Genomic DNA, 140,102 nt, shown 5'->3' on the forward strand with positions numbered 1-140,102 from the left:
AGAAGAGACATTATGGCTGTTTATTTATTGATATGGAAGTAGTAGTCGGTGTGTTATTTATTTTAATTGAGTTCTGCTCTTTAAATATCACTTTCTTTCTTCTATGATCGGTTATTTCCATTCCTCCAAGCCACTCACCCACACACAGTCGTGTTTCTAACATCAACAACACTGCGCCGACCTGAATTTATTTCCAAGCCTTTCCAACTCCAAACCTTACCTAAATATATCATTTTCTTGACTTTAACCAGAGTTCAGTCCACACTCGAAAAATTAGTGGCTCATAGCAACGGTTTTGGCTTTGCTCTCAAAAAGAAGGCGGGACCCAAAAGAGTATGACTAAACAGATTTATGTCCCCACAACTTAAGCAATATAATCAGCCTACACACTCGAGAAGCGAGGCGAGGCTGCGGGTGAGCGTTTTCCTGTTGCATCGAGTCGGTGCTCACCTTCAGACCTCTCCTGTCAAACATACGCACTGCCTCGTCTGCCGGTTTAAATTATTTCCCCCTTTTTTGATTTTTTTTCCCAGCGCTTTTAATTTATTACATTTGAATTTACTGCGGGAACAGTGATCATCTGAACACGTGGAGGAAAAAGGGCTTCCCCTCCCAATCGCTCTAAAAATAAGGTAAGAAATAACTAATACCTTTCTTCCTGTTCAGACATAATTAGTAAGTCGAAGTTGTAAGTTGACAGAGGAACAGGTGTCTCCCGGGTAAACGCCCACTCAAATAACATCAGTACGTCTGACACGCTTGGATTACTCCTTATTCTTCAACCAGTAAATCAAAGTGTCATTATTTTATATATTAAAGTTTTATTGCAATGGAGTGGGGACGTTTTACTGAAAATAGCAGACTTTTTAATTATTTTTTAACGCAGCTGAAGTTTGAAAAATGTAGTAATGTAGTAAACTTGCTATAATAAGATGAAGCAGTGCATTCACTGTACCTCAGTTCATGTAGTTAGTACGTATTTTTCCATCACAGGGCAAATATTATATTACACCGTTTTGAAGCTTTTCGGTTGCCCTGCACATTGTTTACCTCTCCGTTGTCCTGTCTGTTCCTCCTGTCAGGAATTCCCAATATGTTGTCAGATCAGTTCTTCCCTCATTCCTCATTCCCTCATACCGACAGTGCTGCCAGGAGTAACAAAACCAAATTTTCTTATATTTGTTTTCCTTTGACTTTTGGTGAACTTGCACATTGATTGGCAGGACTCTGGCAGATCCCCTCCAGCGGGATGTGTATTTTCTTATCACTTCCTCCAAGGCTGCTATGAGAATCTATATATATGTACAGCTATGACCATAATGGTAAAGTGAAGGGGAAGGTTAAAGCAATGTGCTGGAAAAGTATTAGGTAAACTCAGATTGTATATCTTATGTTATAGTCTCTAAACTAAAAGTCCAATTTAGTTTTCTCAATCAAACTCTGAAAGTTTTGCATGCTCATGCAGTCTCTTGCTTCAGTTTTGTAAATCTGCTGGACCAAGCCTGGTTTTTAAATTCCTTTTGCTTCTAAGAAAGCTCCAGTAGGAGAATAAAAGAGGGAAAAGTCGGACTTTGGTCCAGTGTACTGCCGGGATTAATGCAAGTAGAGCTGCACATATGTGGTCAGCAGAGTAAGAAATGTGCATCTGAAACTGTATTTAAACATTCATGAATGTCTTTTGGGACAATAAATAGCTGTTATTTCACTTTATATGTTTTGCTGGCTGTAAGAGCACATCTACAGAGCATACAGCATAGATGCTAGGCATATAGCAATAAAATATCTATTTATTATAATGCCTGGGGATTAACTGCAACACACAGGATATCGCTACTTAGTCTAAGTAGAGTATGGAAAATACATCTATATTTAAAACAAATTCACTCAATATAGCTCAGCACTGAAAGGGAAAAATCTTATTTTCCGTGCACGGCATTGCAGTTCTTTGATATTACTCAATACACTGCAATGAAATTAAGCTGAAACTTAAAACTGAAACTTTAAAAAACATCTCACAAATATTACAATAATATCAACATTTTTCAGATTACTTTACGTTTAATACTGAAATTGAGTCACAGTCCTAAAAGGCATTAAGTATGAACAGAAGTATTTTATGTCTTACTGATGCAAGGAGATCAAAGCAGCTTATGAGGATGGATAGCTCATACCTTTTACACTTTTACACATGCAAAAAACCCAAAAAAAACCCCATTTCGGTTGATGCCAATACTCCTACGTATATATTTTTTTAAATTATTTTTTGTTTATGGTGTTTTTGTTGTGGATTAGTTGGCTGTGACTCAGGAGGTGAAGGAGTTCATCATCTTTTTTGTAGGTCAGTGGTTTGATCCCTGACCCTTCTAGTGTGCGTGTCAAAAAATCCTTTTCAATTTTCAATTCAATTCCATTTAATTTATACAGCGCCAAAGCACAACAAGACTCACCTCAAGGTGCTTTATATTGTAAGGCAGACCCTACAATAATACATACAGAGAAAAACCCAACAACCATATGAGCCCCTATGACCAAGCACTTTGGCAACAGTGGGGAGGAAAAACCAGGCTCAGGGAAGGGCGGCCATCTGCCACGACCAGTTGTGGTGGGAGAAGGAAGGCAGGACAAAAGACATGCCTTGACAAGACCTTGACAAGACACTGAACCCCGAGTTGCCCCCAGTGCATTCACCAGACTGTGAATTTTACATTAAAAACTCTCAAGCATTAAACAAGTTGCTTGTAGGAATTTGTGTGAATAGGTCTTGTACTAAGAACCACTTAGAGTGTTCATATAAAATAGAAAAGTGCTATATACGTAGTGGTCCATTTATAATTTGTTCCCCCTTTGCATCATGGAAAAATAGAAATATTGTCTGAACTGTTATAATGTGATTGTGATCTTCGTGACACCATAGTGAGCCACAGCACAAAGCTGATATGAAACTGGAGATAACTGACACTGACTGTAAATGTCATTGTGTTTTGGCCTGTATCATCCACAAGCTACACCCAGGACTGATGTTCATTAAATATATCTGTGCATTCTTGCCTTATACATAAAGGTTTGTGTTGGTTAGTCAAGTTAGTAATTTACTTTTTAAAAGTTTAAAATTTTTTAGAAGAATTTAGCCCTCAATGATAATTTCTAGTAAACGTGCTTGCTTAACATCAGTAATATGACACTGTTGGGCAGTGATCCACCTGAATAAATGTTGGGAATTTCTATCTATGTTGATATGAAGCGCTAAAAGCATGTACCGTCTCATTGTCATGCATTTGGTTTCAGTCAAATCTTATCTCGTATCTAGACCTCACACCTCTACAGGAAGTTGGTTGTATCGAGTTTGCTTTCACTGTATTCAGTAACTTCCACTGTTCTCTCAGAATAGTTTTGGTATAATAAAAATGTAATCAATAAAAATGACCAAACATGTTTTATTATTAACCTTAAAAAAGGCTTGGTAGGACCATGTCATTATCGGCTCACAGAAATTGAACATACCTCAAAAATATAATCTCAGGCAAAGAAACATGCTGGTTATCAGTGTAAGTCTACTATAGTTCTTTTTTTCTTTTCTTTTTTTCAGGAAAAATCTTTTATCCCAGACATCAGTCTTTGGGCTTTCTCATTGTGCAATCACTCCAGGAATGGGGCACAGATTATATATTTATTTTATTTCATATACAATAAATAAGGTTCCTCTTTCAGAACTGAAAAGAAAGACTACACAGTCCTTATTTCTTGGCACTGATTCGACAATCGGATAATCACATCAAGCTGTGGAAACTTGAAAAAAAAAGAAAAAGAAAGTCAGATTTGGTCATATCAATGTTTTGATCAGGTAAACTAAGAAGGCGTCATTACCATGTTGGAACAGCAGTTACACCCTTGAGCTTCCAATAGCCAGCCCACACTTAAGGGTAAAGGGAAAGTTTAGAGTTTAATGCAGAGGGGGTGAGTACTAAGAAGCTGTTGCTGAATCTCTGAAGAATATTCCTCAATGTAATATTACTTTTAGTTTATTCTCACTGGAGGCATTTAAGAGAATACTATGAAACAACAACAACTTGAGATCATCTAAAATACAGGTGCCAAACATAAGGCTGGGACTGGCCTGGAAATGTGAAGGAGGAGATTTGTGGATGTTTAAATGGGTTTTAATGAGTTTCACAGATTATTCTGCTGATGAAGGCCTCCCCCATGACAATTCATATTACATTACAAATTACCAGCTCCTCAATGTATTTTGTCAGGTAACCATGAAACCAAGCATCAGAATGGGGAACAAAGGTGATTTAAGTGGCTTGCAATGTCACATGTAGTCAATGCCTTGTTGGTGCTAGAGATCAGAGAAGAATGGCCAGACTGCTTTGGGTTGATAGGAAGGAAATAGTAACTCAGATAACCACCTCTTACACGACAAGGTATGCAGAAGAGCATCTCTGAACCTGTCAAACAGGAAACTGAGGCTACAGTTTGCACAGACTTGCCAAAATTGGAGAATAGAAGATTGGAAAACATTGCCTGGTCTGATAAGTCTAGATTTCTAATGCAACATTTGGATGGTAGTTTCAGAATTTTAGTGCAAACAGCATGAAAGCATGGATCCTTCCTGCTTTTTATCAGGCTGCTAATAGTGGTCCACTGATATTTCCTTGGCACATGTTGGCCTCCTTAGTGGCAACTAAACATCATTAAATGCCATAGTTATCACAATTCTGGAAAGAGCAAAAAGCAATAACAGAAGGCAACATTAAAACATCTCCATTTATTAAAATGGCAACCACACAACCTGGCCCACAAACCATAACCACATGGCTGTGTACAGAAGAGTCCAAGATAGCAAATCTATCCTTGCAAATGGATTCAACAAGGGGGGGACAAAACAAAGCAAAAAAATCAATTAACCTAGGAACAGCAAGTGAAAATCTAATCGTTGGTACCTAAATGAGCACCAGATCTCATCAGAACTGCCCAACACCACATACACACCCACACAACACTGCTTTGCCAAAACTCCAGCAACAGACAACCAAAGCTGGAATTAAAGTATAAGCATCAACCACAGTAACACACAACAAGGTTCCTACAAACAAAAACGTCCACGCTAACCAAAATGTCCAAGACACCAACAAAGAGGGAACCAAGCTACAACAAAGCTCACAGCAAATCAAAGCAGTTAATGGGGTCTACTGCAAAGCTACCAGACAAAAATTACTAAGCTAAATATTTCACAACACTATTCAAGGTTAACTTTGCAACATAGTTACACCACAAGATCAGTCCAGCCATGTGTTTAGTAAGGCCAGAAACCCACAAGAAAAAATACAATGGTAAGGCACCAGCCGCAGAGTTTATGCTCCCTAATCCTAGTTATTCAGTATAAGTTGATCTTAATCCTCGTCTTAACCCTGGTCTTCAGACAGATACTTGTGGTGGGTATATACATATATGCATATATATACATATATGTATATGTATATATATATACATATACATATATATGTGTGTATATATATGTGTGTGTGTGTGTATATATATATATATATATATATATATATATACATATACATATATATATATACATATATATATGTATATGTATATATATATATGTATATGTATATATATATATGTATATGTGTATATATATATATGTATATGTATATGTGTATATATATATATGTATATGTGTATGTGTATATATATATATATGTATATGTGTATGTGTATATGTATATGTGTATATATATATATGTATATGTATATGTGTATATATGTATATGTATATGTGTATATATATATATGTATATATGTATATGTGTATGTATATGTGTATATATATGTATATATATATATATATATATATATATGTGTATATGTGTATATATATATATGTATAATATAACAGCCAAGTACAATACTAATGCTGGTCTCTTCCACCATCAACCACATAATAACAACAACAAATCTGAACTAATGCTGTCTTGTGTAGAACTCAATAGGATATTAGTCACAATGATAAATACCACAACTACTTTAGCTGTACTCAAAACCAAGTTCAACTTAGTTAAGCATTTGGCAAACCACAAGCTAAATTAGTAGGTTAACACGAACTGGTTCAAAGTAGATGACAAGGAGGGAATTCATGCAAGAAGTTTACTTAAATATAAAATTATTTATTAAACTCAACCTAACCAAAACACAAAGCTCACCAATAGGTTGATGTCAGGTCGAGTGGAAGAGAGACTGAGCAGTTCACCTGAGCCAGTTTTTTTCTTCCATTAGGACGATGCATTTCTGGAACACAACTGAGTTTGCAGCACTCAGTTGGCCTCCACGGTCTCCTGATCTCACTCCAATAGATCATATTTGGGATGTGGCGGAACAAGATATATACATCATGGATTTTCAGACAACAAATCTGTAACAACTGTGTAATGCTATTGTGTCAACATAGGCCAAAATCTTTGAAGAATATTTCCAGCAGCTTGTTAGATTGATGCCATGAAGAATTACAACAGGACTTACACAGTTATAGTGACAAGACACAAAGCCACCTGAGAATTATTGTCAAACATCTCCAATTACGTTTGTCCTAGGAATGTGGGGTCCCAGTGATAAAATCTCATGTATTTTACTTAATGCATCACAGTTCCCAAAAGAAAGCTGAGAGTACAACCAACACACCTTTCATTTAATTTTGTATTGGTTTGTGCATTGATTAAGGAAATGAGATAAAGTAGTTTAATAAGTGAGCTTTTTAATCTGTAAGGCATATTGTTGGTCTTAGACAAAGCTGAGCTAGGTGGTTTTCCTACTTTCTCTGGGCTTTATGCAAAATTAGTCTTGTGGCCTCCAGCCACAAGCATTATCAGTCTTTTTATAAACTCAGTCCGGAAATGATTAAGCCCGTTGGGTTGGACCAGTACTTGATCACCCCACACATAGTGTTTTAACATTTTACAAAGAAGAAAAAAAGGTTCAACACACTAATCTGCAATATCTCATTAAAATTCCAAGCAGGCTTCCACACGAACTTCTACAACGAGTTTAGTTATTAGTTGTGGTTTAAATATTCTTTTAGCTATTTCTCTCTGCCTGTAGGGGAAAGAACAATAATGCACTACCTGCTTTCCAGGCTCAGTGCATCCTTGACCTGTTTCTCCTTCTCACTACCCTGTGGTTTACCTTAGCAAACTGAATACAGGCCTATTTTTGAAGGTTATCAGTTTGTAATGTGTTCCTATAATAGACCTAACATACAGTGTCGAGAAATGTAGTAAAACGCCCAGCAAAGAAAATCCAGTAATAGAACAATTTCTTTGAAATTTATGGGTGGTTTATTTTGCGTTATTATCAGTGACTTCATAGGAAACTATGCCAGTCTGGGGAATGATTAGCACGTAGAAGGGTTTTGGGAAATCTTTCCTAAAATAAAAGGTCCATTGTTGGGCTGTCTGCTTTGGCCCTGTATGGTAAAAAAAACACCTGCCCCCTTGTCTTCTAGAGATAAATGGTTTTTTTTTTCTTTCTTTTTTTCAAATCCTGTATGTGTATGTGTATGTGTACAGCCTGCAATCTGTTTTTACAGAGATACTGTGTTCTCTTTCTCTCTCTCCAGAACACTGCTCTTAATTTTGCAGCCACTGTGCAAACTTCCCTCCTGTGCATTCTACTGCCACCTGTGACCAAGTTTACCCAACAGAACAGAGATTTTTTTTTTTTTTAAGACACAAAAAGAAAGAGGAAGACAAACAGACTGACGCAGGGTTTGTGACGCCAAAGGGTGCGAGAAGACCTCAAAGCGCACTGGCTTGTGGTGGGAACTTCCTGCCTTGGCTGTCCTTTTGTGACACAGTCGCTCTGTTGATCAGTCATACCATGTGGTTTGGCGAGCAGGTATTTTGTCTAAAAACATGTGAAGCAGCTGAGTGTGTGGGATGACGGCACAAAGAAAGCAAAAACGTGGAATAAAACAACCATGCCGAATAGCAGTCTGGTCTATATTGGCCTGGAGCTGGTGATTGCTTGCCTGTCTGTGGCTGGGAATGTCCTGGTCTGCTGGTCCGTCTGCCTCAACTCCAACCTGCAGAGCATCACCAACTTCTTTGTAGTGTCACTGGCAATCGCTGATATTGCTGTGGGACTGCTGGCGATTCCCTTCGCTATCGCTATTAGGTATTGTTTCCTTCTTATTCAGTTTGGAAATGAGACAAATTTTGTGTTACCTGCATCCTTTACTACAAGATCTGTCACAATGTACTGTTGCTTTTTTTGGCGGGGTTTGTAGTGATAAACACCCTTTTTGAATCTGTGATGTTTTCAGTACTGGTTTCTGTGCAAATTTCTACGGCTGCCTGTTCATCGCTTGCTTCGTCCTCGTGCTCACTCAGAGCTCCATCTTTAGTCTGCTGGCTATTGCTGTGGACCGCTACATCGCAATCAAAAACCCACTCAGGTGAGAGGAAGTAATGAAACTTCAACTGAGATATCATACATTCCAGCTGCAGAATCAGCAGCAGATGTCAAATGTTCACATGCACTGCAGTGGTGTAGCAAAGGGCATTAAATTATAGAGAGATCCTATTTTTAACTGAAGGCTAATTTGTCCAGCTGCGGACAAACATGGCTCCATCGCTCGACAGGCTTAATTGAGTTAGTGTTGTTGAAGGTGAACTGGTTAAATCTACTTAAAGCTTTCATGATTAGCATTCATGTAAATCAGCAGCATTCAAATAGTATTGCTCTTTAATGGATCATTTATTTAGAAGCTTAAAACAAAGCTCCTTGTTTCTGCAACACATCTGTTGACACACCACCGAGCCATAATCCAAAGCAGGTGACGCATTTGCATAAGCGGTTGCATAACAGTTTGATTGTGTCTTTATGTGACACAGCCCCAGCACCTATGACCAGAGAACAACTAATCATGTAGTTATTAGGAGGCTTTACGAAGCCTAGTGCTACCAGGTTGGCCATGCAACATCTCAGTCCAAAATACACAGACAGTTAAGTCAGTGTATGCAAGGTGATGCTGGGTATACTAATAATTCATAGTGATTTTCAACTTCTATTTCCTTAATCAGGTTTCTGAATTAATTATTTTCCTGCATCATAAGTTGTGTATATGAGGATTTCAATACAGTGCTGTGCAAAGACATGAGCAAACCCTCTTTCTTTATATTTCCAATGCTTTTATCCATCCATTCATTTTCTACCACTTATCTGAGGCGGCGTGACAACTGCCTAATCAGAGAAGCCCAGACCTCCCTCTCCCGAGTCACCTCTTCGTGCTCAAATGGGAGTAGGAATGCCAAGGCGTTCCCAAACTAGTTGAGAGATGTAATCTCCCCAGCGTGTCCTGGGTCCTCCTGGGGACTTGTTTGTAATTTCTTTCAAAGCGGTCTTGAGCAGTAGTTTTTCCAGGCTTTCTGATCTTTCTTTGGACAATGGCTGCTTTTTCACTCAGTTTTCAAACAGTCGTTGTACTTGACCATTTTCATAACAATTAATCATTGAAACATAGAAAACGGCACCTAACTCGGGAGCTAAACCAGTGTTGTGTCAACACATAATAGAACCAGATTTAATTTGTATCTGTTTTAAAGATTTAAGTAATTACAGCCACCACGGGCATCCGGTAAGCATCCGGAAAAGTATAGCAAAGAGACTTGAGGTCCTCTTAAAATCTTCATTTACTGACTGAGTGTAGTGCTCAGCATAGACCACAGTAATTAAGGATCCACTAAGTGGCTGCACAAAACATTAGAGACTTGACCACACTGTGCATTGCTGTAAGGACAGCTATTGGTCAGTAAATCCAGATCCGAGAGGCAGATCTGAGAGAGCTAAACACTGAGCCAATAAAATCAACCCTTACTGAAGACATTTTCAGCCATATCTTTAGGCACTTTGATACTAGCAGTCTATTGAAAAATACATAATTTGTTTCCACTTCTTTAGTTGAATCTGATCTGTGAAAAATGCCAAAGGTAGCACAGACGTAAGTCAAAGGTAGAAGAAGTGGCAGGCCAAAAAACTTATTTATAGCAGATGAACAGTATCTGAAAGTCATGTCCTCAAGAAATATCAAAAAACAGAGCAAAGACCTGACACAGAACCTGAGAGATTTCTCTGGCCATTCAGTTGACCCATCTGTTGTTCACTGAAGCCTCATCCAAAATGATCTCAGTGGGAGAATGGCTGTCAAGAAACAGGGAAAAAGGTCTGAGATATGCCAAATTACACAAGAAGGTTATCGAATGGTGAATCCAAATTGAAAGTTTTTGGTTTAAGTTGTTTTCGACATGTATGGAGGAGGTCAGGCGAGCAGTAGAACATTGAGAGTCTACAGCCATCTGTAAGAAACATAGAGGCTTTGTCATGGGTTGCACTGCATTTCAGCCAGTGGTGCTGGAGACCTTGTCAAAACTGACAGAATTACGAACAAGAGACATACCATGAGACTTTGATCCACCATGCAGTACCATCTGGAAGGCATCTGATTGTTACTAGTCTAAGTTTTCAGCATGGCAACAATCCCAAACACACTGCCAATGCAGTAAAAGCATACCTGGATAGAATGCAACACTATCAAAAAAGACCCTTCAATGTCCTTCAAGAAGCCTGGAGAATTATTCCCGAAGCCTACTTCAAGAAATTACAAGAAAGTTTAACTAAGAATAAAGAATAAAGGTAATGATACCAAGTATTGACTTTCAGGCTTAATAGAATTGTACCAGTTCAAATTCTTCCTTATTTCCTGTTTTATTTTTTGACGATTAAGGTGCACGTGTAGAGACATTTTAATTATGTTTTAATTACCATCTCTTTGTGACTGAAAATTTAAAATGCAGTTGAAAAATACAACATACTAAATACTAGTATTAATAATGAAATGCAGAAAGGGACTGGACTCTAAACGTGCAGGGTGAGGACTGGGAAAGGGAAGAGGTACAGGACAGGACATAACTTTTACACTGCGTTTACAGTGCTGTGTTATCTTTCTGATGACATTTCCCTCTCTCATTCCAAATAAATGAACACCAACTATCATAAATCCCACAACTAAAACAACACAAGCTTTTTTTCCAGTGTTAAATTTAGACTTAACTGGCTGCAGCAAAACTTGATAAATCATATTTGTATGAGTCACTTAAATATCCTTCAAGAGTTTTTTTTGCTGTGAAACAGAAACATACATAATAAGGCCAGCCACCAAAAAATACATGTCCACACCTTCATTAAGGTTTTGTAGGTTTGGTTCTGGTGCAGAGCATTAGTAGGCAAAACCTGGCCTATGGGAACAGTTATTTTTGCAGCTGACCTCATTAGAAATACATATATAAATGTATTTGTATTTGACAACTTTATGTTCTTGAATTCAAGCTTTCTAAGCAAAATATAAAGAAATCAGCGGTAGCCCCAGACTTTTGCACAGTACTTTACCTTTAAAACTAAAATATATCACTCAAATGTGACATGTTAGTATGAAAATTATTTGATATAAGCATCCACTATGTGATTTTTTATGCTCAGATGTTCTAACTTGACCTAAATGGAAATGTCCTTTACAACAACAGCAGTTTCATTTATACTTATGTAACACAACAGGAGTGTTGTACAAAAAATTCAATGCCCTAATGAAATCAATATATTTTTTATTTTAAGAAATCATTATTTTTTTAAGGGATTTTTGAACACTTGATGAGTGCTGTCTTTAATTACCATAGATACAAATGGGCATCAGCACTGCAGAGATAATCAGATTACTGTAAGTGCATTTTAAAGCGGGCCAATTGAAGTCCTGCTTTCGCTTATTAAATGAAAAGTGTTAATGCTTCAGCGCACAAATCATTTTCTCTTCATTTAAACTGTATTGACTTTGTCTCAAGGGAATGCTATCACTGACAGAGTAGATAAAGCAACTGGCTGCATATATAATGCATGTTTGTGTTCTGTTCAAACTTTTAGGTACAACAGTCTGGTGACAGGGAAGAGGGCAAAGGGCATCATTGCACTGTGCTGGGTTCTTTCAGTGGGCATCGGCCTGACACCGATGTTTGGCTGGAACACAGGTGGGGAAAGATTTTTGCCAATTCCCACACAGAGTCAATGCCTTTAATTGATGCTGTATGAAACATGAAACAACCTTCCTTTACATAGTCAAAATCATGCAGAGGAGGTATTTTGATGCAAACAAGCAAACATTATTCTTGTGTAAGGGAGGATGCCCCGCTTCCGTCTGTATATCTTCTTACTGCTTATTACAACAATTCTATTGCATTGTATAGTGTAAATGGATAAATGCATCAACAATGTATTTCTAGAAAGGTCTCGTGTTCTTATCTGCACTGGCAGTGGCAAGAGAGACATGCATACATTTATTTATTCATGTTTTCATGTTTAAGTTACATATTTAAGCATGTTTAAGTGGTCCTAACTGCTGAGGAGATTGTTGAGGAAAACTGAGCTGAGCTGAAATCCTATAATTTTGCTTTTGGATGAAACTGGCAATAAATCACAGTTTTCTTTACACAGGTTGGAACTCCACTACCACTGCCACCAAAAGCCAAGGCTGCCCTGAAGGAATGACTCATTGCTTGTTTGAGGGAGTGGTTCCCCTTGACTATATGGTCTATTTCAATTTCTTTGGCTGCGTGCTGGTGCCCTTGGTGATAATGTTGGTCATCTATATCCATATCTTCATGGCAGCTCGCCGACAACTTCGAATGATGAGCCTCAAAGTTGCACACGTACCTGCTCCCGGACAGAAAACTCCATCTTCTGGCTCATCTCGTTCGATTCTGCAGAAGGAAGTACACGCTGCAAAATCGCTGGCTATTATCGTTGGTTTGTTTGCTCTGTGCTGGCTTCCTGTGCATATTATCAATTGCATCAACCATATTTGCCAGGACTGTGAGCGCCCACACATCTGGGTGATGAACATTGCAATCATTCTCTCCCATGCCAACTCTGTGGTGAATCCCTTTATCTACGCCTACCGCCTTCGAGAATTCAGACATACCTTTCGCAAGATTCTCTATCAGCACATCCTGGGGAAGAGGGATGGGCATGTGTTCGGGGTTGAAAGTGCTGATGGCAGAGGTGTAAGGAGCACTAGTATCATGCAGACATCTGCCCGTACGAGTAAAGAGGATTTATCATGTGGCACAATGGTAAATAGTTATGTTCTAGATTCCAGTGCTGAGAAAACTACATCAAATGCCTCTCATGAGAGTTTAGATTCTGTACCTAACAGTAATACACCCAACGGACACCAAAAAGCAACTGGCACCCCATCGGAAGTGCAGCATCAGCCAGGTATCTTGGCATCTTCTGCACAGGAAGCAGCAACGTCCGCCACATATCTGGGGGGAGCAACAGATATTTTGGAGTTGAAAGACAGAGGAAGCTGCATTACTTTTGTAAATGTTCAGGCATTCCCATTAAAACAGAATGACTGTTCCCTTTCTCCAAAAATCACAGAAATATCATGACAAAGACATTTAGTTATTTCAAATATATTGCTCTCAGAACACACAGAATGTTCTGCAAACGTGAAATTTCAGCAAATCAGCCTCGACAGCAAATCTGTTTTTTTAATGTAAAATTTTATTTTTTTAGTTTGGAGTTTCTTTTTTTAATGTGCACTTTAACGTTTAAAGATAATATACTTTTTGTAATGTGCAGGTTTTTGCTATCTGTGTTGTTTGTATGCCATCAAAATTAAATATCTTTAAATATGTCACAATTATGTGGTGTTTTTGTGCTGCAGCACTGAACTGAACTTTGTCACTCATCCAGGTTATGATACTCTGAAGAGCTTGAAAAAAGAAGGAAACTAAACTTCTTTAAGTTGTGAATCCAACAGGCTTCTTCTGTTCTAAAAACACCTTGGCTGAAGTGACCTCAATAGGTCACATGACAGGATGTGTGGTAGACCATACTGCCCCCTAGTGTGGGTTGTTCCACTTGGAGGTGGTTGTTAACCCAATATTGATCATGCGAGTCATCACATGAGCCAAAGTGTGAAAAAGATGTTGGTCATGACCATCGTCAGGGGTTGTGGGGGAAACCACTCAGACGCTGTGCCCCACCCATTATGTGACCTATTGAGGTCATCTCAGGGAAGGTATGAGTAGGGGTTAAAGCATCTGGGAAAGGATCTCAAGACTGCATTGTAGGTGGCTGATAGCTGGTGTCACCACCTCCGTTCAATGATGGTCATTCACAAGTGACTGCTTGGTTTCTCCTTGATGCACTGCTCAGCATACGCTATGTTGCTCAGTTTGTGTTTGGTCCTTGAGATCAACCAGTTTTTCTCTAAGGGTGTGGCTGGGTCTGAAGTGCACTATAATATCATGGTTAGAAGAAATTCTCATGAGTTTCTCTAACAAACCTGCTACATAAGAGATGGCAATAGAAGGCCTCCTTTACTCCTCCTATAAACCTGGCATTATGTTTGGGAGTTTTGTTCTTAGGATGGACCAGTTTTTGTCTGAGGGCGTGGCTACTCTGAAGTCTGAGGATCATCCACATACCTGTACCAGTAGCTAGGTGCTATCCCTCTGAGGAAGCCCAGAGCTTTATTAGAGGTTGGCTACAATGGGTGAGGTTGGATAGAGGTTCCTGCCCATGGCACATCTAGGATTTTTTCTGTAGAAAAACCTTGTTGTATTTAAAATATGTGGTATCATATGTGGAGATGTCTAACAGTGTGCAGATCTGATGTAGCAGATTCTGTTGTGTAAGGAGCTGTAGTTGTTTTCTGACAGTCTCCACTTCCTCAGTTGTAACTCTACAAGTGAGAAGTGTGATGACATCACAGGCCTTACAACTAAAACTCTGTTTGTTTTGCTGCTGTTGTGATCAGCGATTTGATCAGTGCCGGGCAACACATGTTCACTGTTGTTCACTAACCATCCAAAACAAAGAGCTTGTTTGCCTGTACAGATATGACCCCATATGCCTGTATTGTAGATGCTTTCAGAGTAAGGCTTGCTTGCATAACACTATGAAAAGGACACACATACATAGGTAAAGTACATACACATGACCACAGACCACTCTGTAAGAAATGTTTACAGAGCAGAATGGCACTGACGCCAGTCAATAAGCCTAATGCAATGGAAATCAAATGAAGGTTCATTTGATGGTGTCTTTTATTATCCCATAATGCTTTCCCTTCTCTCATTAAAAAGCTCTTCCACTGTGGCAAAGACCTACATTAACCAGCTTTTATGTGCCTTAAAGCAATCCCAGAGAGAGGTCTCCAGGAATACGGGTACGTATCTAACTTGCACTGTGTTTATTCAAAAACTTAAATGTATGCGTTTATTACACATTGTAATCATGCAAGAGGGGAATTAAAATGGGTGAAACCATTTCATTTTAATGTTTTTTTTTTGTTGCATGTTATAATATTTTGATAAGCATGAGAAGGGTTATCAAAATGATTTGGTTATGGATATTACATACCTGAGTCATAAAAAATAAAAAAGATAAGGGGCCATTGTGGTATGATGACCTGGAGGAAAACAATCCAGTGTGTGCCTTTATAGTGTGTCATGCTGCCATAAATTACCAGTGTTGGGCAAGTTACTTTGAAACAGTAATTCAATTATAGTTACTAGTTACTTCTTTAAAAAAGTAACTGAGTTAGTAACTGAGTTACAATATTCTAAAAGTAAGTAATTACTTGAAAAGTAACTATTGCGTTACTTTTAAAAAACCGTTTAATCCTCTGGGGTCCAGGGTATAATTGGCCATTTTTTACTACTTTTGATTTTCCCTCCACATTTCACCTTTAAAAACTATTTATTTGCCTTGTTTGGTATCATCCTTTTCAGCACAACCTCACGTGTGTGAATTTACAGTCATGTTTTCATTTTGACATACTGTATTAACACAATTGATCTAAAATCAGACAAAAACCATAAAATCAGAGTAGAAAAAGTTATATTTTTTATTTAATTTAATTATTTGTGCCACTCCAAATATTTCTGTCCACTATAAAGGAGAACATCACAGCCTGATACCTGCAGGTCTGACAGCAGCAGGTGTATCACTCCTGTTTCTACCTGGAGACAGCAGTCGCCTCATTGTTCTGACACACAACACAAAACTATCCACAACACTACACACTAACTACACAAGACAACACATTAACTACACACTCCAAACACGCTAAACGTCACAAATCTCTCACATCTCAAAACTCGCGCTCTCTCTTTTTCTGCTCTCTCTCTCTCTCTCGCCGTCAATCTTAAAACTTCCCGTTTTTTTTTTTAGGTCACTCTAGATCGACCTAACAGACGATCTAGAGTGAGAGAGCTGCAATCGATGTGTCAGTGCTAGCGCTGTCCTTAGACAGTAAACGTGACGAAACTATTGAGGAAAAAACGCCGCGTATATACAGTACTGTATTCTAAGGAGCTTGGAAAGAAAAGCGTCTGGACTTCTTAAAGTTGCTTGAAGACGTTTCACCTCTCATCCGAGAAGCTTCTTCAGTTCTAAGGTCAAATGGCCTTAGACCTTAGAACTGAAGAAGCTTCTCGGATGAGAGGTGAAACGTCTTCAAGCAACTTTAAGAAGTCCAGACGCTTTTCTTTCCAAGCTCCTTAGACTACGATGACCTGGATGACTGAGAACCTTCACAGACAGTACTGTATTGTTTATCATGACTCTGGTTTTACGTGGCCTATCGACACAATTTATAAACTGGTATATATCACCTTGTTGCTTCGTCTTTAAGTGGTCATGTGATTGGCTTACCACGACTACTTTATTCTTCCTCAGTCAAACAGCAGCACTCATGCGATTGTTTTGCCCCCTGAGCTCCAGGTGTTGTGCTAGACAGTGATCGTGATTGCCATCCGCGTCAGCGCGCAGCTGCTTAAAGCTGTACTTACGTAGTCAGCTACTTCCGTGCAACTGATATAAGATGCGGTAAGCTGAACACAGCTTCAACCGTCTGTTTGTTGAAAAATAGTAACGGACTGCATTTTCTTGTTAGTAACTGTAACGGCGTTGTAACGATAGGAATAGTAATTAGTTAGATTACTCGTTACTGAAAAAAGTAACGCCGTTAGTAACGCAGTTACTTGTAACGCCGTTATTCCCATCACTGTAAATTACACATGTGTGACACCGACATGCAAAAGGATTAAGCTATCTTTTAGAAAGAAATGCAAATGATCAGAAACTCAGTAACAAAAGATTTATTGCAGCAGAGACCACAGTGTTTATTTAAAGAGTCATACTCTGTGCATTCCCTCTCTGGCTGATGATTTCAGTCAGCCTCATAAATTACCCGCCTCCACCAATGCACCGCATAACCATTACAAGTACTGCATCCTTTGTTCTACACCTCACAAATGTTCTTCTTTTTAAGCGCCTCAAACTTAAATTTGTTAGTACATGTGATTCTTCTTACCCCATGGGTTTTTTGTTGTTCTTCTTATTGTTGTTATTGTTTTTTTCTTCAAATCTTAGTTCTTCTGGTGTGACTTTTTCTTTGCAACCTGGCTAAACGGGTTACCCTCCTTACTGTTAATGTTGAAACTTGTGTTTTGGTGATTCTTAAAAGTTACCAGAGAATCTGAGAGCAAACTATTTCTCAAGCTGGAGACTCTTCTGAATCTATCCAACTGCTCAGTTGTGCACCAGGGTCTGCACCAGGGAGCTACTGTGATGCTGTTTTGCGAAGTGAATGGTAGGTGTAAAAGTGTAATTTCGGGAGGGAATTTTCCACATACGATAGCCTTCGCTACTTGTAATAACAATAGTATGATTAATTTAAAAATGATGTTATTTTTAGAGGAGCAGAAAAAGCACAGACCCACAGATGCTCAAGCTCCAGATTCTCAGCTATGCAACTTTATTTTTATTTATAGTCAGCTCAACAGCTATTTTAACATAATTAAAGATTTGTTTGGTCATTGGTTTGCCTAGATCTTGATTCATAGACAGCTGATGAGAGACAGATAAGAATATCTGCTCATTCTTTATTCTTTATTCAGATTCCCACTAGTTGTCCCTTGGGTCTAAAGATAAAACAATACAAAACATCCAGCCATCAATCTAGAGACAATCAATCAATAAATTGGAAAAAAAAAATAACCTATCAAATAAAAAGAGAGTAGTTCCTGCAACTTATATGACAAACAATGACATATTATGGAATAATTAAAAAAATACAATAAATGGCATGTATTAAAGATCTACTGATGATCATGTGATGTATCATTTTTTTTCGCCAATCGGTGTATCCAAATTCCTTGTGAACCCGCGAAGCCATAAAAATACAGATCCCACAATGCACTGCAGAGCATCGCAGGAAGCATTCGATTGACCCGCCGGTGGATTGTGGGAAGGCGGAAAAAGGGCTCAAAAGGTGGGGAACCGCGTCTGGCGCACGTTGCAACGTCAAAAGAAGAAGCAATAACAAAGAAACTAGCTTTTACGATAGACTCCAGGTAAGAAACAAAAATACTCGTAATTCAACTGAGACCGTAAATTTTTTCCGTGCTCATTAGCAGCGTTGTTTGTTTCTTGTGCGTTTGAATCAAGCGCGTTCATTCAGGAGCCAATATGGCTCCGTCTATTTGCCCAACTAATAACTTGTTACTGCAATAAAGAGGCAAACGTTAATGTTGAAATCGTATTTGTGTCATTTTAAGTTTGGTTTGTTACACATGGCATTAACTGGATTACGTTATTGTATGCAACCAGGATATATTATTGTACATTAGCCTAGCTCGCTAATGAAGGCTAATTCCTCTCGCAGCTTCGATATTCAATTATTTGACTGAGAGATTCGCTTTATTGATCAGAAGTAACTGTAGCCTGCTTATCCCATCTTAACGAGGGTCACTGATTGTTATATATTAACTCCCAGCAACTCTTTAAACAGTATAAGAGAGCTGATTGCCGTTACATAGGCAGTACTCGAGTGAAAAATAAATTGGCGAGGATAATTTGTGGACAAGTGAAATGGTTCCTGATTGCTTCCCTGGTCTTTCTGTAACTAAACGCATCCCAAAATTAACAAGCCAGTTAACTGTAACCAAACTTTATGGCTAAATATAATTTTGAGTGTGATGTTTGATGGTTAAAAAAAAGAAAGAAATGCGTTTGCAGGAGCTTACAGCCTATGAATGTGCACAGTGTAACATTTCTTCTGCTAAACTTTTTCCAGAAACATTCTTGAAAAATGTCCATCGGCGTTCCAATCAAGGTCCTGCATGAGGCAGAAGGACACATTGTGACCTGTGAGACCAACACTGGAGAGGTTTACAGAGGCAAGCTGATTGAAGCAGAGGACAACATGAACTGCCAGGTCAGTACATGATAAAGAGTGTAAAGTGAATGTGGATGGTGTTCCTCCTTACAGGGGTCCCATCAACCAAACTGTTGGTACTGTATTGTTTTTATGATTTTTTTTTTTTCTGCCTTTATTAGAGTAATCAACAGTTTAGTCTTTAATAGGCTGCTTGATAATTTGAACAAGTTTTGTTTACTTTATTTTCAGGTACATGCCCATAAATGGCTTAATGTCTTGTGTGGCAACACAGATAGAAAAGCTTAATGAGGCTAAAAGGAATTTTCATTACAAATAATAGTGTCTTTGTTCTCTATGTCTCTGTTTTCCCTTTTGGTAAATGTAAAAGGACATCTGAATGTTCAGGTTCAATTTGTGGTGTTTTTATTTTAATTATAACACTTATTTCTGGTTTTTTGTTTATTTTTATTTTTTTCCCCATAGTTGTTTAAAGCTTTCCAAGCTTCCCACCTGATGGTGTCAAAATAAGAGTGAATTGTGCTAATCACGTACTGGAGACCTAGATCTGGTAGCTGCATTAGTAAAAGCCAGTTAATTAAAAATCAGTCCCGGATCAGATGGTAAAAAACTGTTCCTTTTATGGCTTTGTAAAGTTTAGATAACTATTGTTGATTTGAATAAAACACTAAAGAGCAGTTTGATCACATTTGTTGAAAGAATGATCTTTGTTTCTTACAGATGTCTAATATCACAGTGACTTATCGGGATGGCCGCGTGGCACAGCTGGAGCAAGTTTACATCCGTGGCAGCAAAATCCGCTTTCTGATTTTACCCGATATGTTAAAAAATGCTCCTATGCTGAAGAGTATGAAGAACAAGAACCAGGGATCTGGTGCAGGAAGGGGCAAGGCAGCTATTCTTAAAGCACAAGGTGGGTGAAAATCTGCAGTAGATTGATACACCTGTCAGTATGTTCAGTAGTGGGAGCAACTGATGGTGATTTTAAACTCACTGCATGCATTGATTGCCTTTTTGTGTTTGTGCAGCATAACTAAATCCTACCATGAGAAAAGTGCTTTCTGTCCAGTGTTGCTCTGTTCCTTGTGTAATAAGTACAGTCTTGTCATAGGTGTGGGGGATCTGTCAAAAACACTGACTTAAATGTTTCATTGTTGTTCAATTTGTGTCTTTACATCCCCTTTAAGGGGGGTTGAGGTGTTAAGGATACAAAATTAGACTTCACTGTACTTCTCGCAACCAAAGTACTGAATGTATTATTAAAGTTACTGAACAGTTGGTGTATTTCTGGTTCGGTGAGGTACTCTACGTTTAAAAACTGATAGTATGCCATCTTTTTTTTCTTTTTCTTTTTTTTTTTTTTTGTGCTCTCCAGTGGCTGCAAGAGGACGAGGGCGTGGTGGAATGGGAAGGGGAAACATCTTCCAGAAGAGGCGATAATTGCTCCAGCTACATTAACATTTTTGCATTGTATAGTTTTTGTTTTCCCCTTGAATTTGATACGTTGGATATCATTTGAAATCTCGTACTTTGCAGTCTGTTGCTTTAATTTCTTTTTCTTTTAATTAAAATAAAAGTTTTTCAATTTGATGTGTCCTGATGTTTTTGTTCTGTTTTTCTTTTCCCACTTACAAGAGATTCACTTGTGCCACCAGTCTTATTTCAAACCTATTTAATAAGGAATGTACTAGGAATGCGGTGTTAACCCTGGGTTTTCTGTACTATAAAAGGTTACCTGAGTATGTTGCCTTCTGCTGTGGACCAGATAAAATCGGGCATAAAATCACCACATACTAATAATCAATTCTTTGGAAATTAATTTTACTACTCCCAGAGGAGTCCTTGGCCCTCTGCAGATGGAAGCATTTAAAGGATTTCAGCACCATACAGTCTTTTTTCCCATAGTAGGCATCAGTAGTAAGTACGGCATTGATTCTTAAATGCTACCTCTTTTGTGTTGGCTGCAGATAATTTTTTTTTTTTCCAACAGCTTTATTGCTCTTTGAGCATTAATATAGAACCATAAAACAGGATGGCTGTACTGTAGGTGCTAACCTTGCATAAAATGTGCATCTAGCCTAAGCCTACATATGAATGTTGTTTTTTTTTTTTTTGTTTTTTTTTTTTTTATCTTTGCTTACTCTGCAGCTAAAAAGGACAAAAAGTAAAACCATTTTAAACATTAATGAAATGCTCAATTATAATCCATGAGATTCTCCCCTGTTTCGATACTAGAAATGTGATATTCAAAAGTCTGTTAACTCGCATATCATTTTCAAGTGTTGTTGACCAAAACACTCAGTGCTCACACATTTATGCAGAGCCTTTAATACTTAACTACTGTATAGCGCTTCTTGTTTCAGAAACTGACTGCTGATTCCAGTCTGCATTCTGTGTTTAATATCTTACTTAATTTTTTTTTTTTAGTTTTATCTTCCTTCATCTCTTTCATGTGAATGGGCAGGCACAACCCTGGATTACTTGACACTAGCTTTGTGTTAGAGGGATTGTGTATCACACATTTTTTGATGCATAAGTGTACCCTTTAAAAAAACAAACCCACAATGTTTTGGATTGTAAATTAACTAGTTAAATTATGATCATTAATCATCATTCAGGATTTCAAAGTCTGAAATTCGCAGCAAAATTTACCTTTTTTTCCCTAGTTTTCCTGAGTTGTTTTAAATTAATGCAAAAATCTAGAGAGCATTTTATACCAAATGCAGAGCAAGCAAGATCTGTTACAGTAATATACAGTATGTACTGTGGAGACAGTGCAGGAAGCTCAATGATTTAAAGATAATGGCTATCAGATGCAAAACCACATAGACACAAAGGACGTGTAATGAGAGTGGCTTGGCTGTAGTGTCCTGGTAGCCATCACAGCCATCCTAAATATAATAGTCTTATTATGTAAGACCTCTAAATAAAATGTGCCCATCATTAAAGAGCCAAGGCCAGTTTATTTTACTAGGTCCAACTCTCCAGTACACCACAAGATGGTGCCACTAGGTCATAAAGCATTTGAGGCAGAAACGACCAGGAACCGTGAATGTTATATTTAGAACTCGTGAAATAAAAGAAGGCAAAAGGGCATCGTAGCCTTCAGCGGAAGTAGCATAGGTTGTTTGTTAGCATATAAAAGCGTTACGTTAAACGCCTGCCGTTAACATTTCCTCCATGTGAAGCACGGGACCTGCGTGCTCAGCTGGATTGGTCCGTCAAAACATCGGTTATCAGTCTGTTACAGTCTCCGTTTCTCAAATAGCTAGCTAGCTGTCGCAGGGCAGAAGCTACTCACACAGCAGACGAGGAAGGAGAGGGAATCTTACATTTCTCACTTGTAGGCCTAAATAACACGCCAAGGTAGGGTTTTTGTTTGTTAAATCACACAGTATATATATACAATTTTCTTTCTTTTTTTTTTTTTAATGATTGCTTCCTGCATCTTTGCCAGCGGCTGTAGCATGAACGTTACTGGGACGTACTAGCATCACTGACTCCTTCATCCACAACATCTGTATCTTGCCAGATGAGGCAGCTGCTAACGTTAGCTGAGCTGGTTGGCTTAGAAGCTCAGAGCTAAGTTAGCTTAGACTTGAGACGGCGGTGACTTTGTGAACGCCTAAACAACACCGGAGCAGCTTAACCGCTTTGACATTTACAGTCGATGTAGCAGCTCTTATCTGTGGGTGTAAGTAACACGAAATCCGGTGGTGCCAGTTGCATGTGTTATTGTTTATCGGTTATCTCAAAGATTGTTTGTGTGTTTGTGAAATTGCAGAGACAACGAGTCTCGGTTTAGTCTCAAATCTTCATGTTGGGCTCTGGTAACATCTAATGTTATCGCTTTTGGGAAGTTGCGCTGACATATTCTTGAGGAGAGAAAGTCTCTGATGGCACACAGAGTCCCCGATGTTATTTATTTTAGTTATCATTATGTTATTTTTTGTTTTGGAAAACCATTTAAAGTATATATATTTGACACATTTAACTCCTGGCATCACTCTACAAGAATAAATTGAACTTTAACTTTGATATAGTAGGTTTAGTGGTTATTTTATAAGGTTAGCCTTAACCTTTCAGTAGATACAGAGTAGAAATGTGTAGAAACACATTTAATGTGTTGTACCTTCATTCTGGAAAATGCCCTTTAAATTTACTTGTACCATATTATTTTTATTATTATAATAATTATTATTATTATTGAAATTCTTTGTTTTCATTCAGCAATTTGTGTTTTGAAGCCTGGTAACAGAACTAGTACAATATGTGTACAAATGAAGTTTGTCCAATAGAGAGGTGAAGAGAGATAAGGTGCACACTTTAAATAATACATAAATAAATAAGTTAGAGTTAAACAAAAAAAAAAACAATAAGAAAATTAAAATCCAATTTAATAGGTTTAACATATTTCACCCATTAATTAATCCCATTAACCTGTTAATCCCAGTTTTCTTAATCCTTTCCATGGTATAAATATCCCTTACTATCTCTGTCCCCTCTGCGGCGGTGGGCTCTTGTGTCATATCATTAAAACCGTTTAACAGGAAATGGCTGATATTTGATTTGTGCCATTGTAACGTAGGGCATGACTGATACATATTATCACAGAGTCTTTGTGGAGTTTGCATTGCTGCCCCTCCATGAATTCACTGGAGGGCTGTTAAAAGGCAGATCTTTTGCTCCACCATTGTCAAGTGCTTTTGTATCAAGGACCCTCAGATTGGTGGGTTTCTCTCTGTTGGATTGTCTTTATCTTGCAATACAAAGCAGCTTGCTATATAAATAAAATTGAAATAAATAAGTTCAATTTAATGTATGGGTCACCAAATGAGTTTTTCAGATTCTCCCTAAATTGTGCTGTGATTATGTGGCAACACTGCAGCTAAGTTGATCAAGGACAATAATTCCTCCATTTACAGGAGCTTATCTCTTGCACGGTGCCGGACATCGCTGACAGTGTAACCCTGTTGATCTTTTAATGAAGCTGGGGATCCTCCTCTGCTCCAGATGGCCCTGTGTTGTACTGGTATTTCCATAACACAGTGCCTGTGTTGTTATTAATGCTCTACATGGCTTGGACCCCCTGCAAGTTGTGATAAGTCCTCTCTTCCCCTCCCATCCTCTCCCGCTTGGATGGTGACGGGTAGGTCACATGATTTTTGTTATGGTAAAAGGCACGGTATGGCATCTGGAGCTAGGCAGCATCTGTTGGTGTTTCTCGAGGCTCAAATCTGACTCCTTGTTCTTCGTCATGCTGCTGTGATCCGCAGGGATCAGGGAAGTTTTGGGCTTTAGCCAGCAGTTCAGTCATTAATGATGCACAGTGTTTTTGTACAAAAATGAAATTGAAGTCTGTGCAGTTCTCTTGTGTCACAGAAACTTGGTGACCTTTGAGGTAGCGTATTTATCTTTAGTGCGAGGGAACTGGGAGTTTGCAGTTTCAAAAATGACTTTAGCAAATAGTGGATGCGGAATATTGTATCAAACCGACTCATCATGATTTCAGCATGCAAGTACAACTCCTGCTGAAAACCCAGCCCTTCTAGGTAGGAAATGAGATTTGCAGTAATATTGTCTTGTCTGACTAACAGTTACAATGTCACGTTAGGAGTTTATGCCATCATCAATTGATGATAATGCATAAACACCTTTTTGTTTTTATGGAAACAGGCCTTGTTTTGTGTCATCTGTGTATCTGTAGGTCAAACTGGGTAAGTTAACACTCACTTCTAGTCGGATTACTTTTGTTTTAATGAATTAAAACCAACCAAAAAGTGTCTGCTTTTAATAACATTTCAGAAGTTTTCAGAGGTCATGGAAGCCAGAGGTGTTAAATTGACCTTGAGAAAGACGCAAATAAGCAACTTTTATCCTCTACAGCAAAATTGAAATGAAAATTTTTCTGGTTTTGAAAATGTTTTAACATAACAGTTAAAAAAAACATTTAAAAAATCACAAGGGGGTAAATTAAGTGGATAAAGAGACTTGGCAGTTAAAACACCCAGCAATTTCAGTTCCTTCTTATTAAACTGTTATTCTGTAATGTGCAGCATTTCTTTTCCTTTTTTGTCAGTTTACATCACAATAGTACTGTATATATAGGTTGGCAGTGAAAGAAGAGAGCCCACCTGGAGTGGGTGTTTCTTCCCACACATGGTTCTCGCTCTGAGCTTGGCTGGATCTCCCACTGTCTTGCTTGCCTTATGGCTTCCCTTTGTTGTTTTTTTTCTCTGTATCTGTGAGATTTACTCAGCTCCCACACACCGACAGTGCCACAATCCTGTCAAAACCATGACAGAAAATATAGGGGATCTGTCTGTTTCTTTTTCCTCTTCTCTTTTCTCCTGTCTCCATTTCTCTGTCACATAATAGGCAAATAATAAACTGAGCGGATTTCAAGATGAAAATTAGCCTCTTTTAATTATGCAAGAAATGGTTTTGGTTAGATGCTTCACAGATAAAAATTAACCACCATGCTGCTGTGTGCCCGACATCAAAAGCTGCACCCTTGCGTTTAGAGATGCATTGTATCTGTAGTTTGCGATACTAGACGCGTTTGTCTGAATTAATTATCACCTAACAGAACGTGTGGGAAAATTTCTGCACCATGGATGTTTCTTATGGAAGCAGCCCTATCTGCTTATGTTTCAGAGCCAGTGAACAGCATCCCTGATTGTTTATCCCACACCTTTTCATTACACCCACAAGTTGGGTCGTGCTGCTCAGGCTCTGTGGATAATTGAACCTTACATGTAAATTTTACCATACTTTGTCACAGGATTTATGCCAGCCCTAAATTATTCTTGGCTGAAAAGAAACAGTCAACCTCTGTTTTTCTTAATTTTGGCTCCCAGTTCACAGTTTAAAGTTGTATGGCACCAGTTCAAAAACAGGGGAAGTATGCACCTTTCAGTGAAGTTGGTTTACTGTGCATTAAGCTAAAATTATTAATAGTGGAATTGAAGTTTAGTAGTTTGTTTAATCTGGCTTCACCCAAATCATGGGTGAAGTGTAAGAGTAATGTCTAGTAGTCCAGGTGACTGTGCAGATGTTACTAGGAGAACTCTGGCAAAAGGGACTGTGTGAATAGGAAATTGCATCTTTTACAAACACATTATATTGCTATTGCTTTAATTATGACTATGAGATAATGTGTAGATGTATTGCTTTGCACCTCAATAAAGATAATAAGGATATTTGTGTACTATGTGTTATTAGGTTGTATTCATTTTTTAATATATTTATTCCACTAAATCCAAATCCAATTTATTGAATATATATATTTATTAGAGATGGACCGATCCGATATTACGTATCGGTATCGGTCCGATACTGACCTAAATTACTGGATCGGATATCGGGGAGAAATAAAAAATGTAATCTGATCCATTAAATATCACAAAAGCACCTCACAAAACTAGCGACATAGCGTAACCCAGCTCATAACCTTAGCACGTCGGAGCAGTGTGCATCTCGTGATAGAGCGGCTGTGGCGTGCGAGACCTGTCGGGTTGAGCATTTGGAGTGTATTTTTTTGCATACAGGTAAAACAGAATAGCTTTAGTGGGTTTTTTTTTTAAACTTGAGTATGAACTTATACAAAATGCAGTAGGATATTTAAAAAAACATTTTATTGATTATGAAATACCCTATATCGGATTTATATTGGTATCGGCAGATATCCAAATTTATGATATCGGTATCGGACATAAAAAAGTGGTATTGTGCCATCTCTAATATTTATATAAATAAATATAAGTATACTTTATCGTAGTGAAAATTTCTTGAAAGTTGAGTGGTTTTGAATCTTAACAAGCAATCAGAGAAATAAGCTTTTATGGTAAAAAGGCCTGCTGAAGCTTCATTGTTGAATCCACATGAATCTATTAAACCGTGAATCATTTGCATGATTGCAGACATAATTATAGATTAGAGGTTACAAGGTTCAGAGTACAACCTCTGGGATAGTGTAAGAACGGACTATCTGCAGCATACTTCAGGAGATGGTCATAATAAAAAAGAAAATAACACAGTAGTTATAAGGGTGTGAAGTATTAATCACATGCACTTTCTCATTTTTTAGTTTGCTGTCATAGATTAGGAGACATTCCCCATACATTCCCATCTGATGGAGCAGTGGTTGGCAGTCTTTGTGAAGAGGCACCATGTTTCCTTGTCATGTAACCCCCTGGCCATCTGCTGAGCCTCCAGCCTCTTGCAGCAGTCATGCAAATCCAATGCAACCCTCTCAGCCCTTGCCTGATCTACTGTGCAGCTGTCCTGCCCCACCTTTAAACACCCACTCTGAGACACCCTCGCCGGATCCAATGGAGTCCCTAATTGTCGTAACAGAGTATGAACCCAGCCGACCGCCTGGAGAGGCTGGGGAGGAAGAGGTAAGACCAACAAAGGCAAGGGTTCATACTAGAGATGTTGATGTCTACTGTATGAAGAGTAAGGTTTAGCAGGATTTTTCATATAACAATCTGTGTCTAGTAGAACCATAAGTACATCAAGGTGCAGGTGAATAGAGGATATGAAGTGGATGATTAGTAAGTAAGAGAAGTATAAACCATTCAAATCCATCTCATGTCAGGTAGAAGAAATGGACAGTTCAGAGACCCCGGAGCCAGCTTCCTCTGTGGCAGCACCTTTCCGGACTCCATCCTGTGACCTTCTGTCTCATACAGTTGGTCGACCAGAAGCTCTACTACCCGGAAGCCAAGAGCAAAGGGGAAGGTTAAACTTTTCAGACAGGAAACTCTCTCTGCAGGAGCGCTCACAAACGGCAACGTCACCCTGTAGCTCACCGGGACTTAATGGGCGCTATATTTATCCATCATTACCGTACTCCCCCATCACGTCACCTCATTCTTCTCCACGCCTGCCCCGCCGGCCCACTGTGGAGTCCCACAGTGTTTCCATCACAGACCTCCAGGTATGATTAAGCATTAAAGCTAATTTAGTTTCTGTTTTAATGGTATAAGGATTTTGTAGCTTGCAATGTGTTTCAGCCTGCATTAAATGGAGAAAATATAGCTAAATCAAATTAATCGTGCTATATAATAAGTGTTAGCCATATTGGTAGCACTAGTTTAATATCTACCATGAGTGCTAAGTCAATATGAGTTATAATGAGGTTGCAGCATATGCCATAATATTTTGGTTATTATGTAATTTTTGCACCATGTGACTTATTGTATTCCCTTCAGCACTGTGTATTGCATAAACCATTACACATGGATAACCTAACTAATGACACAGAGCGAGGCACTAAAGTGCCCCACACATGTTAGTGTGTCATAAATAATACCACAGCTGTCTGAAAGTAAGAACTACATGTGCATTTGTCTTAAAATCAGCAGCAAAGTGATAAAGAGCAAGCTTTGTGGACACAAAGGTAAGGTTTTATAGTCTAAGTAGATGTAGCTGTGTAGCTGTTACATGTAGTTGTAGTTATGATTTTTCAGAGCAGCAGGCTGAAGAGACTTTTTGCTTTCTCAGAATTACATATTGAAAGTGATAAAGGTTAATTAGGTGAAATATTTAGAGATATCCTGCAGATATGTCTTGCAGTCTAGAGAGGAGCAGTCAAATAAATGACATTTAGAAATGTATTTTAATGATGTGTGGGACAGCCTTTGGAATGGGAGCCAAGACTGTAATATCAATAAGCTCCAACTTTATTAGCTCTGCCCTTCATACTGAAGAAAATCTATTGAATTTTTCCCTATTCTTACTCCAGAACAGCTTTTTTTTCTCTCACAGCCTTTGTACTGCTAAGCTGTCTCTTTGACACTCTTCAAAATATCCTAGCACAAACACACACACCAAGCTCTTAATGACAATGGCGAAGAGAGGTATCAGGAAGAGTAGTACAAGTAGTCATGATACCTACATGACATCTACATGATGTTAGATTAACCCTTTCACTTATCATTCTACTTTAACAGTGCATTTGACTGAAAAGCAGTACCTGTGGTACCAGAGCCTTCACACATCTGTCAGCTCCTCTCTGGTGTTTGAAACAAAAAACACAAATGTTTAGATTAGCAGCTCTACTATAATTTACTGTGATTCTGTCATTGTGTACTGGTACTTTAAGGTGTCCTTGGGAGTTTTGAAAACATAGTTTTCAAATATATATATACATTTTTCTTTGTGATTTATCCATTCTTGCCTTTGACGAGTCCTGTTGATTACAGTTGAATTTATTATTGATTAGAAGTGAAATTTGATTTAAACTGGATTGCATAAAAAATGAGTAATTGTCCTGATTTAGAGGGCAACAAATCAGTGGCTGGTATGAAGAAATGTATTAAAAAATGTTAATGGAGAGAAAGTGTTAAAGGCAAATTTGAGGTTCAAGACAACATTCAGGCAGATTTTGTAGGAATACTCATGATGATGTGATGATTGTTTTCTTTTTTCCCCTCTCTCGCTCCCTCTTAAAGGACTGTGTTCAACTCAACCAGTACAAGCTGAAAGATGAGATTGGAAAGGTACCATGAGAGACAGCTCACTGATTGCTCCCTTTCACTGACTCTTCCATTTTCTCCTCCCGTCCGCCTACTGCATGTCTGTCAAGTAGCACACATCATCAAGGACAGTCTCTGATATCCTCCTTCCCGGCTGTCCTCATTTCCCAAACTCTGTGTAAACCACGAGGCCATGGGAGAGTTGGAAGATGGATGAGAGGCTGGTATAAATAGCGCTCTCTAAGGGTTGTGCAAGGCTTAGAGTGTGTGTGTGTGTGTGTGTGTGTGTGTGTGTGTGTGTGTGTGTGTGTGTGTGTGTGTGAGAGTGGGTGTGTGTGCCTATATGAATGTTTTAGATTGTGGGCATTGTTAAGGCAGAATGTGTGTGTATTTCCGTATGTAGGTAGACATTTTAATGTGTGCGCTTTTGAGCACAGTGGAGACAGTTAAAGCCTTTTGGAATTGTTGGAGAGACTTGTGTTATCAGTTTATCTCCGGGACTGTAGGATGAGCTGTGTGCTGTCTCTCCAATCTGCAATCTGCTCCCCCAGCAGGAACCGACACTGCCCTCTCTCTCTCTCTGTTTGTTTTTGTTCGTACACACAGGCTTGTAATTAGGCCTACTTTTTATCCTGAATTTCCTGTGTGTGGGCAGGGAAGCTTGATAGCATAAACCAGATCCAGTTTCCTTAATTAGCCTGAAATCAAAAATGAAAGCGAGAGGGGAGCGATGATTTGAATTTCTCTGTTCTCACTTTGAAGCAGCTGCTAATCATTCAGTGTACGCTGTCAGCCCACTCAATTCCCTTGTGTGTTTGTGTTTGTGTATTTATTCCTGTGTGTATCTATGTATTCCTAAAGTTTGTGTTACACTTTTAGTGTCACATTAAGAACTAACTGCTTAATATGTATATTAGTGCTGTCAGCGTTAATCTCGTTAAAATGACGGGGCGATCCGCGCTAACTCGCTAATGGAGATTTGCCGCGTTAATGCGGTTATGGCGTTAACGTCATTTTAACGAGATTAACGCTGACAGCACTAATATATATATATATTCGGATTTTTCCCTCATGTTTTCTTTTTTGCTTGTTTCCGGACAGGGCTCCTATGGTGTTGTCAAGTTGGCTTACAATGAGGATGACAACACATACTATGTGAGTTTGTAATGCACATGCGAGTCCAGATGTGATTTATTTCCTTATCACAGGCCAGGCGACCGCTGGTTAACTTTGCAATAATCAACCCCTCTTGTAATATTTACTGGTGTGATTTGATGTGGAGCCTCTGCATGTGAAAATGTCTCCAGATAATTGAGCTCATCGACTAATGTAATAACACATCATTTCAGGCTTTTGTGTTTTTGCCGTTCTTGATTATTGCTGCAGTTCACATTAAGCTGCATGATAGCGATTGACAATGACAAAGGGATTATTTTAATATTCCTCCCGAGTGACAAAGGCCTCGTGTCGCATTCGGTGATTATATCATTGACATAATAACTGAGGGCATTGAAGTTATTAAAGAATAGGGAAAATATTCACCAAACAATGCCGCTGTTACACACTATGCTTTCTCTTCATGTCTGATACAAATTCCTGTCAACTTTGGCAGTTTTTGAAGACATAATCTGGTGGAGAGAGAGACATTGGTCAGAAAGATCTGTCTAGACCAGGGATAGATACAGTTGTATCAGTGTCTGCACAGTCAAGAACTGGCTCTCAAATAAAAGAAAAAGAAAGTACAATTCAACAGTATGTCAACAATGTTTACGCAAGGGAAATCACAAGAAACTGTTGGTCCACTTCCACACGTCTTGGAATGCAGACATGGATAAGAGATCCCAAAGCTCACAGGTGGGAGACTTGCGTGTATCCGCATCGCAGGGCATCTCTCACCTGTTCTGCTCTTATCGTCTGCCCAACTTGTAGTCAGCTTTCTTCCCTTCCTCTGGGTCAGAGAGGTTGCGCTCTCAATCGCTATCGGGTCAGCTGAGGCACATGACTCCACCCTGCCACCCAGACTTCTCGTTAACCCCTGTCTGCACCTCCAGACGAAATTTGATGTTTGAAAACACTGTGTAGTGAATGGAGTTGGGCTTTCTTTATGACATGTAACCACTTAAATACCAAACTTGATAGACGGTGTAGTGCAGTTGAAATGCTGTTTAATGTAAATGTGCAGAAAATGTGTCTGTTATGGCTCATATTTCAATCATTTCACACCACGATTGAGGAAAGCTGTCTACAGTGACAGCAGTGACAAACACACCAAGCATTTTCAAGCTACAGAATTTCTAGGTTTAGGGTGTAAGTGTAAGAAACCTGTAAGCATGCTGCTGTTTATCTTTTCTTTGGCTTTCTTGGCTGCTGGACTCTTTCTGTTTCTCTTAACCTGTTGCAATCCAACTAAGTTTCCCTCTCTGTGCTGTAGGCGATGAAGGTGCTTTCCAAGAAGAGGCTGATGAGGCAGGCAGGTTTCCCACGTAAGTTTGGAGTCAGGGCCATATTTCTGTGTAAGGTCTCAGTCATCCAGTTCATGGTAGTCTAAAGAGCTTGGAAAGAAAAGCGACTGGACTTCTTTAAGTTTCTTGAAGACGTGTCACTTCTCATCTGAGGAGCTTCTTCAGTTCTCAAAACCAATGGTGGAGCGTCCCAGGTATTTAAACCCGAGTGGAAGTTCTCCCTTAAGAGGGTTGTTGACCCGCTGTTGATCATGTGTCTCATCACATGGCCAAGGTGTTAAAAAGCTTCTCGGATGAGAGATGAAACATCTTCAAAAAGTCAGCTTCTTTCCAAGCTTCTTAGATTCAGGGCCATATGGTTAACACAGCAGAGCATCTGTAATGTCTGTAATGATAATGTTAATAGCACATACCAATACTTAGGATTTGACTCTATCTTTATCCTGTCCCTCTACCCTTCCCATATTGTCCCCTGTTTCCTCCATCAGGGAGACCTCCTCCTCGTGGGGCAAGAGCCGCTCCCGAGGGGCCTGCCCAACCTAAAGGGCCGCTGGAGCGAGTCTATCAAGAGATTGCCATCCTTAAAAAGCTTGACCACCCTAATGTAGTCAAACTAGTAGAAGTGAGTAATCTTGTAAAACATGTGGATATTTTCATTTGATCTCTTAAGGATTACTTATTGGTATTACGCTAATTTTAAATACGTTAACAAAGGAAAGGAAACAGCAATGGCATTTTGAAGAACCTTAAAATGTACATAAATTGTGTTAGACTGTAAAGCTATCTTTCTACTCTATGTATACTTATTAGAAATTCCACTGAAGGTATATTTAACTTTGCCTGGTACAAAAGATCAAAAGATGATCTGTTGTGTATCTGTGTGTTCACACATTTCCATTCCTCTTCAATGTGGTGCCAGGTTTTGGATGACCCCGGTGAGGACCATCTGTACATGGGTATGTTGTGGCCAGACAACAACACATCACATAATCATTATGCATGCATAAAGCAAGCATAAAACAAAGTCAATTTTAACCTCATCTTTAAAAGATGTTTTGTTTTTTTTAGTTTGCTTGTCCTCACTAACCTCCTTTGTTTTCTGTTACAGTGTTTGAGCTTGTGAAGCAAGGGTAAGCTAAGCCTCTTATATGGTAATGATTGTGACACTGGAATGAGCCCAGTCTCATTAGTTATGATTGGTAATTGAGTGTGTTTGTGTGTGTACCTGTTGATGTTGTACCGTGTGTATCTAGGGCTGTGATGGAGGTGCCAACCGATAAGCCTTTCAGCGAGGACCAGGCACGTTTTTACTTCCAGGATCTTCTCAGGGGAATCGAGTACTGTGAGTTTTCAAAACCTCCTGCTACTCTTCCACCTACCCTGTGACTACATTAGTGTTTATTATGCATGTGTAGATAGATTTAATCTGACTTGCAAAGTGAATTAATTTTACTCAACAGATTTTATGTTGTTAACCCTCCAAGATCGCCAGCACTGTGTACAACATCAAAATGGCTCATTAAACAAGTTTACCTTGGTCACGCTGACTGTGACAGTTGTTCTAGTCTTGAAATGTTGTTTTTTTCAGTTTGTACAAAATAAAGCACTCAGTGGACACTTTATTAGGTACACCTTACTAATACTTGGTTGGACCCCTTCATGCCTTCAGAACTAATCTTATTCTTCATGACATAGATTCAACAAGGCGATTAATAAAGGTGTGTGGAAGAAATCCAAGTAGATCATTAGTTTCTGAAATATTTAGACCAGCCCATCTGGCACCAACGACCATGCCACGTTTAAACTCACTCAGATCACTTTTCGTCTCCGGTCTCCATTCTTCGGCTGGACCTTCAGCAGGTCTTCTTGACCATGTCTACATTGCTAAACTGTACTGGGTTGCTGCCGTCATCTGATTAAATATTTGTGTTAACAAGCAGGTTATCAGGTGTACCTAACAAAGTGGTTGGTGAGTGTATACTTGTCAGATGTAGAGGCACCAATTTCAAAAGCTGAATATCCTTTTCATTATTGTTTGGACAAAATTCTGAGATTCAGTTTTTCATTTTAATTTTTCCTTGGTTTTATAACTTTGTATATATTCATATGACATCACTTTTGCATTCTGGTAGCCCAGGTTTTCCTGACCAGATGAACTAATAATAGCACAAATACAGCTTAGACCACAGATTCTGAAATTGTGTTGCGTCATTTCTTTAATTCAGAACTTCTCTTTGGAGACAAATATCAGCCAGAGATGTTTTTCCCATACTAATAGTTTTGTTTAAAAATTAGCTCATTACAGTGATGTTGCATAGTATGAGCATGTCCTTATAGAGATAAAAATCTGCTAATGCTTTCCATTAGAATTATGATTGTGGTAAGAAGATGAAGCTGATTGTATAATCAAGTGCTGTCCTCCTACAGCTCTTCCCTGCCATTTACACAAGGCCTTCGTCTGAGCTGCTCTTGACTCTAGCAACACTCCACAAAGTTCATTTCACATAATTTCAGCGGCTCTTAATGCATATCAGTGCAAGCAGGGATGGACACAAAAACAGTCTGGAGTCATTTGGAAAGGAAAGTAGGCTTGTTTTAGTCATGGTGCAGGTAGATTAGTTAAAAACAGTTTAAATAATTAAGGCACACTTAACTCTCATTTTCACATCTTAGCCAGGTAGTGTGGACATCAATTTCACCATTAGAACATCTTAATTCTGCCATAAACTGAATACTACAAATGTGACCCGATAGCGATAATAACGTTTGTTTGCTTTTTCTGTTAATAGTACATTACCAGAGGATCATCCACAGAGACGTCAAACCGTCGAATCTGCTGGTGGGAGAAGATGGACACATCAAGATTGCAGACTTTGGAGTTAGTAACCAGTTTGAGGGAGCTGACGCCCTGTTGACCAGCACAGTTGGAACTCCCGCTTTTCTTGCTCCTGAAACGCTCTCTGAGACCAGAAAGAACTTCTCTGGAAAGGTGAAGCAGTATTCGGCTAACTAGTGCCCTCTTGGGATGACTTTCAGAAATGCAAGAACTTTTGTTTTTGATTTTCTTTTTCCATTAGAATGTTCCTGCTTTCCAAACATTTATGAAATTTTGAATCTCAGCTACCCAACAAGCATTTTCGCATCAAATTAAACCTGTTTTACTTTTCTGCTAAGGCTTTGGATGTTTGGGCCATGGGAGTGACGCTGTATTGCTTCGTCTTTGGAGAGGTGAGTTGGGGAATGGTAAAAACATTAACATTTTTTTGGTACTAGTGATCCTGCTAAAATCGACACATTTTTTTGTATTCACAGTGTCCATTTATGGATGAGCGCATTCTCAGTCTTCATCAAAAAATCAAGACACAACCCGTGGTGTTACCAGAACAGTAAGTTCCGCCTTGCTCTTTTAACAGATGGCTGTTCCCAGTGTTTATTGTATAAATAGCATATTTATTAAATTAAATACACAATTTTGGCACTTTCTCAATAACATATTTACTCAGTTGTCTAATTTGTTTTTGTTACAACAGTGCCGACATATCAGATGATCTCAAGGATTTGTTATTGAAAATGCTGGACAAGAATCCAGAGACCAGGATAACGATCCCACAGATTAAGGTAAACACACGGGTAGCTGCCGGTGGCCGTGTGTCATGTTTAAATATCACACACACACAAAATGTCAAAAGGATTATTGTTCTTTTGTTTGGACATTACAGTATTTTATGTCATTAAATTCATAAATCAACTGTTTGCTCTGTGAAGTATAATCTATAGCAGTTTACATATATTTATAGATATGAATGAATAGCTTACATTGATCTAACAAATATAATTTTGCACTTAGATTCAGCCTGAGTAAATTTTTACTGTTGTGCCTCCAAAGACACTAAGTTTATATGTGTGGCACATAATCTGATTACCCAAAGAACTCCTTTGTTTGCCTTGTGCTTGTGTCCAGGTACACCCATGGGTGACAAGGCATGGTGCTGAGCCACTTCCCCCTGAGGACGATAATTGCTGTATGCTTATTGAAGTAACCGAGGAGGAAGTGGAGAATTCTGTTAAACACATCCCCAGCCTGGCAACAGTGGTGAGTTTGTGAACAATTTTTGTCTCACAAAAACATTAAAAAACATTACAGTCACTTCAGACCCTAATTTGCTTTTCTCTTGGTGTCATAACAGGAAATATCACATTTGGGTATCATTTATGGGCAACTTGGCTACAATGAAAGAGTAATAAAAAGCACCAGAGAGAATGAATGCTCCATCAGGTGCAAAAGATTATTTCTTAGCAAATTTGCATTAGTATAAATTAGCGTAATTACTTAGTACAACAGAGTGTTTTAGCAACTTATGAAATAGAACCCAGCAAAGTTGCAAAGAGTAGAGGTAGTGAAGGTAGATAAGTTTAAATACTTTGGGTCAACCATCTAAAGTGCAGGCGAAGAAGACCGTGCAGGCAGGGTGATGTGGGAGAAAAATATCATGGGTGATTTGTGACAGAAAGATAGCAGCAGGGGGAAAGGGCAGGTTTATAAGACGTTAGTGAGACCTGCTATGATGTATGGTTTGCAGAGTTAATGTCGAGATTTTCCCTAGGAGAGACCAGGAATAGGAATAAGCACATCAGAGGCAGAGCTCAGGTTGAGTGGTTTGGAGACAGAGTTAGAGAGGAAAGGCTGGGATGGTTTGGACACGTGCAGAGGGGGGATAGTGAATATAGTGGGCAAAGGATGTTAAAGATGGAGCTGCCAGGCAGGAGGAAAAGCGGAAGACCTCAGGGAAGGTTTATGGATGTAATGTAGGAGGACATGTTGAGCGTTGGTGTGACAGAAAGGAAGCTAGGGATAGGGTGAGATGGAGGCAGATGATCCGCTGTGGCGACCCCTAAGGGGAGCAGCCGAAAGACGAAAAAGAATTTCAGTCACATTGCACCATCCCACAGCTGAGGCACTGCACCTACTCAGTTCCTCTTTCAACACTTTGAACTACAGCAGATTCATGACTCATTTTTTCAAAAAAATGATTTTCTTTAGCTACATTAATTAATGTTGTTTAACATTTTTGTTTGACTTTTAACTTAAAAAAAGTTAAAAGTCACAAATGCAGAATACATCTGACTTCCAAATTCATCAGATCTACCACGACATTGCCATCTGTTATCACAGCAGAAACATTTTCTTAAATATGAATTACATATTAATGATATAGTGGTTTTTGATGAGTACTGCATACTGTTTTGTAGGACAATAACATCTAGTAGAAATTAGTTCTTTAGCTGTGTTCTCATTGTTAGGGTTCTAAAATGAAGATAATTTTTAAAATGTTTAAAATTGAAGCTTTTCATCTTTACATTACTAAGTACTGTTTACTTTTTTGAAGATCCTGGTAAGAACTATGCTCAGGAAGCGATCCTTCGGAAACCCCTTTGACTGGGGCCGGAAAGAGGACCGCAGCAGTTTGTGTCCTCCAGGGCAAACCCTCACGTAAGCACTGTTTACAAAAAACACTACAGTCTCTAAACTCTTTAGAAAAAGGCAGCAGCAGAGCCAGCCGAGGCTTGCCGAGTAGTTTGTCTGAAAGACTGTTGGTAGCCTGTTGTTATTTCTCTCCCCCTTCTCCTGCGCTGTAGGAAAGGCAGAGCAGGCAGTGTGAGATACTGCTACATTCATTGTAACCAAAAAAGGTAAATAATGCTGGCATAGTTCTTGCCTGCTGTAATGCTGTTTAAGTGGTCAAGAGAATATTTTAAGACCCGCTGGCATGATATAAGCAGCTGTCTCCCAGTATGGTGGTGATGGTCAAATACTCCTGTGCATCACATTTGTTAACTAACCTCTGGTGATTTGGGGGTGTCTGGAGAAGTCATGTTAGGGAATGTTGAGCTTCACTTAAGAACCTTCAGTACCTACAATCCAATTTCCTGTCGTTATCTGTGTCTGAGGGTGCTTTTGGTGTAGTATGAACTGTGTAGCAGGGAAATACTGTAAATATCTCATTCAATTAGGCATTCATGTAGTGGAAGATAAATTAGGATGCACATAAGCTACTGAGTGTAAACAAAACTACGCGAACAGCGGGTGACCAGCTGATACACAGAACAATGTCCTTTATCACAGAGGGTTCATTAGGTTATTAGGTTTTTTTCTGGGTTGACCCACAAAACAAAACAAATTAAAGAAGCATTTTAAAAGTCAAGTCAAATAAAAAACCATTTTTGTCCACACTCAGTTCATCATGGGCCAAGAGCATCCATTTATCTTCATGTGTTTTTACTTTCCCTTGCATGAAGCAGTCTTGACATTTAATGAAAGGACATGCCTGTAAATTAATGCCATCTTTACTTTTTTAAGATATCGTTTCCCCGCTTTCACCAGTTTTTGTTTTTTTTTAACCTTTCCTGGGGCTCTCCTTCACCGTATCTGCTGTAGAAATGAACTCAGTGTACTCTGCCATGTAACAGCTAAATGGTTGCTTTGACTTAGTAAACAGGGCTTAATAGTAGCTGATTATTTTCTCTGTTCAGTGAAATAGGAATGACAGCGAGCCTACAGCACTGCTATAACTAACGCTGCCTCTCTGCTGTGTTACTTAGGAAACAGGAAAGCGGTGACGGGATGAGAAGTATGAACCTGCCCTACGTGGGAGAGGATGAGACTCTTTCCTGATGCGGGAGGTTTAATATGCACGCTGGCATCTGGCTGCCTGCAATCGCACAGCACAAAACCCCTTTACTCACAGTTTTATACTTGCAGCCCACACATCATTTCTTGGGAGGTGGTCGAGTGTGGCAGACACTAACAAAAGGGAGGAAATAATGCTCTAAGGCACTTTGATGATCACTTTCTAAGCTTTTATTCTGTCCTGTCCTCTTACACAGTTTAATTTAAGGTTATGGGACTTAAACTGTAACATGGAAACCATCCAAGGGTGGAGCATCCTCCTTTACTTTCAGTTTTCGCCCCCTTTTGCCTGACCCACTCCTTCTCCTACCCTGCATGCTCTTATAGTCCTAGCATGCTTTGTCTCAGGCTTCAGCTGTACAGTTTCGGGTTTTATCATAGTCTAGCCACTTGTGTTTCAGGTATACGGGACGAAGGAATAATCTGTTTTTGGAGGGGGGTTTTGGGTGGGGGGGCGGGATGGTTGTCTTCGCCATCACCACCAACATTTAAATAAGCAGTTTTCTTAAAAAGGATTGTCTGGTTCACTCTGCTTCGTGGTAGCAGTGCCCAGTTTGGTAACACATTTTAGAGTGAAGTATCTATAGAATTTACCCAAAATGGAAAAAAAAGGAGAGTGAAAAAATGTTTACTTCACCGAATGCATGTGTTTACTTTCCCAATGCAAACACTGTATAAGCTATTTCTAAACAGTTACATTGTTGTACAGGCATTACTTTTGTTTGTTTTTTTCTCATTTACTACAATCAATAGCTTTCAGAAAGCTTTAATACAGTTGATATAGTGCTTTGTGAATAATAACATTCATTGCTGCATACAAGAGGGCATAAAAAAGTCATCCTTCCTCTTTCCTTGTTTTAAAGATCTAGTGCTTCTGGTGAATCTTTTTAAGATGTACAAATATGTGATTTTTAGGTGTTTGCTATAAATCCTGCGTGAAGGTGAAGGTGAGGTACTACCTGATGCGTTTGGGGGAAAAACACAACGTGTTAGTTCAAAATGAGTCTGTAGGTTAAACGTGTTGTTGAAGCTGTAAATCGGTCTGTTTAGACAAAAACGGGCTTTGTGGTCGGATCCCGAGCGTCGCATGATTTCACTGTGTTCACGTATTTGTTTCACTTCTCCAAGTTGAGGTCTGTATGCAGACAGATTAAACAGAAAATCACAATTGAACCTCAAGCTTAAAAAAACAACAATAAAAAAACTTGTGAATGTTTTTACTAGTTTTGTTTGTTTTTGTATTGTAGGAGGTACCGATATTATGTTAAAACTGCACATTTCAGAGCACCAAAAAAATGTCATTTTGTAAACTATGATAAATTAAAATAAATAAATAAATATTGCTGATCTATTAGAAATGGCTGCTGAAGTGAGTTTAAAATGGAAGCGTAGTGCAAATGCAGACTTTTTGTACAAATCTATGCATGACATATTGTCGAAGTGTTGAACTTAGAAACATTTCTCATGTTTGGTCTGGGCTGTAGACAACTCTGCAAATATTTCAACTTTTAAAGTAGGTTTTTAAAAAAAATTTATTAACGAGCTTCATTTTCGGTCCTAAAGCATTAAGTTATTTATGCCTCAGCAGTAAAAGGCTGATGGGGGTTGTTGTCACCCTGCCAGGATGCTCAAGTTTATTAATGCGATAACTTGAGAATGAAGCGACGTAGGAGTTTCAAATTGTAGCTATTAAAAATCTCTGACGGGTTGAAATCTCAGTGATCTTGACCTCAAGGTCAGAGGTCAAGTTTTCTGAAATGTAAATGTGAGAACTCGAGAACAAGATGACGTAGGATTTTGAAATTCAGACCACAGGTGCATCTAGTAGGAGGCTGAGGGGTACCACTGGCCACTGCCAGTATTTCTTTTTCCTCCCACACTTTTGTACATTTTGTTGAGCCATCATTGTTTCCCTCATCAGTGTGTCTTTAGTTAACTTAGCGTATTAGCACAATATTGAAAGTAGTTATTACATTCAATGCTTCCACACACTGATTACTTCAGCACTAACGTGTTGAATGTATAAGAAAGGGACTGGAATTTTTTTGTACTTACTTCTTGCATGTCACTCTGAACTGTACTGTATGTCTGTTTTTTAAGACGAGTACTATGCACATGGTGTAACTTTATGGTGCAACGGTACGCCCTGTCAGATACCTGTCATGTACACCGTCCACACCCACTGAGCTGAATCTAGAGGGCTGTATGTGGTTAATTATTTTTGCTCATGTATCTTTTTTTTTTCCCCAAAAAAGATATTCACCTTAGAGCGTAGGGACATGCACTTTGGTTTTAGACTTCCAATAAGGTTAAAATTAGTTTTGAAGTGTAATTTGGGTGAAGATATCCAACAAATAATAACGTTTATCTTCAGTTTGCTCTGGATTGTGGACTGTTACCACATAGTTGTAACATAGTGCACCTACTGTAAGTTGCTGTTAACCGTCAGATTAATTTGTTGTCATGAACATAAGAAGACAGATGCATTTCCTTTGGTGTGAATATTTTCCATAACCAACAAGAGTAAAGTGAGCTACTGTTTGAGTGTGAATGTGGGGTGCAAGCCACAAAAAACAACTGTATGATAAATATTTTATACAGTATTTAAACTTGTAGTTGGTTTCAATAGACCTGCTCATTGTTGCCAGAATGGTCAGGCTAAGTGATTAACCTTTATTGTTCACACAATTTTGCATTCTGTAGTGTAATCAATTTTATTAAGAGCTTTTGGGGGGGGCGGGCTCTTTTCCTCCTAAATGCATGCTAACTACTGAACACATACCACTGTATTGTCATAGCATGAGAGGTCCTTTACATCAAATGGGACCTTTAAAGTAAATATTCTCTACATACCTGTACCTTGTTCATAATTTGAATAAAGTATAATTGCCTTTCTGTAATGTTGTGGATTGAGTTATTGATGCAGTTGCAGAGGTAGACCACTAGTCTGTGCTGTGCACCAGAACATACTGTGATCCTTGAGAGGCTTAATATCACATTGTGCTCTTTGTATGTGTGTAATGCACAGTGGGAGCAACATTTCTGCATCTACCATATCCTTACAAACACTTAAACACTGTCGTGCTTTAATTCAGCAATTCATGTATACACATTTCATGTGCTCAGCACGCTCGTGGACGGTTATTTTTCAAAAATGGGCTTTAGTTAATTGGAAATCTGCATGTGAATCCTGAAAGTAATTTGTCCTGCTTTATTTGTCAAAAAAAGACTAAAAATGTGTGCAGATAAAACAACACAAATCTGACCTCGTAAAGAACATGTCAACAAGAAATGCTAAATGATCAAATGGCACTTCTTGAGAAATTCTATGCAGGATTTACGCTTTAAAAGTGTCCAAGACAGTTTACAAAACATTTTAATTGACTGTAATGCTAGATGACAGACGAAGAAGTCACTTTGATGAGTGATTTTCTCTGTACACCACCACCAAAGCGTATTTCAGATCAAAAAATCAAGATGTGAACGTTAATTTGAGGCATTAAATTAAAGATTAGATTAAATCATTAAATGTTTAGTTTTTTATACGCAGTCCTTCATTTCAGAGCTTCGAAAGTAATGGGACAATTGACTGACAAGCAGTTCCATGGCCTAGCGAAGCCAGCCGCCTTGATATTTCATGACAAATTAAGAGGATAAAAGACCTGCAGTTGATTCCAAGTATTGAACTTCCCTTTCTGTCTATGGTAACTCTTTATGTGAGGTCCGATTAGAGTCAGTGCACGTGAAGGGATTTTTTTGCACTAGTGTTTATTGATGATGTGAATGTTGATAGAAGTAACAGGATGAACTGTGAAGTGTACAGAGCTATACTCTCTGCTCAGATTCAGTCACTTGCTGCAAAACTGATCTGACAGTGGAATGGATAATGACCCAAAGCAAACTGCAAAAGAGTGTCTAAAGGCAAAGAAAATGGAACATTTTTCAACAGACAAGTCAGTCACCTGATCGAGCCCACAAACAAGCAGCAACCAAGTATACCTTAACCAACTATAACCAAGTAACCAACTATACTTATATTTAAAATGATGTTTGTTAGCCTCTAAAAATTGGGAGTCTTTGTATAGAAATGGATACAATTCCTCAACAGTGAATGCTTTTGTTCAGTTGTATTCTGATTTACAATCCTCTGTAGTTGTTCACAGTGGTAAAAATAGCTGCTGGACTTAACCATGCTTGGAGACCAGCGTCCATTTAGAAAATGTCCAGTGTGAAAATTTGATATCTTACAGATTTACAGATGCATCATTCATACAATTAATGAATAGCTCTGATTTCAGAATTCATATATGCCCAAACCTGCAGTTCTTGTGAGACTTTTTAGTTATGTTTACAGATCATAAACCTGACATTGACTTAGTTGTTGTTACTGACCCTTGTTTCACTATAGTGTAAACTCACCTTCAGAATCTAAACTCCAGTGGAGGCTTTAACACATTTAGGGAAATAAAGTGTCACACTGACCTCTTGTGTGAATTTAATTGCATTGCAGTGCACCTGCTCACGTGAAAAGACAAACTTTATTTTGGAAAGTTGTTTGTCATGACTGAGGTGGTGGTGAAAATTCATTCATGAGGGAGGTTTCTATTTAAACGCTCATCTCTGATTTTGTTGATGTTTATACTCAGATCAATGTTAGCTAAAAGTCTCAATTTAACATTAAAAATACAAAATATTAAACTAGAACAACAGAAGAATCAGTTGTTTCTGCTTATACTATGATTAGAAAACATTTTACTGTTGATATCAAAAGAAGAAAGAAATGTGAAACTTTTCTACAAGCAGTCGTGAACTTCAAAACATAAATGCATAAGTATCCAAAGGGCAGTTTTGAAATGGATCACAAATTCGCTGCAGCACAGTATAATGCTTGCTGTATGACATACTGTGTAAATGCAGCTTAGAGGCTTTTACAGGTCTTGAACTGGTTGGTGTGTTGCACTCCCCACGGGGGCACATAAGTAAGCCTAAAACGCCTATATCAGCAAATGAGAAGTGCTGAATGAGACAGAATCTGGGCCTTCACTTTACTCTGAGTAGCACTCTGTTAATGGTTAACATGCTGGAGGTAAGAGAAAAACACCAACGAACAAAACACTCAATACAATAAAGGCATTCATAAGAGACCTACTTCTCCATGAGAGATGTTTGTGCCCAACCTCTTTGTTCACTTTCTTTAGTTTCCTAAATTGAAGCTGGCTGCAATCTCTGCATCTCTGGCTCCAAAAAGAGAAATAGCACACCAACTGAATTGAACTTGCAGCCAAAGCAACTCTTGGAAAGATTAAAGGACTGTTTGAATTGTGCCATAAAACACTGTTTCTCAAAGTGATGTCAGGGGTTCCCTAGGGCTCCAGGACCCATATCTAAGTGGTCCAAAGAAAAATGTGCTATAAATTATAGAATTGTGCTGCAATATTAAAAGGTGCATGTCTGAAGATTACAACAACACAAAAATACTGTGCTACATTATCTTTGGGGCAATACAAACTTATATGATCATGAGACATCTGTGTTATGCTTTTTTAATAAACCGACCGTAATTTTTGCATAAAACTGAAAGGTAAAAGGGAAATATGTGGACTTTTAGACTGGTGCTACATAGGTTGTTGTTGAGTATTAGTTGTCTGTGATGTTTGCAAACCCTGTTTTGCATATCAAACTCAATGCAAATGCTCCACTCAAGCTCAAAGAGTGCGAAGAAAAAGAGAGATGGAAGTGGAAAAGCAGTGTACATAAGGCAGACTGTGTTAAAGGCAAATGCATCAAGATTAGGGACCTGAGGTGTTTCAGGAACAGGGAGAAAAACTACCTTAAAACTTATTTTTGAGAGTGAGGAATACCTTATCTGCAATTTTGTGCGTGTTGAACTTGTAGACAACGTGTAGACAAAATAATTCAGCTTTTGTGGTATGTCTACACAAAATTTCTTTTTCCCACTTCAAAACACATACTAATCAGGCACTGACGCTGAAGTGATAGCAAGGCTTGTTTGTAAACTACAGTTAGAACAGCAGGGCTTTTTTAATGGCATACCTTTTGGACAGCAAACTTCATTGACTGAGTTTTAACTTTCAAAGCTACTCAGACTTTGACTTGTTTTGTTTTCTCTTCCCCATTTGCCACCAATTAGTTTTCACTTTTGATGCCTTGATTTTGCTGTTGGATTCTTTTTTTGTAGTCTGAAGTGCAAAGACAAGAGCTACTGCTTTTACAGGTAGCCTTTAGCGACTGTTCAAAGAATGGCAGTTCCTTATATATTTTGTACTTCGACAGTGGCTTGCTTTTTCAGGCCAGGAAACTCCTCCTGCTTCCCTCTAAATACTCTGGTTCATTGATTTAATTGGTGGAAGTTAGTCGATGATACAGTGATAGACAGATGGTTCATCTAATCACCAAATGGAGATTTCCTGGCGCTCCCATGTAACAACCCATCTGCATGTCATGCAGGCCGTATGTCATTTTTTTCTCTATTATACTTGGATTTTCCATTAATCAGTCTACAGCATAGAAAGAAAACTGACTCCATTTGGGCTGAGTGTTGTATATTAATCTTGGTCTTGAGGCATTTCACTGAGACTTTTTCCCACATAATCCTACTTTATCTCCTATGAAGTTAACTTCTAATCTTCTTCTTTCAGCTACTTCCCTCAGGGTTCGTCGCAGCATCCCCTCATCTGTCTCCATCTCAGCCTATCCCTAGCATCCTCGCCCTGTCACAATAACAGCTCTGCATGTCTTCCTTCACTCCATCCATGAACCTCCTCTGTGATCTTTTTATCTTTAACATCTGTTGCCAGTATATCCACTATCCCTCCTCTGCACATGGTCAAACAATCGGAGCCTTGCCTCTCAACCTTTGTCTCGCTAAAACTAACCTGACCATTCATTCACACTCATTTCCAACCTGAAAATCTGATCATCTTCAACTCTGATAACTCCAGCCTCCTTTTGTTTTCAGAGCCATGATTTCCAAAACATACATCATTGCAAGTCTAACTGTCATCTTTTAAACCTTCCTTTTCACTCTTACTGTCCCTCTGTCACAAATCACCCCCAACACTCAGCTCCATCTCCTCCGCCATGCCTGCACTCTAATTTTCACCTCTCGTGCACTGTCCATTGTTTTAGATGATTGACCCCAGTTATTTAAACTTGTCCACCAGCACTACTTCTGCTCCTTCTGTCCAGCTGTCCATGTCTCATTCACACTTTCATTCCTCTTCTTTCCAGAACATACCGCCACCTCTCCAGGCTCTCTTCCATTTGCCCCCTGCTCTCACTCATCACAATGTCTTCTGCAAATGTAATAGTCCAGTGACGTTGACACTGTGTAAAGTTTAAGGATTATAAATGGGAATGAAATGCTGGATTGTGTTTGTGAGACATCATCACAAGAAACATGGCTGTATTATTTGTTTTAGGTTTAGGAGCCTTTAAATAACTATCGAATATCTTTCTGCCGAAGTATCTATCAAAAAAGGCAAACAGTGCATCACAAGTAGACACATTTGCATCTTTAATTAGATTTCTGGTGAAATGTTAGTTTTTGTTCATTTATTTGTTTGTTTGAAAGCAGAGGAAAGTGCTCTCAAACTCCTGAGTCAGAGTTCAGTGAATTCAGAATATTTTAAATTATAGTGATATTTTTCTTTTTTGCTTTGGTGTTTTTGAATTCACCCATCAAATAATATTCCATTAAACCCTAGAGCTGTTTAGGACAACTTCTCCAAGAATTTGGCAGCGTAATGCTTTTGCTGGAATTAAACATGGCTCAGGAAAATGACAGGTTGCATAAGTGTGGAATTTTAAATCTGTAGTGAAAACATGTACTGCGTGACTCAGGCTGAGAGAGCACTTGTCTGTGCCAGACAAACTGTAGGCCAGCATTTCGAAGTCAGAGAGGGCAAATGCAAATAAAAACCAATGTTAAGCCTGTAAAAAGCACTCCAGTGAGATTGGTTGAGTTTAACACACACAAAAAAATAGTTCTGCTCACAATGCTCAAATATTAACACATCCACACAAATAAATGACAAATGGAAAAGTATTTACCACACACTGATGTAGAAAAGCTTTGCCTGGCGTGTGTTTATTTGTATGTGTCTGTGTTACGCAGGGCTAGGACCACTTGACCACTCTAAGCTGAAAGGTTTCACCGTGCTGACTGCAATTTTTCTGCACCTACACTCAGCAACCAGTCTTGAAGTTCCACTGTTTCAATCACTTAGAATTCTCGCCGTTCTGGAGCTGAACGGCAACCTGTGACTTGACGGCACATCGTGTAGCACCTTCAAGATCGTGAACACATTCGCAATAATCGCTTCCTCTGATGCAGCACTCAGGAAGCACAAAATCTCAATATTCTGAGCCTTTTGCAAAATCTACCTGCTTTAAATGGCAAAAAATAAAAATAAAAATTGAGAATTGAGATTTTTGTGCTTTGCAAGAGTTGCTGCTTTTTATTATGTAAAGCTGCTATGGGAAACGTAGATTTTAGGGTCTTGGGCACTTAACAGACTGAGATTAAATCAGCTGTTTTTAATACATTTTTAAAGTCTGTGAACCTTTGGAATGACCACGACTTCTGAACTGATTACTTCAAACATGTGTTTGATCTTCATTCATGCCCAAACAACCTGAATCCTACACTTCCCCTAATGCAGATTTGCTCTCTATACAAACTCCCACAGCCCTCAAACAAAGCAGCACCAGTTTGTAATGCAAGCTCTCTCATATAAGCTTCTTTCTAAAAATGTTCCCCCTGAGCCACAGAAGACATTATAAAATATTTTCACAGGAGCACTCCTCCTCATTACGCGCGAGCTGACCTTCAGATGCGGTACTGTATCTGTGGAATGGCTTTTTAACTTAGTCCTGATTTAATGGTTTCTTAAACTACTGTCCCAGCCCTAGCATTTGTGTGTGTGTGTGTGTGTGTGTACTGTATTTTTGTGTGAGTGTTTTGACCCTCGTTAATCTGTTTGAGACTGCTCAGGTCACTCGGGCCAGCCTTAGAAACTCACTGGCACCTGGAAGGAGAAGCAAATAGATGTTAACAATTTAAACTCCTGGCAAATTCGGGAATGCTCCGGTCCTCGGACTGGATCACAGCCCAGTGAAGCGAAAGGCAGCGGAAGCCTGGTTGGCTGCCATTAAGAGAAGCCAAGTGTGTTTGGCAGATAGCGAGTGCAGCCAGCACTGTTGACAAGGGCCCGCTAAGTGGCCCGAACCTTCTGCAAATGAGCAGGAAGGATCAATAGGAAAACTCCTACACTACAGCGGTAGGAGCACTTGCATGGCTCTTACATCCCTCTTGACATCATGAAGGATACTAGACTGTCTTTGTGTTTGGATGTATGTGACAGAAAGATAATTGAGGGAATGATATTTTTTCCTTTACCGGATGAACAGTAGGAGAAAATACACACATCTGCATGTTTTTTTTGTTTTGTTTTGTTTTTTTTGTTTTACAAGGAAAACACCCACACGATGTTCGAACATTGTACTTTCCCCCCAATGAGAATAGTTCCTCAAACCAAAGACGCATCTCTGGAGAGATAATACATTCATTCCAAGCAATGGCGATGAAGATTACAATATCTTGATAGACAAACAGGTTAATTACTTCATGGCTAAAACCTGAGTTATTCCAAAGTATTTCCATATGAAATTGCACAACAATGCACATCAAAAATAAATGATGCATCATTTCTCTCGTAATAGAGTAATTTGCATGACTGAAGCTATGTTAATATATTAATGTGATATATACACACATCAACGTATGGTTTATTTAGTATTTTACTCTGGGGTCTGAGATTATTTGGGAGGTCCAGTCAAAACACAGAACCACAGTATGACAGAATGAATTTCAGGAAGTTGTCTGAAGCGCATCATCAGCTTCAAAAATGAAGTCCTTGCAACAGAGGAGTGTGACTCTAATGGTATTTCTTTTGTACACATTTGACATATGGATTTTGCTTTCAAACTCAAGAGGCAGACAGATTTGTTTGCCATGACGCAAACAAATCCAGCTCTCTCTCGCTTTTCCCCCCCTTTTATGTTGATTTGGCCTTTTTTTCCCTGTTAGTCGGTGACCTTTCTTTTTGAAAACGAGGAAGAGCAGAGGCACAGCATAATTTAATTCATCTTCAGCCCCTTGGTCTACTATTGCCTTCCCTCTTCGCCCAGCCTCTCAAGGGTGAAAGCGGGTATGACTGTTTGTGCCGAGTCGACGGGCCGAGCACTACAGCTGAGCAATGTTCAAATGCTGGATCAGTTTTAACAGGTTCCTCGTGGCACTGGAGGGCTCCGCTGCACCATTGATCCAGATGTCTTTGTCACAAAAAATCCTCATAGTCCAACAGCTTGGAGTGTTGCCTCGTCTTCCAAAGGCGGTAGAGGCGGAAGTCAAAGTACGTCTCGATCATCTCTTTGCCTGAGTAGATAGGATAGGATCATTAAAACAAACACATGAAGTTTAACATACTATAAGAAAGATATCTGTTTTGGGGTTAGAAAATTGGGTGCCCGGTATCTTTATGGGGTCCATCTGGATAGAATAAGGTGTGGGTTTTACAGCTGTAGTGGTAAATGTTTAGACAACAAAAGTCCTCTGCAAAGATAGTCCAACAATGATTGTGTGGATGTGTATCAACAGTACTGTGCAAATACCCCTCCTCATTTTTTCATATTCTTGATGGAAAATAGGAAATAGGTGGATCGCGTGTTTCTCTAGCCAGGTATGCTTTGACAGTGTCTGCAGTGTGTGCGGGGCCACGGTCATGCTGAGAAAGGAAGCTGCTGCCGTTCATACCCTTTCCAGATGGAAGTGTGTGGTGGATCAAATGCTACCTTTTTCCATTCATAATTCTATCAATTATAACAAAATCCCCAACAGCACTGGCTGAAAAGTCGGTTCAAACCATGACGGTGCCTCCACCGTGTTTTTATAGATAGCTGTAGACGCTCACTGTTGTACCTCGTCTAACCTCCTCTTTACTGTTAATGACAATCTGAAACAAAAATTTCACATTTGGATTCATCACTCCACTGACTTTTCGATCCAGTGCTTGTGTAATTTTGCATACTTCAATCTTTTGTGTTGTTCCTCCTTCTTTAAGTATGGCTACTTGGCAGTCTCACTTCCATTAAGCCACTTCTAATGAGGCTTTTGCAAATAGTAGGAATAACTGAAGAGCCAGAGATGTCTCTCGAGAATTATTGCTCAAGGCCACTTTAAAAATGACAAGAAAGTCTGGCTCCTTGGAAGTAAAATAGGAGGAAATGAGGGAAAGCTCACGACTTCTGCACAGCATTATACTACCGGTACTCTAGAAATGAACCTTAGCCAGAAAAGCAAATCCTGTTTGATAAATGAGAGGTGTGGGTTTTCAGAGCAGTGGGCTTTAAGGAGGCAGGAGAAGTGTAATGACAGATGCTTTCATTGTTTTTGATTTGTTTAGATAAAGAGAATCTATATCTCAGCCTTTGTTTGTTGCTGATTTTCTTGCTATCAGTAAACGCGGTAAACAACAATCTGAAAAGAATTTGCTGCTCTTAGACATTAAAACTTGGAGTTTAAGAGTTTGCTAATAATCAAAATGCAATCAAGGACACAACTTTGATTTCTGCTGTAGAACCATTTCTTTGTCTTTGCTTTAGGGTACTCTACATTTGTATATGCCGATGCTGATGCCTTTTTAGAGCAAATGTAAAGGAAATCTGGAACTGGGTGTAAGTAAAACGCTCTAAATGTTCCTGGAGATGAGAACAGGCTTGTTTTTAATACTGATTGTGATACTGAATACTGTACATCCCTCCTCCCACGTGAGGCTAGAAAGGAGATGTGCAGGTCTCCAAGTGCTCAGTAACAGCACTGTTGTGGACTGGGTGCTGTGCAAAGTTTGGAGTAGGAAATCTAAAAATTGAGTTGCATTAAACATCACTTTAACACCAAAACATCAAGAAGCCACCCTAACAGAAGAGGATGATTATAAATAAAGAGCAAGTGATTATTAAAGAAGAAATTAAACAAAGGAGATGACTGTGAAAATAAATTAGATTTTTAAAATGAGGGAACAGCTGTTTGAGTAAATTCCTTGTGCAGTTGTTAAAGCAGGACAGATGGCACGTGTCCGTATCATTTCATATTTACCGGACGTATCGCACACTTCTGTGTGTGCGCAAGTCCCTCTACAGCACACGTTTGAGTGCGCTGGGATGTTTGTGTGGACCTACCCTGTGCAGACAGCTCCAGCGGTGACTCGAACTCAACAGAATAAGGCCTCATCAGATTCTTCAGCTTCTGGAACAGCTGTTGGGTTGAGATAAGAGAGCAAACACCAATTAATCGCATTTCACTTGACTACACTTGCAGAGGGGTCGTCTGCATCGCCTGACAAGCTCACAAACACAGAAAAACAACAGAAGGATTGCAATAAATTCAGCTTCATATGGCCAAAGTCACAAATGCACACTCAGAAAGACAGAAACATCAATTCCCAGCTTTAAATTTAGACGAGATTTTTGAATTTTTGATCATGTAACTGATGGATTACTGAACAAGAAAACAATCACTAGTCGCCACCTTAATTACCTTATAGCACCAATGTGCTGCTGTCTGTTTCAGAAAAAGAGAATTTTTTAAGTTTCTTGCCTGAATTTGGTCATGAAGGATCTCCCGTGTTAGAAAAAGAAAGGGCAAGAAAAGCATTTCTTTTCCACTTTTTGATGTGTTATCACTTTATCATGTGATTTTGTCGTGCAAATCCTGTGTTGTGGCTAATTGAAGCCATGCGGTGTATTTATGAGTTACAAATACTTCTGTTTTTTTCTAAGTGTTTGCTTTGTGCAGTCTGGAGTGAAGCATCTGGGGGCATATGTAACTGTTTACAAAGGCACTGAAATGGGAGCTAAGATAATTCCATTAAAACTTTGGATAAACAGGCAGCATGGATGATGTGCTGTTCAGTGGCTACAAAACAGAAAACAGTAAATGAGATGTTAATTCTGATTCGTCAAACATATGAACAGTTTTGTGTGGAAAAACTTGACCACCTTCCCATCAACCATCATCACTGCCCAGCCTCATCAATGTTTTTGTGTCAGCAAATCCATGCTGCTAGGTTCTGCATTACTGTGGAAGGCCTTTCCAGAAGAGTGGAGGCTCTCATAGCATCATAGAGCATAATGAATAAAAGTGTTCAACTGATGTTGGCAGTGTTTAAACAGAGAAACACTGAGACAGGAAGCAAATGCAGATCTCAAAATTAAACCAAACCCCTGGAAAAAAGGACTTTAATTGTGTTGTTTTGGATTCACACACTTGTGAAAGCAATGTTCATATTTGTCTGTTTGTTTGTCAGGGTGTATATTTCACTGCTGTGCAGACTGTCCAACACTGGAGAGATCCACAAAGCATTTTGGCAGACATGACTGGAACAGACAGTTAGGTCAGACTAACACCGCTGGCTAGAGTTTATGTCTGTGTCTGCCATCATGTTTGTGTTTGTATTTGTGTGTGTGTGTGTGTGTGTGTGTGTGTGTGTGTGTGTGTGTGTGTGTGTGTGTGTGTGTGTGTGTAAATAATTATTTATGTACTTATTTATTAGGGAGGAGGAGATATGTGTGTATATGGCTGGCTTTGTGTCTTAGTTGTTCACATCAGCTAGAGGGGTGCAGTATCATTCAGCATTTGTGTTATTCAGCTCTATCCATTAACATTACTCAGAATGAGATAATAGCTGCACAGGTGGAAGAGGAGACGAGGAGAAAACAAGAAAGCCAGCGGGGCTGCACACTGATCAGACAAAGAGGCATATAAACAGACACAAGGAGCAGATATGAAAGCAGTGGGCGGCAAACAGAAAATGAGTACAGAGAGAGGGAGAAGAGACAAAATTGGGCAGGAGTGACTGTAATGGTAAGAAACAAACCATCCCAAGTTATGAAATCAGTGCTATTTATATATAGAACTCATTTATATGTAACTATGATCGGTTCTACTTTAACACGATGTGCCTGGGATTTACTGATGAGCAGTGCATCTTACACATTTCTTTTCACCAAAATTCACACTAACAGAAGCGTTGTGCATTATCACATCATCCGTATATTGTTACCATTAATAGCTTGATAGCTATATATAACAGAGCTGACTGATATATCGTCCGATATTTGCTGTTTGCCGATTTTTACTGATGTTGCAATCATGCGATGAGTGTCGTTGTTGCATAGTTTTTATCTTATACCAGAAGGCATTCTGTAACATCCTTGATGTCGACAAGTGGTGATTGGACTAAACTAGTTCTTAGAACTTTCACTTTATCTTCACAGACTCCTTCAATACTCTTGGCATGTATTTAAATACACAAAAGGACTAGACCTCACATATTAGTGTCTAAGTAATGTTATGTTTTTTAAGGTGCTTTTTGTATAACTAACTGTTTGATCGCATTAGACATTAGTTACTAAGCTAACAGCCCATGTGCTTTAAGGAGCAAGAATTTCACTTTATTTCAGTAAAACTTTGAGCTGACTAGTAAGACTACTAACTACCTGCTACTAGCAAGACTATTCACTCAATAACTAACAATGTGAAATTTTAATTTATTCAACATTTTTATCTACTATCTACCTTCTGTAAATCATAAAGAAGACCTCCTGACCCAAGTTCAATAAAAGTTAATGTTGCTGGAGAGCTGATGGACTCCCTCCAATAGCTTCGCCAAGCCTCTGTTCTTCTAAAAATCAGCATTGTCAGTGGAGATTGCTCGATAGTAAAATTTTACATATTCAAATAAATGTAATTTACATTTACATTCACATAAATTTAAATGATACATTTGTAAGTGCTGTTGTGATGGATTCCAATACAAATTATTATGAGTATCAGATGAATATTTAGGCGTTTCTACAGTATTCTAGCCTATACGAGTAAACCTGCTAATTAGAAGTAAGGAAAACATGGATAATATTGATTTGTTTCCACAATTACTGCACTCATTTTGCTGTGAGTTTGTGTAGTAGTGATCTAAATACCTTCTCGCCATTGGGGTTACCCAGAACATAGCATCCCATTATGTGGATCAGGTTTGGTTCTGGATTGACTTTACTCATGAAGCGACTGAGTCTCCTCCAGAATCTGAACAAATTCAAAGGGTACAGTTACATGGGATAATGTTTTAATAAAGAACACAGACAGGCTGAAAAATGCAAAGTAAAATGGGCCTGCAAGCATTTAAAATCAAATGCAACATTCAGACAAGCCAGATTCAAGACATGATTTGTATAACAAACAAATGTGATCAAGTCAAAATGTTCCCCTGTACAAGAAGAATAACAATAGATGTTGCACATAAATGCAGAAAATTGTAGAGATAGTGCTGCATGGTCCCAGAGGAACATCGCTGATTTGATCAAGTGGGAGAGCATTCAAAGAAAGAGTATTAAAAGAGCAAAGAGCATTTACATTATACTTGTTCTATGAACCTTAAACACACATTGAAAGTTATTAACTTATTATTAGCTCTATGTGCTTTTTTCATTTGCATTGCTTAAGAGTGATGGCAATGGTTAGCTGTTTTTCATGTTTTCTGTATTTATGTAAGTGCAGTTAGGCCCATCATTTGTTGGAACAGTCATTATAGTTTTGCCACTGTATTCCACTACAGTGGAGCACGATTTTAAATCAAACAGTCAATGTAATTGAAGTACAAACTTTACAGCTTTAATTTAAGGGTTTTTACAAATGTACTGCATTAACTGTTTAGAAATTACAGTCATTTTTATACACAGTGCCTCCATTTTCAGAGGCTCAACATTAATTGGAAAATTAATTGACAACCAGTTTCATAGCCAACACTTGTCACTGCCTTCATGAATGGAAATACAGAGGGTTTACAACAAGGTGTCAACTACTGGTTACATTCAAGAGCCAGATAAGTTTTGGCCAGAAACCTCTGGAAAGAGCTCGCACAGTGGTGAAAAAATTCTTTGGACGGATTAAAAACAAGATTAACTTCTAGCAGAATGATGGGACGTGAAAAGTATGTAGAAGCAAGGAATAACTTATGATCCAGAGCATACCACATTATCTGTCAAACATGGAGGAGGCAATTATACGGCATATATGGCTGCCAGTGGAGCCGAGCCAATAGTGTTTATTGATGATGTGACTGCTGACAGAAGCAGCGGGATAAATTCTGAAGTATACAGGCCTATACTCTCTGCTCAGATTCAGCCAAATGCTGCAAAACTGATCAGATGGTGCTTCACATTGCAAATGGATAATGACCCAAAATATACTGCAAAGGCAACGCAAAAGTTTCCCAAAGCTATCAGATATTCTTCAATGGCCAAATCAGTCACCTGATCTCTACTCAATAGCAGGTTTTCAGTTATAAGATACAAACCTGAAGGCAAAGAGACCCACAAACATGCAACAAGTAATAGAACAAATCGAAGTGAGGAAACAGTATTTGGTGATGTCCTGTACACTGTCTGAGAGACAATCAATGACTTCCCGTCAAAGTACTGAAAACAATCCTTATATTAGAAATTATGTTGGTTTGTCCCGTTAATTTTGATCCTCTGAAAACGGAGAACAAATTCCTAAAAATGTAATACGTTTTTTGGGTAAAAACTCCTGAATTAAAACTGATAGTCTGCACTTAATTGTTGTGGTGTACAGAGGCAAAACTAAAGAAACTGTTCCTTTGTTCAACAATTTATGGAGATAAAATGTATTTAACCATTAAATAAAGGTTAAAAGAAAAAAAGCATGCACTGGCTTATGGCCATGCTTTATAAGATGTGGTAAAAAAATAGGAATTGTTGCACTATTCTACATTACTGTGGCATAAACTAATATTCATTAACGAGAGATGGACCCTAATGTCCAGAATTAGCTTACTGGCTCATGTCCTCCTCTTTTTCCACCTTAGCAAACGTTGCCACTTTATTCTTCAGTAAATACAGATGACCAGGGCCTCCCTGCAAAAAAAGTATACAGTATGTTATAGATCCTCAAACCGAAGCAAAGCTAAACCAAATACATGCATATTATTCATCGTCCCTTTATTATCCATGAAATTCATTTTCAGAAAAATGAATGAATTTCATTCAAAAAGGGATATCGTTTGTGAAAATACACTATTTACAATACATAAATGTGTGCTTTAGGGTAGGACAGTTAATAAGTAAAATATTTCATTTTAATAGGAATAAAATTCTTGTTCCTCACTTGACAAAAGATGAGCATCCTCCAGAACTTGCTTCCTCTCCTGTAAGCTGTGAGCTTCTTGTCTATTTCCTCTGTGAGCAAGAGGGGGAAAAGGGAGGGATTGATGTGAATGACAGGGACCGAGAGAGGGAGAGAAAAAAGAAAAGCGAAGCGATGAGTAAGAATGTAGGAAGAGAGGAAGAACACAAAGAAAATCCCAGGAGGGTGAGTTCAACTACAGGTGTAGTAATAGACAGCGGAGACACAAACAGAAGATGTAATTTAAATTGAACTCAACACTGTGTTCTTCAGGCGTCAGAAAGTGTCATTGTAAAATAAAACAGCTCATTGAATTTCAAATGAAAATCTGTATGTTTCTGTAAAAACATCCATGGGCATCCTTGTACCTTCTATATGAGAGCTCTAATCAATGCAGAGATCAATATTACATTAGGAAAGTCTGGAGAATGTGACTGTAAATGCCTCATTGTTCAGAGGGGAGAAATCAATTGCAGCACTAAACAGTTTCCAAATAAATAAGCCACATTAGCCAAATCTAAGTTAATTTCTAGAGATTTGAAAGCAAGTAGGGTTTATCCACAAGATATTTGTGTGACCTTTAACTCCACAAGCAACACTATAAAGTAAAGATGCCTGTTTTCTATTTCACAGGAAGGAATTGACCTCATGTTTTATTCTGTTTATTTTGACAGGATGTTATGTAAGTCTTTTGCATCTATACAAATTTCATTATTCATCATTCACTTGTTAAACATTTACTTTCAGGCTCAAAATGTTTGGCAGTAGATGTATTTCATATACATAGTTTTATATTCCATTAGTGAAGTTTTGATAGTAGAAAAAAAGTGTGAATTAAAAAATAATAAAGAAGAAATAGTGAAGGTGAAAATGGCAGAGAAGAACACGCATTCCACAGAAATACTCACCCAAAATATCATCAAAAGTTGCATGTTCATGGTCCTGAAGAAAATGAGAATTACACAAAACATTTTAGCAAAGGCAGTTTGCATGGTTGATATATGTGTATATTTTAGTGTGACTTTCTGTAGTTCTTGTCTACTGTATGTTTCGGTGCATTCCACTCACATAGAGGATGGGAATGATGGAGGGGTCATCCCTACGGATTATGGTGGGAATGTACTCGGCCTTGGGGACCTTAGAAGAGATCAGCTAAACATGAAGCAGAAACAGCAGAGGAGCGGAAACTTGTTAGTTTAGATGTAAGATAATCAAAGGTGTATGGAAAAGGACAAGAATAAATACAAAGAGAAAAGGGGAAAAGGAAGAATTTCTCATCGTATGCTTATATTTTATAACAACTATGCCCCAGGTAATATTCTACAGATGTAATAAAGCTGTAGATTTTGTATATGTCTTAATTACTAGAGAATAAAAACAAAAAAGAATGATTATAATAATTTTAATGTACACTCACTGGCTACTTTGTATACCTCTTCAATTGCTTGTTAATACAAGTTTCTAATCAGCCAATCACATGGCAGGCCAGTCAGCCTATCTGATTATTGTTGCTGATCATAGCCATCACTTTATGACCAAGGTGTACTCATGTTGATGATGGCTACAGCTCAAATCGTCTCAAACTGGTTTCTTGAACAGGGCAGTGACTTCATTTCACTCAAATGGCCTCCACAGCCAAAAATCATCAATCCAAATGAGCACATTTGGGATGTGGTGGTGATATGGGAGATTTGCATCACAGATGTGCAGCCATTCAATCTACAGCAACATTGTGATGTGGTCATGTCAACACTGACCAAACTATCAAAGAAAAGTTTCAAATGGCTTGTTGTTTCAGTACCAATAAGCATGTAGGCAGTTACATGGTTAAAATAACTAATTCAGTTCCTTGTGAACAAAACCAACAGGACAGAAAACAATAACCAAGGGTGATGCACCTATATAACATTCCCTTATGGATCTCTTACCATGATTTTGGGAGGTACAAAGTCATCTCCCTCACATGCCAGCCTCTCCATCTCCCTTTCCTCCTCCCAGTCTATATTGTCGTCGAGACCTCCTTCATCCAGAGTGCCACAAGAGGTCTGCAGGTCTCCACCTGCAGAAAATGTAAGATAAAAAAGGTCTGAGATAATAGAGTGTAAGCAAAGGTGTTGGAAGTTGGGTGGGAGGCAAGAAAGGTGACAGAGAAAGAGAAACTCGGGGAATGAAGGATGGATGTGTCCAGGAAGTGAAGCAAGGTGAGTGCGGGGGAGAGAGAAAGGATGGAGCTGTTAATGATGGCAGTGGCATACAAAAATGACAGGTGGAATAGGAAAAAGCAGAGAGTAGCAAAAACAATGGAAAAGAAAAGAAAATGACTGATGGGAAGCATAGCAGCAAGATTTCAGGTGTCAACTAAAAAAACTGTGCTAGAAAAATCAAACTTAGTCTGGAGACTGGTTATTGTAAAGCAGGGACATGTTACAGTACACATATCGAGTACAATAATTATCCATATGTTTAATTAGTTCTAAAACCTTTGACTAAATATCCATGTACAAATGTTTGGTGGCCAGTGCTGTTACATATCTCTTCTGATCAATGTCCAAAAATGAGCATATTAACCTTTCATTCTATTAAATTCTATATTGGACCTGTGTTACCACTGAAATGTGAAACACAGTATTGAATAATGCAATGCTGTAATGTTTGTTAGCCAAGTAATTCCCTGCCTGTTCACAAACAGAGGGATTTATTTATGTGATTTCAGATTATACTATAGTAACAAGGGGTTTTTGATTTGTTAAAACCTCTGAAGTTAATAACTGTAATGATGCTCACTCACATCCCTTCTCAGAAGGTTAAAATCTTCCATATTTATTAATACAGAAACACTTGGGCTCGTTCACACTGATCCACCCATGTTGTGGCTGAAACCTTTGTAGATCCCAATATTTGGCTTGCTTTTTTACATCTGAGGATTTTTGTACCAGTGGACATTTGTTGGACATCAAGTCAGGCTTGTGTGTGTTTGATATTTTCTTGTAACTTTGTCTATGTTGCTTGTTGTTTTGTTGACATGGTTTGATGTGAAATTTACGTTAACTGCACTAATGAGAGACACGAATATGCTCACTCCTGAGCCGTGTTTCTTTGATGTGTGACCAGGTGGTATGTATCAGTTTTTTTTACCAGGAGACTATTGAAATGAAACAGCGTGAAAACTAAGGAAATGATAAACAAGACTGACATCAAAGTCTCCAGGAAACCTCCTGAAGTTTAACACCACTCTTCCCCACAACAAAAAAAGCAAAAAATAAGGGCTCAGCCACACTTTTAAGCTGCAATAAACAACTCGTTAATCTTTCATTAGACTATGGAAGACAGAAAGACGAGGAATGCAGTTTAGCATGATTCAAGCTTCCAAAAGCCTTCCAGAAACACTGAGACACGTACGCCTACAATAGTCAGCTGACAGGGTTTGACTTAAGACACACACCATTTTGGAGGACGTACTCACAGAAAGAGAGAGCATCACAAAGTTGAAAAAGACCCACGATCATACGCAGACAGATGGACAGGGTCAGAGTCGACAGCAGAGACAGTCAGTTTGTACGTGTGAACGTGCGATTCATCTACGAGTGTCCACAGATTCTGATTTTCCTGTGTTAGTTGGCCTTGAACTGCCAAAATCAGGAAGTGAGCTGTAAGACTGCAGCGACAAAATGTCATCTTATTTCAAGGGAGAGAGAGAGCACGACAGCACTGTGACATGTACTGTCCATGAAATGTGACTTTAATTTTCAACTGACTACAAACAATGAAACAACCATAACCTTACGTGGATCTTATTAGGTCTCTTTTCAGTTCTGAATATTGGAAATCTTGAGATGATTGTGGTAAAAATGATCACCTTATTTGGGGATTTTTATAAAAACTTTAATACTGTAATATCATTTAGTACTGTTTTATTTATTTATTTCTCTACATTTTATTGCAAATGCAAAGTCTCTGCCTCACCACTGCATTCTTAATGATTTGGTGGGTTGGCCATCACTGACCACTCAAAGAAAACAGCACTGGTTTATTTTCTGTTAAAGCTATTTTAGCTCTATATTGGTGTGTCAAACATAAGGCAAAAGGCCCAGAATTGGCCCAGCAAAGACTCCAATTCGGCCCATCGCATGGACTTACAATTGTATTTTCTTTGGTTTTACAGCTTTTACAACATTCATACTACATCAAAGTAACTGAGTAAAAGAAAGAGAAAGAGAAGTTTCACTGCTATTAAATAGCAGCTACTCTCCTTTAGATGCTTGCTTTTTGATGAGATCTGGCAGATCTGGGGAAAACAGCATTTCCTTCCTATGCACCTTGTACAGGGAATAATTTACAGAAAGACCTCCATTTAACATGCCACTACCTATCGATGCATTCAAAAACATAATAAGGAAAGCAGTGAAGAAGACTTGTGGGCATTTCTTTTGAGAAGCCATTTAATGTTTTACGTTATGGGTATTTTGACATTATGGATAATGTTGTGGATTTATATTTTGTTTGTAGAATTATTATTTAGATGTTTTGGGTTGAGAGATTGTGAGATTGTGATCTCAATGGGACTTCCTGATAAAATACAAGTAATACAAGGATATGTCTGATTTAGCCTCAGTCAACTCATACTCTTATGTCAAAGCGTTGAATAGCAGACCTTTAGTGTTCCATGAGAAATGCTAAGTGGCTTTCAACTTCTTGTGAGTCACCTGAGTGTGGAAATTCATTAATGAGAGGGCACGAAGCCAGTTCAAGCTGTAATCAATCTGACAGTCAAAATGTGATTGCTCAAAGGGACGCATGGATGATTTCTGACCGCACACGTAGTGCACTGACCGAAATTTATTCTCACAATTTTCATTTCTGTTGTCCTGTCAGACTTAATTTGTGGTTAACATCTGTAATAGGCACTCTTGCATATGGATGTCAGGTTGATATTTAATTTATGTTGTTGCCAGCTGATGGTGCTGGGAAGCAGCGTGACTTAATTTAAAATATGGAGTCTTACAGAACCAGGTCAGCCTTTTTTTGTTTTGTTTTGTTTTGTAAATGCTAGAAATAGAAACTGACAAAATTTATCAAGCAAAACATTCGCTGCTTACAAGCATGTACTAATAATATTCGTCTACGAGGTTTAAAACCCATTTAAATTTCACAGGAATGTTTTTGTGCTCATCTCACTTCGCTTAAATGCAAAGTTTTATGTCAACGTCCCAACATTCACGACTGCAAATTTTGCTGCATACAAATTAAAAGTCACCTATTAGGTTTGTCCTTATTTTTCTTATAACTACAAGGTGGATGTCCATATTAAATGTTGCTTAAATGTAGTATATGCAGAAGTAATCTCTGTGACCCGAAGGTTCAGACTTGAAGCTACGCTGAAAGCTTGGTTTGCAAAGGTTTTTTCCCCCCTATTATCAAGGTGGGGTAAGTAATTTTAGCACAGATTTCCTTACATGTTAAAAAACTTGACTCTGGAAGCCTGATGAGAGAATGTTAAAACCTCCCTATTTAAGTGTTTGTAATCTGGTTAGCTTGAAATACAACATTTCCTTTCTAACTATTTGCGTCTGCTCTCTGCAGCTGTCAGCAACTCTTTGTTGGTGTCTGTTTGTTTGTCGTTATGTGCATATGTGTGAGACTGCGTAAACTCACTCTCTCTGGGTTCATGAGGAGAGTCATTCTTGACAGGGGTGGGATCACTCCAGGAACGGCTGAAACTCTTCGATCTACGTTCAGCGAATGCTAGTGCAGGCGGGGAGAGAGAAACCTGCAAACTGGCTGTTTCTGCTATACACTCACCATCTTCAACACATGAAAGCGCAAAGATGGATGGAGGAAGTGCACAAATGTAGTGTAAATACGATGGCATCTCTCCTCTGCACAAACTGCCTACATGTACAAACGAACAAACACGTACTGTACAGTAGACAAACAGTCATCCTCTCCTCGTTCCAGTTCCTATATCATTGATATGGATTTAGAGAGACTTGGTACTACCAGCTTCACTGAGCTACTCTGCGATAAAATCTGTTCTGCTTTGAACAGTAATCACTGTGCTCTTAGAATATTTTTAGACTACTTGAAAGTGTTTGATACAGTTAATCAACAGTGGTCCTCAGGGCATCATATTTTTTGGCTTGTGCGGATTTTTTAGGACGATGGATCCTGACTTTATTCACGTTGCTTCTCACATCAACGTCTTCATCTTTTCTTCTATAAAGAAATTCAAAGGCTCAACTTTTTTAATGTAATGATTTAAACGTGTCCTATTTTATATTCTTAGCACAACAAATACAACTTTGTGTATTTTTTTAAGTCAGAACCAAACTGCAGGTTACCTTACTACGCTCAGGTTAGCTTGGCCCTAACAAAACGCTCATGTGTCCATGAAGAGAGAGAACTTGAGCCACCCTACATTTATTTATTTTTTTGCTTCCATTGTCAATCTGCGTGAAGGAGGTGAGGGGTTGTTGGGGAAAATTGATGGAGCTATGAACACCGAAAAGTATGATGATCAGATTTTGAGCCAACATGGAGAACAATCTGGGAAGCATCTCACTGGCAACAGCTTCATTTTTTAGCATGATAGCGATCTAAAACACACTGCCAGTGCGGTAAAAGCATAACTAGATAGAAAAACACACACAGTGGAATAGTATCAGCCAGGATGTCAACGTTATTGAAGCAGTGTGGGATCAACTTGATAGAGAATGGAACAAAAGTAAACCAACATCCAAAGAAAAGCTTTGAATGTCCTTTATGAAAGCTGGAGAACTATTCCTGAAGACTACTTAAAGAAATTACAAGAAAGTTTTCCTAAGCAGCTCACTATGTGTTGAAGAATAAAGGTGGTCACACCAAATACTGACTTTCAAGCTTGTTGGAATCATTGAAACTCTGTTTTTGCCTTATATATAAATGGAAATATATTTGCACATATTTCAATAAATCGTTGTGCCTTTTTCCTATTTTCTGAGCAAAATATAAAGAAATGAGGGATAGGTCAAGACTTTTGCACAGTACTGTAGGAATGTGAGATCACTTTCCATTACAGACATCAGCATCAAGATTTGTGGTTGTCATATATTTCTACAGTGAAAGAATCAGGAGATGGTGTCATGTTTGGTTTTTAGTAATGGCTTCAACAGAAACTTTAAAGATTCTCTGATTTTCATTTAAGAAAGCTGGCTGTATTCATTTTGAACATTCACATGGATTTATGAGTGCTGACAGAAATAAAAAGATCACCATTTTTAGCAGAGCACACTGTATGTGTTTTCTTTGTACTTCCATATTTTCTAAAATCATAAAAGACAATAAAACTCTGGATGAGTAAATCCAATCTATCAAGTTTCTTGAAAGGTTGCAGTCACAGGACTCTATGATCTCATTTGTCTCACAGACCCGTCTCAGTGATGCCCCGCTCACTATTTTTAAAAAGAAAAACACACACTTTTCAATCACCGCAACTCATTGCCTCATTTTTTGCCTTTTTAAAAGTTTGAAATTTATTTTTCTTTGTGCTTTACGACAAAAACAACCAAAAAAAAACAAACATTTAAAGTGCTGCAACAAGAAAGCATGTACTGTGCACAGAGACACCCACACACATAAATACACATGCACAGTCATATCGCTGACTTATCAAACACACACTGATCAATATATAATCTTCAAAGAGAGACAATATGCTGATTTAAAAAAAAAAAAATCCCAGCAAAGCAGCAGCAGTGCTTGGTGCCACACACACAGGCGAGAACACGCCAAAATAAACAGGAAAACAAAACACTTGTGATGGCGGGGTGAAGAACATCACAGTCAATTTGAGCAAACATATCAACCACACACATCTGACTCACTCTGTGCTTTAATCCTTCTGCTGCCCACCATCCGAAGATGCTTCCGGAAGTTCCTGTGGGTTGCAAAATCAAAGCGGAGGAGGGATAACAGAGGACAGAGGAAGGACCAAAATGTAAAGAAGAGAAAGGGGAAGCGGTGGGTGGGGAGAAAAAAAGTCAGGCAACACACAAAAACACACACATTAGTGTCATGCATCTATTTATAACAGAGGTTTTAAAAAAAGAGCTAATTAGGTAAATATATATTCATTTACTTGTCAGCGTGAGTGGTCAAAACAGTGCTGTGGGAGTAATGTGGGCTACCAAATGGTGACAATACCTCTTTTTATGCTTTTTTTTTAGATTGTTGAAACACACAAGATTATAATGCAACAGCAGCCAGAAGGGAAACCCTGCTCAGCTCTCATCTGAAGAAGACATTAAAGCTTCAGAAGTAGCTTTTTTTTGTCAGATTAGCATAGACCTAGTGAACAATTCATGGAATAATGCCATTATTAAGTCCATGACATATACTGACCATGTCTAAAGTCTTTAGGAAATACTCCTCCTCTGCAACCAGTGTCTGATTGATGCAAAAATGGTTTTTACTCAGTCCGGTTTATCAAAATTAGTGGTGGAGTTTGTTAACAAGTTTAAAACAAAAAATCAAATTAAAAACAAAACAAAACACAATTATAGCACATGAAAAGACAAGAAACTCAGATATTTCAGGTAATACTGAACTAAATGGGCAACACACTTGCATAGTGCACACAGCAGGGATATTGCTTACACTTCCTAACACTGAAAAGGAAGAAGGATGATAGTTATGCATCTATTTTAAAAAGTTCACCATAAAAATGCTTAAAAAGGTATATACTTTCATGAAACTATAGATAAAGGACATAAACGTGTGCTTTATATATTATAAAAACTGTGGTGTGAGTCAGAGTTGTGTGGCTTATCGCCAAAATTTCAAAGAATTTGCCAAATGAGTTGTCAATCAAATATCATATTAAATAACCAGAGATACACATATTTGATATTTAAACTGTCTTGTACACTGGAACATAATGTGTGACTGGTGTTGGTTTCGACCCATCTAAAACCAGATCACACACATAAACGTTCATACTAGCCTATGAGTAAGTAAATATTGGAGATGTTGCATTACCATGCACCGTTTGGAAGCGTTTAGTCTTCTTAATAGCAGCAAAGTATTATGGTTTGTGTAGTCTTTGTGGGTGACTTGCTGCCTGATCCTGACATAATGTTCTATGCAAGAGCCCCAGATAAACATCCTTTTATCTTTCTGAGCTCCTCCCATGTCCCCTCTACACACAGTGTCAATTCACTAAGCTACCAGTCAACACTCATTATTAATGGTCTCAGCATGTGGTCGTGTGTGGGGAAATATATGCGTGATTGTCTGCTGGTAAAGCCTATAAATATAGAAGCAGCAGAAAGGGGAAAAAGTCTTTAGAGTCTTCTTTCCCTTGATTTACTTCTTTAATAAAGTCAGGAGAATAACTTATTCATGGTTTGATTTTGCATCTAGTGTAACATGGTCTAAAATAGAAAGTAAATATAGTGCATATACTTATCACAGAAAAACGATTTTGTTTCCTTTAGTCCTAGATTATTAAAATGATACGTGGTTCACTATTGCAGTAGTAAACTGTAAAATTTGCAGACTAAATTGCTGATTTAATGAGCAGAAACATATAATCACACCACCTAGTTAAATAAGTGGAAAATGAATAGATGCCATCACACCTGCAGTATCTTAATTTTGTGCAGACAACAGGGATGAAAATCAAAGATATAAAGTGAACACTTTTTTAGTAATGATTATGGAAAGGACTTCATGGCTTTGTTTTTCCCTGTGTTTTGGAAGTAATACTAGACTCTTATGGCATTTTTAACGTCTATATATTTTTGATATTTTTGCTAGAACACATAATAATGATGCAGTTTTAGTTCAGTTAATAGTGAAAGTGAATGTGGAGAATTTAATGCAGAAAAAATCAGATTAGCTGTCTCTTATAAAAAGAACAGCAGATGGGTCAGACTGCTGTGCTCAGAGACGTGTGGCTGTGTGGCCATGTTATACACATATTCAGAGCTAGTAGTAGAAAGAAAACGCTTAGAACAGTCTCAGATGTCTATCTATCTGTCTAGAAAATAAGGAACGGTAGAAAAAAGTCCACGTAAACAAGCCACAAAGCAGCATTAGCTGTAATAACTCAGAGAATTCAAGAGTAAAAGTAAAAATTGGAGTGATTAGGGATTGAAATGGTTCCTTGACTTTTCCTTGCTTTTGTTTATAGTTTTATCTTCATTATTATTATCTCGTAATATAACAAACAAAGTGGGAAAATTTGCATTGAATCCACTGCTTTCACTGGTTTTTAACAGAAACCCTGACTGAAAATTGCCTTGTTATACGAATAATTCTTTTGTGCTGTGGTAGAGACCAGATTTACACTAATGTGAATACATTTTTAAATTCTGTTTATATCAGCAGACTGTGATATGGATGATTATTTAGAGTTCACCGTGGAGAATAAATGGCAAGAAAATACAATAAAGTTCATTCTTAAGCCAGCACCACTGCAACATCTCCATACTGAAGCTTTCACTGAGCTGTTTCCGAGTTACAGAAAGGAAATGATGAAGAACAAAGTCCATCACAAAGTCAGGGTATTGTGTCATCAAGAGATTTCATGTCTCATGTATAAAATATATAATGTTTCCTGTCCACAAAGCAGGCATTTTCTAATGCATTCACTTTGAGGTTGGTTTTGTTTTTGATCTGTTTCTGTTGTTCAAATACCCAGTTAGTGTGGATAAAAAGCCACAATGGAGAAAGAAAAATAAACATGCATTTTAAAATTCTGACAGCCTTAGGGTAAAGAAAGCCTCAATGTGCTAAAATCCATATTTTTAGAATAACAGTTTGAGACAAACACGGGATGGATTTTTGTGTGTTTTAGAGGTAAACTGCCCCCAAAAGTTTGTTCTGCAGTTTATTTTCCCTTGTGCTCAAATCACACATTTCGATGAAACAACACGCAGCTTTAATGCCATTGGCACTGCAGATGGATAACACTCAGATGTCAAAGGAATCGAGATGTACTGCCTCGTGTCACAGACGCCATCTGCCCCTGTGTGACAGAGCATCAGGGCCCGGGTGAAACAGGTTCTGAACTTGCAACTAAAGTCATTTCTCCACAAATGTTGCAGAATCAAAAACATTTTTTGAGGTAAATAAACACAGATATTTATAAAAACAATATCATCATATTTAAAATGTAGCTCTAATAAAGCAGCCTGTGGTGTACTACAGATTTAAATGCTTAGGTGCTTGCAACTATACAAAATATTTCTCAAATTAATTCAGACAAATTGCATACAACTTATCTACAAAAACAAAAGTAAGTCGTCCATGTAGCATATCTTCAATTTTCCAGCCTTACACGGAATAAAAGTTTGATTCATTCTGGCCTTGAAATTGGGGCATTGTGAGGCGATCCTTTTCTGGTTCTTTTAAAACCTGACGTCCTCACACCTCATGTGCCATGTTCCAACTATTTGGCTTACACAGATTAGATATGGCTGTAAATAAGCAATAACAGAACCATAGCACTCTGGCAAAAACTGAGCCTGAGGGGGGGGGGGGCAGAATGCTTCGTACCTCTGGATGACTTCTGCTGACTCCTGCTCCCTCTCTCTCCTTTTTCTCTGCACAAATCCCCGGAAAGCCCTGCCAGGATGTGGCACAGTATTAAAGGGATGAGAGAGGGAGAATGCTGGCATAGTGAGGGGTAGGACAGTGCAGGGAGGCTGATGCCACGGCTTTGAGCTGCAGGGTTTTTTGGGCTGTAAAGAGGATGCTGTTGTAGGTAGACAGCAGATAGCAGACTAAAAAGACCAGCAAGTTAAATAACCCCATGTGCCAGTTTGCATCTATAATAATCCATCATCCCATAGAAATGAGTATCTTGTCACCTTAAGTAACTTTTCAAGTGTTACACTTTTCAATTCTTAAAGAAATAGTTTGTTTTGGGGGGAATTTTATACTTTTTTTCTTTTTATACCATCCCAGAATCAGTCCCACTTTGCTTCTAGTGCACCCTTCTTTGCATTTTAATGTTATGTTGAGTTTGGAGTATACACTATACTTAAATCAGCTCTTGCAGGTATGTGAACTTAAAAAGCAGCTACACTCAAATACATGCACGTTCTTCAGTACTTTGGGTATTTATTCACAGCATGAGGTACATCAATTTTTAATGGAAACATTTCTTGACATTAAAACTATCTTCCCCTAGCAAGACCTCTTAGAAAAGATGGATTTTTCTTTTTGCGGAGGCCTGCCATTCGTTCATATGAACTACTGAGAAACTTGAGTGTGTTCTGACTAGCAGAAAGTCATACCACTGGGCTCACACTGGACTTCCATGTGTCAAAGTACAAACGTGGTGTGAAATGCACCACTTTCAATGTGCGATTATGTCTTCAACAGTCTTAATTGTCATTTGAAAGTGTGACCCAACAATTCTGTGAAACTGATTAACATTTGTCCAAATCAGAGTTTTAGCTAGAGTACTTTTAACCAGTGATACCCCACTGTGGGCACTTCACATTCTGCTCAAGTAAATAGAAATGAATGAGTAAAATCCCCCTCAAATAACATGACCATTTAATGAAGAGGTGCGGCTTTACTTTCTATGTTTGGGAAAGAAATCCCATTTTAAAAAAACAAAAAAACAAACCCCAAAACAATATTGTGTTAATCCACTTCCACCAGACTGGCACTTCATGGCACCTCAGCCATAAAACTTTAAAATGGTCAGAAGTATCTCCAAATGTAGCTAGTTTACCATGTCAAGTATTGATAATACAAAACAACAGAGTTGATCTTGGATATATTATTTACAGGTTTTTAGAAATAGCACAGAGTCACATGAAAATTAAAGTTTTCAAAGGTCTCTATGCTGCCCTTTTAAAAACTAAGTACACCCCTATGATTCAATAGCTTGTAGAGCTGCGATGACTCAAAGGAGTTGTGGAGGAATTTTGGCCCATTCTTCTTCGCAAGGTTGCTTTAGTTTATTATGGTTACCAGCCATTTGTTTTTGCACAGCTCTCTAAAGTGCTACCACAACATTGCTACTTACTTTGCCTGGGATGATTATCTTGTTGCATGAACTAAATTTGGCTAAGGTTTAGCTCTAGGACACGTGGCCTAACATCTAGAACACCGGTTTACTGATGAGTTCATGGTCAACTCAGTGAGTGCAAGATGCCCAGGTCCTGTTGCAAAAATCATCTTCCCTGCACCACCATGCTTGACAGTTGCTATGAGGTGTTTTTGCTGGTATGTTGTGTTTGGTTTTTACCAACATGTGCCACGTGCCACTGTGCATTATGGCAAAACATCTCAAGAAGTCTTGTGCTTTGTTCCTGAGCCAAACCTAGGCCTGCTGCCATGGCAACTCTTCCAACAAGCCATACTAGTTCAATCTTTTTCTAATTGTACTTTCATGAACTTTGACATGTAATACGCTAACTGAAGCCTGTAGAGTTGTAGAGATGTAGCTCTTTAGGTTGATCTTTGCTAATTTGCTAAGGCGTCCACTTTTGGGAAGTAGCATTGTGTTATAACACCTGAATGCCCCAGACCAGAAAAGTGCCAAAGCGTCTGTTTTTATAGAGGTGATCAGATTTATGATGATCAATTAATCAGGTGCAAGTCTAATTAACTGATTAATCTAATTGTGATTAACAGTACTTTCCTGCTACTTACCTCCTTGATTTTTATGGAAGCGGTAAGGGTGTACATAGATTTTCACACGACTACACGGATATCTTTGAAAACTTTCTTTCTCAAATGATTATATATTTAATCATACATACTGTTTAGTACAATCAGTTAATTTGGGGTTTTTATATTTTTATAACAAATATTGACATCAGGACTGAATACCTTTGTGCTTACAACTGAAGAGCGGACTGGTTAATAAAAACCTGACATGTTTTCAGTGTTAAGTAGCAGCTCGGGTTAGCTGGGCTTAGTTAGTCACAGTGTGTTGCAGCAGGAGGGGGTATGTAATATGAAATGTTAAGGTTCTGGCTTGGTTAAGCAGTGTTAATATGTTAGCATTTATCTTATCGCTGAAGCTAGTTCGGAAGCTTTTGCACACAGCACATTTCTTACAGGCTATTTATCTATCAAAGTTTTATGGAACTTACTGAATACAGCCAAAAGTTGCATTTTACTAGAAGACACTTGGATTGCATTTTAGCACTATAAATACTTGTTCTTGTACTTATGAAATCTCTCAGACACATTTAGTTCCAAACATGGCTGAAGTCAGCCAGCACAGATTTAGTGATAATTAGGAAGGCTGTGAAGAGGGATTAGAGCACCAACATAACTAACATAAATATCTTAAATGACCAAAGTCCCTCTATTGCTGTGACCTAGATGAGTGTGTGCGTGCCAAACTGGTAAAACTGCAGGGCGCATGTGAGCTGCCAGGGTTTAGGTCAGCCAGCACACAGACATTTTCTGTACTTGAGCTTGGCAGGCTTACTCAGCAGCACTGGATTACACCGGACTTCCCTTCTGTCACATTTTTAGCCATTTTGAGTTTTTACATGAATTAACATTATTTGTGCTGACTGCGCTTTATAGCTGTTCAGAGAGCTAAACACGCAATATTAAATGTATTTCAGTTTTCATATTATTTGAGAGCACTGCGCTACATCCTCCTTGGTTCTCTCTTGTAATGATTTGTTTTCTTTAACTCAGCGCAACAAGCAGTCTGATGATGAAGGTTAAATGATAGCATCTAAGTCAAGGAACAGCAGTTAAGGACGAGGGAATTAGATGAGGAAAAAAGAAATCAGGCAGGGAACAATACTCACGAGATCCTGTTTGATGGTCCCAAGATTAATTAGCATGCAAGAAGAGAAGCAAGAAAGAGGAAGAAACGGTTAAGGCACCGGAGAGCACTGAGTCTCAGAGAGGCAAAGAACAGAATCAGAATGAGACAGAGGAAGTTTATGTTTAATCTCCATGTGTAAAAACTAATAACGTAAAGCCATATTAGTGCCGTAGGTTTGCATTTAATTATAGAATCAAAGAGCTTTTACGGGATATGTGGTTGAGTGTGACTTTGGGCTCCACAGATGGTGCAACAAGCATCTAATACAAGATGAAAGGCGAAAACACAAAGTGAATGACTTAAAAAGAGGTAAAATGACAGTGGGATAACCGTGGGAGATTCTGCATATTTTAATCAGAAGTTGTGACAGTAGAAATATTCTGCAACTGCAGGTGTTTTTGAGAGATAAATTCATGCACTTAAACAAATAGGTGCACGCATTTTTATTCAAACGCGCTGACTAATATTCCAGCTCGAATGCACATGCAGCATTGATTTTACGGCCCTCAAAATGGGCGTTTTCAGGTTTTCGTGTAGACTAGTAATTTGGACAACAATAAATATGATGATGGATATGAGATGAGAGTGATCAGTCTAAGCATTTCTTTTATTCTTCTTTGAAGAAAAACTTGCAGCTGCGTTGCCATGCAGCAGTTATTACATTTTAACCAAAAGGAAATGTGAGAATTAACAAAATAGTCACTATGATGGATGTCCTCCTTAAGCAAAGCTTATAATAGTTTGCAAGTTGATTTTTAAACTTGCTCAAGGGGAAGTCAATGGCAGCCTGGAAGATAATAAATCAATTGAAAACCAATTGCATACTTTAGAAAATCCTTAATGTTAAGTATGCCAGTAATGGTCTATTTCTAGGCAGTTGTATAAAACATTGCCATGGTACGTTTACTCTGACCTTTCATACAGCAGATCTGGCATGATTGTGACTGTGTATGTTTGTGTACGTGTGTGCACAGGAACTGGACACTCACGCCTGCATGGTTGTTGTAGCAGTTTGAAAGGTGAACATATTTTCCTTGGGGAACCAGTTGGTGTCCTCTGCAATTAGAGAGAAAAATGAGGTTTCCGAGTTTAATAGACAGAGAAAAATCGATAGACCATATTGGCAAATGTCGTAGTAAATTTATTGGAAATATGAAATCACAAAACCAGCACCAGCACTTCACAGTCCACCACTCCACAAATGGAGAGAGGGAGACACAAAGGAAGAGACAGCAGAGGAAAGAGACGGGCAGACGAAGAGTCAAAAATACAGATCACCACGTTACAACATCAAACTCTCGATCCCCTCCGGACCTGAGAAGAAATAGATTTGAAGTAGTAAATATAATATTAGCTCATTTTAATGCATGCATCCGTTATTTTTGTTTTGTTTCCTTAGACTGATAAACACTGATAGTAATAAGAGCAAAACTCAAGTGTTATTTCTTGTCATTTTATGAAGGGCTTATTTGTTACTTGTTTTATATCCAGGTATTATAAATAACGTTTATATGGAATCTTAAGTTTAAAAAAAAGTAATCTAATCAAGAAGATTTTCGTGAAAACTACCAAAGGTGTGTTTTACTAGTGATTTTTTGACCTACATTTGCACTATTTTTCATCGCTATAACATCCTTCATTCACTCATCCATTTTCTTAACTATTCATCAAACCACACACTCTGACAAGCTGGAATCACCAATTAACTTAACAAGCATGTCTTTGGACTTTGGATACAAACCCATGTAGGCACAGCAAGAACATCAAATCTCTACATGAAAGGGATGACAAGAAGCTTCTTACTGTGAGGCCACAGAGCTAACCGCTGCACCACTGTGCTGTCCTTTAAACATCATGAATTAAAAAGATGAATTTTTGTGGAGAAGTCTCGAGCCAATCCTCATTTTCTTTATATTTTGCTTCCAAGAATTTGTTGTAATTTTTAGAGTGGTCTTGAACAATAGTTCTCTCTTTTTTCAGTCCAGTGCTTATACTTGATCATTTCAGAGGAATGCTTTATTGTTGTTTGTTAAGCCACTTAACATTGATCTATTAATCACCCCAACATTAAAAGGCACCTAAGTAATGAACCAGAGCTGCACATAACAGACAATTTTATTCAGATAACTTTAAATTCAATCTTTAGGCACTTTATTACAAGAAGCCTGCCAAAAAGACCATGTTGGTTTCCATTTCTTTAGCTGGATCTACAAATAGTATTTTGTACACCGAGACAAGTGTAATTTGTTGAAAATTTGCAGCGTGTCATTGAAAATTTCAGAAACTGGACAAGTGGAGAACATCATAGGCAATAGGAGGCCTAAAAAACAGAAAAGCCCTATCTAAATCAGATCAACAGTATTTTAAAGTCATGGAAACAGGCAGGGGAAAAAAGTTAAAATCAGACAGAAGAGGAGTGTCTACAGCCATCTGCAAAACACGGTGGGGGCTCTGTCATGGTTTGGGGCTTCATTTGAGCCAGTGTTGGAGATCTTATCAAGATTGATGGAATTCTGAAATCCAGTACATTTTTAGCCACAGTGCAATACCATCTGGAAAGCTAATTGGCATTGGCCTCATTGTTCCGCATGACAGTGATCCCAAGCACACTGCCAACACCCTGCAAACTGTATACCTGAATGTCTGGATAGAAAAGCACACAATGAAACACTATCAGTCATGGATTACCCCCCGGAGCCCAGACCTCAACATTATTGACACACAGTGCGATCATCTTGACAGAGAATGGAACAAAAGGCAGCCGACATCCAAAGAAGAGCTTTGAATGTCTTTCAAGAAGCCTGGAGAACTGTTCCTGAAGACTACTTAAAGAATTCAAAGAAGGCTTTCCCAAGAGAGTTCAGGTTATGTTGAAGAATAAAGGCGGTCATATCAAGAATTGTACACACATTTTTGCCTTATATACCATATTGCCATGTATGTTTGCACATGTTTCTTGTTGCACCAATTTCCTATTTTCCCTAGCAAAATATTAAGGAATGAGGAGTGGCTCAAGAGTTTTGCACTGTACTGTAGTTTCTGTTTGCCATTTTCTATTATTTTTTCTGCTTCTTTGTACTAATAAAGAGGCTTTAACTTTCAGCATAAAGTGCCTTGAAGCAACTGTTGTTGTGATTTGGTGCTGTACAAATAAAACTGAATTGAATTGAAGTGAATGTTTAAGTAGCTATTCTTATTGGTTTATATACAAAACATCATCACTGTTAAAGTTTACTAAAAATGTAAAATATTAATAATTACTATTATAATTATTTGCTTCACAGGGAAAATATACTCTTCTATTGATTCTGTTAGTTTGACTTAATTATATACATCGTATGTCAAATTAAAAGTGTATTTAGCAGCTTGGACAGTAAACATAAGAAATAACTACATGAAACTGAAAAAAGATCAAAATCTATTTCATCTCTGGTCCCATACCCATTCCAGCCACAGGGCTTTATGGAGAACCTTACACTACCCTCCCCCCCACTTGTTTGTGCCTTTTGAGCCTCTACCTTCCTTTGTGTCCTGAACCCTCTCACCTCTCTCCAGCCCAGTCATCCGGTCCACACTCCACATCCGCTCTAGGCGTCGGTGCTGCTTGCCTGCCTCTCTCGATGCACTCTCCAGGTCCAGGGAACCCTGGCTTCGAGAGGGAGCAGTACTGCACGACTCACAAGCCAACCCGCTACACTCCGCCTCCCCTTTTCCACCTTCGCCCCAGCTACGAATGTTGTGGGCGCTGACCGAGGTCTGCAGTGGAGGCTGAGACAGGTGATGATGATGGTGGGTGTGGTGGTGTGATGCATGATGAGAGTGAGAGCCTGCAGCGGTTAGCTGCGGCTGCTGGTTGCTACTGCTGCTTCCACTTGCCGCGCTACTTCCTCCGCTGCTGGAAGGTGGATTCATGCCCGAGACATTGTGGTGGTGGTGGTTTCCATGATGGTGCATACTATGGTGATGGTTGCTGTGATGGTGGCTGCCACAGCTGCTGGCGCCACGGCCACTGCTTGTGCGATGGTACTGGGTTGGAGACGATGAGGCGGAGGAAGGGGAATTGGAAGGCTGGATCGAGCCACCCCTAGATCCTACCCCACTGCTCCCCGACTTCTCCTTTAGGACGTCCAGTTCAAGGCTCTCCTTGCTGCCCCGGCCGGCGCTCATCAGCATACCGTGCTGGGTGGTGATGGTGTACACACGTGAAGGCTGCAGTGTACACTCCACACACTTCTGCTGGTCTTCCTCCACTGAGAAGCTGCGTTCGAGGGACAATCGTGCTGGCGCCTTGTTAGAAAGTGTGATAGAAGATGGGGTTGGCTGGAGTAAGCCCAGTGGCTGTGTTACTAGGCTGGTCTCCTGTTTGTCCTCACAGCCCTTAGTTTCGGAGCAGGGATGGAGGTGGTTGTTGTTGTTGGGGCCAAATGTGTCACTTGGCGACTCCGGGTCAGGACCCACCAAGGTTTCACACAGAAGATGAGCTAGAATTTGAAAAACGAAGATGGTTATAAAGACAGCTATAAGTGCTAAAGAATGAGAAATATACCAAGGTGCTAAAGAGCAAGAAAACAGAAAGAGTGGGAAAAAAATGACAAGCTGGCACAGTGGATAATCATCTTTCTTTGGTTATCAGCTGTCATCGTGACACACCAATGAGTGCTTCCTGGCATTTCAGCAGAGGATGAGGTGAGAAAAGAACTAAAAGCATAAAGGAATACACACAGGGGAGATAGGGGGATGGACAAATGACAGGATGGCAGAGACGCTGACCTGATCCGTTTCGGTTTTCAGGGTGTGTGTGGGACAGGTACTCTCCAAATGCTCGCGCTGCTCTGTGGGGACACACACACACACACACATACACGACACACATAAAGACATTAAATCATGGGTGGAAAGGAGGTATGAGTGGGAAAGAAGAGAAAGGGGAGAGAGAGGAGAGAGGGGCAAGGGAATTGTAAATTATAATCCTAATTGCCTTCTTTGTAGGCTTGTGCCACCCACAGATTCAGATGGAGCTGTTTTATCTCCTCGCTCCAGGCAACCCCAGCCTGAGGGAGACAGAGTTTGAGACAACAGGAGGAGATAGAGTGAAGGATTGTTTTAGGGCAACTTAATTTCTCAGTGGGTCCTCGGTTTGCATTGATAGGTGTAATTGCAGACGGCAGACTGTGGATGTGCTGGGATTTTTTTGTTTTGTGGCTGCACTTACTATATCTGTGAGTTGAGAAAAATACTTGACCTTGACAGCAACAGACCAAGATTGTTAATGTGCTGGTAGAAGCAAAAATAGATGCTAACAGGTTAATTTTTTACTTACAACTCTTTGCAGGTTACAACACTTTACAGATACCCATTTAGCCACATATAGCAAAAATTAAATACCAAGGAGGGCTTCTCCTTTAAAAATAATAGTCCCAGATCTCACGGTTGATTGACACTGACCTGCTAATGTTCCTCTAGTGATTCTGTGTAACGGAAAAGGGATGAGAGGGACAAAGATGTTCTTTCAGTGTCAGTATAGGTACTCTGGAGAAATCTACTGCAGTGATAACTACAAGGAATGACAGAGGAGAGGACATGAGAAGTGAGTTAAAGACTGTATGCTTACAATGAGTTACTGTGTAAGAAAAAAATACCACTGTAGTAGTTTTTACTATACGAGCAAACCACCGGCTAAGCTCTTGAAATATGCTGTTAATAGTTTCAGCTTTCCAACAGCAAGCTCGATGAAAAAGAAACCACCTACTGCTCTATTAAGGGATCTATAATTCAGCCATTTTAGTACTTAATGTTTTTAATGTATTAATTTTACTTGAACACTGTCAGCTGACTGTATGCAGACTTTAAATGCTGAGTTTATCTCTAAAATGGAAGGATTATGCATATTATATTCTATTTTTTAAATAATAATCTGATGTGTTCACAATATCAATATCAGTTATACTATCATACTAGTTACTTATACTAGTACTAATTGAACAAAGTAGCCCAAATGCTCCTAGTGGTTATGCTTTCCCAATACAGCTAACTGCTGACGTATCTGTGCTGAAGAATCCCTTGTATGCAGGAGAATCTGTGGGTGTACACCTCCGCCCGGCACCACCGTCAATTATTAAAGCCTGTCCAGCACAGTAAGCATACACACACATACACAAACTGACTCACACAATCTCCGTCACAGAAAGAGCAGGAGTGCAGTGAAAACACTTATTTGATGCAACCTTCTTCCCTCTCTCTCACACAGTTTCTTATTGAGACACGGCTCTGTATTCTTAGTGCACTTTGTGCTCTTTCACCCCTTTAACCCAAGGCTCCTCTTGAGACAATGCACAAAAACAAACCTGACTGACAAACCTGACTTTTACATTTAATGATAAAACCTGACCTGTTTATAGCTGTTCCATATAGGCATATTCTACGGCCTGCCATATGTGCCATACTGAAATGTAAGCAATGTAAGTGAAATAACTAGCAGTCCAGTAAGAGAAGTTAATATTCCTGTACATATTCTCACCTCTAGATATCTATAAACTTTAAAAAATATAAAACAATTTTGTCCTTAAGTTTGACCCGAGCATAAAACCATATAATTGTGATAACATGTGTTCTGATCCACGTCCCTTCAGCCTCCTTCCATTGCTGTGATGTGCGAATACTGGAATAAATAAAGAAATAGAAAGCGTGGTTGTACAAATTAATGCACATTTTCCACATACAGTGGGTTTTGATATTACTCTATTATATTGCTAATAGAAGAGTGCAAAAGAAGAAGATTGTGTCATTAAATGGCCAAACTTCACATGATGGAAGGGAAATACAACATTTGTGTTCATTACCTCATTACTCATTGATCAGCACAAGATTGGGAGCCTCAATTAAAAAACTGGGAGCAGAAAACAACATATAATCCAATCTTTAACCAAAGTGTAATCTTGACATAAGTGATCTTCCCAATGGTTCTGTGTGGCCCAATCCCCTGTACTGTGATATTGTCTTTCAAATAGATCACTTATCTCCTTGGTCCTTGGGTGCTACAAACTTAATAATCTTCTGTGCTGGTAACATATAAGAAAAACAGACATGTTTTAATGCTGAGCATCTTTTTTGAACCAAATGTAAGTAGTACACTATTTGGAATTGCATAGGTTTCTGAGTGTTAATCTGAGAAAATGTTTAAATATATTAGATCATCATTATTTCATATATTTATCTTATGATATAAGAATATTGGAAGCAGCCCCTACTAATGTGACATTCAGCAACTAAAGGTGAGCATGGACCAAAAGTAAATGAAAGTAAATTTAATTGAAGTAAATTTAATTCAATTTAATTCAACATCAAGGCACTTTATACTGTTTAGGTATAACAATCAGACAACCCTCTATGAGCAAGCACTTGGTGACAGTGGGAAGGAAAAACTCCCTTTTAACAGGAGGAAACCTCCAGCAGAACCAGGCTCAGGGATGGTGAGGGGAGGAAGACAGGACTAGGTCATGCTGTGGAAGAGAGCCAGAGATGAATAATAACTCGTTTTAATTTAATGCAGAGTGGCGTATAAACACACAGAGACTGAAAAGAGTTAAGTGAAGAAGAAAGAGTCAGTGCATCATGGGTAACCTCCAGCAGCCTAGGCCTATTGCAGCATAACTAAGGGCTGTCTCAGGGTCAGGTAATTTATATGATAAGAGTTTGCAGATGCTGTAGTGCTGATCTTTATCTCAATTAAATTCACACTAGATGTTTTTGTATTGTTCACTGCTAAAAAAATTTGAAGCGTGAACTTTTTCTCAGCTTGATGAGGGCTCAGTAGTATGTGTATGCCTCTGACCCAGGCCTTTCCTCGCTGGGGATTTGCAGAAAGGTGGTGCAGTTGTTAGCACTGTATTTGAATCCAGCTGTTTGTAGTTTCCGTGTTCTCCCTGTGCCACGTGCCCGTCTGCACTATGACAGCTGGGATAAGCTCTAGCACAAACCAAAACCCTAAATTGCATAAATGGAAGACAATGAATGGATGGATGAACAGACCTCAGTTCAACAAGTTTTTACTGCAAAACAAAAACCTCACACAAAACAAATTAAGTGGTAATTTTAAATGTTTCTTTTGTGACTGCAGAGTCTTTTGGCTTCTACACTGTTTACTGTCAATGGTTAAAACTGCAGCTAATGTAAACCAAACCTTTGAGAGTTTGGGGGTGTTGTTGAGAACTAAGGCTCTGCACGTGCTGTGTCACCAACCAGCTCCTTTCACTACATTTCTAAAAATAGCTCACCATGCCGCTGCAGTTCTGCTACAGCAACTTCTTCTCAGAAACCCCCGACTTCTTCAGTTGTAATGGGCATAAAGCTGCGTGTGCATGTGCTTGCATGCGGACATGTGAGTCTAATGGTACTTAAGGGCATTAAGAAAAATAAATGTTTTTGTTTGTGTGTGCCTGCAGTAACAACAATCACAATTAAGGACACTTGTGATAAATGTAGTCTATACTTTAATCAGCAGGTGTCCCTCAGAACCTCTGATACATTTTTATTTGGCCCACCTGCTTTATAATTCAACAGGCTGGGCACTCTGATTAGAATCAGCAAACAATGGTGCAAGAGGCACGCATCATCCATTATACATGAGAGGAAACAGAGCTGGAAATGGATAGAGCAGAATGTCTCTCAATCATCCACCACACAAACCCTTTCTCTGTACAGTGCTGTCTTATATTCACATTTTTGCACCAGCTTCATATGTGATACGTGAGCACAGCATGGGGGCAGTGAGGTAGCAACTGATAAATAGTCTCCGGTGAAAAATGATGAAGGAAAGGGAAAGGAAGAGCTTGACAGTTAGATATGAAATTCGTCCTGCATGCTCTCAGCCATGTGACCGGGGTTTGGGGAAAGAGACAAGTTAGGGAGGGGAGATTCTGAGGAGCAGGGAAGTGATTACAGCTGAGAGGAAGAGCAGTGTAGAAAATTTTGACCATATTACAAATGAAAGGAGGGCTAAACCTGAGGAAAAACAGGTGGATAGAAAAAAAGGACTGTGAGAAACTGAAAGATGAAAAATGATGGCAGACTCAGTTTGAAGGTGCAGCCACAAAACTAAACATCTTTTGTGTGATTTCATTTCTTAAGGGGCAGCTTAAGCATGCAATGAAACAAAGTAGCAAGGATGGCACGGGTTCAATCCAGTGTCCTGGACTGACTCCAATCAGATTAACTTGTCTGACAGTGATGGACTACTTGAGGTGACCTTAAACCCTAGAGGTTGAGTAGAAATTTGTGTCTGGCAAGACAATGTTTGTGAATTGGCCCATTATATCAGTTTTGCAGGAGATATTATATATTATTAGGAAACTAAATGTTTCATTTGGCAGTTCATTTGTTTTTAATTCTAGGTGTCCTTTCTGGTTTATTGTGCCTCTGAGTGGAAATGAGCCAGCAACTTTTGGTTTGCCAAAACATGTAAATCAAGTCATGTAAACCTTGACTTGATTTAAAAATGGTGCCATCACATTTCACTGTCAGTGCTGTCTGGAGCCCATGTATGCATCACAGCTTCATGGTAAGCATCTAATTAGTTTGCAAAACACACACAGTAGCTGAAAAGTCATAAAACAATGACATCAGTGTTTTTTATTTACAATAAAACTCTTTAAATTTCAACAATTGTCATACTAACTAATGTAGTACGCTACTGTTTATTAGTACAGATGCTTAAGGTAAGCGTCAGAACATCTGTTTTCATTGACTCTGCAGCTTAGCAGACAACAACATGAAAACGGTTGACATCCTGCTATGTTGTTGCCTTCTTGGTGAGATGCAATGCTGTAAAGTAAGCAAAAAGCATCACTTGTGTCTGTTTTCCCTGTTGCATCAACCATGTCTTGCATACTTATGATAGTGCACATCACCGTTTGGTACCTTAAGCTGTGATTATGGTTGATGCACTTGCAATTGTTTGTCCAAATTATCACACCAAGACAGCCCTGTAACCATTGACTGGCAACTCAGAGAAAGAAATCATTACTGGGGTGGGAATAGCAAAAATTGAAACAGAAATCAAAGTGATTGCAGAGATTTTCTTCAAAGTTTTCTACTGAATCTCTTATATTTTCAGCCTGTTGCAGTATTTCTCTCAGTACCACCTGCAAATCTCTGTGCTCCTGCACTATTGTATCACCGAAACAGCTACAAAGATTGACCCACTCATACAATCATGTCACCAATCAGGCCGTGTGGCTGCCCCCTCACACCAGGCTAGAGAAATCAAGGGGCACACTGCAAGCCGAAATGACACCAGAAAGCAGCACCCGTCAGAAGTCGTGACGTTATTTTTGGCACGTGCCGCCGTTTGCACAGGCAAGTGTGAACACCCAGTCAGTCAGCTATGACTGACTGTCATACACTGAATCTAGATACCTGAAAATGCAGTATCGCCTGGACTAATGGGCCATTCTTTTGTGTCTGTTCAATATTTTCAGCTCTTTAAGTACTTGTTGTTCATGTTGTTTGAAAGATGATGTTGGAAACAGCATTTTCAAAGGTCAAATTATGTTTAATAAGATGATGATGCATCCTTGAACACGACACCAACTCCTGTCTTCAGCTGTCCTCAATTGTAAATGACTAAATCGCCTTGTTTGCACCCCACCAGTATTCTGATCTCATTATTCAATTCTTCTGTTCAGTAGAACAATAAATCTTTTTCATAATGCAACTGCACTAAAAATAAATACTTAGCTTGGATTGTTTAAACATGTTGGTTTGGGTTAAAATTACTACTTTGGTGAGAAAAGGGGACATTTGTTGTCATGGTTCCTGTAACATTACGTAGGGAATGAGAGGCAAACAGTAATCTCCTTTGTTAAGGTCTGACATTTTGCTGATCCATTCATCAAAATCTCTTTCATATGCACCCTTAATGACTTGGTTTTTTTTTAACTCCTCTAACAGAGAAGCCTCGTAATTAGGGAGGCTGTTGTAAGGACTTTTTGGGGCCATTTTCCGAATTAAAAAGGACACAATTCCAAGAGCAGCTTTATTCCTGTTATGTAAACTTCTGTGGGTACAACATGAAACCTTAAGCTGCTGCATATTATCTGGTCATCTTTTCAGTTCCTTCTGAGTGAGCAAGTCAGAGTGAATCTGAGCATTTTTTTTTGTACTTGTGTCTAGAACTAAGCAGGTCGTGTGTAGTGTACTTATTACACCAGATGAATGAGTCAGACACCACTTACACACACTCCACTTCTTGAATACATTTTGTCAGAAACTCCACTAACCACTTCAGGCACATAAAAGGACTCTCAACAACAGGAAGATACACCTCAGCACTTTTCATAGATCTAGAGAGAACAAAGTGTAATCACTTACTAATGGGTGCAGCTGGAGGAGCATTAATGCCTATATTAGACCTACGTTATCCACTTGTTGTTTGACTTTTTTTTTTCTCGGCTTGTATCTTTTTGTTCAGGGTGCACTTACACCTACGTGATGAAGGCTGTCAGTCAAATGTTTTCCTGCTTCGGTTCCTCCTGTCAATAGTTAAAATGTCCACTCACTCTTGGATAGGCGCCAAACAAGCAATCCACACTCTTCCAAGTAACTGGCTGTATTTCAGTAATATAATTAAATAAACAGATTGTGTGGAACAGAGAGAGTTTTTGTAATCTCTAATGTAACACTTGCAAAAACAGTGTTACATTAGAGTGCGGTGCAAAACTCTTGAGTCACCCCTATTTTTCTATATTTTACTAGGAAAATGGGAAAAAGGTGCAGAAATTTGTTAAAACGTGTGCAAGCATACATGGAAATACAGTATACAAGACAAAAATTGAGTCTGTACTGCGCTAATGAGCTTGAAAGTCAATATTTCGTATTCTTCAACACAGCATGAATTTTCTAAGGCAACCTTTCTTCTAATTTCTTCAAGCAATCTTGAAGAATAGTTCTGCAGGCTTCTTGAAGGACATTCCAAACACTTCTTTGGATGTTGGCTGCCTCTTGCTTCGTTATCTTTGAAAATGACGCTACACTGCTTCAATAACGTTCAGGTCTGGGCTCTGGGGAGGCCAATCCAGGACTGATAGTGTGTCAATGTGATGGTACTGGGTTGGCAGTGTGTCTGGGATCACCGGCATGCAGAAAAAAGTAGCCTTTGGCAATCAGATGCTTTCTAGGAGGTATTTCATGGTGGATCACTTCTTAATTTTGACAATATCCCCAGTATCAATGACTGTTGTACCTCTCTCCTGATGTCCTCTGTACATTTTGATGATAATTTGAATCAGAAATCCCAAATTTGGATTCACTATAACATCTGTTGCCACTGATTTAGTCCAGTTCTTTTGTAACCCAGCATACCTAAGCCTTTCCTCCCTGTTTCCCTTCCTTAAGAATAGCTTCTGGAGAGAGGTATCCTTGCATCTAGACCATTTCTGATGAGGCTTCAATGAACAATATCTGGATTAGCTACAGCGACAGATGCATTACTCAGGTCCAGTGTCAGGTGTTTGGTGGACTGTTTCCTACTTCTTGAGGACATGACTCTCAGATGCTATTACTCTGTATCTGACAGTCAGATACAGATGAACAGTGGGTAGTTTTTTTTTAGGCCTATCACTTTTTCTTTTATCCAACATTGTTCCAGTTTCCTCAGTTTTGTTAAGGACACACTGCACACCATGCTGAGAAACGCCAAGTTTTTAGCTAAGAGCTCATTGGGAGTCACCTTGCTGATTCAAACATATTATTTTATGCCTGTCACATGTGTTATCCTTGCCATTTTTGTGGATTCAGAAAAAGTCTGGCTCCCTGGAAACAAAATATAAAAAAAATGAGGGGTGGCCCAGACTTTTGGATATTACTACCATCCTTAGGGAGTTTTTCCCAAATACATGTTCTCAATCAGCCAATTACTCACCTGTGTATACTATCTACACCACAGCTTCTCTTTCTTGCTTGCCAGATCACTTTGGCCTTACTGTAGTAACTAAGTTTTCTTCAGTTAGCATTCCTCTTGTTTCCGCTTGTTTCTATTTTTTTTATTTTTTTGCTGACATTTTTTTTGTGATCTCAGATTATATTAAATATTTGGATTTCGACTTTTGGACTTTTACTGTGCGTACTTTGTCATGTGTTTGGGTCCTCTACTTCTGAGTCTTCATATATCTGTTACAAACTGTTTTCAAATGGTCCAATTAATCGTTTGGAAACATAATGCTAGCTTTTTAATGAGATTTATTTAATGCTTTGAAGGATAGAATAAATATTCAGAGATATCCCTAACCTTCTTACACTTCTTATGTGCTTTGTTCTTTAATAAAATGGCTTTTCTCATTTTTCTGTCTCGAAATGACATCGATATGAAGGGTTAAATTAATACAACCAACAAAAATCCAAAACAAAGATGATAAACAGAAGAAAATAAATCTGTGATCATTAACCAAAAACATTTTCCTTCAATTGTGTTCTTTCTCATATTTAAGCTATAAACCTGACCTTTATCTGCAGGGCTATAAAATGGATCCCTAAGGACCTACAAGATTAAAGAACTGGCTTACAGTTCTTTACAGCAATGATGCAGCATTTCATTCCATTATTGACCCATATCTAATGTGCCTCGTTCCTCTGTGGATTCTGATATCATTTAACACAGTGACCATATCCCCTGCCATGGCTGAAAGGTCTCCCCTGGCAGTGTTCCCACTGGTCTGAATATCATCAGAGCTGATGTCTCCTCTGGGTGTCTCTCCATCCACCGTAAGCAATCAGCTGCCAAGGAAACAGATTCCTTACTCTTAATGCCTCTTAATCAAATCCTCCTCTCAGATGCACTAATTGAAATGTGTTTCACAGAACACACATGCAGGGTAACACGCGCGCGCGCGCACACACACACACACACACACACACACACACACACACACACAGATGAGGTGATGAGAACCTGTTGAGGAACTTGTTGCACATATTGAGGGCTGAAGAGACATGGGAATGTTAACTGCAGTCTTAAAGGTGCAATGCATTATGGGACATGTGGGAACCAAGCATTGAGGAGCTGATTAAAATGTCAGTACACTAGAGGCTGAAGCACCACAACCACATACGGTGTTGAATGATGACACTGATTCCCACACAGCAGTGTTTTTCTGCAGCAGCTAACACATATTTAACGCTGATCTTTTTTTATAGAGCGGGCACAGAGAGCTTATTCCCACTGTATATTTTCACTTGTGACAGTAGAAAAACAAAGTATAGTAATAAAAAGACAAAAAAACAAAAAAAACATCACCAGAAGCTTATGTTATGTTTCGGTATCTCATTTAGCCATGACATTAAGAGGAAACTTGAATGGAAATGGGAAAAAAAACAAGTAAATAAATAATCACAAATCAACTAAAATCATCTTCTGCTAAGCGAAAAAGACAAAATCAGAAGACTCTTATAAAATAGTCCCAGGATTATCACATGAACATCAATCATATGATTACCTCCAACAGTGTATTTACATCTTATTCATAACAGACATCGAGCACAAAAAAACCCTTGCTCACGCAGGTTCCATTTGTATCTTGTTTATCTGCAATCTATCAATCATAAATAGTTTAATTTGACGGCACCTCTCTTCCAACTTCCACTTACATGAATACATCCAACACCAAACAAGGCTTGATCAAGAATAGCTGTGAACCAAAATAAAAATATAAATGTTTTGACAGAAAGGTTCACCACAGCATGGGATGGATAAGACCTGAGTTCCTCGCTCAGAAGTAGAGGACCCAAACACATGACAAAGTACACACAGTAAAAGCTTGAAATCCAAATCTTTAATATAAGCCTCTCTGGAACAGCAGAGCATTGAGAATGGGGCAAATTTTTCAAAATAAAACTGCATTTTCTTTCACAAAATTTCTGGAAATTCTGTTGAAATCTGTGCTAGATTGCATGACATTAAGCAGGCATTCTCAAACACAATTTCCTACTACAATCTATTGCCATACTGAACAATTTTCACTCAAGGTCCATTTACAGTACAAACTTGTTCTGGTGCTATTTCCCTGTAACCTGTAGCCTTCATAATAAGCAAATTAAGCTTCACTAATTCATTAAGAAATATTAAATACAGAATGGCAGTCACAGACCAACAATCACACAGCACTGCTGGAGTGCGTATGATTATTCAGACTGTAATGAATAAAATGTGAATCATTCAGCATATTTAATGAACAAATTACACAAATTGAACAAAGCAGGAGGGAAAGGAGGTCAAGATACAGTAGATATTATAGCGATTTCTTTCACTCAAATGAGTATGAATAAAGTAGTAAGAATACATTTAAAACGCGGAGTGCATAATTTATAGCAGATGAGAAAAACATAAGCAAAAGCACGATGAAGCATGATTTTGCCCAAAACACGATCAGATTTATAAAACTTAGGAGGCAGTCTTTCCATGGCGTTTGAATAAATCTAAATTAAAAAAATAAATTTCTAACGGTTATGTAACATCGCTGGCCCCCAATAACAGAGTGACTGCAGGCCACCTGACTGTCCTCCACAAACTAAGACACAATGTTTCATTTGCATCAGTCTGGAAAAAGAAAAAAAAAAGGTCTTTCATCTTTCAGTCCATTTTCCACACTCTCAGAGCTCTGTGAAAGCTGTTGTCCACTGCCCTTCAGCCGAACCACAGCACAGCCTTCCTCTTAGGCTGATCGACAGATCAAAGCATTTCCTTCCTCGCTCAGTGTCGCAGAATTCTGGTGTGTACATAGGAGGTAATCTGTCCCCCTCTCTCTTTCCCTCCTCACTCTCTGTCACTAGCTACCTCACCGAAGCTGCTGGAGAGGAGAGTGTGACCTGTTTCATAACAGAAATCCATAAGCATGCACAAGATGACACAGGCACTGTCGAGCATCGGGTACAAGGAGCCAGTGCCTCTTTAGTAGCATTCAGACCTCTAACGTGTCCTCATATCTCAAGACAAAAGAGATCACTTGAGGAAAATATCTTTGTGCATGCTTTCCAATCAGGCACACCTATTAACAGAATAAAAACTCACCACATTTTTCTTCTTTTTAGCTATGCTAATGGCATGGCTGTGAGGACACGAATGCCAGTCTGTCCACCACTTTGGTACAGACTAAAATGTCTTAACAGTTGTTGCACTGACTGCCAAGAAACACAGTGCAAACATCTATTGTTTGTTAAGGATAACTGTAACTGATTTCTGGTGCTATGAGTTTGAAATTTGTAGGTTTTTATTACAATGTGATTCTCCAAAAATCACGAATGAGTTCATAAGTCAGGAATGAATAACATGAAAATAACATATGATCTTTAAGCATTACAGCTTTCACCATAGTTACACATTATCAGCTCCACTTAGGTATCACAGCCAATGGATTCTTTTGTTTTTTTATTTTGGATATTCTACATGTTTTGTATTGTGGTTCCTTGCAACATTTGTCATCACTCTTGTGTCCTTCTGTTATCACCATGTCACCTTTTAATTTGGCCAGTCCTTTGGAAGGCATTCCTAGTTAAAGGGGACAATGTAAAGCACTAGCAGAGTGACAGGTTTTGCCAAGAAGAAATAATTAAGTTAGAGAAAGATCCTTTTCTTGGTTTTAATAAAAGGGGCAGTGGGGAATTGTCTTACTGTCAACCAAGCTCACACTTGTTATTAATGAAGTCCAGAACTTTTGCTGCTTGTCTATGGCATTTCATATTCTTCCATCAGACTGATGCTGTATGCAAGGAAGGATAAAAAACAATAAATAATTATGTGTATTACAAAAAGTGTGTGGGTTTGCTAGATGTTTGTTTAAGTAAGCTTGACATTTATACCTGGCTCTTAAAAGGCCCCTGGAGGTTTCATTTAATGAATTTAATGTTTTAATGAAGTCAAAATAGACTGGCTGGCATCTGGGATGGTTTGGAAATAGTAAAAGGAAAAGTGGGGGATATTTATAATTCAGAAAGATGTGTGGTGGAGTGTATAAGAGCTGGAGAAAGAGGAAAAAAATAAGCATATTTAAAGTTACTTTTTCCACTCTGTGCTGGCGAAGGATAATGACTCAGACTTTAGTTTAGATGTATTGTCATTTGCCTATAAGGTTCTGAAAACCATAAAGAATCAGCATCACTTGATTTAAGGTAAGGGTAGGTCTGCAGGAAATTAAGAACAGTTAGTGCACCTAGCCCAGGGGTGGGCAACTCCAGGCCTCGAGGGCCGGCGTCCTGCAGGTTTTAGATGTGTCCTTGATCCAACACAGCTAATTCAAATGGCTAAATGACCTCCTCAACATGCCTTGAAGTTCTCCAGAGGCCTGGTAATGAACTAATCATTTGATTCAGGTGTGCTGACTCAGGGCAAGATCTAAAACCTGCAGGACACCGGCCCTCGAGGCCTGGAGTTGCCCACCCCTGACTAGCCTCACTACTAGCATCATTTCCAGCATGTAGGAACATAAAGGCATGCCATATGGTTGATTCCAACTCCAGGTTACCGTGTCTGATTTGCTGTAATTTAAAATGTATAAGCAAAGTCTCCTTCCTTCATGTTGCTATAAATTAACAATAAACAGATTTTAGTGGGAGAAAGTATTAAATCCCACTCACGGTTACAAATCTGCATCTCGCTGCTTAACTTTCCCTTATTCTGGCATGACACATGATACAAGATCAGCACAAAATGCACAAAAGATAACCTTAAAAACAGACAAGCAAACAAACAAAAAAAAAGAAAAGCTGTATGAAGAGACACACATGGGATCCATGCAACTGTGTGCATGTGCAAGTAGAGAGATGGAAATGGGCCGCTTTTATTAAATTCTTTTAAATTCTCACTTCCTCATGCATGAGGTTATGTGCAGGTGAAAGGCTGATAAATATTGGATGTGAATCAACTCTTTTTCCCATATACTGGAGGCGAGGTGGATTCTTCTATCAGTCAAAATAAATAAATAAGCTCTGAAATTGAGTGTTTGTGCTTATGTGAGTGAAGAAGGAGGGGAGCATGTGTGTGTGTGTGTGTGTGTGTGTGTGTGTGTGTGTGTGTGTGTGTGTGGCTACCAGTTGAGTCAGACGTGTAACAGTTTGTGCAGTCCCTTTGTAGATGCAAAGGGGGGGGGGGGGGGGGGGGGTGAGAAAAAGAGTGGCAGCCCTGCGGTGGGCATGCTGTCTCTTCCTCACACAGGGTCTCACAGTGGAACACCTGCTCAGGATCTCCTCTGGGTCATTTTCTAATCGTGCAGGACGATCACATTCTCATCTTCGTTTTAAGGCAGCACACAGACACAAAAACACACTGCGCTAAGAGCACACATCGCTAAAAGCATGGTTGTGTAATGTAAAGAAGGCACACACACCCTGAGAGAATGACGTAACAACACATCAGCCCACATCTGTGAATGCTATAGTCTGAACAAGTCAAGGTCATTCATGGACAGAATTAAAAATCAAACACTGGGCCCTGCTGTGAGGCACCCTCTGAAGCAGAGAGCTGCTTTGTATTCCGAGCTCATGTGGGACTGTAGCGTCCTGTCTGCGCTTGGTGCCTGGACACATGAAACACACAGGCACACGTGCTTTCCAGCGAACTGCAGCCTCGCAGATGTGAGGAAGAAGGCAGCATCGTTGCTACAGCCTCCTTACTCCCCCTGCTGCAACAGCTGGATGCGGTTCTGGCTGTTTAAAACACGCACGGCTCTCAGACTGAGTCCCTAATAGGTTTTAACGGGCTGGACTCATGCCAAACAGTCTGAGTCTTGTTTTTCCAGCCTGCAAAAATTACGTTTTCCCGTGCTGCCCTCTGTGATTGACCCAATGACTGGTCGTGATAGGTGATTAGTGCCAACGACAGAATCGATTGCCGTGACTGATTAATCGACAGCTGGCTCATTTGCCCACCCCGGAGTGAAGGCTGCCGCCTCATCGCTGTACTGTTTTCTCGATTCTCTGCGGCCAGACAGAAAGGCAGTTTTTCGTTAAACTGAAATAACAATCAAATAGCAGGATTTTCTTTTTTAAATAGCAGCTAATAAGAGGTGGCAAACTGAGAAAATGCATCAGGGACACTCTGAGTCACGGCAGTCCCATTTTGCCTCTGCATGACTTTGGTTATACAATGATGCTTCATTCACAACATCCAGAAACACTCCGACGCGCCAGGAGCAAACATCTTGCAGCAGGTTTACATTAAATAAAACACAAATAAGGGGAAATTGCATGAAGCCATCCTAATCACGTAATCAATTTCTGATTACAGGTTCAGTTTTGGGAGATCTTTAATCGATATTTGCCCCAGTGCACGTTCCGAGCTAGACGCGGGACAATCAGCAACCACCAAAAGCGCAAAGAGCTTCTCTGCGCATTACAAGGCAGCCTGGCTATATCCAGGATAGCGCAGTGGTAATCCATCAAAACGCAAAACTGTCACACCTGGGAACTTCGTGTCGCTCGCACCTGAAGGCTAAAACACCTGCCAAGACTTCCTAAGGGTACTATAACACTGAGGTATAGGCCGAGAGCTCCGAGTATCACTCACCTAACTTTTGCTGCCACAGAAGAAATCGCATCGTTTCTTAAATTCTTCCTCTTGGACACAGCAGTTCCCATGCTGGCATGGAAACGATGCAGGCAGGAAAACAGTTCATTCCAAAGGAAGGAGGAATGCGACGATGAAAACAGTATAAAAATCGCAAGAAAAATAAAAAGTTGCAGGGAAATCCGGGAGCAGATAGGTCACGCACGCGTCTGCAGAGCAAAAAAGAAGGAAGTCAGTCTTCTCTCTCTCTCTTTCTCTCTCTCTTACTCTGTCTGTCTCTCTCCGGATATGAGCATGTACGTGGGGTAGCTGCACAGCTGCCAGAGTGAGGCTGAAAATACCCAAACCCCCTTCTGTCTCTCTCTCTCGCTCTCCCTCTCTCTCTCTCCCTCCCCCCTTTCTCTCTCTCTCTCTCTCTCATTGATCAAAAAAATGCAATGGGAGGATTGTTGGGTTGGCGATATCACCATCGTCCTCATCGTGCTCACAAAGGTGGAGGCGGGGAGCCGTGTATCTGCAACAGTGGTGTCATCCACCTCCACCTCTGCCATTCATCTAATGCTCCTTTTTGGGGACTGTGATCTCTGTATCTTTACTTATTTATTTCCTGGTGTTACATAATCGGTCATTTTGGTGAAAGCCCCATCCACCCCCTCTAACACACACATATACACACGCTGTAACTGGCTCCTACTCAACCAAAGACAGGATGAGGCACTGCAGCGCTCTGTAAATATTTCTTCAATTAATAATACCACTGGAGCTTTAGCGTGTGCTTTGTTCTATTTCTTCTTATTCTGTTTTTACATTTAGATGACTTTGAAATTCAGCAGTTGAACTGTGTTGACCATTGGACTCGTATATACCCCAAATACTTTATTTATCCCATTTTCGGGAAAATCTTTTGTTACACCAGTTGAAATAATAATAATAGTAAAAATAATAATAATAATGATAATATTATCTGCCCCCATAGCCCACGGCAGACAACAGCAAAGTACACTGCACTTGCCACAAGTCCTGAAGTCCTGAGTGACTGAAAATCTCCATCATTTACTGTAGACATTGATGGTTGTCAGCTTGCTTTTTTTGCATACACTTCACTTACTGTGTTGGTCTTCCAGTTCAACGTGGATGCCATACTACCTCACCATATCAACATGCTTTTCCAGGATAGCCGTTGTCTTCCTTCTGAAGACAATCACCATGTCTCTGGTCTCATTCACATTCAGAAGCAGATGATTCCTTCCAGACCACTATCCATCACTAATACATCTAATCTAATACTGCAGAATATTATCATATTTCTGACCTGGAGTTACACTGAAAGTCTGAGGTGTACAGGGTGTAGCTTCTCTCATGATGAATGGAAATATTAGATATAGAATGTATAGATTTGATAATATACCAGCAATTAAGAATCTTACTTTGTTCATATATACTATTGGCCTTTTTGTCCATCTTTAAGAACTGTCTAAAAACAGACAAAAATCTGTGTCTCACTGATATGCAGATCAACTGAAAATAGACTTGAACTTAGTCTAATTTGTAAAGCACATAGACATAGAGTAAGGGTCTCTGGACAACAACCCCTGTGGAAGACAATTGCACAATCCTGCTATAAACTATAAAACTGTATTGAGATTCCTTTCTGTGAGATGATTGTAGGATGGCAACAGTTCAGCGCAACATAAATAGGATGACAAACAATATAAGACCAACAAGCTGGCATCTCCTCCTGAATGCAATTCTTTTCACAGTAGGTTGCAATATTATATGGGAACCAGGAAATATTTAACAGAGTAGAAAATACGTATCTCACACTATGGCACTGTGAGTATTTCTTACAGCAGTTTGTCACAGTGTATGCACACATGCATGCATAGTGTGGGACATGCATACTGTAAATTATGTAAACAGGCAGAGGCACAGGCAGCAGATGAATCACCAAGCAGCCTAACAGCAGATTAGCCTTCAAACATCAAATCAATCAATCTTTCAATCCACGGGCCATTTCGCCAGTAGCTCGGATGTACAGGACGTCCTTGGGCTTTTTATCTATTTGTTGTGGACTTGTCCTGCACACAGCACACGCAACCACTCTCGGGAACAGCACACAGTAAGACAAAAGGAATGAAAATCGATAAATAAAGGAAAGCACCTCTGGGCTTGTGTGAGCTGCTGTAGGCCATTAAGCAGTAAATAATTCCAGGCAGCCCTGACTCTTGGAGCTTATGTGGGAAGACTGCAAATGACCATGAGAGAAAGAGGAGTAAATGAATGAAAAGAGAACAAACGTATGAGAAACTCATTTGTTCTTTTGCTCCCTTTTCATTCATTGAGGCCATTAAGCAGCAAATAATTCCAGGTAGCTCTAATGACAGTCTTGGAGCTCATGTGGGACGACTGCAAATGACCATGAGAGAAAGATGAGTGAACGAATGAATGAAAAGAGAAAAAAGGAACAAAGGAGTTTCTCATACCAATTTGTATGAGAAACTCTTCTTTTTTCATTCATTCACTCCTCTGTCTCTCATGGTCATTTGCAGTCTTCCCACATAAGCGCCAAGAGTCAGCGCTGCCTGGGATTATTTACTACTTAATGGCCTACAGCACCTCACACAAGCCAAGAGGTGCTTTTCTTTATTAATCGAAGGAGTGAATGAATGAAAAAAGAACAAACCAGAAAAGAGAAAAAAGATGGCAAAGGTGATAAGAAGAGGATGGGAAATGGATGCAGGGATTTTCCAAGGGGTGCAGCTATGAGTCTAACACAGCAGGATACCAAATATGTTGAAAAACAAAAAAGAGAGGGGCGACAAATCAATGAAAGACAATGAAAATGGGGGGAGACACGCAAACCATAAATCCACATCTGTGCAAGATATTAGTGTCTCCTCTGACCCTGACAAGCACTCGCCGTTTGATTGATTGTAAAGCAGATCGATATTTGAATCTGCAATGTTTATAACAGCAGTCAGCCAAGTGGCCCGATAGTCCCTTTGTGTGGGCTGAACGTACGCTCCAGCCTCAAATTAGATTTTTCACAAGTGCACATTTTGTTAAATAGAAACAGCCTGGCAATATCAGCCGTTCAGTTCAGTTGACTGAAATAGATTAATGACTATTATATTGATTGACAAGAAATTTTGCACAGGGTCACAGAAGTTGAATCTTAATGACTTTGCTGATTCTCTCCAGCACTTCCATAAAGTTGATAACTGTTATTGATAGTAAAATATATATAACTACATGGTGTGTACCCATGAAAAACAGCACACACAATTCCACAGCCACAATATTAAAAGAATCTCTCTAATATTGTGAACTTCCTCTCGTTGCTTCGAAAACACCTCTAACTCCTCAAGAGATCAACCTCATAAGACCTCATAAGGTGTCGTGTGTGCCTAAAGCTCCTTTAGGTTTGTGTTCTTCTTTTAGATTGTAAGGTGGGGAGTCCATCGATCAAGCTTGCTTTGTTCCACGTACATCCCAAAGATGCTTGATCTTGTCAAGTGAATGTTAACCACCACAGTATGGAGCTGCTAGGATTAGATAGGTGGTAATGTCAAAGGAAAGTCAACAAAGTGTTCCCAAGGAGAATTGCCAAGAGCGTCAAGCTGTTCTCCTTCTCCACCCTTCGTGCATTTTGCTGCCATCAGCTAATGATGCACATGCACCTGGCCATGAGATACAAGAAAAAGTGAAGCATGTATTTTGTGATGAGTCACATTTTGAGGCCATATTTTCCATTTCTTCACAGGCCAGCTCTGACACATGCGACACTGAGTTATAGTAGCTGTGGTGCAACTCATAGGTCAAAACATACATTTTTAGAATACCTTGTTTTATATTTAAATACCTCCTATATGATGAATCCCAGTCAGCTTCAGCTGCTAAACTAGCATTGTCAGCTAGATATACTTTATGCCCACTAAAAGTGCTGGAGCTGGCCTCAGAGGGCCATCGGCATTACTGTATGCTCGTTGTCTTGTTACATTTTGGTGGATCACAGAAGCTTTCAAAGGCAATAAAATTCGGTTTCGCTTTATTTTATCATGATCAAAGTTACACAGTCCAAGCGTATTAAACTGTCACATGCTATCAGTCCTTTAACTGAAACTTTATCAGTCCATCTGACAGTGAGGAAATGTGTGGAAAACAGATGATAAAAACACCAACAGGGAAAGCAGTTGGATCATTTACAAAGACTATAGAGCAAGTCTGAATAGTGATAATGAACCGAACTCTGCAGTTTGTTATTCTATACAATGTTCTGTATACATTGGTGCAAATTTCAAATCAGTATTGTGAAACATACACCATTTTTGGAGACACTGAGGACATTTTGATGTGAAGGTGGAGGCATGTGTAGACAGCATAGCGTGGTGTAGTAAAGCTTAAGAGTGGATTAAAACTCTAAAAGCTAGATGTGCTTTAACCGTCTAAGACCCAGGGAAAAAAATGTGTTGATATTTTGACCCTTTTAGATAACTGTAGGTACTGTGAATGAAAGAAACATCCTACAGCAATTTCTTTTATCAAAGCTCTTACTTTTATTTTTTTTATCTTCTATCCCTTGCAGTGAATGTCGGGTCTACCTTGATCACAGAATGATGTGATCTAATGTGTTGGTTATCACCTTAAGCTAAGTTGATAGGTCACACCATCCATTTCACACACACGTGACCATGCGTGGTATGACAGAAGGCTGAGTGAGAAAGGATTTTGCTCAGAAATGTGTACAGGGAGTCATACTTTTTTTAGGATGGCCAGGTGAAAGGTCAACATACCAGCTTTCTAGGAGCCTAAGGAGCCTGGAGCAGCTTTCGTAGGGCAAGAGGTGGGGCACACCCTGGACAGGTCTATCGCAGGGAGACAGACAACCATTTGCACCCACATTCACACTTCCTCTGCCTATTTACATAGTTAGAATCATCAGTTAACCTAACCTAGAGACACACAAACACAGGGAAAACATGCAAATTCCACACAGAAAGGCCCCGGCCACTTGGTGGAATCGAACTCAGGTCCTTCTTGCTGGGTGGCAACAGTGTAACCACCGCAGTTTGTTACAAAATGTTCTTTACATTTTTGTCCTTGACAGGTTAAGCAACAATAAATGGCAAAAGCATACAGGTGGTTTGAAAATCTCACGTGATCTTGTGATATCGCCCACCACCACCCAATTTCACTTTTTTGAGTCCAAGTCTTGGCAGATTGGGGCAGCCTGGTTGCACACTGTTTAAGAGAGGCCTCACCATACCTAATCTTCAAGAATCTTATTGAACTAGTGATAAGGTTCTACGATGACCCAGTATCCACTGGTATCTGGGTCATGCTATGAGCAGGTAGCTGAAAAATGTCTTCAGATCTGGTAGGGTTTCAGTTTTAGGGTTGCCTTCAGAGTGGAGCACCTGCCTCTGGTTAATGTGCTCTGATATCTTCAAAAACCCGGTTACCTATTTTATATTTGATGTAATCAGAGCACCTGCAGCCCCACTGGTTGTGGGACGCACTAGCCTGTTTTCATGTTTCATGTTCAAAACAGTTTCAGCCAAGTTCAGCAGGTGGGGTTAAAGTTAATTCACAAAGACAAAGAGAGGCACAATTTAATGCAATTTTGGCAAATCTAATGTTAATTATAAATAAAACTGCGTTAAGAGTTTAAGAAATTAAACTTTTACTTATTATGTATTCTATATATTTATATGTGTGTGTGTGTGTGTGTGTGTGTGTGTGTGTGTGTGTGTGTGTGTGTGTGTGTGTGTGTGTGTGTGTGTGTGTGCGTGTGTATGATTTCAGCTGAAAATGCTCTTAATTCCTCTTCTACACATTAAAAAAAATTCAGCTAGCTTATACATTGAAAGCTATTCACCTTCGAACTCAAATGTCTGGCCTTCTTCCATCCCATTCCATGACATGGAAATACCAGGATGTCCTCTTGACAGTACAGTGGGACTCAAATCAAATACACGGGATAAACTTGGCTTGCAGACTCATGTCTGATACAAATATATATTGCTTGGTCTTAGGCTAATCTGCACTCAGAGGAAAATTAATAACTCGTAAAATTCATATATCTTCACATACATTGTTTCATTTATTCAATTCACTTCTATTCTATTTATAATGCACCAAATCACCATAATAGTCATGCCAAGGTAATGTATATTGTAAGCTAAAGATCCTGCAAAAATACAGAGAAAGCCCGTACAATCAGACAAATTCCAGTAAGAAAACACTTGGTGACAGTGGGAAGGAAAAACTCCCTTTTAACAAGAAGAAAGCTCTGACAGAATCAGATTTTGGCAGGGGCCAGCCATCTACGGTGACTGGTTGGGGGTGAGGAGAGGGAGAAAGGAGGGTACAGTTCACATTAAAGGACAGTATTGCCCAGTGATAATGAACTTTGATAGTGTATTTTGCTTACAGTATTCAATTATGTCATGTGCTCATTAGAGTGGACAGGTGCACAAACCCTTATGACAAAGTAGTCCACAGCTTGTGTCACCCACCATTTCCTGTCCTAAATAAGTTGAATTACATCTGATTGTTTATAAATGTTAAATTGTAAAAACACAGCTGTCTGTGCACTAGAATACAACTGTGAAAGCTAAAATTTAGACTTTTCCTTCACACTTGACAAATTAATAATTTTTATTGAGCATTACGTTTTTTAAAACCCAAGCTTGATAAACAGTTAAAAAGATGGAAAAGATTTTTCAACTCTTAAAATGGCAATATGACTTTTTGTTTCCTTTCTGAGACTTTATGAGGCGATGAGGAAAGGTTTGAACACTGAGCCACCACCTTAGTCAGAGCATGTTAAACCTGTTGCTAACGCTATGTGTTAATCTTTTTTGTAATAGTTTTCTATACTATATATCCAGATATTTAAACACAGGCATTTTAGTTAAACTTTCAAGACACTTTTAATTACAAAGAAGAAAGGAAGGAAGGAAATACTGATCACCAACAAAGCTAATCCTATTTGTTTTGCAAGCTAATCCTACCATTATCCTATCATTAGAATCACTTCTGTATTTGCATGCTTTTTTGCTACATTAAGCTCTAGGTATGGGAAAGTTGGTTTGTCACCTACTTTGGTCCAGACTGAAATATCTACAGTTATGAAGATTACAGACATCGATTAGTACAAACATATATGGTCTGTGCTTCAGAGCAGCTTATCTATGAGCACTTATTTAAGAAAAATAAGCATATCAATACAAAAAAAAATATTTTGGACTAGTTAGGTCCATCTATCCATCCATTCGGCCATCTAGCCTCGATATTTTTTATAGATTATTACCGGAATGGTTATATTGGTAGGCACGCTACTTTGCTCCTGTTTATTACTAGAATCAGAGATTAAAGGGATTCTCTATTCTATTTCCTCTATCACTGTGAGGTTTGAATTTCCTTTTTATATCACCACCAAATATCCAACAACATATGTGCAGACAGACAGAAATGAAAAACTATCTAGCTCCTTCTAGTATTTCTACTATCTAGCATTTTCATCTAGCTCCTTGCATACCAGCACTTTGGAGGTATAAACAAAAGTACTGTCGTTTCCATCCACCTGATCAATTGTCAGTTATTGCTGATGTTAGCATCAGTTTTAACATGCTGAGTATGTCGAAAACCAGCTAAATGTAGCATGCTAGCATTGTGATTCTGAGCGTGTAAGCATGCTGACGTAAGCTTGTACTTCAAAGGGACACTAGTTACAGTATTCCAGAGCAGCTAGCATGAATGTAAGGTGTTTAATTGGTAAACAGCTGAATTATGGGACATTAAAAAGATGTAAATGATGATACTGCTAAAACCACCATTATCGCTGCTACCGCTCAGTTTAGCATAGACTGAGCTGCCTTGGGTTTCTTTGTTAAGGGAAGATGCAGATGCCTTTGAAAACTCTTTAGGCTAATAGGCTTGCCCATAAATCTTGCCAATGCTTCTATGAAGACAAACTTTATATCTCTCGGCATAATAACCCCAAAAGCTTTTACAGTAAGCCCTGTCTCTTGAGGAAGGCAGGATGGCTGTCTGGAGTCAAGGAAAAATAAAGATGGTGCTTAGGTAACAGCACACTGGAGTGCAAAGGGAGAAAATGATGCCTCAATGCTTACAATGATTTGCATGAACGATACTAATCAGACAAACAAAAGGGTTAATAAATACATGTGTGTCGGATATTTTTTTTCTTTCTCTCTAGTCTACACATTTCCTAGTCTAGGGCATTGGAGAAGCTGCTGCATATATCTGTGAAAGTGAGGACCTTGCTCACCTGATAAAGGGAGGGGATAAGGAGAGATGGATGGCAGCAGTAAAATGACAGGAAGTGTGGCACAGAAATGAAGTGTGCTGTGGAGGAGAAGAGATTTTCATGGGCAGATGATGGATAGTGCAATCCGTGGGCAGGGACTTTGCTCTTTGTGTGTGTGTGTGTGTGTGTGTGTGTGTGTGTGTGTGTGTGTGTGTGTGTGTGTGTGTGTGTGTGTGTGTGTGTATCAAGTTAAACTAGGAGCTCAGGTCTCAGTTCAGTCTGACTATTATAAAATTAAGTGCTGTTGTATTTAAAATCTCCTGAATCAGTTACATTTTACCCTGAAGCCTCCACATATATAAAAAGTGCTCTAGTAGCATGGAGTAACTATTTATCACCCAAGTCTGATATATTGTTCCACCACACAACAGGCATCACTGCCTTTCTGGAAAAATCTGAATCACACATTTTGTCTGGTAGAGTATCTCATTTTTGTACCCCTTTTCACCTAACAGTCTACAGCTAACATAGACAAATAAACTGCCTAAATTTCCCCCCTCTGTGTCTGCCACAGAAGCACATGTGAGAACATCATAATGGCAAACATTAAAGCACCATGAGCACTTTCTCAGCATCGCACAGTGTAAGCAGAAGAATTTTCACTTTTTCTGTGCGTTATCCTTGCATGCTAGACAGAAAAAACTGCCAGTAGCAGTAATTGAAGTATGTAAATTATCTTAATGGCTTTAAAAAAAAGTTGTTCAATTTAAAGTGAGGATGTGGGACACTGTTTATATTAAATCATCCAACAGAATAGGTATAAAGTATTGATTTTTACATTCTGTATTGGACAGTCATGAAACACAGTCTGACATCACTTTTGTGTGGACCGCACAGGTCAGACAATCTCTGCACTTTGAGGCTGGCTGAAACTGCAAACACAAAAGTAAATGAAAATAAGAAAATGCATCTTTTTTGGCTGACCAAGTCAGAGATACCATGTAACCAAGTTAAAATGCTGTGATTGCATCTCCTTTAAAAAGTTGAATCTTAAAATTCCAGAAACACACATGACTTCTTACTAAAACTTACATGAATGATCACCAAAGCTGCAAAAAAAAAAGCTACATAAGATTTCTGGATATTAATGTTCTCATATAGTGAATAATTTTCTTTTCCTGAATTTAGAAAATAAGTCTGTGTAGCTCTTCATACTGCTTACAGCAGACACTATCCAGACTTGAAGGAGAACTAACTGAGGAAAATGACTGCTGTGAATACTAATGTTCAGAATGACCTAGACAGAGCATTTGGCAGAGTCTGGGAAAAAGATGGCTGACCCTAAATGAGCCCAAGGAGAAAAACAGACAAAAGAGAACAGACTTTAAAATAGAGGACAGTAAGTGGGCAGATGAGAGACGAGAATTTAATAGATAGAGGTAGATAGGACCAGCGGGGGAAATGAAACTGACTGATGAAATAAGACATTAAATAAAAAGATAGAGAGACTCTTACTAGCTTTGACAAAGGGGATCTGTAAATCAGGTTCTTACATGTGTACACAGCATCTCAAAAAGCGAGCTTGCGTCACACACGGAGCCCCCCCTCCACTTCCTCCTCAGGGAGTCAGGGCAAGCCCTTATTATCTATCACCAGTAGACATGAGCTTCATTAGAGGGCCGAACTGTGGTCTCTTTCCAAGTGACTCACCCACCATTTCTCAATGTCCTTTGTCTTCCATCACAGGATGGTAATTGCATTCACCATGGATAACGGGAATCCCGTGGTCACATCATCCACCCACTCCCCTGTGACATTCACACTGCTGCAATAAATGAGCTATGGAATCCCGGATATGATGGGGAGGATTAAAGGCCTTTATTCAATCATATGACGCGAGGAACCACAACACAGGGAATGCTAAAATTTAAAACATCATGCTCCACCCGTCAGTTATGGTCTCGATGTGTTTTGTCAGTAGGCTACTCATCACCCACACCTACTAATGAGACAGGATTGAGAATTTTGCACCAGTCATAGCTGCCATTCCTACAGGCAAGTCATAATTTTAAGTGTTTCAGAGATGCTGTGGACACTACACTTGCTGCATACAAAGATTTTCTTCCTTTCTTCTTTCTTGGTACAGTGAATCACTTTAGCAGCAGTGTGAGCACTGCATAGCGCAGCTCTAGATGGTGTTGACAGTGATGCCGTGGCTCTTTACCCTACTAAGGCGGCTATTACTATCAGCCCTATGATTTGTGTGTTCCAGAACTAAAACAGGCACTCTCTTTTTTTCAGACTGCAAAGCTCAGAAGTGTCAGAGCATTGCTCCGTCAGCTAGAAGGTCAAAGTGTCACACCTTCCTCTGCAGTGGTCTTTGACAGCCTGTTAATTCATACATTTTGACTGGCAGTCGTGTACCACTTTGCTAGTCCTACTGACCACACTACAGTACAAGCCACATGCACTCATTCATAAAACGCTTTCAATCGAATTTAAAATTCTGCTCCTCCATACAAGGTCTTAAATAATCAGATAACCTTATCTTTAAGACCTCATAGTACTGTATCACCCCAATAGAGCACTTCATGCTGTCTTACCTCTGGTTTCTGGGGTATTTAAAAGTAGAATGGGAGGCAGAGCCTTCAGCTTTCAGGACCCTCTTCTGTGGAACCAGTTTAAAGTTTAGATTTGGTAGGCAGACACCCTCTCTACTTTTAAAATTAGGCTTAAAACTTTCCTTTTGATAAAGCTTATACTTAGGGCTGGATCAGGTGACCCTGAATCCTCCCTTAGCTATACTGCAATAGGTTTAGGCTGCTCGGGGCTCCCCATGATGCACTGTTTCCTTTTCACTCACCATGCTTTATACACCACTCTGCATTTAATCATAACTTATTATTAATCTCTGTCTTTCTCCTACAGCATTACTTTTGTCTTGTCTTCGTCCCCTCCCCTGATTTGGCGCTATATAAATAAAACTGAATTGAATCTCAGAAATTGAGAAAGCCACTAAAACCAACATGTAGCAACAATAAAGGTATGCATTTTATTTGCCAGTTTATCGCCTCCAACAACTCTGCATGGCTATGGTTTTATCAGAAAGATCAGCATTTTCCTGTGAATAATCAGCAACCCCACATCTCTCATCCGATGGGGATTTAGATGTTGTTAAATCCCGTGCACAGAATTGCAGGATTTTCAGTGGACAAGTCAGTTGAAAAATAAATGGATCACTTTTATTCAGTCTGACTGTTGCAGTGTAAGCAGGGGGATTTACAGTGTTGTAAGGGGTGATATAACTCTAACAGGGCAGCCCTACAATCTCATTACTGGTCCAGAATCACCCCTGAGAATAATGGCATTCGTGTCGACTCTTAAGATTCAACTACACTTTGTGTGGTTGTGTATGTGGTGTAGATACAAGAGAGAGAGAAGTGGGAAGTCCTTCTCCCTACGTGACACCCATGACTATTTCCACCTTGTCTCACCTTGGAACTGCAGCACACCTTACTCATCCATTTCTCCTCTTCTCCACCCTTTCCTCTCTACTAAATCACTTCTAACACTGGTTCTCCAGTGACATATTTCCCATATGGAGCTTAATAGATTCCTGTGCTCTCCAGTTGGCTGAGGAGAGAGTGGTTTGATTCTCTGAGAGGAGGTAAAGGAGAAGCACGTTGAAGAAACGGTGTGGAGTAGGCCTGTGGATATGACTGCAAAACATGGGAAAACTGAAATATTTTAGGGTAATCACAAAAGACAACAGGTTGATGTATCATCTGTAGGAGCGGGTATGTTTTTTTTTCCCTTTAAAAGTAAGCAGATCACCCAACTCTTTAACTCCAATCATCCATTTATCCATGCACTTATCTCCAACAATCATATAACAGTAACCCAACACTTGAGGTCTCTTCTTGAGGTAGGTAGGTTTTATACTGTCAGACTTATATCTTCACCAAACTGTAAAAAAAAAAAAAAAAAAAAGCAAAACTACACCTCTGTAGGAAAAATAAAGGTCTGATTGTCTGTTTGCACCATAAAAAAGGGGGAAAAAATCCAAAGTGGCAATAATATGTTTATTAGTTTATTGATATGTTTGACCACAACAGCAGGAATGTGTTAAGTCCAGTTTTTAGAGCACTAACCCCAGGGAGACTTACTTAACTGCAGAGTTTGCAAGCGTTATGTAAACAAGTTCCAGTAGCATAGGGGTATACGTGAATGAATGGATGTCGTTCTGTTATTGTGGACTTTACGGCAGTTAAATGAATGATTTGGCCGGCTTACACATTATCCTTCTAGAGGCTCAGTGATGAATGATAGAAGCCTGTTCATCTCTGTTTACCCAGACAAATTTCAGCATTTATTTGCAAAGAGAAAAGGAGAGGGAAATATTGAGGTTGTCAGTTTCAAGGTCAAGATATAACTACGCATCTGCTGACAACAGATTTCCTTTTCATATTTGCAAAAGCACTATGGTTTATTCTATAAACTATGAACGTCAGGAACAATTGTCCTTTGCAGGAACAACAGAACAGTGTCACAGAACAGAACAGTGATTTACTGCAGCTTGGGGGACATCATGGTGAAACTGAATGTGAAGCCAAAGTGCCAGACAGAGTCCGTCTGTCCCATAGACAGCACGGTCTGCCCTGTGCTGCAGCTTTCCATCATTTACTGCCTGTAACAGAGACAGATGGAGAGACAACATGAGAGAAAAGCAGATACAGAGGAATTTAAAATGACACAGAGAACACTCAAAAGATGACACGTTAACATACATATCACATTACACTGCATGTAGACGGCTTGTTGTTGAAAAAGAAATGAAAAAGGCTTCTTGCATAATTGGATATATTTGTAGCAGACAAAGCATGCACTAACCACAGCAGTGTTTTTACTGTGTTAATTTGTAGAAAAGAAAAAAAAATCTTTTAAAAAACAGAGTCTTTTATCATGTTACATCAGTGTGTCCAACCATCATTTCCTCATTGAATCCATTTATTCATCCATCCAGTTTGCGGTCACAGGGGAGCTGGAGCCCTTCCCACCTGACATAGGACAAGAGGCAGGGTACCCCCTGGGGTCTGAAGTCTTTCAACTTAGTTTTAAAAACATTTTCAGTGGTGCCACCATGGGGTTGACATTTTTTAATTTAAGCAAACTAATGAGAGATGGACTCATCTCACTAGCAAGGTGCCTCAACTCTTTGTGGCACAGATTCAGATGAAAACATTCCTCAGAGATTTTGGTCCATGTTGACATGATGGCATCACACAGTTTCTGCAGATATGTTGACATTCATGATGTGACTCTCCAGTTGTTACGTTAAAGGCAACGGTTTGAAATGATTTGAGCTTTGTGACATGGCGTGTTATCCTTCTGTAAGCAGGGTAGTCAGGCAGGCTCTGGCTTGGTACCGAGGGGCCCAAACTGTGCCAAATAAATATCCCACATTGCCTCCAGGAGCTTCAATCACTGATATGAGGCAGAATGGATTCATTATGTCATGTTAATTATATCAAATTCTAACCCTACCATGAGAGTGTTGAAGTAGAAAACAAGATTCTTTTCAGGTTTCAATTGTCCAATTTTGGTGGAGCCTCAGTTTTCTGTTATTAGCTCATAGGAGAGGCACCCAGTGGGGTCTTATGCTGCTGTAGCCCATCCCCTTAAAGGTTCAACATGAACATTAAGTTACTGTTGCATTCCTATCAGCCTGAAGCAGTCTGGCCACTTTCCTCAGACCTCTGGCATCAACAAGTTGTTTTCTCTCAGGGAACACCCACCCTTTGGATATTTTCTCTTTTTCAGACCATTTTCTGTAAGGATTGGAGATGGTTGTAGGAAAATCACAGCTGATCAGCTGAAACACTTAAACTAGTCACTCGGACACAAACAGCCACATGCAGAGCCACTGAAAGCACCTTTCTTCCCTATTCCAATGCTCAGTTTGAAATTTCATCACATCATCTTGACCACATCGACATGCCTAAATGTACTGAGTTGCTGACATGTGATTGGCTGATGAGATATTTGTGTTAACAAGCAGCTAATGAAGAGGGCAGCGAGTGTAAATAAGCATCCCCTTAGCCTGAACTGCAACAGCTGTAGTGAGCCTCTGATTTTTATTAATTGAGCACCACTATCAGGCTAAATTAAACATTTGTGTCTTAATTAGCAAACATTAGATGTTTCATTGCAATTCTGAGCATGCTGACAGTAGTATAAGGTCAAAGCAGCTTCACAGAGTTGCTACTCTTGTTGTAGACACTTCACATAAACTGCAGTTAAGATTTTACTGAAAACAGGAAATCAAATCAGTACTCGGTGAGTTTACCCTGTGCCTTTAAAACAGCAACAGTTCTGTTAGATAAAGGGCCACACCATCTGTTGCTGGACTCTATGTACAGGGTCGTTATCACATTGCAGAATAAATTTGAAATTAACATCTCCCTGGTGGCATTATGTGATGGATGTGACTCTAACCATTTAAAATCCTTAAAACCTTTGCACAATGCTGTATGTTGGCTTCAGAGCAGAGATACCAAAAACATTTTAAGATACCGTAGAAATGGGACTGCTTTGACAGTTCTGGTTTCACAAGCAAAACAGATCAAGCAAAATGGAAGACGGGCAGACAGACAGCCAGCAGATAGGCAGATGGATTATGCAGAGTAAATATAAACACTCAGCCAACAAACAACAAACGGGTAGACAGACACACAGACTGACAGGGCAGACAGCGAGATGACAAAGGGCACATTGATCCGATTAAACCCCTTTGCTTCCCAGCTCTCTGCTCTTTCCCGTTGCTCAGCGGAGAAAAGGTCATTACTTCCTGGCTGGGTTTCTCACTCACTGTGGCCTAATACCTCAGAGGGCAGACCTGGCAAAATGTCTCAGATCTTTCTGAGATGGCAAACAATAGATGACAGACAGCATGAAGGAAGGTTCTCCTGTTTCAAACTTATGATGGCATTTCAGGTTTGACACAGGTACAAATAAAAAGGGGAAGAGCTGGGGTACTTAGTGAATGAGATCAAAACATCTTATATGGCAGCTTCCAGTGATGAAAGCAGGAAGCAGTGTAAAATCCAATGAGAAAGAGCTATGCAAGTTCATAACTAAAAGAAAGAGGAGAGGTAGCTCATGATGAGAGCCCCGTCTGGAGCTTCAATGAACCTGCAAGCTATCAGAGAAAGAGGGAAGTGATAAATGAGTGGTCGTGGGTGAGCTGGGTCCTTGAGCTATGGGAGACCCTGGTGTTGACAGACGATGCACTGCTGCAGACCCCGACACTGATGCACACACCAGGCTTGTGGAGAAGGACAATAATGTGATACCTGTGCTTGCTTTGTTCATTAAAGCCACATTCAATGATAGTGAGGATGTAGGAAATAATAGATGCAATACTGGATGTGACATTTTGAATCTGGGAGTTAATAACTTTTCTTCCTAATGGAGCAAAAACCCTCAACTTTTTCTTTTTTTTTTGCGGTAGTCACTTCCTGCTTTTTTCATATATCGTTTCCAGTCCAATTACTATAATGTACACCTCCCCATTTCTGTGCCTTTACTTGTTGAATTCACAGTTCGTTTTAGTTTGGTGGCCTGATTAATTCACAGAAAGAACAGAGGGTGGACTGATGATATGTATGATGCTTTTAGATGTGTTTCTTATGATTTCTGTTCAGACAGTATAAATTATGTGGATTAGATCTTTAAATCTGAGTGAAAGCAATGGACTACAGATCTGCCTGGGATTCTTTGCCATCAGTCCAAGATTAGTACAGAAAATCTGATCCCTACTGTAAAAACAAATCCTCATGGGAAAAAAAAGAGAACATAATAGCCTCTCTTTTAAACTTCTCCATGGTGGTCATGACGTCAGAGCGCATGTCTCAAGATCTAAGTATTTTCAACTTACAGCAGTGAGCAGCTACGGTATAAAAAACACTGTAAAAATACATTATTAACGTCACTGCTTTCTGCATTTGCTTTTTCGACTTTAGCAAATGCGTGGGAGTTTTTTTTTATTGTGCCGAGAATACTTAAAACCCATGGCTGTGTTTCTATCTGGGGAAAAGTTCTTCTTTTAGAATCTGCAAACCTCGCTGACGTGCGTGGACAGTGAGGTACTCTCACCTCGTGTTCCTAATCAGCAGCTTCAGCAGGATATTATTAGCCTGGCAGAACTGAGAGAAGCAGCAGCTCTGCTCAGACCTTATGCTACATCAACCAACAGCTGTGACTGTGTATCTTTGTTTTCATCCTGACCTCGGATGCTTTGTGCTTGTTAACATATTGCACATATACAACACACAGGACCTGCGTTCTCACACAGGTGCACACAATTTGCCAAAAGTGGATATTATTTGTGCTTGCACTTTCCTTTCTGCAAGTTGATTTTGATTGTCTCATGTTAGTTTTGGTGAGACTTAAATGGGCATATTAATGTCTATTGATCTATGATTAAAGATCTTTGATTACTGGTGACAAATTTTGCATGAAAGTAATTAGAAATAATGGCTTAATGGCCCGTCACTTGTTCGCTGCTTGTTCATTTTTTATAAACATAGTTCTCCTGCCTGTGGGTTCGTTTCAATGCCAAACAAATCGCGTGGCCAAAAATAAATAAAATAAATAAATGAACAAAGCCTTGTGTCAAAGTTGCTTTTTGTTGTTATTTGCAAAAACAGAACAAATTTGTGCATGAATAAAAGATCATTTTTGACTCATTTGATCGTTCCAGCTTTGTACTTTCCATGATTATGAAGAAATGAATTCCATTGGTTAGTTTTATCTATTTGGCAGGAGTTAATCTTGGTCACTACCATTCAAAGTTTAATCAAAGTGTTGTATTAATTGGTGGCATCTTGATTAGAATTGTTGCCTCACAGCAAGAAGGTCCTGAGTTTGTGAGGTCCTGAGTGGGATCAGGTTAACTGGGATCAGGTTAACCTGGATCAGGTTAACTGGTAATTGGTGATTCTACATTGCCCATAGGTGTGAATGGACGTCTACCTCTCTGTGTTAGCCCTGCGTCAGATTGGTGACCTGTCCAGGGTGTACTGCGCCTCTCGCCCTATCCTGGTAAGGATAACCAGAAGAGAACGGATGGATGGAAGTTTTATGTAGTCTAATTTTTAATTAGTAGTTTAGTTTTTTAATCTTGTATTAATTTCAGTCAGTGATAAAACAAAAGCTTTCAGGATCTTTATTTTAAAAGCTCTGTGTTGTTTAATGTGTGTAATAAACATAACTTTAGTTACTGTAATCAGGCTAATGTTTTTTTTTGTTTGTATTCATTTGACAAAAATAACCAGACACACTGTTATTTATTTATTTATAATTTGGTGGCACTTCATAATACAGACTTATGGTATAATTTCCCAATATTTACCATGTAATACTTCAGAATAATAGTGTACTTTTCAGTGGTTAGCAGTTTTTAATGAAGCTTAAATAGTGCAATAGAACAATGAGGTAACATTTGGGAGTTTTAAAGGAAAGGAAAAACGAGTCATATAGCGAGTAGTTTTGTAAGTAGTAACCCAGTGGGTATTTCTTTAAAGTGCCACCGAGTCTTTGGATTCTCATGAAAAGAAAAGAAAAGAAAAGAAAAGAAAAGAAAAGAAAAGAAAAAACGTCCGTCTCACATTATTATTCATGCATGCTGTGTTAGAGTATTCTAACCTCGCTTCTTATGTTGTAATTACACATTGTACTGGGGTGCAGGCTGGACATTTCAGTTGTACTCTGATGAAACACTTTGCTTCATGCCTCCTTGATCACAGTCTGAAGTAATTATCACTTCAATGATTTTGCAGTCTCAACTTAAAAGTTGTTTTCTCCATTTTGTACATTTCTTTAACAACTTTGATGGGGAGTCCTTTTAACTCTTTGAGACTTTGTATTCTCATATGAGGCCAATTTGGTTTTTTCTGTATCTTATGCTTTTGCTCAAAAATGTTTAATACTTCATTAAACAATGTTGACTTTAAATAAGACAAATCAATTGTTGCCACAGGAGGACATAAATAAATAAATAAACAGACAAATAAATACAATTTCTATTCAGAAATGTTGCTTAGTTTCTGTTCTTATCAGGTTTAGCCTATCCTTATTCTTTGTCATTGCTTTTCCATTGCAGTAAGGTACAGTGATGTTTTCTTGTTTTTGCCCAATTTTTTGCATCCTTTTTCACCACTTGCAACTAATCTAATTTTCTCTGTAAGAGAAATATTTCAGACATGCTAACTAACAATTAAATTCTTACAAGTGGGCTGCAAATTTCACACACATTTTGTCACTGGAAATCAACTAATCTGTGGCAGGTGACAGAATGTGTGACTGCTTCAATCATCAGCGTGTGTGTGTGTGTGTGTGTGTGTGTGTGTGTGTGTGTGTGTGTGTGTGTGTGTGTGTGTGTGTGTGTGTGTGTGTGTGTGTGTGTGTGTGTGTGAGAGAGAGAGAAAGAGAGTTTCCAATTTTGCAGCATTGTGAAGGCATCTAAGAGGTACAATGGACTGCATATGAGAGTGGTTCATGGTGACACAGTTAGATTCACGAGTGCTTCAGTAACATTTCACCATGTTTTCTGTGAATATTTAAAATAAAATTGCATATCAAGCTTCTCATATCTGAATATTACACACTTTGTCCAGACTTCAATAGGAAAGCAAATTACATTATATGGACAAAGGTACTGGGCCACTACTCATCATACCTATAGTAGCTGCTCAGCCATGTAAACCTGTGGCATAAAGCACCTGACTAACAGTTTTTGTGCTGATGTTAATGCCAGAGGAGATTTGAAACTCTGCAGTTACTGAGTCAGCAGAGCATTAGCACTTTGCATACTATGTGTCTCAGCACTCAGAAAGCCTGCTATGTAACCTTATAAGATCTGAGGTGCTGTTGTTTCTAAACATTTCCACTTTGCAACAATACAACTTAGAAGCAATCATAGAATAAAGCCTTTCAGGTGAAATCATTCTACTGTAATCAGCTCTCTTCACCACCCTCCAGTTCACAGCTCTGTCAGCCTGCAGCAACCAGTTGTATCAGCCTTTCCCAAGCAGTATGTCTAAGTCATCTACAACATGAGAGGTGGAGGGAAGAAGCAGAAGTAATGACCATATGATCAAATTTTACTAAAACATTCAGTAGCACTTCATATTATAATACACTTATCATGAAATTCCAACATTCACCATGAAATTTTGAGTTATGGTTTAATTAGGGTTTCATTTTCAGCACATAAAAATTATTACCCTTAGGTACAGCAGAACAAAGGGGATTAAAACAAGCAGAACAAGTGGAGAACAAGTGGAGGTTTTAAAACAAACTAACTATACTAGAATTTCATAAATAACAACTAATTACTAACTAACCTGGAATTACAATGTGAGAAGGGGAAGTTAGGATACTTTGTAATACAGTCTTCACCCCTAAAATCATCAGTTGTTACACTACTTTGTTTTACCAGCAAGCATTTTTAGACACTGAAAATTAAAACCTAAATTCAATAAAAAACGATGCCATATTCATGATTCGATCCCCTCAGTGAGCCATCCAATCTGACACATACCCTAAACATATTCCACAGTCATGAAGAACTTACTTCAGCCACAAGAAGAACAAGGAGTCTCGCAGCAGATGGCGCGTGCCTTGATGTCACATCTGGGGTTACATGAGAGGCATGAACTGTGATGAGTTCTCCAAGAGCTTTGGAAGGAACTGCCAAGAGTCTTGAAAAACTGTATGCAAGTATACTTAGTAGAACTGGTGTATTTACCAAAGCTAATAGTGGTTACATCAAATATAAATTGTATTGCACTCTGTGCAATCAACAGGTTCATTCATTGGTGGTGTGGGCTTTGGAAGAGCCCAGAAATTAACATACTTCATTAACTATTTTATAGCTCAGTAAATATAGTTAGAATTTAAACTGAAATTAAATAATTGATTAATCAGCACAACATTCATGAATAATACAGTTAATAGCTGATTACTCATTTATCAAACATCCTGTCACTGACATCAAAACCTTTGTCTTTTGTACATGCCATGACCTTAGAATTCGGAAACGAATGACATGTTCACTGCTTATTTTACAAAGTCTCTTTCTCAGTAATGAGAATTTTAGTTATGGTTTGTGGAAGTTAAACCTTTTAAAGTCAGTTCTATTGATCTGTCCATTTCTTCATGTCTTTCATTTGCACATATTTTAGTAATAAATTTTAAAAAGGCTCACAACTAATGACTATACAGATTACCAAGTTATCATCTTATTTTGCATGAATGTTTGCACATTTATAACAAATACCCTTGTGCTGTGTTATGTAAGTTAATACTTACATATATTCCTGACCTAAAGCTTGGTTCATCAGCTTGGGGTTCAGATGGGTCCAGCAAATTAGAAGTTGTTTGTTATCACTAGACTTTGCCTTTTTTTGGTCTACTTTTTAATCTGCCAGAATCAGTGGATCGCTGCTGCAGGCAAGTACACGACAGAGCGATAAGAAGAAAATGAGATGTATGTACTAATACCAAATACACACTGCAGCTCCAGAGGGTTGGCTGTTTAGTTAATGATTTCACTTCTCAGAAATTTAAATAAAAAAAAAAAAGGATAGTTAAATTTCTATTATTCCACTGGTTATTTTAAGGATTCTACTAACTGTGTGAGATTTTATTTCTGTCTCAGAAGGCCTGCTGATACACTTCTGTGTATGTAGGGAACCTTTCTGTTTGTTGGCAGTCTATTTTTGCATTAACACGTCACAGATGTACTTTCACTACTGCAACAAAAGGTGTGACCCACTTGCCTGTTTAGGTCCTTTTTGTCCCCGTTTTCTAAAACCGTGCAGGAGGGGGAAGAAGACGCGGAGTCAATGAAGCTAGAGGGAGAAAATAGATGGCTGGAGCGGCAATCTGAGAGATGAAGAGTATGTCAGTGTTTGACCTTCTATTAATCAGCCTGTCCCTCTGTTTAAGGTTAGAAATGTCCCATTTCTTCCATAAATGGTTCTTCAAATCTCTCACTACCTGTCACAGTAATCTGCTCAGGACGAGGTCAATGTCCACCAACACACCAGTGCTGTGACTCTTCTTGTTCTCTGTCAACCTTGCCTTTCTGTCAAGACACTGTAATTTTCAGTAAGCTTGTACTCATTCACCCCATCTTTTGGCCTTTCACTTTCTTCCCTGTGATGTATTGATTGAGGTAAGGGCCACTTATTACCCCCTTGTTCTCTTCTCTCAGATCGGCTTGTGACCTAAATTCCCCCTTGTGTCCTCATTAATTAGTTGATGTGAGTCTCTCTTCCCGGGGAGGGTGGGGTATGGAAAAAGCTAATTAAAGGACGTGCCAATAAGTCAGGATTAAACATTTTGGTACATGTAATCCATCGTGCTGTATGTGTGGATGTATAGTAAACAGTCCCCCAGGTGCAACAGCTCCTAGTTTATGTCCTTTTTCCTTAAAATTCACAAACACATTTTGTTACATGGGAAACTGTGTGGTTTCTCATTGTGAAAGCAACTTAACTCTTTCTAATGGTCAGTGAAGGGTGACTCCTCATGTCCCTCTAAAAAAAATGTTGGATTTTACAGAAGGGAATGGAAAAGCAAATGTTTAGCTCTTTTGTGTGCGGACTCAGCAAACAGTTTTTCTAATAAGTTTCTGCCAGTTTCAAGAAGTCCAGTACAATATGATTTGGTAAAATTATCGCACCTATTCGTGTCAGAAAGAAGCAGAAAGCAGGCTGTGCTTAGGTGGGCCTACCACACTGATATGTCAACATCCTATTGCAGTAAAATATCCCACCAATTCTCAGCTAGATATACTCCTAGTTTATACATACAAAACTCACACATTTGGGCAGTAATTGTATATTACAGGCTCAACAGTAAACTTCTTCAGTCTACATCATTAGTATGGGAATGTGTGCCAAATAAGGGCACAAGTGGTCATTTTTCCACATGGGTCATCTAAGGCTTATTAATTCATGGCACAGTTCCACACATTACATCAGCACTTCATCCATGAGACGTTCACTCTGCCAGACAAGATCGATTCCCTGTGCAGAGGGTTAGGTACAAACAATATCAGAGCGAACTCCATCACCTCATTGGTAAACAGCAAACGTTTTCTTGTCTCGAGCTGTTGTACAGACCATATTTAACCAAACATCATATGAGAGCCCATAGTGTTTATCACAAGGTTTCTCTCGCCGTGTACACATAGTGTAAGGCTGCAGGCAGTGTAGCACCAGAGTTTATAAGGATATGAAAGACGAGGAAAGCAAAGTTGCATCGGCAAAGTACTGATTAGATTTACGCCCGAGGGGGCCTCCGTTAGATATTGTTATATTGATGTAGGGTGCAGCTAATAAAAAATGGGTCAATTTTAAGTAAAGAAATTCTTAAGATGGGTTTGTGGTAGTGTAGAAAGTTTTTTACGATCAGAAAAGGTATCACTGAAAGGGCTTGTTTTCATCCCCTCCAACTTTAAACCATCACACTCAGTCTATGTTTGTATCTGCTGCAAACAAAAGCAAGAAGAGAAAACAGCCTTGGTCGAGTTCTGGTAATACTGAAAATGCTCCCGAAACAATTAGAAGTTCAACAAAAGCAATTTAATGATATCACCGGGCTTTTTCTTATATTAAAGAAATTCAAATAATCTAATAAGAAAGCTTGATTTTGGGAGACAGACGCCATCTCCACTTTTCAAATTAGGCTTGAAATGTTCCTTTCTGATAAAGCTTATAATTGAGGCTGGATCAGGTGACCCCCAATCCTCCCTTAGTTACGCTGCAATTGTCCTAGGCTGTATAGTCATAGGAATCCATGATCCATTGAGTGTTTCTTTTTCAGTCACCTTTTTCACTCACTTTGTCTTTATACACCTCTCTGCACTGAATCAGTAGTTATTATTAATCTGCGGCCCCCTCCTGCAGTACGTGGCTGCCCCACCCTGAGCCTGGTTCTGTTGGAGGTTTCTTCCTGTTAAAAGGAAGTTTTTCCCCTTTCCCCTTTAGGCGGTTTTCTTTGTATTATTGTAGGGCCTTACAATATAAAGCGCCCTGAAGCAACTGTTGTGATTTGATACTATATAAATAAAATTGAATTGAACTGAATTGAATTGAATTGAATTTTTCTGACGCGAATTATGACTTTTTTGTATTATTTTAGTTAGACCAGACACTGATGAACCGGCATGTCAGACAATTATTCTGGGCTCCAGCCTGTTACAAGTAAGTGAGGACGTACAATCTTTATCCATTTCCCTTTAAAACGACCAATAACCAATTAGGTTAGTCACTTGTTAAACTGAGCTGAGCTGTCTACACTGTCAGCCTATCACATGTTGTTTCACGGCCATATTACCCTTGTACTAATCAATACACTTTATACAGCATATTATTTACGTGTAGTTATATTTTGGGAAAGCTGCATGTTAAAGCTATGCTGCAGCTACAGCACAGACTTAACACAGCACAGGATGGCAACATACAGTATATTATTGACTTAAATAGGTATGTATATTTATTACTCCTTAAATACTAAATACAACAAATCTGTATGACCTGAATATCTTTAATTAAAAAGACAAACAAACAACCAAACCTCCATATCACTTGAGGAAAAAAAGGTAAAACTTGGGCAAGCACATGTTCCTGTCATAGCTGCTGTGCATAAACTGTATAGAGACAAGTTGAGCTTCAGAGTTCATTTGACAGATCCACACTGTCTGCTGCTCAGTCTGTGTCCAATAGACTCAAGCCAGAAAACAGATGGGGGGAGGCTCTCTCACCAGCCGAGGGGGAAACTAGTGCTTTGAAGTGGATTGCAATCATTAAATCCTTCCATGTCCCTGGCACACAGGGTACGACAAAACTGTGCTGACAGCCATGGATGCAGAGTATGCTGCTTGTTTTGGTCTCTTTCTATTTTTAAATTAGTGTTGTTTGGCAAGCTGCTCCTGGTGAGGATCATTACACAGGCATGAGTGTGCAAAACTTTCAAGCAGTGCTGCTTAACCTTTTTAGGTCAAGAGTCAACCTGACCTTTTAAGGATGAAAATATTTTAAGCTCCAAACCGACATGGCCAGGGCATAAAGTTTCAGACACAATAATACCACTGTCAGCCATTTACAGATAGCAATTTAAAAAGGCTGGACACTTTTGCATTACACTGGCTAACAGTCTAGATAACGGCTACTTAAAATAGCTTTTTATATAATTCAGATTTTGTTTAAAAAAAAAATAGACATAAGTCAAACAATGCAGGTATGCCATAAAACCTCTCAGTGTAGTGGAAATGAAAGTGAGATGACTGCATGAAGGGTGACTGAAGGGTGTTCTGCAGTGTTTGAGAAATTACTTGTCAATCCTATGTTGCCCAGCTTTCTGCTCTCCACATGTTACTCATACTTTGGGGATATTTATGAAGCCAGAACCAGATTCTTTGAGAAGTTTTCAGGTTGTGATTCCAGTTCACATCAACAGCCAGGTGAACAACATTTTCCACATCCTTAATACCCCATTATAATTCTTGCATGCCAGTTTCTGAGCTGCTCCAAATATAAGTGATGTGAGTAAAATAGTATTCATGGTGCTCATAATAAAAGAATTTTAAAAAGTGACCAGTTTTGGATTGTGTCTACGTAGTTCCACATAAAATGAGGTCATTTCTACTTGTGATTCCTCATTTCAGGTATCAGCAATACTGTTAAAACTAGCTGCAAGTAATTCAATCAAATCATTTAATAAAGAATTGAAGCTCAAAGAAAAGAGGTAAATATTGAAATTCCAAAGGAAAACAACAGAATTTGTGAAAATTGAGTGTGCTGATTTGTTTAGGTCATCTGTTTAAAAAAAAACTTTGTCAGGGAAAGATCTCAGAAATTGACATTCAAATTTGTGAACATCATCCCCAAACTGTTTGTGTGTCTAGAGAGAAGATTGAAAAAGATATGTTGTAATTTGGCCCCTTCGGCTGTATAAAATCAAGCTGAAATTTCGCAAATAAAAATAAAAGCAAATATGCAGTTTTCACCTTTGGTCCAAGGGATGTTCCACTGATGATGACTCAAATGAAGCTATAAGAAATAATCTATATCAATATGTGAAATGATTGGGCATGCAGCTGCTCTATTAACAAGGGGTACATGTAGGTTTGAAATTCATACTACAGATTTTTTTTTTTTCTAAAGGTCTGATCATTTGATGTCACAGAAGACAAAATGACTAGTTTTGCAGGTAGAGTCTGGTCTTTCACACTGGAGGGTAAAATGTATTAAAGACAGAATGTTTCCATTGTGCTAACCTGTTTAAGAAACTTTAATTACTCCACCATTCACAAAAGTATACAATGTTCTCAAGCCCCAACTTCTAAATGATATCACTTTAGTTCATAGGTGTCAAACTCTGGCCCGCGAAGCCATACCAAATTACTATTAGAGCTGGCCTACTGGTATTATACAGCTAATATATATATTGTTTAGTATTAAGCTTTGCTTCTATATTCAGTTTTTCAGCAAAACTTGTTTGAGTCCATAAGAAAAGATTAATTCTTACATCTGGAGGAAGATTTTTTTTTCAATAAATATTAATGTTAGCCCGCGACTTTGTTCCAGTTTTGAATTTTGGCCCACTGTGTATTTGAGTTTGACACCCCTGCTTTAGTTGAACTAGGTGCCCCCTGCAACGGCTTCCAATTAATTTCAAAATAATTTTAATGATATTAATCACTTTTAAAGCATGAACTGGCCAGACTCCAGTATGAACCTCAATCTGACTTTGAATAGTAGCCAGCAGGATAGTCTGATTTCCCAAGAAGTGATTTATGAAAATCCTTTTACCGAGAGGACCGATCAAGTGTGTCGTCATTGTAAGCCAGACAAACCTTTGCAATAATGGAATGGAAATTTGTGTTGCAAAACAATAACATTTATTATAATGTAACCTGAAAAGCCTGTTTTAGACATGAGTAAAAACAAATTCCTCACTGTGGTTGCTTGCTCTTCTTCTCTTTAAAGAGAGCCCACAGTTTCTAATCTTACTACCACAAGTTCGCACCGTGTCAGCCGTCTCCTCCCCTTCAGTGTGCTCTCCATAGCGATTATACGTCTCCATGTCAGAGAGAGCGCTCTCCAGTGCATCCTCTTCATAGTCAGTGTGGTAGTCGGATTCTTCTGATGCAAGGGAAGAGTGGGGGACAGGAAGCACACTGTGGGTGAATAAACTGGAATATTTGGAGTGTAGAATGGTGACAAATACACGTGGGTGTGCAGGTGCATAAGTCAGAACATTAGAAATGTCATACAGGGTGGACTTTGATGAGTGATGGATGACAAATGCATTATAAATAGAGAGAACAGGAATAAAAACAAGTTTGAAGCTATTTGAGAAATCTACAACTGTTCTTATGTTTAAAAAATTATATACAGTTACATTTACATTTCTTTATTTGATTGCAAATGCTTACTTACTAAATTGTACAATAAGAACACGTTCCCTTTTCCATCAGCGGATTTTACACTGAGGCTGTGTAGCTAACAACTCCTCTGTAAAATTAAGGCCTAATAAAATATGACATTTTGTTTGTGGGGTTGATTTGTTTTTCATTAGGTCAAGAATGACAAAGACAAACATGGAGACATGAGCGTACTTAAAAAGTACTTTGAGTGTGGCTGAAAGCTGCAGTGTTGGAGTGTGTGTCAGTAGTTTTACCATCCACAAGAGGAGGTTTGACGGGCTCGATGCGGGACACAATTTCTGCCAGGTCAGTGAAGGAAGCATTGGGACATGTCACCACCTTAAAAAAAAGCCACAGTCAGTTACAGGGACTACTGAGGAGGCGTTATGGAATTTTATCGCCTTTGAATAAGCTTCCAAACTGTGTGCCAAGCATGCCAGCTGCAAGAAACACTATAATGGAGTTGTCCTCCTCTATATTGCTGTGTTGGAAATTACAGCAAAGTATAATGGCAACTAACCGCATGAAAAAAAATCTGCTGCAGACTTTTGTGCAATTTCAGCTTTTCAGTGAAGCACATCTGATTTTGCCTTTTTTTTTAAGTTCGACTAGTCCCAAAACCTTGGTTATGTTTTTAAGTCTTGATCTGCATTTTGTGCATCCATACAAATAAATAGTATCAAATGTATCACAGAAGGAGAAGCATTGCATCCCCTGGTTGTTGTACTCTCCAGTAGCATCTGAAAATAGAAAGGCATTCATTAACTGTGTGGGATGCCTATTGTTTAAAAGAATGAGAACAGAAGCCATTTAGTCTTAAACATTACTGTCTCAGATCTGCAATCATAAAAGTGGCTCCATCCTGTTTTCAGCAATTGTTCTGTTGCCTTTGTTGTTTGTTATCAGGGAGGGGGAGGTTGCCAGTGTGAGTCCTGCTGTTTTACCCTTCATCCTTGTGTTGTTGCTCAAACTGGGAGTAAATAACTTCTTCATCATTCTCGTCATCTTTTGGTTAGGAGCTTTGTCTTTCTGTGACATTGCTTGGAACAAATCTGGTGCACAAAAATCTATTTTTGTGTACATTAAAAGCAAACAATTTCAGCCTTTTTATTTTTATTGTTATTACTTTATCAGAAAAAGGGGCTGAAGGCCTGAAATGATTCAGCTAAAAATATTCTATATTATCTATATATATATTATATTATATTGTTTTTAAGGGATTTGTAATATGAGCAATTATAAATTCATTTGTTGTCATTACACTAGATTTCAGGCATGTGAGACTTGAATGTGGCTATTTACTAATATTTCAGTAATTCCACAGTAGTTTCTTCCCTCCATTGTTATTACTGAGTTACATTCATCAGCCTTAAATTTACAGCATTTAATATTTTGCTTATTAATTAAATGCCCAACTTGAGTATTTTTGGCACAGAAGACACTACTGCAATTTTCTTCAGCATATATACGTCCAAACAGGAACTGAACTACTGTGAAAATGTCGTTAAATCTGGGTTTTTTTAAAGCTCTGACTTATGTAAAGCTCTGCAGTAATAAATATTGCGTGTACTTTGAACTTAGAGCAGCATGACTGCCTGGTATACCAATAAGTGGTACAAATTACTTGTTATTGAAGGCCAGAGGCCAGTACGAGGTTCCAGACCCAAAAGCAGAGTCAATGCGAAATTGGTTCTTAACAAGATTTTATTTAAACAGAGTGAACGAGATATGTATGTATATACAGAAGGTGGAGAGAGGAGCGGAGCGGGATCTCTGAAGGAGAGCTCTGAAATAGAGGAAAGGGCAGTTAATATCAGAATGGTGATGCAGAGAACTATAGGTGAGTAAAGGTATGGCGGATGTTTCCCTACCTGCAAAAAAGAGGTGAGAAGCTTCATGGAGAGTATCAGAGTGAGTGTCCAGGCTGGATTGAGGAGCGAGTGAGTGTGTTGAAGATCAGACCTTGAATTCCAAGGGAGTCCAGCAGGGGCACGGTAGGCAGGAGGGCAGGCAGGTAACTGTGGTGAATCGTGGTTTTTCCAAAAAGAGGTTGCAGGTGGATTTTGCAGGTGAGACCAGCGTCCAGTAGATTTCCAGTGGAGAACTGATTTGGAGCAGTGGCAGAGAGGCACAAGGAGAAAAGGTTAAGCACGAGGTATAAGCACAAGCCACGTTGACCTTGGACCATGGAGGCCCAGTTACCACCAGAAGGTAGCAGACAAACTGGCAGAGAATGGGAGACCTGGCCTTAAGACTCCCTCTGCTGATTAGCCACCCAATGGATTTCAGGTGAAACACCAGGAACTCCACCCACTAGGGTGGGCACAGGAAAACATAGGCTCCAGATGGAAAATCTCAATGCACTCAGTCAGACCATGCAACTTGTACCTCAAAATTTGGCTGTGAAAAAAACAGAGGACAAAAGTTTTCAATGTCATCACAATCTTAAAAAAATCCATTGTAAAAAAACAAAAAAAAACAAAACATGAATCTCTCAAGCATTTGGATTAGTTATTTCATTGCCTATTACAATATTTTGTGGTTTTAAGTCACACACACACACAAAATCAAGCCCAGACTCTGCTATTGCTTTTTATTGAACTCTCCAATGCTTTCAGTTCAATTCAATTTTATTTATATAGTGTTAAATCACAACAACAGTTGCCACAAGGTGCTTTATATTGTAAGGTAAAGATCTTACAATAACACAAAGAAAAAAAAGAAAACCCCTACAATCATATGACCCCCATGAGCAAGCACTTTGTTGATAGTGGAAAGGAAAAACTCCCTTTTAACAGGAAGAAACCTCCAGCAGAACCAAACTTAGAGAGGGGGGGTGATCTGCTGCGACCGGCTGGAGGTGAGGGGAGGAAGACATTGCAAAGCCACACTGTGGAAGACGGGCGAGATATTAATAATATCTGATGGTTAAATGCAGAGAGGTCTATTAACACATATTGAGTGAAAAAAGGTGACTAAAGAAGAAACACTTAGTGCATCATGGGAATCCCCCAGCAGCCTAGACCTATTGCAGGATAACTAAGGGAGTATTCAGGGTCACCTGATCCAGCCCTAACTATATGCTTTATCAAAAAGGACAATTTTAAGCCTAATCTGTTAGGGGGCCTGGATCGTTGACCCATTCGTTTTGTTTTTGGTTCTTTGATTTGGTTTATTATATTTTTAGCTTTCTTTGTCTGTTGGGTTATAGGGTTGTTCTGAGTTTGGGTTCTCTGTGTGGTTTATGTTAGAGTTTTAGTCTTTTGGCTTCTGTCTGTGTTCCTTAGTTGCTGTCTCCCCTGTCTGCTGTATCTCCTTGTCAACTTCGCATCTGTTTCCTGTTTTACTTTGAAGTCCGTGTCTCAGGTTACTGTATCGGGTTATGCATCCCCTGTCTCGTTAGCCCTGATTTGCCCCAGCTGTGTTTTCCCTTCTGTCTCTCATTCACTAATTGCTCCCTCTGTGTATTTAAGCCCTGTGTTTAAAAAAGGCCTTTCAGGTGTTTTTAGGACATCCTGATAATAACGAATTACAGTAGTCCAGCCTAGAAGTAATAAATACATTAACTAGTTTTTCAGCATCACTCTAAGACAGGATGTTTGTAATTTTAGAGATATTATGTAAATGGAAGAAAGCAGTTCTACTGTACATATGTGTAATATGCACACTGAAGGACATATCCTGGTCAAAAACAACTCCAAGATTCCTCACAGTGTTACTGGAAACCAAGGTAATGCCATCCCGAGTAAGCATGTAATTAGATTTTCAGGGCCGAGTACAATAACCTCTATCTGCATGTGTGTTATCTTGGTTTATGGATAGATAAATGTGGGTGTCATCTGCATATCAGTGAAAATGTATTCTATGCCTTCTAATGATACTGCCTAAGGGAAGCATGTATAATATAAACAGAATTGGTCCTAGCACTGAACCCTGTGGAACACCATAATTAACCTTAGTGTGTGAAGAGGACTCTCCATTTACATGAACATATTGGAGTCTATTAGAAAGATATTACACAGTACATTTAATACCTACAGCATGCTCTAATTGCTGTAATGAAATGTTATAGTTAACAGCACCAAACTCTGCACTGAGGTCTAGCAGGACACTCACAGAGATGTGTCCACTGTCAGAGGCCATAAGAAGATCATTTGTGGCCTTCACTAAAGCTGTTTCTGTGCTGTGATGAGCTCTGAAACCTGACTGAACCTCTTGAAATAAACCACTCCTCTGCAGGTGATCAGTTAGCTGTTTTACAATTACTCTTTTAAGAATTTTTGGGATAAAAAGGAAGGTTGGAGATTGGCCTACAATTAGCTAATACAGCTGGGTCTAGAGATGGCTTTTTAAGTAACGTTTTAGCTTCTGCCAACGTGGAGGCCACCTGTGGAAATTAACTTATAAATCACTGAGACGACTTCCAAAAATATCCTTATTTTTATTGATAGAATTAAAAACATTGCTGCACAGCATGGTGTGTCTTTACTCCTAATCAATCCATCACCTTAACTTTCTCAGCTAGGGGGTTAAGGCGTTTCCATAGCAGCCACCAGCCAGAGAGTGAGTCGCCGTAATTAGTGAGATTGGTTTCATCCCGGCTGCCCACATCAATAGCTATTGCCACTTTGGCCCCCATGGAGCGCGCAACATCAGCTGGGAGAATCAGGGGAAGAAGACATCAAGACAAACAGCATACAGTAACTGGTAAAATTAAAAATATATTGCTATAAGCAAACAGCTGAGCAACTACATCAAAGTACGGCAACTTTTAATACTTAATAAGGGAAGGTACAAACTGAATGTAACAAACCAGGCAGGTTGTTGATATAGCCTCCATCCATCAGCAGGTGTCCATCTTTTGGGTGACACAGACGAAGGTGAAATCCATGTTGCATGACCCAGTTTCAGGCAAGTGTTAACTGCCACATAAGGGGCCTCAGTACGGGTTTGACCAATCCATGGACTGTAGGGTGCCCAGGGTACTGTGGCTGCAAAACAAGGCAAGATCATCACCCTTCCACCACCGAGCGAAACATTTCTGCTTTACTTCGTCTGTCCAAAGGACAAGGAGGCTTTCTGCTGGTAAGTTTTTCAAACAAGCCATACCTGTTCAGTCTTTTAACAAGCTAACTTTAACAAGCTAACTGGCTTGTAGAGTCTCAGATGCATGTCATGGGTTTTTTCTCTGAGCACAGCCTGACCTTGAGGTGAATTCGCTGTGATGTTGACTGGGGAGGAACACTGTGATGTGTAACACACATACAATCACCTCTGAATGATCCAGACCAGCAAACTGCTTAAAGTTCTGTTTTCTCCCTGTGAAGGTGATTCCTTCCCCTTCAAATGGATATGTGCTCTCTTCCTCACACCCCTCCTCTCCTTCACAACAGCCATTCTTCTTCTGTATGCCCAAGAGTCAGTACAAGCCATTCACAGCTTGTCTGACCATTGAACCCCTTGGCAGAACTATTATTCAACAACATAATGATGTGAAGTTATTACATCAAAAAATGCTTGCTCTAAAAAGATTGTTGCCTGATAACACACCTGATAATTGCTGTCATGTACTGAACAAGAGCTCAGTCAAAGGGGGGAGGGGCGTGTGTGTGTGTGTGTGTGTGTGTAATACTTATACTAGTAATATTAAGAAGTCCATGACTTCATGTAATCAAGTTGACCTAGCTGCATTAAGTTAATCAAAACTGTAGGTTCCTGTCATTATGAATGAATGAATGAATCAAGGCTTTATTGGCCACATGCAGGTCACCCTGCAGTGGAATAGAACCCCCCCCCCCCCCCGACCTTACACACACAGCACAGACATCACATGGGGATACAAGTTGGAGATCGGCAGCATTACAGAAAAACACTCCAAAAGTACACTACAACGGGAAAGTGGAAGAGGAAACAGAGACCTCTACTCATGCTGGGCTCTTGGGAGGACAGCATGAGAACAGGAAACAAAAAAACTCCTCTGCACAGAGAGCACATAAATGTCCACAGTACAACATTATGGAGCACGTGACAAGCCACAGGGTTGGGTAGGGGGTGAGTAGTAATCCGAAGAAAACACAGCAGTCATCCTGCCCAGCGCTACCATTCCAGCGCGGGCCCAGACCCGCCGTGTTCTCCAGCAGGGGGCAAGCATCGAAGGCATTTGGAGAGGGAAGGGGGGATCAGTGATTGCGTATCAGTGTATATGTGTTTGTCTGCGTATCCATAGTTCAGCTGAGACAGTGTCCTTCGCCCTGCCAGGCTAAGTAAACAGTCTGCCAGCCAACCCAGGTGACCTTGCATGGAGTGGGGAGAACAGTCAACACAGTCGTTATCAGGGAGTTTTTGTTCGGCTCCAGCCTTGAGCCCCCAGCTGGCGCCGAAGAGGTGTCCGCATTATGATGTTGATGCCGTTGATTTTTCTTTTATGCGAGCAGCTCATGAGAATTTCAAAGCTGTTCTTTAACACTCCGACACTGGTCTCTCAATCTCCCGTTGGAGAGCCGCGAGCCTCTCTATGATGTTGTCAAACTTGCGATCCATGGTCTTGTCATTCTTTTGCTCAGAGAGTCGATTCTGAGAACTCACGACCGCTGTGAGCCGTTCGACGATCTGATCCAACTTTCGCTCAGAGCTGTGTGTGTGTGTGTATGTGTATATATATATATATATATATATATATATATATATATATATATATATATATATATATATATATTCATCATTGTACAGATAAATGAGTCCCAAATGATTAAAATATTTTTTTGAGAATTATTTTAAACAAAAATACCAACTCGGTTCTTGATTTCTTAAATGAGAGCATGTTTTTCTACCTTATACATGAAATACATGTCATGAGCACTATACCAAACATCAATTTGCTCTCAAAAATTGCCTCAGTTCTCTGAGGGACAGATTACACAAGCAGACTACACAATTTAAAAACTCCTTTGACGTTACGGTCCATGATTATGTCATTGTCCAACATAATCCTTTCAGATTTATCAGCTGCACATTCATTGAACAAATCTCCTGGTCAATCACATCCCTAATGCGTTATGTCACAAAGAAAAGGCTGATGATGTTTGACTATCAGAGTCTCAGACTAGCCCATCTGCCACCATCCCTGTTTTTTTTTATTCCATGTTCTTTAATATAGCAAAATGTTTAAGCAAGTATTATTATTGAGTGGCAGGAGGATCCCACAGTTCCCCCCTCCCGCCCCATTCTCCCGACTGATGCTTGAGGTCACATTGCCTGTAAGAGCTTTCGTTTCTCTAAAAAAAGGCTCAACACTGCATGAATTACAGTCTGACTATCAGTGCTTTAAAGGTTTCTTTTAAAAAGCTCATTGTTTTGAGATTCTTCTCCACATGGACCGCTTTCCTGCATGAAGTCAAAGATGGTTCAGAAATGACTTGGAGAAAAACAGAAACCAGAAAGCTTCCAGTACCAAACTTGCCAATTTCACACAGAACTGGTTTTAATAATCTGCAGAATCTTTGTTAACTGAGTTACTTACCCTGTTTTGTTAATTTGCTGGCAGAGGTCACAAATTATTTAATCAATAAAAATTAATGACAGTGTGAACAGGCCTTGATTTTTAAAATGACTAGATAGTACTGGTATTCCACAGTAAGTCCCTGTGAATGCATAGCACTGAATTTAGGTTAACAAAATATTTTGGGGTGCCTTTGCATCGCAGGTACAGCAGTAAAATATCAGAGTACTTAACTAATTAATTATCAATAAATTAGGTATAAAACGAGGTTCATGCACTGTACATATAAAAACAAATGTTGGATTTGAACGTGTAGCTCTAACAGCTCCTAGTAATACACCTCTCTCTTCTCCTGGGAACCAGTGAACACCTCACCTCCCCTACAGTAGGGTCCTGCTCTCCTAGTCCCACAATAATGATGCAGTCAGCCTGACGGATGCACCTCTGTGTCCACGGGGTCAGTGTGTAGTCAGTCTGGTAAAGAACTATGCGATGGATGTCTTCTTGTTGGCCCAGCCAGCTGGACAGACGGTACTCATGGACACTAAAGAGGAAAGGAGTCCATTAATGACAGGCAGCATTGCTTTGCTGGCAGCATCCAAGACATCCATTTTCCTCTTGTGCCAATAGAGCAAACTTTAGCAGAATTTAATGAGCGTGAAAGACAAAGCACAAAGAAAATAAAAACCAACAGACAGCAGTAAGACACCGAAAAAGACTCATTTTATTTGAGGTTTGAATAAGAGAAGATGGACCTGCAAAACTGCATAAAATGTTTGAATCTGGCACAAAACATACCTGTCAAGTGCAGCAGCTCCAAGACGCTGTTTGATAATACCACTTGTCAGTAGAAGAGTGGAACCTTTATGTGAGAGATCATAGATTACACCCATGAATGTCTACTTCAAGGAGGTGTTACGTCCAGGTTAAAGACAGCTGAAAAGTGATTTGATTGTTCAGGTGCATCTCAGATCTTTTAAAGTCAAACATCCACCACGTTGTAAAGCATTGGTGAAAGGATTTTATGTGGTACATTATAATAAAGCAAGGAAAGGTACTACACTGAAAACACAAGTACCTCATTTAAACCTTTTGTAATCTCTAAAGTCCTCCTCCTTATATGGTCAATCCCTAAAGCCCTTAAAGCTCATTAAAGTGAAAATCTAATCCCTTAATTTGGTGTTAATTTGTCTGTACTGTCTTATTTAACCAAAAGCAAATGAACATCTGTCCTGAAGGCTCAGTTCCAGTTCAAATTAGGGTGCAAACAGGAATCCATAATACTTAAGGAGAGACTATTTCCATCATGCCTTGATAAGAAGTTTTGGAAAATGACAACAGAGTAGAGCTCTCATGTTTAACTCTTATGCCCTCCTCTTCTTTTTAGCCAGAATTTTGAAATCCGGCGTCATCCATACTCTGTTGTTGCATTTTACAGCCTTTCGACACCTTCGTGGACAAAAATGCACACATATAAAATCTGCCATAAAATCCGCATGCAACAATTTTTTCTGCTTTTTTTTTCATAAACACACACACACACACACACACAGACTGCACAGAGACACGCATTCATCCACATCCACCCCACCCTCTGAAGTGTGGATGGACAAGTGCCCCCCATAGCCAGCAGTCAACCTCTGCCCAGACCACCAGCCAATCCCGAGACCAGGTAGGATGTACGATGGGGGGTGGGCGGTGCTCATCGATGCCTCCTCCCACAACACCTTCAGTGTCTAAGGTGCATGTAAAGTCAACGCACCAAAGACCAGCACCCATCATTACCGAAAAGGGTAGTCCAGCTGTTCCACTCAGGGACTTCTTGGTTAAAAAAAAAAAGAGAATCAAAGTAATTATGAAAATAATACAAATAACTAATAAAAAATAACATGTTGCATTCACTGAAACTCAACACGATGAACATTTTAAAAATGTCATGGATTACCTTGTGTAGTGCCAGAGACTCCCTCTCAACACCTTCATGGACAAAAAATGCCCCATTCACTTGCATTGAAACCACATTTTTTAAATCACTCTGCCAATGCAGTATAAAACCATGCATTCTGTAATGTCAGCATTTCATTTTGAAGAAAAGTTGTGATATTCCACCAGATTCATCTATTTTCCCATTTTAGGCCAATGCATGAAATTCTTGTTTTGTTATTTTATGGAGCCATGTGATTACCAGGGGCCAGGACCAGGATGCGTGTGTGAAATAATTTTCAATCAATGCAAACTGCAACAACAAAATATAAACACAACAACATGTGATGTATCTGTGTGTTTGAGAGAAATAGATAAATGGATTGAGAGAGAGAGGGGGTGTGTGTGTGTGTGTGTGTGTGTGTGTGTGTGTGTGTGTGTGTGTGTGTGTGTGTGTGTGTGTGTGTGTGTGTGTGTGTGTGTGTGTAAAGGCATGGGTCTGCGTGGCATTGTTGCAGTCTCTCATCCTCATTTTTCCAACCATGTTTCATGACATCACATACAGAGGGTTTATAGTGTGCCCAAACAACTCCTACATATTACAGTGGTACATCATATATGACTAGATGCATTTTTACTTTAAGATTTTCAAGAAAAGCTCACTTACAAGTATGTAATTCAAGTTAATAAATTTTGAGTCTTGCTAGTCCACAGACCTACTGATGCAGTAAGTGTGTGTGTGTGCGTGTGTGTGTGTGTGTGTGTGTGGGGGGGGGGGGGGGGGGGGGGGGCTAAGAATATCCTCTACCCTTCTACCCTTCATCTAAAACTGACGTCAACACAGCCGTACTAAATTTGTCTCACAATCTTATTGCCACTATTACAGAAGCTCCAATGACAGCTTTTCTCCTCCAGGTAACAGTAACCATAGCATCCATTAACCCAGGTATTATTAGAAGCATTGTGACAGGAACCAGTCACGTCAGCCAACAGGGAGGTGGGTGAGTGAAACCAAGTGACTTTGCTTTACACAGGTTGAAAATACCATTTTAGAGTTTAATATGAGAAAAACTTAGCATTACTGTTAAAATATTTAGAAGATACTTTAGAATCAGATTTGATCAATATCATCATCATCACATCATGTTTGTATAAAAGTTGGCCATAAACTCATTATGAATATTTTCCATTTAATTGCATCTATCTCTTTATTATATTGTTTTGATTTTATACTCTTTTTAATTTTCAGACCCAACACTTTTGAGCAGTATTACATGTTAAAATGTTTTACAACAAAGTAAATGCAGTTGAGTTATTCGTGTTCTTTAGGCTTTGTTACTAAGCACAATCAATAGGAAATGCATGCCACATACACCATGTTGCCATAAATATTCACTCAACCATCTGAATAATTAAGCTCAGGTGTTCCAATCACTTCCATGGACACAAATGTATAAAAATCAAACACCTATCCATGCAAACTGCTTCTACAAACATCTGTGAAAGAATAGGTAGCTCTCAGGAGCTCACTGAATTCCAGCATGTTACAGTGATAGGATGCCACTTATGTTAGTTCAGTCATAAAATTTCCTCACTACCAAATATTGCACAGACAAATATTAGTGTTATTATACAAAGTGGAAGTGACTGGGAAGAACAGCAACTCGAACTGCCACAAAAACCACAGAACGGGGTCAGCGGATGTTGAGGTGTATAGTATGCAGAGGTTGCCAAATTTCTGCAAAGTCAGTTGCTACAGACCTTCAAATTTCATGTGGCCTTCAGATTATCTCAAGAACAGTGCATAGCAAGCTTCATGCAATGAGTTTCCAAGGCCGAGCAGCTGCATCTAAGCATTACATCACCAAGCACGATGTAACGGATTGCCAACACTGGACTGTAGAGCAGTGGAGGGATAGAGGGAGGGGGGATTATAGCGAGGGATTGTTTTTCAGGAGTTGGACTCGGCCTTAATTCCAGTGAAAGGAACTCTTAATGCTTCAGCATGCTGAAACATTTTGGACAATTTCATGCTCCCAACTTTGTGGCAATAGTTTGGGGATTGCCACTTCCTGTTCAAGCATGAAAGCTCACAAAGCAAGGTCACAAACACATGTATGAGCGAGTTTAGTGTGAAAGAACTTCAGTGCCTTATACAGAGTCCTGACCTCAACCTGACAGAACACCTTTAGGATGAATTAGAGCAGAGACTGTGAGCCAGGTCACCTTACAAATCTGCTTCTGGAAGAATGTCCAAAAATTCCCATAAACACACTCCTAGACCTTGTGGAAAGCCTTCCCAGACAATTTGAAGCTGTTATAGATGCAAAGTGTGTACTGACATTTTAATAAACACTATGGATTAAGATTGGGATGTCACTTAAGTTCCTGCATGTGAACACTATATTTTGCCAATGCAGTGTATAAACTCAACTGATAGGTTAATCTGTGTCAAAATAAAAACAAGTGTTCAAAGCGCTAAAATTGCAAGGCTTAAAAATATAATTGGATAATTTCAGCCAGCTGTGTGTGCTGCATGCAAAAATTCAAACATAGCTCAAAACTGAATAAAACTTTATATATAAAAGCAAAAAACAAGAAACTCGAAGGGAGGTATTTTACTAGCATAATTGGATCCAGTCAAATGCATCACAACACATGCAAAAACATCTAGTTATTAAGCAGGAAAACAACCCTAAACATACAAGGAATCTAGAGGGTGTAGAGAATGAATGGCTTTACTGTCCATCTCAGTCACCTGATCCTATTCTAACGGAACTGCATACCACCTGCTGAAGACTAGACTGAAAACAGAGACCCCACAGCAACAAGAGCTGGAGGTGGCTAACCCTAACCCATAATGGGGAAGGATAAAAAGGATCTGGTGGCATTAATGGCTCAAAGACTTTAGGCACTCATTAACTGCAAATGACATACTAAAACATCTACATAGATCTTGCTTTATTGATGTAAAACTAGACATACTGAACCTCTGGTGTGGCACATTTATGTAGTGTCAACCGCTTTAGCCATCTCCACATTATGTGTTTCAATATATTCAGGTTAATGTAAACTATCCTAATACTTAAAGGACTGGTAAATGAATTGATATACTGGATAACTCAACAGGGACTGAATATCTAATTTCCTTTTAATCAGATTAAAGGCCACTAAACAAAATGAGAAATGATTTAACTACTGTAGTGCACACACCCACACTCCTCTGGCAGCCTGGCAAATGAATTTAGTGCATGCTTTTGTCTAAATGCACTTGGAATTGTCCCAAAAAGAGCCCGAGACAAAGAGCATGAAAAAGATAAAAATTATCTGGATTGTTTTTTATGCATATTCTATTTCAGCTGCCTTTTGGCTACATTTTTTGGTCCCCCCCCCCCCCCCCCCCCTTTGTTTAAATATATCCCAAGATGTACTGGTCTTAGTCTGCATTTACTGAAAGTAGAAAGTAGAACATACAGGAAATCCAGTCTCATCAGCCAAATGCGGTATACTGACAGCTAATAAGCAGTTCCATTTGTGATATTAACATTGTAATTTTTTTTTTATATCTAACCTTTTAACAGGTTCTTATATGAAAACAAACAGCTAGTGTTGTTTGATACAACATGGATATTAATAGTCTTCCATCAATTCTTCCCCAGCTGTCTTCCCTCTGGCTGTCACGGTGCTTACCACTCCAATCAGGTCACCACGTCCGTACTCCCCTATCAACTCTTTCTTGCCATCCTCCTTCATGATTACTGAGCGCAGTCGACCACTCAGCACTATGAAAGTGCTGTCTGATTTCTCTCCCTGCCTGCAAAAAGAAAAGAAAATACGGATAACTTCAGTCTACTGCAAATCTGCAAACAACTCACAATCACATTTCCAAATTCAGCTTCCCCTCCCTCGATTAGTATTTATTAACTTGTCCCGCATGAACCAAGTAATGCCTGTAGTGTTACGAGTTGATTTCACACATGAGACACAAGGTCAGCAGAGGAATACCTGTAAACAGCCCTGCCAGCTTCGACAGCCATCCAGTCAAGAGCAAAGTCTATTTGCCTGACAAAAGATGACATCCTCTTCACCACAGCATGAGCAACATTCAGCACCACTTTGGGCTCCACTCGCATTATCCTAAGGAATAAAGAAGAATCCACAAAAGGACAAAGTAGAAGTAGCCATCTTTCTTTTCCCCTCCAACTCTACAGTGCTGAACATCACAACAGTGTGAGGATGTGTGTCCAGCTCACTCACTCATAAAAATGTGTTTTGGAAATAGAGAGGAAGCTGCAATCTTGCTGAGCTCAAAGGAGTCGAGCACGTTTGTACATAAACACCGAAGCGAGAGGAATTACTCACCACGGACACCGGGAGAAGTCACAGCACGCGAGCGGGGAACGAGCACACGAAGAATGATTATTGTGACAGATGATTATTTGCATCTTTTATCATTTTGTGACTGTCAATAAACACACTTTATTCTACACAGGAAGTCCTGCGTGTGGGTCCTGCTTTCACCACTCTGACAGAATGATCCAGCCAGAAATGGAAGTGTGAATTGTCCCCTAAGAATGACCTAAATCATTGGATGCATCATTATTATCAATGTGTGTTAGGATGGATGGCCACATCCAGGAGTACAGTGGGCAAGCTGCCGGTTTCTGTCGATTCCATTGGGAGGTTGCCTCCGGGGGACAGAGCCCTGAGAGGTGGGAGGCTGCTGGGAAGAGGAGCAACCGATGCAGCTCGGCCGGGCCCGACTTTCGCGCTCGGACTGGAATCAAAGGCAGTGAATGGGGAGTGTTTCTTCTGTGGGAAAAAAAGGACATTATGCGAACTCATGCCCAGCTCGGCCAAAATAGCAGGCCGGTCGGTAAACGTAGGGATGCAGTTACCTTTGGTTAAACACACACATCCCACAGATAGATTGGTCCAAGAGTTGTATTGCGGGCTGGAGCTTGTGGTGCCATAAGAACTGTTTGCACTCAGCCACTCCCAGTGTCTCGCCATCCACTCCATCTGAACCGATCACAGTTCCTGATTTGTTCGTGTCGTCGTATTTAGCAATGACTGAGCTCTCTTCCTCCACATGGATCCTACGATTATGGAATAGACCTGCTCTCTGGCGCACCTCTCCCCACCAGTCACCTGTATAGTCTTTCCAAGCCAGAACAGGAGGCCATGGATTGATACATAACCAGTTCACTAGCTGCCGGAATAATCCGCCCCTCCAAGTCCCCACTTGGAATCTCTCTGTCCATGCACTGACTTTTGGGGGTTAAACAAAATCATTGTTAAGAACAAGTACCCCCTGCCGTTGCTTTCTTCTGCCTTTGAACTGTTACAAGGGGCCACCATTTTTACTAAGCTTGACTTAAGAAATGCTTTTCATTTAGTCAGGATCAGGGAGGGAGATGAGTGTAAGACAGCATTAAATACGCACCTGGGACATTTTGAGTACATGGTCATGCCTTTTGGCCTCACCAATGGTCCCACAGTTTTTCAGGCCCTAGTGAATGACATGTTGAGAGATTTCATTAATCACTGTGTTTTTGTGTACCTGGATGACATTTTGATCTTTTGAAGTCCTTGGCAGACCATGAAGGACACGTCCGCCTGGTACTACAACAGTTGTTGGAGAATTGACTTTTCGTCAAATTAGAAAAATGTGAGTTCCACCTACAGTCGGTCGCTTTTCTTTTTCTTATTGTCGAGCAAGGATAGCTGCGGGTGAACCTGGCAAAAATCAAGGCAGTGGTGGAATGGCTCGAGCCCAGGACCCGTAAACAGCTACAGAGGTTTTTGGGATTTGCTCATTTTTACATATGCTTCATCCATGATTTCAGTTGTGTTGCTCTCCCCTTGACATGCTTATCCTCTCCCAAGGTCTCTTTCCAGTGGTCTCCAGTGGCGCAACAAGCATTCACCCAGCTCAAGCAGAAATTTGCCTCTGCACCCATCCTGATTCAACCAGATCTCTCTGAACCGTTCATAGTTGAAGTGGACGCTTCGGATTCAGGAGTTGGAGCTGTGTTGTCACAGCATTCCGGGGGTAAGCTTCATCCATGTGCTTTTTTGTCCTGTCGTCTCTCACAGGCTGAGTGGAATTACAACGTGGAGGACCGGGAGTTGCTGGCCATAAAGCTTGCATTGGAGGAATGGAGGCATCTGGATGGACCACAAAAACCTTGAGTACTTGCAAGCAGCCAAATGCCTCAACTCCCGTCAGGCCATGCGGGCTCTGTTCTTTACTCAGTTCAACCTAACCATTACTTACAGACCCAGCTCCCAAATGTGAAGCCACATGTGCTTTCCTCATCAGGTGAGGCCTTGGAGAAGGCTATCCTGCCCGCGGCCTGCATTATTGGGGCTCTTACATGGGAGACAGAGACCCTGAACAGAAACACTCAGCAGGACACCGCACGATTTTGCAACGTCTGTTCTGGTGGCCATCTCTTGCTTTGGATGTCCAGGATTTTGTTTGCCCTACCTGTGCACAGAAAAAAGACGTCCAACTTTTTGCCTGCTGGGTTTCTCAGGCCCCTACCTATCCTGAGGAGGCTCTGGTCGCACATCGCCCTGGAATTCATAACTGGACTGTAATCGTCTTCAGGTAACACCACCATACTCACCGGTTTTCCAAGGCTGCACATTTTGTTGCTCTGCCCAAATTGCCCACCACTTTAGAGACGGCGAGACTGCTTACGGATCATGTGCTGCTCCGCCTTCATGGCATACCTCAAGACACTGTGTCCGATCGGGGTCCACAGTTCACGTCACTTAACACTTAACATGTCACAAAAATAAATTTAAAAGGATCAGATCAGCTGAATTTTCTCCAATTAACCCCTCACCTGCAGCTGGATGATTCCCAGCAGGTCTTTCTTAGCAGCTTGGAGGATTGCACTGCTTTTACCAAGATAGGTAGCATCAGCGTGCCCTCCACTGTCTGTATAGTGAAATACTTCAGATGGTGTGTGTTGCATTGTCACACTCTTCTTCAGACTAGACTACAAAGACAGGCACAGGAGAGAAACTACTATGGAAGGAGTAGGTAAGATGCAGCAGATATTGTGATATTGTGTTACATTTACACACAAGACCTGTCACCACGCTTCAGTGTAAAAAGCAGACCTTACTTTGTGAGTGATAGGACTTGATGGAGCCTCCTCAATGGTAACTCGAGCTCATTCGCAGGCCAGGCTCAGGCCATTACCTGTAACTCAGAAAACAAAGGATTAGGATAACGAGTACATCTGTGCAGGAAATTAATACAGCCATGTGGCATTTGATGATCGCTTATGTCCAAGGCAGTGACCCACCTGTGCATTCAGTGGGCATAGAGGTGGATTTCAGCTTCCTGTTTGAAGGGCTGTCCTTTTACACCATCTGTTTAATGCAAAGTCAAGTGCCAGCACTGGATCAGTTTCAATACAAGACAAAGCTGAAATTGAACGGCATGTAGTGCATGTTTGTGTGTGTGCTTGACCTGTCTCTGCAGTGTTTTCAGTGGTTCTGGCAAGTAACTCGTCCTGGAAGTGGAGAATAATCTTTCAATGATGAGTCAAATATGGACGGGATAGATAATCTTCAAGGGTTTGTTGGCAATTACAACTATGTAGCAAATATCAAGTTAAAATAATTTTAAATAATTTTGAATTTCTTTTAAAATATGCAACAGAGCTCTGTACAGATGAAGTATATTCCTCACCAACAGTTTACAATCACCAATAATGTCACTACCACACATTCAACAATATTTTACTTTATGAATTAATCTGTTTAAGGCTAGTTTAAAATATAGAATAACTAAAATCTAAAACATTTTAAAGTACATTGAAATATGGACTTTCTTTTTTTTTTTATAAATTTCCTAACTCTAAATCAAAGATTAGATTTAATAATCATAAATCCAGAGATAAGTCAGATATATATGTTACTGCTCCCTGTTTCTGTTGAAGTGTTTAGTTATTTTATTCATTTTCTATGATCTATGATGGACCAGGTTATATTGCTGTGCTTAATGTTGTGCGAAATTAGCCTGTGCGTGTGTGCGTGTGTGCATGTGTGTGTGCATGCGCGTGTGTGTGTTCTATGCCTGTTGATACACAAGCACATAACAAGTCGTGTGACACAGTCATCGTGACCATGTGTATGCACATAAATACTGTAGGTGTGCACTAATTAAATCTCCTCCTACCGGATTGAAGAGCTCAGTTGTTAGGCCCAGATAGTTATACAAAGCCAAAAAGGTAACTCTTTGGAGGCGCACCATAATTATCTGAAACAGGGGGAAAAAAACACACAAAAAAACCCCAGCAGAATATACTAAATATCATGTTGTAGCTACATCCAAATTAGATGTTTAATTGGAGAAAAAACAAACACTACATCATGCACTCTTTTACCTGAATGACGCGTACAAGTGTCTCAGGGTATTTCTTAAACACTGACTCGAAGGCTGAAGCAGGTAAGCGTAAGATGGTGGAGCGAGTTGCAGCTCGTGCCGACACAGTTTTATATGGAGCTGGATAACCCTGGCAAAATCGAAGATAAGAATCAGAGAAATCTCATCCACATCTTTCACAGCTATCTATTTGGAACTGTCCTCTAAGTAATAAATTGGGCTAAGGATACTTTCCCCAAGGTTTATTATGTGACCTGTACGTGTACCTGTGCTTGCAGCATTTTAATGTGGCCTAAATAACTGTCAACACTTCAAAGATCTATAACACAAGTGTGATAGTGTTTAAATGGTTTGTATGCAATGGCAACAAAGTAACAAGATATGAAAAACTTATTCTATTGTAATAACTGATTTTTCTATACATTACATACGTGGTTTGAGTTCATTACTGCACAATCAGTTCCAAACAACATCAATCTGAGTGTGTGAAAAGGATCCCAACGATGTATTTTAAGAAGAGAAAAACAAAGTCGAAAAGATGCAGCTTTAAATAAACAAATTACAGCAAATACAAAGTACATTAATTTTGTTTCAGGGGCATGAAGGTAATGAATAAACAAATCAAACTGGCACAGACACTTCAGAAGGCAAATGAGGACATAACCTAGAGAGAGAAAAAACAGGAGCTCACAGTGATAGTGTCCAGAATACTGAGCAGGCTGTGGACGCTGTCTCCCGGGAGGACATCCTTCACCACTGATTCTGTGCCATCCTGCAATACAAAAAAGAATACAGGACATGATGCCAAACAAAATAATATTAATAAGGTAAAAATATTTCACACTTTCTAAACAAATCTGCAGACATCTAGTTGGATGAAAGTAGGAATTTAAGCAAGCCAACAACATATTGGGATGCCACTCACTTGTGATGGCAAAAAATGAAGTAGTTACTAGTTATTCTACTGCCCTCTGGTGTTCATACTTTATCATTAGACGTAAACACGGAAACTGGAAAATAGAAAAGGACACTGAAAATGAATGTAAATTAATTTAGGTACAGTTTTCAGTTGACCTTGCATTACACTTATTAAATGACCAGTGGACACAGCTGTTGACATGGAAATACAATATAAAGCAATTAAGTTTCAAGATTAGCCTGAAGAGAGAGTCAGATGCAGATCAACATGTCATTTACATACAGTCCCGATCAAAAGTTCAAGACCACTTGAAAAATGGCAAAACAAAAAAAATCATATATTGCATGGTTGGATCTTAACAAGGTTCCAAGCAGAGCTTCAACATGCAACAAGAAGAAATGGTTTTCACTGCCCTATGCATAGCCAAGAAAACAGTCCTCATGAACTGGAAAAATAAAAATAATCTTAATTCTAACCAGTATAGAAATTATCTATTAGATTACATTAGTACAGCCTCTGCCACCACATCAGATCAATTGCTCTGGGCTCCTTTGATCAGCTCCATCACCTAGTGGGGGTGGGGGGTCATAGTTTGGTCCCACCTTTACTGTTGTGATTGGTGTGGGGGTAGGGACAGGCTTAGGGCGTCGGGGGGTTCCCCAGGAGCATCTTCCTTGGGGGGCTCAACCCGGGGTAGCGGTCATGGCCAATTAAGGGCTCTGTTGGCTCTTAGGTGACGGTTTCCTCGTGGCTGCGTGCAGCGGGGCTAGGGGAGGGTCTGTGCTGACGGACGTGGGTTACTGACCTGGTAGCCTGGCTGCCCCTGGGTGGGTCCGGGACAGGCGTGAGGTTCTGGGGGCGCTCCGTCTCTGGGCTGGGGCCCTGGCCGGGCCTTGGGGGCTCGGGTCCTGGTTGGTGTGTTGCTGGGGTTGTGGGCGAGTGGGTATATGGGGGCCCAGTCCTGGCGCAGGGCGCCGCCGGTGCATCGAGCCACCTGGGGGACTCTTCAACTGGTGGGGGAAGTTGTCACATCTTGCAGGAGCTTTCCTCTCCTCAGGAATTCTCTCTGCAGGAGGGGGAGATATAGGAGAGGTGGAGGAAGATCTCAGCCTGGGCGTCTATTGTCTTGTGTAGTCTGGAAGATGAGTGGATGATGGGGTGGGTGCAGTTTTCTCTGTAGTGGGGTCGGGTGGGCTGTCCCGGGCTCTGTGGGGCCGGGCGGCGCTGCTGCACTGGGCCCTGGTCCGGATGGGCCTGGGCCCCCTTTCCCTGGCGGGTTGCAGAGCATGGGGGTGCTTACTGGGGTCAGCGGGGGAGCTGGCCCCAGGGAGGGGTCACTTGCCCCTCCCTTTCTTCCCTCCCCATCTCCAGCTGCCTCCCTCTTCCCGCTCCACCACAATCACCCACACATGCAGGGCCTTGGGGTAGGGGTGTGTCACCAGGGTGCAGAGGAGGCATCCCCCCCCTCTGTCCCCTTCTGGCTGCCTCTGCCTCAATTTTATCTCACAACTTAGACATTCACATTACTCACACTCTCATAACACATACATATAGGATCTTGGGGGTGGGCTCACAACACGGACTCCAAATTACCATCAGGGTGTACACCGCACCCCTGGCGTCGTTGCCCACCTCTCAATTTTAAATACACGTAGACATTGAGGGCTTTCAGGAGGGGCTATGCGCTTACCTGCTGCTCTCTGGCAGGTAGCTCCATGCCCTCCTGGGTTTTAATTGCACCTTAGAACACATATACATCAACACTACATATGAGCGGGTAGAGGGAGGTTTGGAGTCTTCTCACACCCCCGGTCTCTGCGGCCTGCTAGAGCGGGGGGGCTAGGAGGAGGAGTTGGCCGTCCGACTGGGGTCTGGTGTGTGGGGCCTCCCTGCTGCTGCGGAGTCGGGGCAGTCTGCTTCTCCCCACTGCAGGGAAAAGGGTAACACCACCTGGGTCTGGGTGCAGTTTCCCCCTCCAGGGGCAAGGGTACCTAGACCCGGTTCTTAGAGTATGCTTGGGGAGTGTGATTGTGTGTACAGCGTCTCTTTATGTCTGTCTCCACGTTGGTTGAGTGTTGAGTAATTGCCTATGAGAGCATGAGGGTGGGAATGGATGTTTGTATTTGAGTGTGCCTGTATGTCTGTGTCTATATGTCAGGTTGGGTATCAGACGCCACCTCTCTGGGGACATCTCAGGCCCTCCAAGGTTTGGAGGCCTATCTCCCCCCACCACTTCCCCTGCCGGTGGCAGACGCCCTCAGACATCGATGCGTTGGTGGTTCTTTGTGTCCGGGGGTGGGCGTCCGGGTACACACCGGCTCACTCCTTGGTGGCTGCTTATCCGGGCCTGGAACCTGGGGCTCGCTCGGGCCACTTCGGGGGTGGGGTGCCCTCGGCCTCTCGGCCTGGGGCTCGGTCACTCAGGCACAGCTGGCTGCCGGCGGAGCTCACGGGCACGTCACTGCAACCCCCCCTGGCTTCTGCTCCGCGGCTGCTGAGTGACCCCTCATCTGGGACTCTCCTCAGCTCTTTCTGGGACAGTGGCGCGGCTGCCCCTCTGTTGGTCTTCCTTGGTCTCTTGTGTTCTGGGGGCCTCTGGATGTCTGGAGTTTTGATCTCCTCCATACCTGCTTCATGCCCTGGAGGATGGGACTGTGGCCCCCCACACCCTCTAGCAGATCATTACATTAAGGAACCTTTTAAATACAAGCGCGCTCATGCTCACAGGTGTACACACGGGTGATCACACACACAAACGACACCCTTTTTGGCTCCTAACTCAAAGCACACTGTGCGCTGTCGATCTTACGTGCTGCACAATAATGTTTAATATTAAGTATTTAGTGTTATATTCCCATATATCATTGTGATGTTGTTTATTCTATTACTCTCGTTTTCTTCTGCTTGTTTTCTTTTTTCTTTCTCAACAGGTGATCCAGGTGATCGATATATGTATTTTTTGTCTGCTTATTTTGTTGGTTTTTGTTTTTTGCCCTTTATCCCCGTCCCTCTTCTCCGCTGTTTTTTTTTTTGGTTTTTTTTGTTTTGTTTTTTTCCCCCCTCTTTCTTTCTCCCTTTTCTTTTCCCCTGTCCCGTATCTAGCAAGTAAAAAAAAATAAATAAATAAAATAAACAATAAAAGGTAAATCAAATGGACCATTACGGCAAGGCTGGGATGGTCCATTTGGTAAAGTAAATCCGTTGGGCATCTTTCTTCGCCTTTAGACAACAATTCTGATGGCAAAAGAACCAAACGGGACAGGTTTAAAAAAAAAAAAAAAAAAAACAAGAAGAAATGGGAGTGAGACAAAACATTTTTTACAGCATGTAATTTATTGAAAAGAACGCTTAAACTGAAACAGGCTGTTTTACAGCTGATCAAAAGTTTAGGACCACACCTCCAAAAAAACCTGTAAACCCCACCAAAACAGAAATCAAAGTTCCAAACATGAACTCAGTAATGAGTAGCTCCAAGTAGTAGAGTAGCACATTATTGTTGATCTCTTCAAAAATTTGTTGTGGCATGCTTGATTCAAGCGTTTCCATGAGGTGAGTGGGAACATTTCTCCAAGTGGTGAAGACGGACGCACGAAGGGCACCTACTGTCTGAAACTGTTGTCCATTTTTATAAACTTCCCTTGCCATCCATCCCCAAAGGTTCTTAATTGGGTTTAGATCAGGGGAACACACAGGATGATCCAAAAGAGTGATGTTATTCTCCCGGAAGAAGTCCCTTGTCCTGCGGGCATTGTGTACTGAAAAACCCAGTCGTTACCACACAGACGAGGTCCCTCAGTCTTGAGGGATGCTCTCTGCAACATCTGGACATTGCCAGCAGCCATTTGATGCCCCTGCACCTCCTGAGCTCCACTGAAGGAAACAGCACCTCAGACCATTATAGCGCCCCCTGCACTGTGGCCCGTAGAAGACATCTCAGGTGGGATCTGTCATGACAGTAACGTTGAAAACCATCAGGACCATCAAGGTTAAATTTTTTCTCATCAGAGAATA

General features: G+C 39.6%; 5 protein-coding genes and 1 long non-coding RNA gene across 10 annotated transcripts in view; 3 read left to right on the plus strand and 3 right to left on the minus strand.

Moving 5' to 3' along the window:
• Positions 1-416: 416 nt before the first annotated feature.
• adora2ab (adenosine A2a receptor b) lies at positions 417-13,716 on the plus strand. The gene is made up of 5 exons (XM_063480707.1): positions 417-632; positions 7,625-8,181; positions 8,330-8,461; positions 11,977-12,080; positions 12,544-13,716. Exons 2-5 carry the CDS (start codon positions 7,985-7,987, stop codon positions 13,500-13,502), a joined length of 1,392 nt encoding a protein of 463 aa, XP_063336777.1. The 5' UTR covers positions 417-632; positions 7,625-7,984; the 3' UTR covers positions 13,503-13,716.
• A 4,638-nt stretch (positions 13,717-18,354) lies between these two features.
• Positions 18,355-20,896, plus strand: snrpd3l (small nuclear ribonucleoprotein D3 polypeptide, like). Its single transcript, XM_063480708.1, has 4 exons — positions 18,355-18,482; positions 19,205-19,345; positions 20,027-20,219; positions 20,682-20,896. The coding sequence occupies exons 2-4, from the start codon at positions 19,220-19,222 to the stop codon at positions 20,744-20,746; spliced, it is 384 nt and encodes a 127-aa protein (XP_063336778.1). The 5' UTR covers positions 18,355-18,482; positions 19,205-19,219; the 3' UTR covers positions 20,747-20,896.
• A 1,465-nt stretch (positions 20,897-22,361) lies between these two features.
• Positions 22,362-39,374, plus strand: LOC134630917 (calcium/calmodulin-dependent protein kinase kinase 2). Of its 5 annotated transcripts, none has more exons than XM_063478717.1 (18): positions 22,362-22,672; positions 27,396-27,708; positions 27,909-28,250; positions 29,767-29,814; positions 30,892-30,945; positions 32,222-32,273; positions 32,741-32,874; positions 33,172-33,208; positions 33,361-33,382; positions 33,506-33,594; positions 35,042-35,241; positions 35,427-35,480; positions 35,565-35,638; positions 35,783-35,870; positions 36,214-36,345; positions 37,640-37,743; positions 37,890-37,943; positions 38,853-39,374. In XM_063478717.1, the coding sequence occupies exons 2-18, from the start codon at positions 27,478-27,480 to the stop codon at positions 38,923-38,925; spliced, it is 1,788 nt and encodes a 595-aa protein (XP_063334787.1). In that variant the 5' UTR covers positions 22,362-22,672; positions 27,396-27,477; the 3' UTR covers positions 38,926-39,374. The 5 variants fall into 5 exon arrangements, with proteins under 5 accessions (XP_063334787.1, XP_063334790.1, XP_063334791.1 ...); XM_063478718.1 differs by lacking the exon at positions 22,362-22,672 and adding an exon at positions 22,708-23,000; XM_063478719.1 differs by lacking the exon at positions 22,362-22,672 and adding an exon at positions 24,219-24,858.
• A 7,103-nt stretch (positions 39,375-46,477) lies between these two features.
• On the minus strand, positions 46,478-91,105 carry nsmfa (NMDA receptor synaptonuclear signaling and neuronal migration factor a). The gene is given in 15 exon segments (XM_063478722.1): positions 46,478-49,399; positions 51,202-51,277; positions 54,004-54,106; positions 55,877-55,956; positions 56,207-56,277; positions 57,133-57,166; positions 57,293-57,376; positions 58,153-58,283; positions 61,877-61,966; positions 64,084-64,136; positions 67,760-67,828; positions 72,002-72,074; positions 74,564-75,499; positions 75,789-75,850; positions 90,565-91,105. Coding segments are annotated over 15 exon segments (2,031 nt in total). The 5' UTR covers positions 90,636-91,105; the 3' UTR covers positions 46,478-49,301.
• Positions 91,106-122,228: 31,123 nt separating this feature from the next.
• Positions 122,229-125,702, minus strand: LOC134632114 (uncharacterized). The gene is made up of 3 exons (XR_010094445.2): positions 125,638-125,702; positions 125,215-125,383; positions 122,229-122,332 (listed from the first exon to the last, which is right to left on the minus strand). It is a non-coding gene; the product is annotated as an uncharacterized LOC134632114 (long non-coding RNA).
• A 7,940-nt stretch (positions 125,703-133,642) lies between these two features.
• Positions 133,643-140,102, minus strand: part of LOC134631712 (patatin-like phospholipase domain-containing protein 7) — a 10,233-nt gene continuing 3,773 nt past the window's right edge. Inside the window, exons 3-10 of the mRNA XM_065471478.1 lie at positions 136,157-136,182; positions 135,864-135,944; positions 135,174-135,302; positions 134,966-135,046; positions 134,255-134,297; positions 134,088-134,154; positions 133,900-133,981; positions 133,643-133,775 (exon numbers count right to left, since the gene is read on the minus strand). Coding sequence (XP_065327550.1) covers positions 134,096-134,154; positions 134,255-134,297; positions 134,966-135,046; positions 135,174-135,302; positions 135,864-135,944; positions 136,157-136,182 — 419 coding nt within the window. The 3' untranslated portion in view covers positions 133,643-133,775; positions 133,900-133,981; positions 134,088-134,095. The remainder of the gene's footprint in view (positions 133,776-133,899; positions 133,982-134,087; positions 134,155-134,254; positions 134,298-134,965; positions 135,047-135,173; positions 135,303-135,863; positions 135,945-136,156; positions 136,183-140,102) is intronic.

This window comes from Pelmatolapia mariae, linkage group LG7 (genome assembly GCF_036321145.2).
Source record: "Pelmatolapia mariae isolate MD_Pm_ZW linkage group LG7, Pm_UMD_F_2, whole genome shotgun sequence".
In the NCBI taxonomy this organism is placed as follows: Eukaryota; Metazoa; Chordata; class Actinopteri; order Cichliformes; family Cichlidae; genus Pelmatolapia; species Pelmatolapia mariae.

Excerpts from the sequence above, each read along its gene's own strand:
- adora2ab (XM_063480707.1), top strand. The coding sequence starts at position 7,985 with ATGCCGAATAGCAGTCTGGTCTATATTGGCCTGGAGCTGGTGATTGCT. Across the intron at positions 8,182-8,329 it reads CCCTTCGCTATCGCTATTAG|TACTGGTTTCTGTGCAAATT; the intron begins GTATTGTTTCCT and ends TGATGTTTTCAG. Across the intron at positions 12,081-12,543 it reads GATGTTTGGCTGGAACACAG|GTTGGAACTCCACTACCACT; the intron begins GTGGGGAAAGAT and ends TTCTTTACACAG.
- snrpd3l (XM_063480708.1), top strand. The coding sequence starts at position 19,220 with ATGTCCATCGGCGTTCCAATCAAGGTCCTGCATGAGGCAGAAGGACAC. Across the intron at positions 19,346-20,026 it reads AGGACAACATGAACTGCCAG|ATGTCTAATATCACAGTGAC; the intron begins GTCAGTACATGA and ends TGTTTCTTACAG. Across the intron at positions 20,220-20,681 it reads AGCTATTCTTAAAGCACAAG|TGGCTGCAAGAGGACGAGGG; the intron begins GTGGGTGAAAAT and ends TGTGCTCTCCAG.
- LOC134630917 (XM_063478717.1), top strand. The coding sequence starts at position 27,478 with ATGTTTCCTTGTCATGTAACCCCCTGGCCATCTGCTGAGCCTCCAGCC. Across the intron at positions 27,709-27,908 it reads GAGAGGCTGGGGAGGAAGAG|GTAGAAGAAATGGACAGTTC; the intron begins GTAAGACCAACA and ends ATCTCATGTCAG. Across the intron at positions 33,383-33,505 it reads TTTGAGCTTGTGAAGCAAGG|GGCTGTGATGGAGGTGCCAA; the intron begins GTAAGCTAAGCC and ends GTGTGTATCTAG.